We start from the raw sequence: 144,179 nt of genomic DNA, 5'->3' as shown, positions 1-144,179 counted from the left end.
ACTTTAACCCTTCAACTTTAAAACCTTATTTTTTAACAAAAATCTTCCTCTAGAGTTAGGAGTTTGTCCTAGATAGAGAGTTTTAGAGTTAGGAGTTCGTCTTTGATTTGTTGTGTGCTTGTTTGTGTTTGTTTTAGAGTTAGGGGTTTGTCCTAGCTAGGAGTGCCTCCGTCCGGTTAGTTGGCGATTCACATCGCCGACTGATGACTAGGTCTTGGATACGTTAGCAATCCTATTGTTTTCCTTAGGGCATGCAGCCTAGTTACACGTAGGTTATAGGAACCACTTGCATAAGCTTAAGGCTAACTTGCATTTAGTTAGGGCATATAGGGTGTCCTAAAATCTACAATTCACTGGAATTTAAATAACCGTTCAAGAAGCTTTAATAACTAGTCCGGTCTTTTAGATCGAGTCTAAGATAGAGGTCTAGGTGTCTCAGGCATCCTAGCTTAGAATAGACGCGAAGAACTACGTTGCCTTGATTCTCGTGGAGGCGGGGATACGTAGGCTTCTTTGGATGAATATCAGACCATCCGAGGACTCGGGCTAAATCGTTTTAGAGTCTTAGGATTTGTGGTGTTGTTATATTGTATATTTTGTTGTGTTTTCTTACTTTCTTGTACTGATCTTATACCTTTAGTTATAGCTTGCATGTGTTTGCACATCAGAACTCAGACACCCTTTAGGAATGTCACTCATAACCTAGCTATGCTTAGGCAGCACATCTTTCATTTTATTTTATGGGTGTTTATTATCTTCATTCTCAGGAAATGCATGCTTAGATAGACGACTCCTGAGGATCGTTCCCATTTCACATGATTTTTGCCCAAAACTCTTCGAGGTTAATAATAAATGGCATAAGAGACCAAGTGTTCGCACTCGGGCGAATTGGGGGCGCTCTTCGGACCTTCTCCATTCGTCATCAGGCACGGACCTTTTGTATCTCTGGTTATCCATTGCAAACAGAGCATTTGTTTTGGTTCCATGGCGTGTCCATGGATGGCGACTCTGAGTTTATTTTAGGTATGTCTCGGTTTCGAACCTCGGTTCCGGATCGAGACATATCTCTTTCTTTTTATATCGCCACTCGTGCTATGCTATGAGGGTGGCATCCGTTTCGAGAGTTCCTTGGTAGAGCTCTCCATTCACGTGGATGATCCAGAGGATGGTGTAGGGACTAGTTTCTCTCACCTCACTACCTCTTCGGATCGGTGTCCACAGGAACCCATGTGTCTGGGCTCTCGACCGCACCTACGTTTAGGTGCGATCGACCGCACAATCTTATTCCTCATATATATATATATATATATATATATATATATATACTAGTAAAAAACCCTGTGCGATGCACGGGCCGACAAAGAACTTTACGGACCACATCATAGGTTGATCCAAACCGTCCATGTGATGGAACACTACATAAATAGGTTGTGCCCCAAAAATCATTTCCATAGGCTGATCCTAGCCCTCCAATCTATAGAGGTTTCCATAATTCCTCTTAAATCGGATGGTTAAGATGGTTAAGATCACCCTATAGATTTTTTATTAAAAAAACATAAAGGAAAGGGGCAAGATTGAAATTATGTGGTTTAATGGGTGCCTTTGTTAAAAAGCATAAAGGAGGGGGTAGGATTGAAAATATGTGGATTGAAAATATGTGGTTTGAATGGGTGCCTTTGTTAAAAAAGTCAAAAAAAGTGATGTGTAATTCTTATAGAATTTTCAAAAAATTCTCTTCTTTTCTCTTCTGCTATATAATATATAGTGTGTGTGTGTGTGTATATATATATATATATATGAGAGAACATTTCCTACACACTTGTGTAGGTAAGTTACCTACGCACTACCTTAAAATACAGTGGGGGCCCACATTGTTTGGGTGATCCAAACAATTCATTTGAATGGTCCTCACATAGATAGGGTGTCCACAAAAAATCAGATCCATAGGATCATCCTAACCATTCAAACTATGGAGGCAAAAAATGGACTAATTTGTGAAGGTTTATACACGTCCATTTTACCTCCACAAATCGTAGGGTTGGGATGATCCTATGGATCTGATTTTTTGTGGACACCCTATCTATGTGAGGACCATTCAAATGAATCGTTTGGATCACCCAAACAATGTGGGCCCCCACTGTATTTTAAGGTAGTGCGTAGGTAACTTACCTACACAAGTGTGTAGGAAATGTTTTCTCTCTCTCTCTCTCTCTCTCTCTCTCTCTCTCTCTATATATATATATATATATATATATATATATATATATATATATATATATATATATACTATATATACTATAATAAGCCAGAAGGATTTTTTACTGTTCCCCCGCCACGTGTCGTTGTCCCTTACTCCCCGAGCCTCTTTGTTTGGACTTCTTTCCGGTTGAACCCTCCATCAAATCCTAATTTCCTTCTTTGCCATGAGTGTTTTTTGCATTTATTTGAAAGGAGAAAAATACTGAATGTATGTAATTTAACACGTCAAGGTTGTTGCAGAGATATTTTTCCGTTTCTATTCAACGTGTCAAGTCATTCTAGAGATATTTTTCATTTTTTTTGTCTCTATTAACACAAGACAAGAAAGAAGCCTTGATTTCTATCCCTCTCTATGGCTATATAGAAGGGTAAAATCGTACCTCCACTCTCTTTAATATGTGTCCTCCGTTTCTCTGGAAAGTCAGAGATATTTTCTCCTCAGCAACTTCTCTGCTTAACCCAACACTAGACCTGGCAAAAAGCGACCCGTGCCCGCGGGTCGACCCGGCCCGCCCGCAAATTTGCGGGCACGGATCTACGTTTAGTGACCCGTCAAAAACTAACCCGGGGGTAACCCAACCCGCAAAAACACGGGTCAAGTCGGATCAACCCACAGGCACCCGTATTTTTACAGTATTATTTAATTTTTTTGAGAATGTTATCATCACAGCTGTTTTTTACGAGGGAACTCCTCACTTTATAAAAAGTGCGGTATGGCCTGCACCATAGGATTATCCAAACCGTCCATTAGATGGGTCATAGCCTAAATAGGTTATGCCCCAAAATTATTTCCATTGGTTGATTCTAACCCTCTGATCTATAGAGGGTTAGGATCAACCCTCTAACATTCAGATTGGCGGGCTAGGATCATCCTATGGAAATGATTTTTGGAGCATAACCTATTTAGGCTATGGCCCATCTAATGGACGGTTTGGATCATCCTATGGTATGGGCCATACCATACTTTTAATAAAGTGAGAGTACGCTCTCATGAAAACAGTAGTGTTGATAACATTTTCATCTGTTTTTTATTTTATAATAATTTGCTACCAACCTTCTACTATAGCAATTTCTCGGCAAGTGGCAATGGTGGTGCAAAGATGCCGCAGATGTCAAATGGTGCTAGCAAGTAAAAAAACGTAAAAAAGTAATCATTACACCAAAAAAAAAAAAAAAAAATTAAAATAGCTAAAGTATAAAGTTTTAAATGAAAAATTACCTAGAAATGGTTATAAAATTGTAAAATTATGAAAAAAATACTAATAAAATATATAAGGTTATGACAATTACTGAAAAAACACATACTTAAACTCAGACTAATTATTACAATCCAATAAAATATATAAGGTTATGACAATTACTGAAAAAACACATACGGTAAACTCAGAATAATTATTACAATCCCAAATTTAGGTTATCCGCGGATTTACCCGGACCCGCGCGGGTGGGGTCTGGGTACATGAAATGGCTACCCGCAGGATCGCGGGTATTTTTTACCCGTACCCGTTGGGTCCGTACACGCACGGGTCATACCCGTACCCGCGCGGGTTACCCGTTTGCCAGGTCTACCCAACACGTGTTCTTTTCTCTCCTCCATCTATCCCCAAGAACCCTAATATCCCCACTGTCCTTACTTTCAGCCAGAAGAGGAAAGCCAAACTGTTTTCCCTATTTTTTTAGACACATCGATATTCATCGCTATTAGAGTTTTGAGAGAAGAAACCAATATATACTGGCCAAGAGATCATGGCCAGTACTTGAGCTCTGAGGATGACTTCTAAACCATGTAAAGGGTTTAGAAAATAGAAATCATGTTTTCCTTTCATTCATTTACTTCCTTGATGAATGAAAGATACTATGATATATTCTTTTTCCTTTTCTCTGTTCAATTTACGAGCTCTCTGTCTTGCTCAATAGGTTTTTTTTTGTTTAGCATTAAATTTTTTCACTTTTTTCTGACTAGACTAGAGATTAATCCTTTACTTGCTTGGCTTTTGGACGGATTTCAAGTCTTCTATCTAACTAATTTCTTGTCTTTGTTCTTCTTTGCAACGGATAACCATATATCATCAGCTTCTTCTCCATTTCCTGCGAAGAGACGTTTTGGTTGTGCTATCACTCACAATTGTAATTTCCAAAAATCTATTCACCTGGCACTTATGGCAAGCAATTTCTTGGAGAATGGGAGCATCGGGGCTGATTCGAGTTGCAGTACTGATGCTACTCTGGTTTTATTGATCTTACCCATCTAGCCAACCATAATTTGGTGGGTACTATTTTCTAGGCACTTTCTTCTTTTATGAGTTTTTGGATTAATGTTCGAATTATTTATATTTCTATTTTGTGGATTTAATTTTACATTTCAGTTGTGTTTTGAGTATAGACATTTTAATTTCAACTGTGTGGATTTATCTCTGCTGCTTTTATCTTTGCTCTGTGTATAACAAAGAGATCCATGGATTATGAACCACTTATACAAAGTTCAGTTATGGATTTCCTTGCATTTTATAAGTTTGTTGGGTCGTTGATGCTTCTTCTTGGATATCAAGAAAAATGCTCAGGCTTTAGCATCTGCTTCTTTGACAAAAAAGTGCAGATTGATCATTATACATTTTAGTATGGATTTATTAGATGCACGCCACCTATTTGATGGAATGCCTCAAAAAAGATATTGGTACACCGAATTCGATTATTGTAGCAAATTTATTCATGCTTTGATCCATTACTTTCTTTCTTTTTTCTTTGTCATTTTTTACAAATTAATTTTTTTATTTGTTTTGTTAAATTTAGCCCATTTTAGGGACAAATTGATTTTACAAATTACTTTTCCTTTGTTTTCTTTGCTTTAATTTTGTCCATCTTAGGGACTGTTGAGGATAATTACTTTCAAGAAAGGGATCATCTTATGGAACTGATTTTTGGGGCACAACCGTTGTGGCCCATCAAATAGATGGTTTGGATCATCCTATGGGTACTTTTTGAAAAATACTGAACTAGGCAAGGTTACACCAGATAAAAGCTCTAAAATAAGGGGGTTTGGGAGTATCATAATCCTACCCCTAAAATTCTTGGGGCACAACCTATTTACATTTGGACCATCAAATGATCCTAGCCTTCCATAGGATGATCCTAACCATCCTTTCTATAGTGGTTTCCATAACAACCAGTTCCTTTTTAGATCGGACGGCTAGGATCATCTTATGGAAATGATTTGTGGGGCGCAACCTATTTATATTGTGTCCCATCAAATGGATGGTTTCGATCATCCTATGGTGTTCAATACAATACTTTTTGAAAAATACTGAGCTGCAAGCTTACACCATATAAAAACTCTAAAAATAATGGGTGTGGGAATATCATAATCCCACCCCTAAAATTCTTATATAAAGGTAAATTTGTCATTTTAAAATTTAAAATCAAATGTGGAAAGTAGGTTACTGTTTTTAGTGCATATTAGGTTACTGTTTTTAGTAAAAACTCCTACTTTTTTTTTATTTCTTTGGTTAAATTGAGCCCATTTTAGGGTCATTGATTTTATAAATTACTTTTTCCGCTATTTTCTTTGGTTGAATTTAGTCCATATTAGTGACTGTTGAGGATGATTACTTTCTAGGAAAGGTCATCACCTCATTTATTGTTTCCATGTAAAATTTAATTTTTAAGAAGATTTTAATTATGATTGTTTTTTTCACAGTAGTCTGCCAGCCAACCTCTATATTTTCATCGCCCGTGCATCGCACGGGCTTTTTTACTAGTCTAATACAATAAGCTGGGATGAAAAGATGAGAGTTTTTTCGATTTTTTTGAAAATTACGTGAGAATTACACCTCACATTTTTTGACTTTTTTGAACAAATGCACCCATTCAACTCATATAATTTCAATCCTACCCCCCCCCCCCCCGCTCCTTTCTTTAAACAAAGGCACCCATTGAATCATATAATTTCAATCCTACCCCTCCTTTATGCTTTTAACAAAGGCACCCATTAAAGCCGTATAATTTCGATCTTACCTCCTCCTTTATGGTTTTTTAATTAAAAAACTATAGGGTGATCTTAACCATCCGATTTAAGATAAGAGGAATTATGGAAACATCTATAGATTGGAGGGCTAGGATCAGCCTATGGAAATGATTTTTGGGGCACAACCTATTTATGTTGTGTTCCATCACATGGACGGTTTGGATCAACCTATGACGTGGTCCGTACCGTTCTTTGTCGGCCCGTGCATCGCACGGGTTTTTTACTAGTATATATTATAGCAGAAGAGAAATTAGAGAATTTTTTGAATATTTCCAAAATTCTGTGAGATTTACACGTCCATGTTTCATTTCGAGAATTCTGTGAGATTTACATGTCCATGTTTCATTTATTTACCATCTAGCCCTTTAATCTTATAGTTCATCCATATTACAGTCTATGGTAGAAGGCATTTGTAGGTGAGAGCATCCACCCCATATATGAAGTCAAAATCTGCTGAAAAGTTAGCCTTAGTGGCTGCCCTCACCTTCAACAGACCATCCACCAAATGCCTTCCGCGATGGATGCTAGGAAATCCCAATTTTTAATATAAAATTTGAATGGAAAGTCAACATCTGCGGCTCTCTCCCTCTCTCTGCATATCTCCGACCTTATATGCTCTGTGGACCCACTTCATATAAATGTTGTGGAATTTTTTGGCATTGGGCAGTGATAAATTCACCCCCCTCGCACTACAACATTCACCCCTATACAGCCCACATCATAGGATGATCCAAACCGTCTGTTTGATGGCCACATTTTAAATAGGTTGTGCCCCAAAATTGCTTTCCATAGGATGATCCTAGCCCTCCGATCTATAGAGAAACTCCATATAATCAAACCTCTATAGATCAGACGGTTAGGACCATCCTATGGAGATGATTTTTGAAGTGGAAGTTTTTGGCATTGGGCGGTGATAAATCCACCCCTTTCTACTACAATATTCACCCAATTGTTTTCAAAATGGACTATACAGCCCACACCACAGGATGATCCAAACCGTCCATTTGATGGCCACAATGTAAATAGGTTGTTCACCAAAAATCTTTTCCATAGGATTATCCTAGCCCTCCGATCTATAGAGAAACTCCGTATATCCATTTTGGGTAGTGTTGAAATGAGCCTCATTTACTTAATTACTCTAATTCTTTTATCTAATTCTGATTCTTAACTATTTACAAATATTGCTTCACTTTTGTATTTTATAATGTACTATGTAATACGAAGCTAGCAAGCTTGGTACTTTGTTTTTTATCAAGAAGACCGACGCTATTCATGCTATGCAAACTGGTTGAGAAAGTCATATGTTTCACTGAAAAAATAGAACCTGATTCTGTTTATTAAATGAATTCGAAGTATTTGTATTTAAGGGATAAAATTGGCTTCCAGTAGTTTAGTCACATTTTTTCTTCCATCTTTGCTTTCGGATTGCCATTTAAGAGGCTTTGTTATGGTATGATCGTGTGCCTTGCTACCTTTTAACCTCTGTCAATCAAAAGTTCTTTCTGTTATATATGTCTGATTGAAATAATGATAATCAATGCATTTCCTTTTTTTTTGTTAAAGAATGGTAGTAAGACATCTTTTTATAACTATTAAGTTTTTTTCTAGGGTGCTTTACTAGTATATATATATATATATATATATATATTGGTAATGATACCGCTACTTATTCTCCTACTATGAGTCTATGCTGCGGAACCAAACACTATTTATCAATATTCTCCGAGGTAATTCCAGGTAAATCCAATGCATGTCTCCCCATTGTTTACTACTTATTCCACTACCGAGTCTATGCCGTGTATAACGGGATTTGTTTGCAAAAAGAAAAAGAAAATGAAGAATCCCTCATGTTGTGTTGAGACACATGCGCAGGAAGACAAAGCAAGTCAGCTCAAATCCCCACGAAATGCCAAAAAAAGTAGAAATGACCAAATCGCCTGTCAATTTCCAAAGGAAATCTTGTTTTGAAAGTGTTTTCCATTCTTTTCTTCTTTTTTTTCGCTCGGTAAATTGGGGTTAGGCAGACCCCGACCAGAATATATTAAACAAAAAAGGAATTACAATCTAGGGTAGAGGGTCCCAGAGGAATCCTCTAATGCAATTACAAAAAGATTCATATGGAATACAAGATAGGGGAATGGGATCCCCTTTACAAATGCAATTGCTTTTAGATAGGAAATCAGCAGCCCTGTTACCTTCTCTCCAAATGTGGCTGATTTTCCAAGAATTTAGGGAGATTAGATCTCGATGGAGCTTTTCAAGGGCAGGGAGTTTTCTCCATGGGCAAGGCCATTGCTTTCTAATAATCTGAACTGCGTTGAGAGAATCTGATTCGATCCATAAATTTTCCACCTGATTGTTTCTGGCTAGCTGAACACCCCTGATGATTGCTTCTAATTCGGCCTCTTGAATGGGGACAGAGTCATAGGCAACAGAGAAGAGAGAAATGATCTGACCTTTACTGTCTCTGAGGATACCTCCCAAAGAAACCATATCAGAACTGATCGAAGCATCTGTATTTATCTTTAACTCAGTTTGAGAAGGAAGCACCCACTGGCAAAATCTAGCTTCCGAGTGAGAATGAAAGAGGGGGAGATTCCAAATCTAGGCTATACGACTGTTTACTTCATTCACTTCGTCAATCAGTTTAAGGAAGAGAACGCGGCTCCTTGCAACACGGCAGATTCTATCTAAGATAATGCTCTTGTGAGTTTTTATCTTATCATGAAGCCTGCAATTTCTTTCTAACCAGATGTAATAAACAGAAGGAGTGAGGAGGATTCTAGCAAGACAGCCACTCTGACCTTTGAATTTGAATTTTTTCCGGAGGGATATTTTCTTGAGAATTATTCGCCAGATCCAGGCTGAATAGGAACAAGAAAAAAATAAGTGATTAACAGATTCTGTTACACTATTACAAAGCAGGCATCTCTTATCAGCATTGATAGGAAGAAAGGTGAGTCTATCTTTGGTTGGAAGACGATCTTGAATTGCTTGCCAAGCAGTGAAGCTGAACTTCGGAATATGACCAGGGAACCACAAAGATGAAACCCAGTCTGGAGGATGGTGAGAGGATCGAATCGAGTTCCATGCACTTTTGGTGGAGAAGGTACCATCAGCTTCAGGCATCCAGACTGGAAATGATGGAGTGGAAGAAGAGAAGAGGCTAGTGACTAAGATGGCTTTCAGATCCGATAAATAAGGGTGTTGATGGATCAAGCTCCACCAACCATTAGATATCGTATCTGAGATGGTGGCAGATTCAGGAATGGAAATGGAACTTAAAGAAGATTGATTTTCCAATGGGCCGTTAGGATGCCAAGGGTCTTTCCAAAAGAGAAGGTTGGAATTTGGCCCAATAATATAGCAAATATATTTTCTTGCTATAGCTCTGACCCTGAAAATGCCTCTAACCGCCCAAGAGGGGTTTCCAGGCATAGAGATATTCCAAAAGCTTCTATTTCTGATATATTTTCTGTGGAACCATTGAACCCATGGAGATTTATCCCCAGAAACGACTTTCCAAAGTTGCTTGATTTGACCGGCGATGTTAAGATCCTTAAGACATCGAATCCCAAGCCCTCCTTCCTTTTTTGGCCTGCAGATGATATCCCAGGAGATAGGATGATATCTCTTTTCAAGAGAGGGTCCTGACCAAATAAAGTTCCGGATAATCTTTTCAATGTCTATAAGCACTTCTGCAGGAATGTGGAATGAGCCTGACCAATAAATCTGATAAGTGCTAAGGATAGTTCTTACCAGCTCAATTCTTCCTGATCTAGATAAGTGCCGGTTGGTCCAGGTTGAAATTTTTTTTCCTCACCTTATCAATGATTGGTTGGCAGTCCCTGGAATTTAGTCTTGATGATACCAGAGGTAATCCCAAATATTTAATCGGCAGATGACCTTCTCTGATATGTAGAATGTTGCAGATTGCTCTTTTGATACAATTCTCCACACTAGCAAAAAAGATTTCACTCTTGGTAGGATTAAATTCCAGACCCGAGCAAAGCTTGAAGGTGTGAAGGCATAGTAAGATTCCTGAAGCATTTGGAGGATTCGGGTCTGCATAGATCATTACATCGTCTGCATAAAAAGTATGAGAAATAGTGAGATCTCCTTTAGAGAACGGAGAGGAGATGGTTCCTTGGACAAGGCTTATATGAAGGATACAAGATAACATCTCCATAACAAAACAGAACAGCAAGGGGGAAAGGGGATCTCCTTGTCTTAAACCATTGGAAGATCTAAAAAATCCATGAGGGGCTCCATTAATGAGAACAGAAAAGGATGCAGTGGAAATGCACTGTTGTATCCAATTGCACCATCTAGGAGGGAACCCTATTTTTGATAAAAAACAGAGGAGGGTAGAGTGGTTAACACTATCAAAAGCTTTTTTTCAAATCCATCTTTAGACACATAGCTTTTTTGGAGTTTTTCCGATGGAAATTATGACAAAGATCATGAGCAATCAGGATGTTATCCTGAATGGATCTACCAGAAATGAATGAAGATTGAAAGGGAGAAATGAGCTGATTCATAAGAGGTTTGAGTCTGTTAGCCAACATCTTAGAAATAACTTTATACAGGAAGTTGCAAAGGGAGATTGGCCTATAGTTCTCAGGAGAGCAAGCATCTGGATGTTTAGGAATCAAGGAGATGAAAGTGGTATTGAGCTGAGGGAGAATTTTGCCTTTTAGAAAAAAAGATTGAATTGCTAATGTTATATCACTGCCAATAAGGTACCAAAATGATTTGAAGAAATCTCCATTGAATCCGTCTGGGCCAGGGGCTTTATTCCCGTCAGAATCCTTAATGACTTGCCAGATTTCTTCCGAGGAGAAGTCTTTAGTCAACAATGAGGCCTCAGTAGATGAAAGCTTCCTTATAGGATCGGGGGTCAGATCAGGATCTCTGCTAGATGAATTATCCACTTTATTAAGGAGGTCCTCAAAGTATGAGGACATAGATTTTGCAATTTCCCCCGGGTCAGTAGAGATGTTACCCCCGTCTGTGGTTGTGCCTTGGATGCCATTTTGATTTGATCTGGCTTTGACAGCTGAATGAAAATATGATGAGTTAGAATCCCCAAGGTTGAGCCAATTTATCCTCGACTTTTGCCTATAAAACTTTTCCTCCAAGGTGGCCACTTTGATATAAGCATCTTTAAGGGATCTTTCTTCCTGTCTCAGCTCTTGGTTCAAAGGAGAAACAGCAATTTGAGTTTGTAAAGAAGTAAGCTGATGGCAGAGAGATGGGGCTAGGACATCTATTCTTCCAAAAAACTCATGATTCCAGATTCTGAGGGCAGCTTTCACTTCACGGAGTTTTTGATAGACTCTGAAAAGGGGGGTTCCTTTTATTTCCTTGTTCCAGGCTCTTTCAACAATTGGAAAGATTGAGAGATCATCCAGCCACATGGAGAAAAACTTAAAAGGTTTTTTCAAGTTCAAGGATGGGTTGGAAATTTGAGTGATCATAGGGGAGTGGTCTGATAAACCAGGGAGGTGATATGAAACAAAGGAGGAGGGATATAGAAAAAGCCATTCTTCGTTTATCAAGGCCCTGTCAAGCCGTCTTAGCTTGATATCCCCATTATTGGATCGATTGTTCCATGAAAGAGATTGGCCAAAGGATCTCAGATCAGATAGGGAGTTATTATCAATCCAGCAGTTGAACTCATCCATATCGCTTCTGGATGGACCCACACCCCCCATTTTTTTCATCATTAAATCTGATGATGTTAAAATCACCGAAGATGAGCCAGGGCAGATGCATACCTGTAGCAATTTGGGATAGATGTCTCCAGAGGGGTCTTCTATCGATGGATTTGTTATGGGCGTATACAGAAGTTACATAACACTGAATGTTTGTTTGAAGGAATCTGATATGGCTATGCACAAATTGTTCATTTTCAGAGATGATATTCACTTGAACCCGCTGAGGATTCCACAGAATCCAGATTCTGCCTCGAGAGGAGGAGTTATAGTTTGCAAAGTGTTTCCATGATCCACAAATTTCACCTATATACTGAGGCATTTTCTGATGGGGGACATGCGTTTCAATGAGGCTAATGAAAGGCAGATTCTCTTTCTGGATTAAATCTTTAACCTCTTTTCTTTTATTTTTTGTTCCCAATCCCCTGATGTTCCACATCCCGAGCTTGATCATTGGGAAGGATTTTGAGGATGGGGTTGGGCAGTCCTCGGCGGGCTAGCATGGGGAGAAGGAATTTCAGTAGATGAATTCGCAATGGAGTTATCAAAGGGAGGCTTGAGGTTCAATGTCTCGGTTTCAAGAAGGTTCAGAGTTGGTGAGACAATAACTTGGGTCGCTTCAGATTGGCTTATCATCTTGACTGGGGGGTCATTCGCTTCTTGGATGAAAATCTGAGATTCCTCCATTGGATTAACCAATATGTCTCCAGATTGCTCGGCAGCTACATTCAAACTATCCTGGTCAGAGAGGGATTCAAAGGAATTTTTTAGCTGAATGGTTGATTTTTTACCTTCCTGACAAATTTGATTTTGGGGGGATCCATGGGGAGGAGAGGGAGAACAGGGGGTTAAGTCTTGCTCATCTGTGGCCTCTCCAATGTCTTTCTTTCCTACAGGTTTCCATTACATCTGATTGGGTTTCGACAGCTGAAGGGATTGATTTTTGGGGCATCTCTGCAAAGAATGGCTGAAAGATTTGCAATTGATACAAGAACTTGGTTTCCACTCATATTCCACAGATTGATCCACAATTCCAAATGGAGTATGGATGGGAATAAGATCTATCAATGGCTCTCCAGCTTCTACTTCTACGCAGAGTCGGGCAAAGCTTAGGCGCGAGGATTCTGCAGTTTTTGAGTCCATATAAAGAGGGGTGCCAATCGCACTACCAATTTTGCTGATACCATCCGAGTTCCAAAATTCAAGGGGGAGACCCGGAAGTTTAATCCAGATTGGGACAGTGGATAATTCTGGTTTTTCAAGAGGGATACCGGGGGACCATCTTCGAAGAATCAAGGGCCTTCCGGCATAAGAATGACCTTCAGTTTCTAGAATGTGGGTGTCTCTCTCGTGTCACCTGTGTCTTTCTCGTGTCACCTGGTCCATTCATTATTTACAACAATATCATTATATTTTCAATATAATAACACGAGAAATGCTAAAAAAAAGTCACTTTTATTCTCATTTCTAAACGATATTTATCGGGCCCCACTTCTACATTGTTTCCTAATAAGATCAATTGATCCAAACAATAACCAAAGGCAAGGCAATCTAAACAGGGGTGAGATCACTTTGATCAGATGATTCTAATCCCTTGATTGATCAAAGTTCTTTTCTAAAGAACATTGATCTAGAGAAGAGAGAATATGGAGAGCGATGGAGAGAAAAATACAAAGGGAAGTGATATATTCGCCCCCTTTTCTTCCCTGGGCCAGCCTCCTCTAGTGTATTTATCACTACCCTTTTACACTGGGTGCCTTGGATGATTGTGCTGAGAATATGCTATACCATATTTTCTTTTTTTTTTACTGTGTTACCTTAAAGAGAGTGAGCTAGCTGTGCCTCATCTAAGCCATGTCAGAGATTACACTAAACTCATCATTTTATTTCTGCTTACAGAAATTAGAGTACCTTTACGGCGCGTTTGGCTACCATGAATTGTTTTCCATGATAAATCAGGGGTCTCCAAGTGGAGATGAAGGTGAACTATGAAGCGGCTAAAAATCAGGAAACAAAAATCAGGATGCTAGTGTCTCTAGTGATGGGAAGTGGCAAAATCAGGAAACACTAGCATCCTGTTTTTTTATTTCCTGATTTGTAGCCACTTTACCCTCATCTCCACTTGGAGACCTCTAAGATTTGTCGTGAAAAATAATTCATGGTAGCCAAACATGCCCTTTTCTATTACCAAGGAAAATCACCAAAACATCGCAGTTTGAGGGCCATGGGCTATCATCAATTTCTAGGTCACACAAAAAGGTTGGGAAGAGAAGGGAGGACATGCTTGAAGAGAATGAGGTGTTTGTGTTTTTATCTCTGCCCTGTTTGGCATGGCTCTCTGGCAAGAATCCATCTATCCCTGGATTCTTCAATGCCAATTCCCAACAGAGCCAATACCATTCTGTTGAATCAAAGGACAGAGAGATTGGGACATTCTCTGATAGATTTTTTTTTTTGGGGGGGTTGGGTTTAAGAGGGAAGTATGCTTTAACACCTTGACTGAGAAGAGGCTTCTTAGAATTCTCTTAGGAAAGGCATAAATATTGGGGTGGGAAAGGCATAAAGATTGGGGTGAATGGACTGGTTTGGTAGTAGAGCACTCCCTTTGTTTGAAATGAGGAATTGAAATCTCAGGGCTGAGCTGAGAAGGGAAGGAAAGGGGTATTAGAATGACTGACCCTAACATTCTAGATCAGGTTATAGTGGAGGGCGACTCTCGTAATGTTACTAAATGGCTGGAGGGAAGCTTCTCATACGTGGCGGTTTGCACATTGGATAGATAAGTTCGTGGCAGATCCTCCATTTCTTTTCATCATGTGAGAAGATCGGCTAAAAGTTACGCCAATAGACTATAGCTAGGGAAGGAGCCTTACAGGGGGGCCCTTGAAGGATTGCTGGGGTATTCCCCTAATTCTTTTTTTCCTATTAATTTAATTCTTTGCCATTCAAAGAAAAAAAGAGAAATCTCAGGGCTGAGCTGAGATTTCAAATTCCCTTTCCTTCCCTTGTGCTCATCATCCAACTTGTGTGAACCAGAAACCTAGCGATCACCGGAATCATAAAACACACATTCTGACTGAATGGGAAGAGTTCAAATTCTCCCCACAATCCAACTAAACAAACACACAATTCAGAACTGAATAACACTTCAGAACTTCCACTAGACAACAGAGAGAAACAGTAGTACATGGTAGAAATACAAGCAAAGCAAAAAGACGAGTGAATAAAAAGAAAACATGAGAAACAACCTTTCTGGGATGCCTATCCATCTAACTAGAAGGGAGAAGGAAGAACATCAGAAAGATCATGTTTTTTTTTAAGAAGAAAAGATTAAAAAAATCAGCAACTTTCCTAATTGAATAACCCAATAAGGATATCTATTCTTCTGAACTTTTGTCTTTCTCTATGCCACAGAAGGCATGTCCTTCAACCATGGATCCAGAGGCTTTCCTATGGAGTAAACGATGAATCCAATCTTCCTTAATTTCTCGGCATCAACAATGTTTCTCCCATCAAACAAGAACGCGGGTTTCTGCATACTCTCGTAGATTTTCTGATAATCGAGCGATTTGAACTCGTCCCATTCCGTCAAAATGCAAATACCATGAGCATTCCTAGTAGCTTCATATGCATCCCAAACCACACTCACTTGTTTTACAGCAGTAGGACTCAATGGTTGGAGGTGAATTGGGTGATCCCAATCAAACTTGTTCATGATTAAATCCCTTTGTATCTGCTCCTCAGTGACCTGCGGATCATAAATACTGATATTAGCCTTGTCTCCTAACAGCCCCTTGCACACATCTATCGCGGGTGTCTCTCTCGTGTCACCTGTGTCTTTCTTGAATGCGAATCCAAGCACCGCAATCTTTTTCCCCGAGACCGTGTTGAACATCGAAGACACCACGCGGTTCACAAACCGGTTCTTCTGATAGTCATTGATCTTAATCACTTGTTTCCAGTAGTTCGCAACCTCTGGAAGGCCATTACATTCGCAAATATAAACCAAGTTGAGGATATCCTTTTGAAAGCAAGACCCACCAAACCCAACACTGGCATTAAGAAACTTAGGCCCAATCCTTGAGTCTTTTCCAACAGCATAGGCAACTTCAGTCACATCAGCACCAGTCGCCTCGCAGAGTGCTGACATGGCATTAACGGACGAGATTCGTTGAGCTAAGATCGCATTGGCAGCGAGCTTTGAGAGCTCCGCAGACCAGAGATTGGTGGCTAAGATCCGATCCTCGGGCACCCAATGAGCATAGACATCCCTCAATGCTTTAATGGCTTTCTGACCATCAGGGGTCTCCCTTCCTCCGATTAGAACTCGGTCAGGTTTGAAAAGATCTTGAATTGCAGTGCCCTCGGCGAGGAATTCAGGGTTGGAGAGGATTTGAAATTTTATCCCTTTGCTATTATGGGTAAGGATCTTTTCTATTGCTTCAGCGGTTCTCACCGGGACAGTAGATTTCTCGACCACAATCTTATCGGATTTGGAAACATCGGCAATCATTCGAGCTGCACTCTCCCAGTAAGTCAAATCAGCGGCTTTACCAGCTCCAAGGCCCCGGGTTTTAGTTGGTGTGTTAACTGAAACAAAGATTATATCTGCTTCGGATATGTGCTTTTCAATGTCAGTACTAAAGAAGAGATTCCTCCCTCTGCATTCCTTCACCACATCATCAAGGCCTGGTTCATATATTGGGAGTTGTTCACTATTCCAGGCTGCAATTCGAGCTACAGATATATCAACAACAACCACTTCAATGGATGGGCATTTGAGTGCAATCACGGCCATGGTTGGGCCACCGACATATCCAGCTCCGAGGCAGCAGATTTTCACCATCTTTCTTTTCTATGTACAACCTGAAAGTAGAAAAAAGGACACGAACTGAGAAACACATATGATAGTGAATTTCCAATATATTCAAATTTGTCAGGTTCCAAAGCCATCCATTTAGACATACCAGAATGAAAAACTAGAATGAGAAAAGCATATGGTAGTGCATCATTAAAAAAAAGGATATGATAGTGAATTTCCAACATATTCAAATTTATCAGGCTCCAAAGACATCCATTGAGACATGCCAGAATAAAAACCTAGAGTGAGAAAAGCATGTGGTGATGTAGGATAGGGAAGAGAAATAGAAGAAAGGGGATAAAAGAGAAGAGAGAAGAAGAATAAGAAGAGAGGAAGAGAGGAAATTAGGGAGAAGTAGAAGAAGAATAGGAGAAGAGGAGGAGAAGAAGAGAGGGAACAATAGAAATCAAGGGGAGAAGCTCTCAATCAATTCAATTAATCATCAAAGTACCAAATTCCTAATACAATGAGGCCAGTATATAGGCAACGTGATGGAAATAAAATTCCCTGGAAAATAAAAGTCCTAACAACTAAAAACATGGAAATAAATATCCTAGAATCTAAATAACATGAAAATAAATTCCTAAACTAAATAACATGGAAATATAAATCCTAATGGGCAAATATGTCACTTATTGGCCTATTATCTGCATCACGTGGTAGTGAATTTCCAACATATTCAAATTTGTCAGGTTCCAACGACTGAGAAAAGCATAGGGCAGTGAATTTCCAACATCGTCAAAATTTTCAGGTTCCAAAGCCATCCATTGAGACATACCAGAATAAAAACCCAGACTGAGAAACCCAAATGGTAATGAAATTCCAATATATTCAAAATTTTCAGGTTCCAAACCATCCGTTGAGATACCCATATGTAGTGAATTTCCAACATATTCAAATTTGTGTGGTTCCAAATCCATCCATTGAGACATGCCAGAATAAAAACCTAGACTGAGAAAAGCACGTGGTAGTGAAATTTCAAAATATTCAAATTTGTCAGGTTCCAAAGCCATCCACTGAGACGCCAGAATAAAAAGCTAGACTGACATTTTGCTTGTCTATTTAGTTCAATTTGTTGTAAGTTTACAGAAATTCTAAGAAGCGAAATGGTATAACTATATCCAATGTTAAGAAACTCACTCAAGCGCATAGTTTCAAGTTTAAGAGCTTATGATATAATCTGATGCTGACTTTTCAAGTACCATTGTGCTTTTTTCAGATTTTTGAGTATTCAATCCAGTTTTGGTTCTTATGATAGTTGATCAAATTCTTTTCAGGTATTATGAAAACAAAGCTACTCTGCCTGACATGAATCGGGCTGAATTGACTAGGCATGTTTTCGGAGCACTCAACTGAGGTTTAAGTACTGATTATATCATGCTAAAATAACAAGTATAACACTATAAGAATGAGAAGAGAATCACATTTTTTGATCCATAACACGCCAGAACATCAATGATCAAAGAACATGCAGGCAGAATCTAGCAGGGTAAGGCCCTGTTCGTTTGAGATTGTGACAACCGATTGTGAGCCCCAGACAATAATAGGTCTGGGGCTCACAATCGGTTGTCACAATCTCAAACGAACAGGCCCTACGGATACAAGATCATGAATGATCACTGACAGAACACTTCCAAGTGAGGGGAAAATCAAAGGAAGATATTGATCTTGGGAAAAAACCCTGGCAGGAAAAGCTTGAGCCTGGAGTTCTTTGAAAGGGGTCTGAACAGTCTACTAAGCAAGACATATCAATAAGGAAAAAAGAAAATGATAGACTTCTTTTAATCTACTGACACCACAAATATGAAACAATCAAAGAGGGCTCAGAATATAGACATATTTATATTTATGTGTGTGTGTGTGTAATATAGATTCATTAAACAGGAATCATACTATCAAATTTGAATGATTGTAGGGAAAACCCAATTGAATCTAACACCAAAGAGAAAGAAAACCAAACGTATCAAGTGGAGTAAAAGGGTGTCAATGAAGAGAAACAAGGCAAAGATCTGAAATGAACGTATTGTAGCAACCTTTTTAACTACATCGAAAGGGATCTAAAAATCCCTGCTGATTCAGAGAAGTTGAATAAAAATTGCAGCTCATTCTTAAGAGAAGAGACGTTAGGATCTGAAAAATCATCTTAAACATGAACCAAAGAATTTTATGTAGATAGGACTCAAAGAACTAGCAGAAGTTGACAACAAAAAATAAATTGGAACACTATGGGTGCATTTTGACAAACACCCAAATTACAATTGGGCCTTTTCAGATTGCAGTTTATTTGTAAACCCAAATCTATAAAAGACCCAAGTTGCTATTTGGGTGTACATCTAGATCTGAAGACAAATGTCTAACAAAAAGCCATCTAGTTTGGAAATGAAGCTATGTCAAGTCTTCCAAAAAAAAATGTGCTGGTCAAGGTTTTCACCAAATCCTCCAAAAAACCAGTTAAATCTTTTCTTTCTTTCTTTTTTTTTATGTTCATTAGTAAGAGAAAATGGACAGAGACATCAGATCCAATAATAATAATAATAAATCAATGAGAACTGCAAAGATCTAGTAATTTGTGAACAGATCCCATCCATACATGACAGTCACAATTCATATCATAACAAATCAAATAACACAATTGGGATCCAATCATTGAAAAAGAAACCCAAATACCTAAACAAATCAATTCATATCAAGAGAGAACACAAAAAACAAAACCAATAGACCAGATCCCAAAAAAAAAAAAAAAAAAAAAACCCAAATGTAATCTCCCCTACATGAACAATTCACATTCCAGATCAACAAAAGTAACCAAATTAACAGAATTAATGTATCAAATTTTGAGATCAGCATTACCTTCTAGATTGCTCACTTCCTCTATTCTCTCCCCAATGATCAGAACAAAAAAAGAAGAAAAAAAAAGAGACAAATGGAGGGTCTCTAGATCTTGAGAATTGAAAGAATACTCAGATTTTCTTCTGGAGAAAAACTATGTGACCTCACCCTCTTTAAATACAAAAACCCAACTGAGATCTACCCTTTGTTTTCCCAAACTAACTAAGCAAAGTCAGATTTAACAGCTGAGCATGAATATTCAACACACGTTTTCAAGCATACATTCCACTAACAAGAGAAAAAAAATACACATCCCAATAATAAAAAAAGACTACTGATATTCCCACTACATGTTTTAATAATGGGACAAACTCACCTTCTCTTTATTATTTAATACTAGCTGTCAATGGCCATTACAATTCCCAATAAGCTCTCAAAAACTAATTATATAGAAAAAAGACAAGTTGAGTACGTGCTATTATCAAAACACGGTAGTGCGAATATCAGTGGCCTAAAATCCAATCTTCCAAAAAGAAGAAGAAAATGGAAAGAGAAACAGTGAAGATGATATTTTTACGCCCCCTACATTACACATGCGCCCCCCTTATAACGTTATTTGCCGTCAAAAAGCGTTAAAGTTGCCCACTTTTCACGTCAGATCAATCCATAAGGGAGCGTTCATGTAATGCAGGGGGGGTGAAAATATCATCTCACAACCCAAATCGTTGGAAGGTAAAAAAGGCAGATTAGGATATGATGTTTTCGCCCCTCTGTAGGATTATGCGCCACCCTTTTAACCTGACTTGACGTCAAAGCGCTACAGGGGGCGAAAAAATCATCTCGCCATTGAAAAATAAAATGGAAATTCAACGCGGTTTCAAGCTGGAACTACGCGCTACACCAACAAACAAGTGGAAGGGGATCAATGCTTGTGGGGTCCACACGAGTTCATGTGAGTGTAATCTAGACCGTTGATCTTGTAGACCATCGTATGAAGTAGAGGCAATAAAAAAAGTCAAAACATTTTAGATATTTGTTCTGTAAAACTAAACGATGTTTGAAAGATCAACGGCTTAGAATCATCCAATCAATGTTAGAATTAGAAGATCATGTGGCACATGTAGGCCCATAAAAGTGACATTTAGGAAAGAGCTTAACATCCACTTTCTTTTTATCATTTTTCTAAGATTAAACATATATTTTAACAAGGATTTGCTGTGGAATTTCGCAGAGCTGATTTTTGCATGGGACAATAGCCACATAGGCTCACTTTTCAGCAGATTTTGTCTTATTCATTTAATTCAACTGAGGTGGCTGCTCTCTCATGCAAAAGTCAGCCACGAAATACCTTTGCGCGAAATACCCAAGTAAAGAGAATACATTTCAATTAAGAAAATGACACATAGAAGTCCAAAATTTCACCAAGAAAAGGAAAAGGAGAAGAGAAACTCAAATAAAATCAACAATTGAATGGAACCCAAATCACAGATGAAAAATCTAAAACCCTGATATAAAATCTCTATCTCAAAAAGAAAATGTAAATAAGTTAACCATGTCTTAAGAAACCATATAAAATGCATCTTCCAAAATACCCCGTGTCTTAAGAAACCATATAATCTCAACTCAACTCAACTCAGCCTTTGTCCCAAACTAGCTGGGGTCGGCTAATGAATCCTTTAGAAAATATTCATGAAAAAGGTGAAAGAATCTATCCGGCTCAAATTGACTTAGCCTAATCCTGACGCTAGCTGGGTTCGTCTACATGGATCATTTTCTTTCATTCTCTCCTATTCAAGGTCATGTTCTCTGTTGTGTTCCAAGCCATCAACGATACCCATGTCTTAGAAAACCATATGATCTAATTTTCAAAGATCCAGATCCCACCAAGTAAAAGAAAATTCTCCAAAAAAAATAAAAAAACAACTTTCCTATAGTAAAAATAAATAAATTCTCCAAAAAAAGAAAATGGTTGGTCTAATATCATTCAAAAAATAAAAAATAGTTACTCCAAACAAAACAAAACCTCCATTTAAAATCCATATTCCAACCAAACCCATATCTCACAAACTAAAAACAAAAGAGAAGTGGTTTGAGTGTTGCTTTCCATGGGTATTAGTGTTTTAACTTTTAGCCTAACACGAGATTTTTAACATTTCTGATAGAAAATGATGGAAAGCTTCAAAACCCAGAAAGGGATTGATTAGTTTATTCAAAAGCAATTGAGTGAAGTCGAAGCCATGGTAGGAGAGATTGACAGTTAGAAACCCACATTGTAGACAAAAGAGAAGAATATGGAGTTTTAACGTGAAGAGCCTAACAAAATGGCGTTAAATTAGCAACAAAGATGCATTAAAGCAAACGTGAAGAACACTACAAGGGGAAATAGAAAAGGCCAGGAGAGAATTATACCTTTTTTGGACACTTTTCTTAGAGAACCAGAAACGTTGGCTATGATTTCAAGGAGTTTGCCTTTTCCATTTTTTTATAGTAGCTTTAGGAGTGAGAAATTGAGAATGTCTCGAAATTAATTTAGGGTACTGATTTTGGCACTACCATGTTTTGATAATTACACTAACTCATCTCGTCTTAGATTATTTAAACAAAGCCAATTTAAAAAGAAAAAACAAGATGAGTGTATTGGAAAAAAAAAAATGTAATGCAAAATGAATTTTTAATTGTTAGGGGTGCTAAGGTTTTCGATCGGATTACCTTTGTCTTCTCCATAAACATTCGGAACCTTAAGATCCATGGGACCGTCTAGATCCATTGACACCCGATAAGTTTTATGAAATGACAATCAGGTACTTCATGAAGAGGACGGGTACTTTAAATTTTATTAATTGAATAAAAGATACAAGAGAAGGACATAAAACTTTGCTTCTAACCCACGATAATACAATGAAAAGAAGAGTTTTTATATGGTGGCCGACCGTCAAACAACAAGGGCAGAGAGAGAAACACCCCCCTCCCCTCTTGATTTTTGATCCAGCTCAAACTCCCTTTTTTTACTTTTCCTTTATCAGAAATCAACGTGGTTGATTTTCTCTCTCTCTCTCCGGCCACCATATAATTTCTCTGAAAAGAAATCATTAAAAACAACATCTTTACAAAGAAAAATAATTTATTTGGTGCGAATGTGAGGGTTACGTAACGGGTCACATCTAACAGCTCCTCTGGAATCTAAACTAACGCCCTCGGCCCCATTCTCAATCAATGAGCCTAGAACTTCTGGTTAAGCATGATGAAAAAATGTCCTTTAGGATATTCTTAATAGGACTCGAGCCCATTGGGTCGACCCGTGATCACCAAAAAAACATATGTCACGTGTGCAATGAGTCACATCATTTTCATTCATCATAGAAATCATTTTTGCTAATCTATCTCATAATTGAACCACCTTAAGTACCCTTTAAAAATGAAGACATATAAAGACTTTAACAAAGCATTAGACATGTCAATATATCAGCAGTTGGTATCCTACGCCTACCCATTGATCAGGACAATTCGCCGAATACTTTGGATCCTACTAGGTTTAGTTGTCAATGGATTAGGAAGTTCGAATAATCCTTTGGATTCCAACTACAATTAGCTGAGACATAGACATGCAAACATATCTCTGAGATTGACACAACACTAATATCGAAGGCTTGACGCATTGTAAATTATACCTTAGAACAGTGTGGACAAATCCTTTGGATCCAACTACATTTAAGCCACGTTTGTTCTAGAATTTGAGAATCTAGTTTTGGGTCCAAAACTGAGGGCCCGTTTGGATACCTCATGCATTTGTATTTTGTATTTTGATTTGGATTTGAGTTTTGGATACAAAACACATCAATCATCTTCATATCATGTTTTAAAAGGGAGAGAAAGAGGGAGGGAGGGAGGGATGTCTCGTTGCTGCTGGAGCAACGTCGACGAGTAGCGATGGTGAAGGAAGTTGTCACAAATATTGATTTCCAAATAATGTCTCAGAGAAAGGATTTGAAAATTGGAATTTTTTGCACTGTTGTAACTGATTTGGAAATTCTAAGGATCTGATCTAGTTCAAAATATCAACTAAATCCAAATCTAAATCTTGCTGGTATCCAAACGTGGCCTGATTGTTTGACTCAAAATTACATTTAAATTTGAGTCCAATAATCAGATTTGGACTCAAATCAATTATCAAAATCCAAAACGAACAGGGCCTTAGTTGGGACATAGATATGCAAACATATCCTATGTTGATGGCCTGATGGTTTGACAATTCCTTCGATTTGACTTCATTTAGCTAGGAAATGAACATGCAAATAGATCTTGTCAAATTGACACAATAGTAAGACTCGAGGTTCGACCCATCACAAATTAGAAAGGGTTCTTACCCTAGGGGCACGTTTGGCAACCAAGAATTTATTTTTTTTGGAATATTAGCTTTTATCCGGTGGTAAGCAAGGTTTAAAATTTCGGTTTCGGTATCGGTTTCGGACCTTGAAATTTCAAATTTTCGGTCGAAATCTAGTACAAAAAAAAAAAATATTTTATTCATTATTAAATTTCGGTGAAATATTAAATTAATATTTTAAAAATCAGATTTTTTGTGTCAAATTTCGGAAAAACCGAAATTTCGGCCGAAATAAATGACCATTTCGGTTTTGTGTGGTTCTACCCTAAATATAATTGACTTTTATTATGAAAAAAAATTGCTTAGTTGCCATAAATGGCCTACAAGTGTATGATTTTGTACTTTAATTTAATACTAGTAAAAATGCACGTGCTATCCATTTAAAATTGTACAGACTACATCATAGGTTGATCTAAACCGCCCATGTGATGGAACACAACATCAATAGGTTCTGCCCGTAAAATCATTTCCATAGGCTGATCCTAGCCCTCCAATCTATAGAGGTTTCCATGATTGTTGTTCCTCTTAAGGTGCCTAGAATTCATCAATATTTTTGCAGGTGTCATGCATTCGTAATATCAACATTTCTGTAATTTGACCCGCACATAGTGAATAAGGAAAAGTAGTTTTTTCGTCATCGTTAGGGGTGCAACTTGGGTGTCAACCAGACCCAATTCGGGTTGGGTTGGATCGGGCTGACCCGATTTGATATGGTACCAATTGTTGACCACCTCAACTGAAGCCGGGTTGTTTATGATTTTGAGAACTAATAGTGAGTCACCAATAATCAGTTTTTATCTCACAATCGGTTCTCAAAATCCAAACCAAACAGAGACTAACAATTAACAAAGGGAAATATTATCCGCACTACTATATTTTGATAATCACACTCCTCACTTTATTCAAGTACGGTATGGCCCGCACCATAGGATTACCCAAACTGTCCATTGTGGACTGTGGAGACTATTTCAATGTTGAAAAAGAAAAACACAAATATACAGAACTTCTTCAGATGGAACCCAAATTCGGGTTTCGGGTCGGATCGGGTTGCCCGACAGCCCAACCAGACCCAACCCGATTTCCAATTGGGGTTGATTACGATTTTACCTTGAAATAATTTCTCATAGAGATAGATGTTAGATATCAGGAAAGGGGTTAATGGTAAAAGAGTAATGCTGACGTGTAAATCACAGATAAAATATAAAAAAAAAAATTATTTTGGATGGGCCACTTCCTACATAAGTTGTGCCCCAAAAATAATTTTCATACGTTGATTCAAACCCTCCGATCTATAGAGGGTTATAGGTTGATCTAAACCGTCCATGTGATGGAACACAATATCAATCGGTTGTGCCCGTAAAACCATTTCCATAGGTTGATCCTAGCCTTCCAATCGATATAGGCTGATCCTAGCCCTCCAATCGATAGGGGTTTCCATAATTGTTGTTCCTCTTCAGGTGCCCGGAATCCATTAATATTTTGCAAGTGTCCTACATGAGTAATATAAATTAGTTCTTTCGTCATTGTCATATGTCTATGCCTCTTCTTGGTAGTTTTTTGCCGTAATTGTCATAGACAGGTACCTTGTGTCTGTACTTTTCGTATGTAGATTACGATCTTAACCTCAAATAATTTCTCATTGAGCCAGATGTTAGATATCAGCAAAGTGCTTAATGGTAAAAGAGTAATGCTGACGTGTGGATCAAAAGTGGGACACAAGCGGAAATAACGGCAAATGACACAGATGCCCTTACATGTGGGATACAATTGGAATTATGACAATGGGACACAAGCGGAAATAACGGCAAAGGGTGGAACACATTAACCCATCATTTGGCCTTTATATATAGTAGTTATTATTATTATTATATTATATTAGAATTAGATTAGATTATTAGCATGATGATAAATTTGCTCCCCCTGTGGGATAATTCGCACCCCTTTAAAGGGGGATATGGTCAATTCACGTTAAAGGGGTGCGAATTATCCTACAGGGGTGCGAATTTATCATTGCCCTATTATTATTCAAATATTAATCTCTTACACACGCGTAAAAAAACATCGTCTTGGAGAGCCATGTGGCAACCCATTGTAGAGACACATGCACACCGACACATCCTTTATATATTCAAATACCGAAATGATATGTGCACCCCATCACACTTAAAATGCCTAACAAGCATAGGAGAATGTTGAAGTCGTTTTCAAAAAAATATAAAAGAAATGCAAAACACCCCCACTTTAAAATAACATAACTTTACTTCAACTCCTTCCTCTCACAACCCACAAATAGATAAATAAAAATGAACCTAAGCTCTAAGTTTGACATATATTTTACTCATTTAAGTATTGAGTCGTGGTGGGTCAATGAACCTAAACAAAGTTCACATAATTTTTTACTCAGTCCAATCTCTCAAGAGTAGTCTGTGCCCAATAACATTCCTTTCCTAGTTCCGGGTCTATTTGAATGAGCGGCGTAGACTCGAGAGTAGTGGAATAAGTAGTCAACATGGAGGTGACAAGCTAGAAAGTGTTTCTTTCCTAATCCATAGAGAAAGAAAGAGAACCAAGTTTCAAAAGGCCTTTTGGAACTATTAGTCGAGTTAGGCGGTCTCTCTTGTTGCTGGTGTCGGCTCCTCTATCATCGAAACAGGAGAGTCGGGCTTGTTCCGAGGATGGCACAAGATCGGTTGTTCACAATAAGAACGAGAACAAATCAGTAAGGGCTTGTAGTGAGCGAGCCTACAACTTTCTTCCTTCCAACTGAGGGAGCTCAAGTTGTATTGGAAAAATTCGGTTAAGCTCTATAGACTCGAAGAGTAGTGGAATAATTAGTCAAAATAGAGGAGACAAGCATTGGATTTGCCTTGAACTACCTCAGAGGATAATGGTAACTGGTAAGTGTTTGGTTGCATCACAGGGAGAGCAGGGGAATAGGTAGAGGCTGTAATTGCCAATATGGAGTTACCATTATGGAGCAAAGAGAGAAAAATGCATTTTTCAAGATTTTTCAACCAAAATTCCTCCCTTTTTTTGTGAAATTTAGTTCGAAAGTAAACAAAGAAGGGACAAGAATGCCACCTCAGACATGCAATAACTACCTTATATTATTGGCAACCCGATGATGAATAACATCCCAAATACAAACAAAAATTCAACCGCTGGTGGGATTTTGTGCAACCAAACACAGCCCGACCGAGTTCCCATTGACCTGCCAAGAACATACAATACCACAACCCTGTAAAACTATCACAAGCTTTATACACTTGGCTCCATTTGGATGAATCGTCGAGGCCTTACGTATGTAATTTCAAGGGCAAACAAGGGGTGTATTCAAACGGGTGCTAGAGAAAGCATCTAATCTTGTAGGGCAGGCTTCTCATTTGAAGTCTCGATGAAGAAAGATATTGATAAATTACATAAAATAGTTGTCCAAATCACCGGGCGTAACAGCCTGTCATCCTAAATAAGTTGCCCCACCAGCCCCAAATCCATCCGGGTCGGCCTTCTGAAGGCCGACTCTTTCCGTCCGCTCTTCCCGAAGTGAGCGAATTGCATGTAGAGATAAGTAGGGGCTTATAGTTTAATTGGTTGAAACCTACCGCTCATAACGGATTTCACTCATACAAATCCCAAGTATTCCATCTCAAAGGACTTCCCTAAGGGACACAATCAATCAATACTCTCTAACGAAATTGATCCTACGATGATAGTTAACTTGTAGATTAGTGGTATAAGTAGTCAATAGGGACGAGACATACATTAATAATGTTTGATCTACCTAGGATTTACCTGGTAGAATAGTGATAAGTAGTGTTTGGTTGCCAATCTAGTATAACTAATCGGAGGGGGGTGTCATTACCAATATATAGCAAGAGAACAGAGAGAGGGAAGAAAGAGAAAAGGCAAATTCTACTCGAGGAATTTTTCCTTTTTTGAGGAGGATGGCATGAAGTTATAAATTGGAAACATGGGTGCCACGTCCCTAGACAAGCACTAATTAGCTTTGAATCTTGTCTGATAATCTCTACGTATTGTGTTGCTAAATTAGCTACCAAACACCATAAAAGTTACCAAAAAAACATTTTTCTACTTGGGACATCCTTGAGGATGTCAAGCATGTGGCAACCAAACATAGCCTCAAAGAATAAGGCCTTGTTCCTTTCAGATTGTAACTAGACCTGGCAAGAAGTGATCCAGACCCGCGGGTCGACCCGGCCTGCCCATATTTTCTGGGGTCCAGGTCACTCCTTTGTGACCCGTTTGAAAATGACCCGTGGGTCGGGCCTTTTTATGTAACAAGCATAGGAGAAAATTGAAGTCGTTTTCAAAAAAATTATAAAAGAAATGCAAAACACCCCCACTTTAAAAAACATAACCTTACTTCAACTCCTTCCTCTCACAACCCACAAATAAATAAATAAAAATAAGGGTATTTTAGACAAGTTCAAAACCATTTTGACGCCCATGGAAAACCTACATATATAATATATTGTACTCATTAAGTATTGAGTCGTGGTGGGTCAATGAACCTGAACAAAGTTCACTTGATTTTTTACTCTGTTTTTCTATCTAAAGATGGTTGGCTAGTATTCATGGTACAATTGGCTTGCCACTTCGGAACTAATTAATTGTAGCATTTAATCAGATGTTGACTGATAATAAATGGAGCCCATGTGACTTGAAACTTTCATTTCAAGTGCTTAGATGGTTTAGTGTTGGCTTCCCTTTTCTTTACATTATCATTCACGGCATAGTCAGTCCAATCTCTCAAAGAGTAGTCTGTGCCCAATAACATTCCTTTCCTAGTTCCGGGTCTATTTGAATGAGGGGCGTAGACTCGAGAGTAGTGGAATAAGTAGTCAACATGGAGGTGACAAGCTGGAAAGCGTTTCTTTCCTAATCCGTAGAGAAAGAAAGAGAACCAAGTTTCAAAAGGCCCTTTGGAACTATTAGTCGAGTTAGGCGGTCTCTCTTGTTGCTGGTGTCAGCTCCTCTATCATCAAAACAGGAGAATCGGGCTTGTTCCAAGGATGGCACAAGATCGGTTGTTCACAATAAGAACAAGACGAGCACAAATCAGTAAGGGCTTGTAGTGAGTGAGCCTACAACTTTCTTCCTTCCCACTGAGGGAGCTCAAGTTGTATTGGAAAAATTCGGTTAGACTCGAAGAGTAGTGGAATAATTAGTCAAAATAGAGGAGACAAGCATTGGATTTGCCTTGAACTACCTCAGAGGATAATGGTAACTGGTAAGTGTTTGGTTGCATCACAGGGAGAGCAGGGGAATAGGTAGAGGCTGTAATTGCCAATATGGAGTTACCATTATGGAGCAGAGAGAGAGAGAAAAGCGCATTTTTCAAGATTTTTCAACCAAAATTCCTCCCTTTTTTTTGTAAAATTTGGTTTGAAAGTAAACAAAGAAGGGACAAGAATGCCACCTCAGACATGCAATAACTACCTTATATTATTGGCAACCCGATGATGAATAACATCCCAAATACAAACAAAAATTCAACAGCTGGTGGGATTTTGTGCAACCAAACACAGCCCGACCGAGTTCCCATTGACCTGCCAAGAACATACAATACCACAACCCTGTAAAACTATCACAAGCTTTATACACTTAGGCTCCATTTGGATGAATCGTCGAGGCCTTACGTATGTAATTTCAAGGGCAAACAAGGGGTGTATTCAAACGGGTGCTAGAGAAAGCATCTAATCTTGTAGGGCAGGCTTCTCACTTGAAGTCTCGGTCCAGAAAGATATTGATAAATTACATAAAATAGTTGTTCAAATAATGTTTCGCAGAAAGATTTGAAAATCAGATTTATTTTTTTTTTCCAGTGTTTTATCTGATTTGGAAATCGAAGGATCTGATCAAGTTTTAAATCTCCACTGCTAATGTGAGAAATCCAAATCTAAATCTTGTGAGTATCCAAACGTGGCCTTATAAATGTATTTTGACAGTCAAATAATGTTAACAGTGGGGCGCATTATCCTACAGGGGGCGAAAAAAATTTCTCCCCTATTTTAAATGTTTTCTAGTATTAAAATTGGAATCAATATACAGCCACTCTATTTTCGACACGTCGTCCAAAGACAGGGCCTGCTTTTGTCTGTTTCTTCCGATTTCCCTAGTTTTAGAAATTATTCCATGGTCGCGCGTATATATGCGGACACACTAGGATAGTAGGGCCCGTTTCACACCAAACATATTGGAGGGAGAAGATTTTTGAGGAGGGACCTATCTACAGCGGCACAGACTAATAAATGAATGGTTTAGATCAGCATAATAGGTGGGGCCCCACCAGCCCCAAATCCATCCGGGTCGGCCTTCTGAAGGCCTCCTCTTTCCGTCCGCTCTTCCCGAAATGAGTGAGTTGCATGCAGAGATAAGTAGGGGTTTATAGTTTAATTGGTTGAAACGTACCACTCATAAGGGATTTCACTCGTACAAATCCCAAATATTCCTTCTCAAAGGACTTCTCGGAAGGACACAATCACTCAATACTCTCTAACGCAATTGATCCTATGTAGATAGTTAACTTGTAGATTAGTGGTATAAGTAGTCACCAATACATAGAAAGAGAAGAGAGAGAGGGAAGAAAGAGAAATGGCAAATTCTACTCGAGGAATTTTTCATCTTTTGAGGAGGATGGCATGAAGGTATAAATTGGAAACATGGGTGCCACGTCCCTAGACAACTAGACAAGCTCTGATTAGCTTTGAAGCTTTTCTGATATTCTCTAGGTATTGTGGTGCTAAATTAGCTACCAAACACCATAAAAGTTACCAAAAAAGTATTTTTCTACTTGGGACATCCTTGAGGATGCCAAGCATGTGGCAACCAAACATAGCCTTAACGAATAAGGCCTTGTTCCTTTGAGATTGTAACTAGACCTGGCAAGAAGTGACCTGGACATGCGGGTCGACCCGGCCCGCCCGTATTTTCCGGGGTCCAGGTCACTCCTTTGTGACCCGTTTGAAACTGACCCGCGGGTCCACCCGGCCCGTGAAAACTGGGCCGGTCCGATTGCCCGCAGAGAAGTGAAAAAAGTTTTATTTTGGGCCTTTTTCCGTAATTGTCATTTTTATTTTTTTTTCTACTTTGTTGCCATTTTCCCGTAATTTTTCTATAAAACTTAGTACCCGCATGATTATTAATTATTGCTAGCCACCTTTGCACAAATAGTACTTCTGCCAATCTTTGCAGTTTGCACCACGTCAAAAATAAGACAAATCTCTCAAAAAGTCAACATAAATGAGCTAACATCACATGATAACATGCAATTGTAAAAGATGGGGGAGAAGTAGCCTTGGCAAATGTGGCTAGCAAATTCCTATATAAACAAAAAAAATCTTAAAAAACAGGAAAAAAATGCGGGGTCGCCTGGCCCGTACGGGTGGGGTCCATTGTCCACACTTCGTGACCAGTAAATTTTTCCGGGTCATTTTGACCCGGAACCGTACGGATCGGGTCAAACCCAGCCCGACCCACCCGTTTGCCAAGTCTAATTGTGACACCCATTGGTGAGGGCCCCAACCGGCCAAGTAATTTAAGTTGTTGTCAACCACCACTTCTAAAAGCACTTGTTCTGCTGCAACCATGGTTTTAAATTTCGGTTTTGGTATGTATTTCGGCCCTAGCCAAAATCATAATTTCGGCCGAAATCAGATACACAATAAAAAATAATATTTTATTCATTACCAAATTTCGGCTGAAATTGCCGAAATTTCAGGAGATAACATATTATTTTAAAAAAAATGAATTCTCAGAATTTCGGATTTTGCCTAATTTCAATTTTGGTCCGAGGCCGAAATTTAAAACCATGGCTGCAACTACATATTGCTTTAACGGCCTATACCCAAACACATTCAAGTTTCCCAGTGAATTATAATCAACCAAGATAAATCTATTCAAATAGAGTACTGACCCTTTTAACTTCAATAACCAAAATCTCAATTCAAAAGGCAAAAGAAGAGAAAAATAAACTAGCTAATATTCTCTATAATCATCCAAACTAGAGAGACCGGACAAATCAACAGAATCTCCAAAAGCATACCAGTAGCAGAGACCAACAACTCATTCATGGAGCAACAACGATCCGGCCGGCAACTTGATCAAGATCTCGCTGACCACTGGATGTAATTCTCCTCCCACTGGAATGCACCAAAAAAAAAAAAAGGAAAATTAGCAACTGCCATGGTTATTTCCATTATTCCATTAGTTTTGTTTTGAATGATGTAAAGCAAACATCAACACATTTAGAAATCCTTTTCCGTTACTCTATCAGTTATGTGAATGAAAAAAAATAGGCAAAATTAGGACAAATGAAATTTGATTTTGAAATGGTATAGTTTTTAAAAAGACGGGTTGTGAGTTGGAAATCTCAAAGATAAACACATCTTCCCAATGGAAGAGAAAAACTGTGGATGTTGATGAAAAGTAATGCGTTCACGTGGATACAAGAAGAGCAAATGCATAGGAATGAAAACCAGTTAGGGAAACGAAGACCATGGATTCAAAAAAAGGGATTCAATTTTAGAGGGCTGAGAAACTAAATGCAATTATTTATTAGACAGAATTTACTTTTACTGAAATCTTGAAATCTATTACCTAAGATTAGTACCATATGAAACAACCATCATATTGAAATATTGTGCAGCAGTTACATCTTGTTTCAAAGACATTGCAAAGCAACAACACAACACCAGTAATGAGTAAGGGAATGAACCCTGAAGCCCTCCAGTTAATGGTAATTTAAAAATCTCTGTATTCATTTTTCTTTAAATTTTCCAAAAATCATAGCTATAATGATCATAGGTTTCGCAGTATTTCTGGAAGCATCTAAGGTTCCAGTTGTATTCAAAACCGTCCTGTTGAAGAAGAAGAGAACTAGACAACCATCTACAACCATGAGGAATTAAATACTTAGGCCCTGTTCGTTTGAGAATGTGATCACGGATTGTGAGCCCCCCAACCGATTATTGGAGTCCCCCCCAACTGATTATTGGAGTCAAAAGACTCCAATAATTGGTTGGGAGCTCACAATCAGTGGGTCACAATCTCAAACGAACATTGAGATTGTGACCACCGATTGTGGGCCCCAAAACAAATATTGGACTCAAAATTACGTTTAATTCTGAGCCCAATAATCGGTTTGGGGCCCATAATCGGTTGTCACAATCTCAACTGAACAGGGTCTTATAATGACTCACAATCAAGTGGTAGTAAAATCAAAATGCTAAACTCACCCCTTTGTGTCAATGTCAATTATGTTCATCTTCTGCAGTTGCTGAAGGATGTGACGGGCAATGGAACCACTGCTTTTGCAGAAATGAGGAGGGCGACTCCCGTTTCTCTTGCGCCCACCATAGATCTTCTGAAAGCCACCAACCCCAATACCTTGTCTGAGGTAGATTTTTCTTGCCATAGATGCTGAAAAGAAAAATGAATGCACGGATAAAAAAGTGTCACATAGACATTTCTAATGGATCAAATCAACAGACAGTTATTAACAATGAAAAATTATGCATAAAGAGGAGGTGTCAATACCAGCTCTGATATAGTACCAATCCGGGTCATATGGAGCAAGCTCCTTGAATTTAGCAGTCTTCACTATATCAGTCCAGTGAGGTAGCTCAACCTATTCACCAAACCAAAACCAAGAAAAAATCACAATCAAACAAAAAAAAATACCCGAACAGAATTTTACAGAAGACGTAAATTTCAAACCATAAAGGCACAGTAAAGTTCAACCAATAGACAAATATTGCTACCACGGTATTCCAATAGCAAGAAGTATTGATTTCCTTTTCAACCAAAGCAATTCAAAAGTACAAAAACACCTCAAGTTGATCAAAAACTCAGTAACTCCCCTGTAGGGTCAAGACACACGACAAGGTATTCCCTAAATCACAATTTAACCCCAGTTAAGTCCAATCAAAGGGGTAAAATAAAAACCAAGTCAACCAAACTCAAGGCAGCTTCATCTCCAATTTGTCTCAAGATGTCGACATATGTAACAATGACCAAATAAAATATATGACATCTCTTCAGTTATCATTTCTTTTAATGGATTGAATGTAGGGCAATCTCGTCGCTCTGACTGCAATTTCTGAAAGCAGCAGAGCGGCAAGAGGAAGCCCAGATGCAAATGTGCGCCTATCGCACTATCGTGCGCCACGATTTAAACCTCTCCCGTGGAATACCACGCCACCCCATTACTCAAGGAGGAAGCGCTCGGCCTAAGGCGCGCTCTTCAGTCATTACCAGCAATTATATTCTTTCCCATTGACAATGTCACTGTATATAGACATAACACATGGATCCTATCTCTTAACCTCTTCCAATTGTTCATACAAGATATTTAAGAGAAATTAAAAAACAATTAACATTAAAAATTGCATGGCAGGTAAGAACTTTTCTTTATGATGTATAAAAAGCCCCTGATTGCCCCATAAATCAATACTGTATCTTAATTGATGGCAGCACGGAGCATCACGAGTTCGAGCACAGTTGACAGTCAGAATGGATGCATCTGCAAGCGAAGTAATCAAAGTTGAATAGAGCTCTCATAATACTTTCATACTTATATATACGGCATAATTTACATTATCTTCAATGCATGGTTTCAAATTCTCATCAAACAGGGCCGAAAAACAGAAATATCCTTACGTCTACCTGCACCGGAACACATACTGAAGCCAAAACCGTATGCGTAAATATTACAATATTTCGGTTGAAATCCTAAAAATGTGTTGGTTTCAATTGAAAATTTTAGTGAATATTAGATAAAATCACAAAAAATATATTAAAAAAATCTGCAAATGATGAAATGTTAGGCACGTTTGGCTGCCAAGAATTTGCTTTCATGATAAATCAGCATCTCCAAGTGGAAATGAGGGTCAAATCTCTAAAAATCTGGAAACCAAATCCAGGAAACTAGTGTTTCCGATGAACAGTAGTTGCAAAAAACCCCAGAAATAGAAAACTCTACTCAAAACCGGATCAAACTTTTCTGGATTTTTAGCAGAACCTCATTGTGTTTTCCGGATTTGGTTTCCTGATTCTTAGGGATTTCATCCTAATCTCCGCTTCGAGATGCCGATTTATCATGAAAGCAAATTCCTGGCAACCAGACGTGCCCGTTATGTTGAAACTTTGGGGAAATGCTAGAAAATTATTTGTTTTACTTATTATAATAAGGAAAATAATTATTTTTATAATATAAAATGAAAAATAATACTTAAAAATAAAAGATCAGAACAGAAAAGCAGATTATATAAATAATACATGTCATTTACATTTTATAACATTACATCTAACTTTCTATATTTTTATTGCAAAATTAAAAAATATATATTTCACTTTTTTAGAAAAGCTAACAAAATTAAGGCAATTGTTGATTTAGCCATGCTCTATTATACTTAGAAAATTATGTTTTTTTTTAAAAAAAATAGTAGCCAATTTCAATAGAAGTTTACGGAAGAGAGGAACGAGGTGGTCAATACAAGAAGAAGAAAAGAACAGAACAAAAAGAAGAGTACAACAACACATGAGATCAAGGAGGGAGAAAATCGAGTAAGGCCAACTCTTCCCTAGGAACTCCATTTCGAGCAAGTCTAACCGCCACCTTATCGGCTGAACGGAGGGCATTGTGGAACACTAGAGGGAAAAATCTTAACCAATTGAACATCTCGTCAGACAATCTATCGAATCTAGAATGTAGTTTTCGCGACCCATTGAACCATCGAATGACATTCAAAGAGTCTCCTTCCACCACCACATTTTGAAGACAATATCGAACCACCAACCTCAACCCTTGGTAAAGTGCACGGATCTCTGCTTCTGTAGCGTCGGCCTCTCCAATTGGACCCAAGAAAGCCCATAATACTTCCCCTGCCACATTTCTTAAGACGCAACCCACCCCGGCCGTTCCAGGGTTGCCCAAGCTTGATCCATCAAAATTAAGCTTAAGGAAAACCAGCGGAGGGGGAATCCAAGCTTGAGTTATTTTAGGCCTCACCTCCACACTGCAACATACTTTGCTCTACCTTTCCCATTAGTCGTAGGCAGATACAAAAGAAAACCGAGGGAGGGACTTTACCTAAGAGAAGGTAAGGTCAATAACTTTAAGATATAAAATTAAGTAATATTTTCTCTTTATTTTCTATCATTGTTATATTTTTAATAAAATGCTAAAAAATATTTTTTTCTAAAAGAAAAAATGAAAAATGCCCTACTTTGCCACTTAGTGTTTTATTGGTACAATACTAGTAGGGATTTGATAGGTAATTTCGCAGAAAGCCAATTCTCGGCTGACTTTTGCAGGAGGGAACAGCCACATAGGCTCACAAAAGCAGATTTTGTCTTATTCATTTAAGTCATCTGACATGGCTGTTCCCTCATGCAAAAATCAGCCGCAAAATGGCTTTCTGCGAAATTACCTAACAAATCCTATACTAGTATGTGTTACATAATTATATTTATATGAATTACGTATGAAATGTATTGTAAGCATCAAGGTTCTTAAAATCGGAATCGAATTGTAAACCGTAAGAGGGTTCAAATAGTATTGAATTGTAAATTGGATCGTAAATCGTAATATTTTTTAGATTTATATATAAATTAGAAAAAATATTTAAAATATAAATAAAAAGGTCATAAACAAGAATAAGATGGGTAATTGTCTATTCATTATTCAAAACCATTAAATTAAATATAAAACTCCATGATTAGTAATCTAAAGCACAAACTATATTCATCATACAATAAATCATCATATAATTTATCACAATTGTAAGCAAAGCACACACTCAAATCTATAATCATCATCATACACTTAATCATTATACAAAGAAGTGTCGGTAGTAAACAAAATATATATAAATATATATATATATATATATATAAATATATATATATATATATATTGAGTGGTAGTAAACAAAATATATTGAAATGATTTCCATACTGAAATCACAAACGGCTCTCAAAATCCAAAAGAATCGGGCCCAGAACATTGAAATCACAATTAGTTCTCAAAATCCAGAACAAACAAAACCTAAATCATTGAAAACAACAATGGTTATCCATCTTCAAAAGTGTCATGTCTTAATGAGCTAGTTTCATATGAACAAAGGTTTTCCTCGTCGTCCTTCTTCTTCTTCTCCTCTTCTTCCTCCTGGGAGAACAAACTACCGGCAGAAAAGGGTCTGAAAACTGCGAGCAGGGGCATCAAAAAATCGCGAGCACATGCAAAGTAAAACACGATTTATTGGATTTAGGGTTTTCTTACTTGTTTTTAGGTTATAAGTTGGAGTAGGGGATTTATATACTATTTATTTCTAATCGTAAAAGGCCCACCATAGAAAAATTACTGAATAAAAAAATCGTAAAAAACGCCCTAAGAATCGTAAAAATCTATGACTCGTGAGATCAAATCATTCAACCATTGATTCGACTTGACTCGTACGATTCAAATCGTAAATCATACAATTTTTTACAACAATGGTATGTATTATGTATAATATTTATATTGATTACATGCAAATGCGATAAGTACTGAATTATCGGACATGCACAAGAGGTGATGTCACTAAGAGTTCAATTTCATTATACCATTGTGGGTGTTTTCTGCTTGTGTGACAGCTTTTAAGTGTGTATTTGTGCTTATTCTAGCACTTCCAAAAGTTTTATCTAAAATGTCCATAGTTTGCATATATCTCCATACGTTTGTATGATTTTACAGGATTTCCACAAGAATTTCGATCAGAAATCAGCATGTCTCCATTTCCATCACGACCAAAACATATAGCGAAGTCGAAACAGAAATATGAAACCTTGTGCTAATGTGTATGTCATAACAATAATTATAAAACTATAGATAATCTACCATCATCAACGTATAATGAGGTGGGCAGCTTTGCATTTGCTAAAAACTGAGATTGCCATGTTGAACATCTCATTGCCCATGAGAACTAGGACATGTGTTGGTATCCAAGCGGCCATGTGCCAATCAGTGTTTAAAAACCTTTACTCTGAGAAGTGAGAAGAACATAGCCAATGTAAAACCAAGTTGACTTAGCGAGTCAATGGTTGACATAGTTAGTTTCCAAAATCACGTGAGTGATAAGAGTTTTAAATTGAAACGTGGTGTCAAAAGAGAGGTGAATCAAACAAGCCAACGATTGACTCAGAGTTTTTAAATAGTGGTGCTAATTCATTTCTCTCATTTTCAATGTAAGTACTTTTCGTAACTGTACAATCCATCTCCATGGTTTTGGACAGCATAGCCACTGATGTTACTTTTGGGTATCCAAAAAGAATAGGATAAAATTTCTGAAATAAAACCATTCAAAAAAGAATTCTGAAGATACGAACCCAATGTCAACATTTAGCACAACAATGAAGAGGCAATTCAAAGGGCAACAATAAACTGCTTTGGATTATGCAAATCATATGGCATATGGATCCATTTTTTTCTCTGTGTCCAATCGCGGTTTAAAATATGCTCAACTAGCCCGGTGTCAATGTGGGAGGTGGATGCAAATAAATCCGTAGATTATGGGTTGGAGTTAGGGTTCTTCATCTAATTGTTTCCTAATTCTAATGTCGTCAATCATATGTTAATGCAGATTCTCTTTCAAATAGTCATAACTAAAACTCATCAAGCATTCTATACCCTGCTTCACCAAAGATGAAACACTTAAACATTACAACGACAAAAAAGAGAGCCACAACTACATCAACATCTTCAGAGCAACATCATCTTACAATTCCTCAGCTCCCTCCTTCACGGCTTCACCATTAAAAAAAAATGAACCAACATAACACACCACATCAAACCATTCACAAAAAAAAAAAAAAATTTATGGCCAACCCTAAAACAAAATACTCATATAAGTCACAGTATGAAATTGGTCTAAACAAAAAATATATATCAATGCAGAAGTCCAAATCATCAATCCTACATAAACTACAGCCTTGCACACAAAAAATTTGGGTGGAAATTAGATAAAAAACCAAATAAAATAGAGGGGAGATGGATATTAACACCTGGAGAGAAATGGACGTATAACACTGAATTCTAGGTGAAAGTCTAATGGTACCAAATAACACAGAAATAAGAATGGATATTCTAAATAAATAACAGAAAATATGCATCAGGCAAATTAAAAGAAATTTTCAAAGTTCAAACATCAAACAGCATCCAATGCCATATAAAAATTTAAAAAATAAATAACAAAACCACTACATAAGTACACGAGTGTGTGTTTATTTATATATTAAAGATTTAAGCCACAATACTGTAACTTACGCCTGGTTGATCTAAGAGTGCATAAATTCTAAGTGCATTACCAAATAAAGCAGAAATAAGAATATCTGGCAAATAAGCAACGGAATCTACATTCTAGACAACAAGGCAAATCCAGATCATTCCAAACCCTAAACATTATCCTAAGTCATTTGAAAGTGAAACAGAGACATTTGCCTAAAAGAATCTATGCAATAGACAAATCAAAGATTACTCTTGAAACCCTAAACATTATCCCAAGTAATTTCAAACAAACAGGATGAAAGCATATAAAGTAACATGAATGGCAATGACGAAAGCCTAGACGTCTGCATAAGGAACCAAAGCCAAAACTACAAACTCTAGAGGCCCATCATGAATGGTCAATGATCAAGATCCAAACCTAGACGTCTGATAAACAGACTACAAAGGACAGTCATAACAAAATGGTGCACATCAACAAGCAGAAATCCAACATCCAGGTATCGAGATAACCACTAACATTATCATCTTTTTCTATGATAAAAATGTAAAATACCCAAATATTACAAAACAGAATCTGCAAAATACCCAAATATCCATCAAGATCCAGAAAAGCCAAAACTCTAGAAAACATAACTCAAGGGGCTTTTAACTGGAAAAGGAAAGGGGCAGTTTGGATACATGGATTTTATAATCAAGATTTTACAAGCTAAAACCTTGATTTTATAAGCTAAAACCTCAATTTAATAAGCCAAAATTGTGAAATCCATGTTTAAGCTTATAAAATCCAGGGTTTAGCTTATAAAAATCCAGGGTTTAGCTTGTGAAATTCAGGATTTTACAATCTTAGATTATAAAATCCATATATCCAATTAGAATGCAGAAACGGATCATGAGAAACTAATAAAAAGAGCATAAAGATCAGTACAAATAAACCCAAATTGGCAGATCTTAAACCCTAAGAAATCTATTACATAAACTAGAAAAAATATCCCATTTACAATATCATGAGACCCAGCACAAATCACAAAATCAGACCCACAAACCCTAACCCTGAAAGACAAATGCCAAGACGCACTACCATGTTTTGATATAATTTTTTTTACCTTTCCTGATCTCTTGAGATGAGCTGAGTAGGCCTTCACGAACTCGAGAGGCGAAACATCCTTCACAGTTCTTGCAGCCTCCATGGCTTCAACAAAAGGGCAAAGTAGGTTTAGGGTTTCTACTCGGGAGTTTTATATGATGCAAGAACTTATAGTCCAGTCCATTATTTATCAATAAGTATGGTACTACCAACACCATAGGATGATCTAAACCGTCCATTAGATAGGCCACACCCTTTCCATAGGTTGATCCTAACCCTCCAATCTGTAGTGGGCTATGGAAATAATTTTTGGGGCAACCCTTATTTAGGTTGTGGCCCATCTAATGGACGGTTTGGATCATCAAATGAATGTTTTGAAAAAATAATGGACTACAATTTTTATTAAGGGCTTAAGAACCCATCATTTTTTTTAGTATTTTCCCATATTTTGATGAGACGAGTCAACCTATTTTACAATCTTCTGATTGACTCTTCTTGATTGCTTTTAGGGCCCCATCATTTTATGTTATTGATAGGAGGGACCACTACTTTACAACTCATGTACTTTAAGGGGTGGAGCCTATCATTTTGCACATTATAGGGGTGGGGCCTACTATATCAAACAAATCCATGCACATTGTAGGGACCCACCATTTGACACCTCATATTTTGATGGCGTGGGGCCAACCACTTTACACCCATGGGGTGATTACTAGTAACTAGACCTGGCAAGAAGTGACCTGAACCCGCAGGTCGACCCGGCCCACCTGTATTTTCTGGGTCTGGGTCACTCATTTGTGACCCGTTTGAAAAAGACCCACGAGTGCCCGTAGGGAAGTGAAACGACATTTTATTACGGGTCTTTTTCCCGTAGTTTTCATGTTTTAATGTGTGTTTTTTTTTTAATTTCTTCCGTAATTTTTCTATAGAGGTACCTCTTTCGGTATTTTTTTCCTTTAGTTTTTCTAATTTGAAGCATTTTTATCCAAAACTTAGTACCTTACCCGCATGATTATTATTACTAGCCACCTTTGTAAAAACATATTTTCACATCATTTGCAGCTGCACCACGTCAATGAATAAGAAGAATCTCTCAAAAATATAAATGGCTATCATCACATGATCACATGCAATTGCAAAGGATATGCGCGAAGTAGCCTTTGGCGAAGGTGGCTAGCAAATCCCTATAAAAACAACAAAAATCTTGAAAAACCAGGAAAAAAATCATTAGGCTCCGGGTCAACCTGCTGGTCCGTTTGGTTGCCGGAATTTTTTGGTTCTTGGGACTTTTATGGAATTTCCGCAGGAAACCCACGTTTGGTTGCTGGGCCCAAAATAATCCCAGGAACCAAAATAACCCCGCACGAAACCCTACCCTGGGAAAAAAAAAAACTCCCAGGAACAAAAAATAAGCTTGTAGAAGAATTTTTTTCTTCCCAACAGTTCAAGCAACCAAACAAAGCTATTTTTTCCCCTACCATAGTCCGGTCAACCAAACATGGGAATTTTATTTTACCAGGATACTTCCAGGGAGTTTTTTTTTTTTTTTCCAACCAATCTCCCAGGTAGTTTTTTGTTCCACAGAAATCCCAAGAACCAAAAAATTTCCGGCAACCAAACGGGGAATCCCATGTTTGGTTGACCGGACTATGGTGGGAATTTTTTTTGCTTTCTTTGGTTGCTTGAACTGTTGGGAAGAAAAAAAAAATTCTCAAGCTTATTTTTGGTTCCTGGGAGTGTTTTTTTTTCCTTCCTGGGGTTTCGTGCGGGATTATTTTGGGCCCACCAACCAAACGTGGGTTTCCTGAGGAAATCCCACAAAAGTCCCAAGAATCAAAAAAATTCCAGAAACAAGACGGAGCAGGTGATCCGTAAATTTCCGGGTCATTTTTTATCGGACCCGTACGGGTCGGGTCCACTCGTTTGCTAGGTCTACTAGTAACATTTGAAAAGTGGTGTAATTAGTTAGACCTAGCAAACGGGTGGGCTAGGCCGGGTCACAAAAGACCCAGAATCAGACGGGTCACTTTTTTGTGAACCCAGAGCCCACCCATATGAGCCGGGTGGACCCGCAGGTCACCTAGTTTTTGTTTTTTGTTTTTAAACTGTCTTTATTCTCACACTATAGGATGATCCAAAACGTCCAGGTGATGGGCCATAACATAAATAGGTTGTCTCGAAGAAATCATTTCCATAGGATGATCCTAGCCCTCTGATCTATGGTGGATTGCATATTATTATTTGTGGAAACCTTATAGATCAGAGGGCTAGGTTCATCCTATGAAAATGATTTTTGGGGCACAATCTATTTACGTCGTGTTCCATCACATGGATGGTTTAGATGATCATATATGATGTGGTCCTTACCGTACCTTTTTAAATATACAGGACTATAAGGACTTACCCTGTATAAAATCTCGATTATATGGGTTTTTACAGGCACCCGTGGGCACCCACGGGTTTACCCATCGCGGTTTGATAGGACCTAATATGGGTGGGGTCAAATTTCAACGGGTCACTAATTTAGTGACCCAGACCCTTTGTGGGCCTGGTGGGTCCGGGTCACTTTTTGCCTGGTCTAGCTGGGGCTAACGACTTTACACCCAGGGTCCGGACCTATTGCTAGTAGAGCATTTGAAAGTTGGTGTCACTAGTGTAAAGCAGGAGGTCTCTCCTCATTATCAAAAGGTATTCGTTCGGATATCAGTCCCATAATTTTGGAGAAATTAAGAAGAAGGTAATTCTAACGTACGCTACTGTGTTAAGTACGCACCTCCTTCTTCCCCTATTTCCCATTTCCCCTCTTCTCTCTCTCGCGTCTCTCTCTCTCTCTCTCTCTCTCTCACTTTCTCTCTCTCTTTCTGTAATTTCCCCAAACCCTAACCCTAAAAACCCTAAAAAAATGGCGATAAAACACCTCCTAACCCTAGCTCGCAGATCCCCCAAACCCTCCTCTCTCCTTCAAACCATCAGATCCGCCTCTACTTCCCCCGCCATTATCGATCCTTCTCCTCCTCCAGTCATGATCTACGACAAACTCGCCGAGTCAGTAAAATCCAAACTCAGTAAACTCCAAAACCCCGATTCTCGATTCCTCCAACACGCTTCTCCTCACCCAACCCTAAAAGACCACTCCTCAATCCTCTCTACTCCTCAAACCCGAGTCACAACCCTCCCAAGCGGCCTCCGAGTCGCCACCGAGTCAACTCTGTCCTCACGAACTGCCACAGTCGGAGTCTGGATCGACGCAGGGAGTCGGTTTGAGACTGATGAGACTAATGGCACTGCGCATTTTTTAGAACATATGATTTTTAAGGGGACTGAGAAAAGGACTGTTAGGGTTTTGGAGGAAGAGATTGAGAATATGGGTGGGCATTTGAATGCTTATACTTCGAGAGAGCAGACTACTTATTATGCTAAGGTTATGGATAAGGATGTTAATAAGGCGCTTGAGATACTTGCTGATATATTGCAGAATTCATGTTTTAGTGAGGATAGGATTAATCGCGAACGCGATGTTATTCTTCGCGAGATGGAGGAGGTATGTGATTTGGGTTTTTGTGGGTATTGTTTGAATTAGGAAATTTTATTGCTTTGATGCAACAAAAATGTGATTTTTTTTTGCTAATTATGTGAATTAAGACATGGTACTGTGTTATGTATTCTGGAATTATGATTTATTCAATACAAGTTGTGATGTTGTTGTACTATTAGGATTTATTCAATAGAAGATGGGTTTTTGTTGTACTATTACTCCTTTTTCTGTAATTATGTATTGTTTGAATTGGGAGATTTTATTGCTTTGAGGTGAGGCAAATGTGCTTTTTTTTGTTATTGATGTGAATTAAGGCGTGGTACTGTGTTATGTATTCTGGAATTATGATTTATTCAATACAAGTTGTGATGTTGTTGTACTATTAGGATTTATTCAATAGAAGATGGGTTTTTGTTGTACTATTACTCTTTTTTCTGTAATTATGGACTGTTTAAATTGGGAAATTTTATTGCTGCAGGGCTAAAAATGGGAATTTTTTGGTTGATTGTGTGAATTAGAGCAAGCTGCTATGTTCCTTCTTGTGTGATTCGGGTTTATAACTGAAAGATGTGATGTTGCTGTAACATTGCTCTTTTTTTTTATTTACTAAAATGGGATTTTTTTACGTGTATGTATTCTGTAATTAGGATTTATTCAGTACAAGATGTGAATAAAGTAAACCATAAGACTTTATTTGTAAATTGTCAATTGTCAAACTCAAATGTGAAATTTTTATTGCTTTGATGCTAGAGAAATGTGATTTTGTTTGTTATTTATGTGAATTAAGGCATGGTACTATGGTCTGTATTCTGTAATTAAGATTTATTCAATAAAAGATGTGTTGTTGTTGTACTAGTACTCTCTGTTTTTCTGTAATTATGTACTGTTTAAATTGGGAATTATATCACTGTATGGCGAGGGAAATGGGATATTTTTGTTATTTATGTGAACTAAGGCGTCGTACTTTGGTCTGTATTCTGGAATTTGGATTAATTCAATGAAAGATGTGATGTTGTTGTACTATTACACTTTTGTTTTTCTGTAATTATGTGCTGTTTAAATTGGGAAATTTTATAGCTGCAGGGCTAGAAAATGGGAACTTTTTGGTTACTTATGTGAATTAGAGTATGCTACTATGTTCTGTTTTCTGTGATCAGGTTTATATTCAATGACAGATGTGATGTTGTACTATTGTTCTTTTTTTATTGGATTTGATTATTTTAAGGGTTTTTAATGTGATAAAACTTTGTAGCTATCATGGATTTTTAATTGGATTTCATGGATTAGATTTGTCTGTTTCATTTTATTTTTTGTTTAATTTTCTGTGTCTTATTGCTTATGTGGGAAGAAAAATGTGCTATTTTTGGGGCAGTTTCAAAATCAGGGAGGGCCAGATATGGCTTTCTCTTTTTGATTGTTTTTTATGAGGCAAAAACTGTGACTATTTTTATATTTTTTATTCTTTAAATCCAGAGGAGGATCTCATAGATTTCATGCAACTGAATAAGGGACTATTTTGTTTAAAAGTTTCTAGGGTGATTGAATTCTGTTTTCTGTGCCATAATTGCTGGAAACACCTCGGCGGTGGGAAACGCGTTTCCCCAAAAAAGCATTTGGGAAACAGAAACGAAATGTGAAATTTTTTTGGGGAAACATTTTGAAAGCACGTGAGAAATGTATGAGAAACATGTTGGGAATGCACGTAAAATGAGTTGTAAACGTATGAGAAACGCTTGAAAAATATATGTACAACACAGGAAATGTATGTAAAATATGTGGAAATGGTATGCGAAACATTTTTTTAGAAATCACAACTAAAAATTGTGGAATACATATTAAAAAGGAAAAATAAATGTGTAGATAGTAATAAAAAATAGAAATAAGTAAAAAAATTCTACTAGAAAAGTCAAATATGTTAATAACATACATAAATCATCTATGTATGCCACTAGTAAAATACATTTTTTGACTAAGAAATCAACAAGGTAGCAGACTTCATGGGCTATTTGGAGAGAAAGTTTATAAGGGTCTGTTTGGATGCTGGTAGACTAGTGGGATGATGGTGCAGACCGAGTGATCGCGGGTTCCGGTGAACCTTAGGAGCTTGATGAATTAACCTCTAAGTTAATTAGTTCAAACCAATCCCAATTTCAGATTAGGCGTTCAAGAAGTTAATCAAATCACATTATAGTGTTTACTTTAAGTTAGCCATCGAGATAGTTCAACAATAAGCTTAAAATCTATCTCAAACATGCACCTGCAAATAACCGCTCGCATCAGAAGAAAACAATACATAGATATGGGCAACAAACATGAATGGTCTGTCTACACATTGAAAGCAAAGTAAATGTAAGCTCTAGGACCCAAGTAACTGCCTATCTAGGGTAATGGGTCTCAAGAATAAAGCATAGGCGAAAAGTAACTGGCCCAAGGGTCTCTATGGATCAAAATCAAATATTACAAGGCTGTAAGCAGTGAAGGTAAGCTTGCACTCGGTAAGGAAGCACATTACCCTAAGATCCTGCACGAGAGAGGCCCAAAAGAGTGGTGGAGAAGCCTGGAAGCTCCGGTCAGTCTAAGATATTAGCAGCTGACAAATGTAGTGATTCAGTGGCAAAAATATGTATTGAATATTAATGTGTGCAACCCGAACACTAAAATAACCAATAAGGAATATGAGTCTACAGCAAAGTGGGGAAAGCAGGGAGGCAATCAACAAGAGACTGTCCTGGACAGCAAGCTACGCAGCAAAAGCAGTGGAGGATCAAGAAGGACAAAGAAAGGACACAAGAGATGATTGTTTTAGGATGAAGTGAACAACCCCCTAAAACAGTTCCAGCGGTCCTAAATATGTATGAGATTGTAGGAAATAGAATAGATAGCAAAAGGGTAGTGAGAAAGTGGGTGAAGGTGAAGAGGAAGGGATAGGAGGTGAAGGAGATAGGGAAAATAGGGGCTGCTGCAGTCAATACTGCTAGAAATAGTCAAGGGATTGTTTTCGGAACTGTAGTGATTGGTGGGAAAAGAAGGACGTAGAAAGAAAGAAACAATGAAGAAAGAAGTGGAAGTGAAGGAGGAAAAACAGGGAAGAAATAGAGGAAATAGGAGAAAGTGGAGGGTGAAGGATGCCTTGTGCATAGGAGGAGAGATCCCCCCCCTCCAACCCTTTTTCTTTTGATGGGCATAGGAGGAGAAAGGGGAGCGAGAAGGATGCCTTGTGCATAGGAGGAGAGATTTTTCCCCTTTTTGCGATAAAGAGGGTGGAAAAACTCCATCTGTGGCTGCTCCTTGGGGGCTGTACGAAATCACATAAAAAATTAGGGTTTCTCTCCCCTTAGGCCTCCTTTTATAATGTTTTAAGTGATGGGTGCGTGGACCATCCCTACTCAACTCAACTCAATTAAGCCTTTGTCCCAAATTAGTTGGGGTCGGCTAATGAATCCTTTAGAAAATTTTCATGAAGAAGGTGAAAGGATCTACCCTGCTCAAATTGACTAAGTCTAATCCTGACACTAGTTGGGTTTGTCTACATGGATCGTTTTCTTCCGTTCTATCCTATCCAAGGTCATGTTCTCTGTTATGTTCCTAGCCCTCAAGTCTTTCCCTACTGTTTCTACCCACGTTGTTTTCGGTCTGCCCCTACCTCTTTTTACTCCATCCCTACTCAACTCAACTCAACTCAACTAAGCCTTTGTCCCAATTTAGTTGGGGTCGGCTAATGAATCCTTTAGAAAATGTTCTCTGTTATGTTCCTAGCCCTCAAGTCTTTCCCTACTGTTTCTACCCACGTTGTTTTCGGTCTGCCCCTAACTCTTTTTGCTCCATCAACTTGGCATGAGTTACTTCTTCTCACTGGAGCATCCAAAGGCCTACGTTGGATATGCCCACACCATCTTAAGTGGTGCTCTCTCATCTTTTCCTCAATCGGTGCCACCCCCACCTTTTTACGGATGTCTTCATTTTTAATTCGATCTAAACTTGTGTGGCCGCACATCCATCTAATCATTCGCATCTCCGCTACACTCATCTTATGCACATGCTGCTTCTTGGTAGCCCAACATTCTGAGCCGTACAACATGGCTGGCCTCACAGTTGTCTTATAGAGCTTTCCCTTCAACTTGGTAGGTATTTTACAGTCGCACAGAACTCCTGAAGCATGCTTCCACTTCAACCAACCTGCTCTTATTCTGTGGATAACATCCTCTTCAATCTCTCCTTTCTTATGTAGGATTGAATCAAGATAGCGAAACATATCCCTCTTAGGTACCTCTTGTCCATTCATATTTACTACATCTTCGCCCTGCCTCCTTACATTACTAAAGTTGCACTCCATTTACTCTGTCTTAATTCTGCTCAGTCTAAAATCTTTGGATTCCAAAGTAGTTCTCCATAACTCTAACTTAGCATTAACTCCTGCTTTGGTTTCATCAATTAATACTATGTCATCTTCAAATAACAAACACCACGACACATCATCCTGGATACCCTCCGCAAGTTCATCCATAACTAGAGTAAAAAGATAAGGGCTTAGAGCTGATCCTTGGGCTTGGACCATCCCTACTAGTCAGTAGGATATAACATAACTTAAGTGGGTGGGTCTAAACTATGGATCAATAGGATATAAGATAACTTAAGTGATTGGTGAATGACTTAAATACCCCATGACTTAAATACCCCTACTTAATGGCCAAAGGAATAAACATACTTAAGGCTAATAATGTCAAGGTATGGGATGAGGTGGTGTGGCCCCTAGAGGTAAATTTGTATTTTTTTCCTCACACTTATTAGTGTTTGAATATTACACTTCATTAATATATAAGGGAGAGAGGGTGGTCGACAAACATGTTCAGTCTCTCTCTCTCTCTCTCCACGATTTCTCTCCTCAGTTTACTTCTTCTTTTCTATCTCTCTTCCTCCCTTCATCCATCACTGCAGGGCTTTAATCAATATTTTCTACTTACCTTCTGCCCCTCTTTTATAATTTGTGATAAAGTTGTACCTGAGTCTTATTGTGTGGTCAGCTTTACCATAGCTATTGTGGATTGCTATCTTGGGTATTTGAAAATTTGTTTGTTTTTTGTTGTGGTTTCAAGTGGCTGAGCTGTTCTTGTTTCTGAGTTATGATTGAGAATTTCGATGTTGGATAAAAAATCATAAGACAATGGTATGCTCTCTATCTTGTAGGTGGAGGGACAGGCTGAAGAAGTTATTTTTGATCATTTGCATGCAACTGCTTTCCAGTACACTCCTTTGGGCAGAACCATACTGGGACCCGCTCAGAATATTAAGACGATCACCAAGGCGCATCTGAAGAATTACATTTCGACTCATTACACAGCTCCCAGAATGGTATGGCCTCGTACTTAACTAGAGTTGATGAGGTCTTCTGTTAGAGTCTTTTGTTAGCACGAATTGATTATTTGATGCTGGCCTTTTGTCTTCAATTTTATGTTGTATTATACTAGGATACATGAATCTAGTTTATGTAGTCATCTTGACAGGTGTTTCCTTGGGACCCAATTATTCTCTTCAGGTAATTTCAGCTGCTGGCGCAGTTAAGCATGATGATATAGTTGAGCAAGTGAAAAAGCTGTTTACAAAGCTTTCAACTGAGCCCACCACAGCCTCTCAGTTGGTTGCAAAAGAGCCAGCCGTTTTTACTGGTTCCGAGGTATGGTGACTATATTGATGCCGTATGTCATGGTCTTTCCTTATTTTTCTTCAATGGATACTGTTTCTGTCTGGGATCTTTCTTAATCCGTTTCTTCTATCATGACAATTTAGGTTCGGATAATTGACGATGATGTCCCACTTGCACAATTTGCTATTGCATTCAGTGGAGCATCTTGGACAGATCCGGATTCGATTGCTTTGATGGTCATGCAGTCCATGTTAGGTTCGTGGAACAAGAATGCAGGAGGGGGCAAGCACATGGGGTTAGTTTTCATGGCATCTTTATTGGTTGTAGTCATGGTTGTAAATTTCTATCGAAAACGGTTGCATGAAACCGAAACTACCTGAAAACAAAATTCCGGTCAAAGTCCCAAATTTCAGCCAAAATTTCGGCACAAGTTTGAAATTTGTTTTTTTTACCGAATTTCGGCCGAAATTTCGGTTTCGGCTATGTCCGAAACCGAAACCGATATTTTAAACCTTGGTTGTAGTTACATATGGACACATCCACATATATTTTGATTGTCGCCGAAACCGAAACCGAAATTTTAAACCTTGGTTGTAGTTACATATGGACACATCCACATATATTTTGATTGTCACTATACTCGTTCTCTCTTGTGATAATTGATTTTTTTTTTACTTTCTTTTGATTGTTCTTGTTAATTTCCAAATAGGTCAGAGCTTGCACAGAGGGTTGGGATTAGTGAGATAGCTGAGAGCATGATGGCTTTTAACACCAACTACAAAGATACTGGCCTCTTTGGTGTCTATGCCATTGCCAAGGTTAGATTGATTTCAGATTTTTATATACAATTCAATGTTGAAAGTACTTTCTGCCTGTGTAGTATCATACAATGACTGAGGTACTTTAGGTCAAGACAGGGTATTGAATTTGTTAAGAATTAATTTGAAAGTAATCTTATAATTCAGAAGGATCAAAGTATCAGTTTCTCTTCTTTTTCTTTTTCACGGTAATGATCCTTTTATTGAAAAAGGAAGAAATATACAATGCTAAAGATTTATAATCTATGATAATTTGATACTTTTACAGGCCCAATGTACCGTTTCTGACACTACACGATATGTGGATTAGTCAAACACTTGTCTTGTTTCAAATATACGCCTCTATTGAAATTGAATGTCATGTTTTTTTGCTTGTTACTATCATATTTGCAATTATAGCTTTGAGTAGGTGAGTCTTACAAATGCTATTCTATATTTATTATTAATTGCATCGTCTAAGTTAAATCTAGTTAAGTTCTATGATATTATATTGGTATATGTCTTAAGTCATATATCTTGAAACTGATACCTATTTGTGTATCCTTGTACTACATTTTAGAAAATGTTGGGTCGTATCTCCATTCACATGTCCGTGTCTGTATTTGTATCTGTATTACAGTCTCAACATTGAGACAATCCAATTCATCAATACAATGGCAAAGCCTAAATACCATCCTTACCCATAGAGTCAGCCACATCATTATTCTCTTTGGAAACCTGGTAGAAAACCCCCATTTCCTTCCAAAGGTCACAAGATCTACTCCAGCAAATCAACCAGCCAATTGAGTTGTCGCTATTAGACTGTTGGGAAGTATTATTAGGGCCGTTTTCAATGATTTCATTGTTTGACGAATGACTTAGGATGGTTATAATCCCTCAAGCAATGTCTGAATTAACTTAATTGGTTCCTTTATAGCCAAAGATTCCACGTAGTAAAGTCTCCCTCTCTACCTAAACAAACTTCCAACTCTTGGACCTCGAATTCCAAAGGAGCTATTTCTGCCTTTCTACATGTTTTCGGGCGAGAGTCCTATTCACTTGTTTCTTAAAGTTCATTTTTCTTGATGTTTACATTGCCGCATACTAGATTCACATGTTATACTTTATCTTAAAGCTGGCCATGGCATTGATCTAAATTTTCTTCTATGACCTGCTGCAAGATCCTTAAACCTTGTGAAAATTTGATTCTCTCTCACACACATGTATGTATGTATGTGTTTGCGCTTGCACGCTTATCCTAAAAAAATAAGGAGTAGCGGATTCCAGTTTTTGGTAGGGATGCACTTATCCTTGATAGTCAAGAATATCCCTATCCCTTGGACACACCAATCTGTGGATAAAAGTCGCGACCAACACTGTATACATTTTTTAATCTTGGAATAAGTCTGTCCTGGACAGACCTATCCTCCATCAAAATATGCCTCATGTACCTTGTTTTTCTGTTACAATCTTTTCATTTCAGACAAAAGGCATGCAGCTAAGTGTATTTGGCTCGTCTGCATTGAGATCTACATAACAAGCATTTACACTTTACCATGATATTTTCTATTTATTTTTCCAGCGGAAGCTTCGAAATCCAGTTATAATTTTCTGGGACATTACAACATCTTTCAGCCTATCTCTGCTCATAGCTTGCACTACGCATTTCTATGCGATACCATGAGTAGAGTAATATCTTATGGGCTTTCTAGTATTTGTCTAGTTTGTACTTATTTATGTTTGAGCCCTTTCAGAATGTATTTGCCAAGTGAAGATTTTAATTGATCCTTTTATTTTGTTAACCAATTCTATGATCAGCCGGACTGCTTGGATGATTTGTCATATGCAATTATGTACGAGATCAGCAAGTTATCGTACCGGGTTTCGGAAGCTGATGTTACTCGTGCTCGCAATCAGGTACTTTGTCAGCACTTGATACTTGCTGTTGACATAATTTGTTTTCTTCTATCAAGGTTTAAAACTTCGGTTTCGGACCCCGAAATTTCGAAATTTCGGTCGAAATCTGGTACAAAACCCAAATTCAATATTTTATTCAATATTAAATTTCGGCCGAAATCACCGAAATTTCGGTGAAATATTAAATTTCTGAAAAACCGAAATTTCGGCCGAAATAAATGACCGTTTCGGTTTTGGGTGATTTCGGTGTCGGTCTCCACCGAAATTTCAGATTTCGGTCGAAATTTAAAACCATGTCTTCTATATAGGGCATGTTTGTTTTAGATTATGACGACCGATTGTGGAATCCCCAACCAATTATTGGACCGAAAATTTAGTGCAATTTTCGCTCCAATAATCGGTTGCGGACTCTACAATCGGTTGTCATAATCTAAAACAAACAGGGCCTTTGGTCTTAACATGTTGTAACCTGAATTGGTATATGACCATAATCGCTGTTTCTTTATACATAAACATCACTTTAAGTATGATATAGCCACAAATATACAATGACAAATGACCAGGACTAATTTAATTTGACTCTTTCTGTAAAATATTGCCAACTTTTCAGTTTGCTGACTGATGGTGTGTCATTTATATTTGGGATTTGCTAGGGACCATCGCAGAAGACATTTTGCAGATGGTCTATCGCATGTCAGACCAGCCACAGAGGCTCACTTTTCAGCAGATTTTGTCATCATTCATGAGGTGGCTGGTCTGACTTTCGACAGACCACCTCGAAATGCCTTCTGCGATGGTCCCTAGCAAATCCCTTTATATTATACTCTACTAGTGGTTCTTATGCACGCATATACATGTTTGCTCTTGCTACTGTACTGTGAGTAAAGTGGCTACATGTGTTGGATTTATGGCAATCTGTATGTTTTTTATTGCTAGTTGATTCTTTAACCTCTACTTGTGACTCAATCCTCTTGAATCCTACTTTCCTATTGTGATGCTAGCAGTTTATAGTGATAGCCATTGAAAAAGAAAAAAAAAACAGTTTACTTTATGGCAATATATTTAATCTGTTTTTTTAATGGTATATTTAAACTGTTTGCATATTTAAATTTGACTAATTCGTTCGGAGTTGAATAGAGTAGTGCTGCCACTTTGCTCTATGTGTAGTTTATGCTGAATTACATGGTCATTAGTCTGAAATTTAGGGAATTTTTTGAGATGAAGAATGTAAGGAAAATTTCCTTTTCCTTGTTCTTATAGAGGACTTGATTTTATAGCCTCATACAGACATACACATATACATCATATATACACACACACGCACACACCCATGCGCATATGTTTGTATCTAGTCTATGTAATTATGTATGTGTTATACCTTAATAAATGCATGACAGAATTTTACTGATCACGGAAAGAGTGCTCTCGGGAAATATACAAAGAAACTCTTTCAATTCAAGTAACAGAGGGTGGGAATAATCTCATACATCCTTCAAATCAAGTTATACACACACACACACACACACACACACACACACACACACACATGCATACACATGTACACACACCACATTTCTTGGATAATCTACAATGCATCTTATGACGTGATGGAATGAGATCTGAATGTCAATTCAAAGGTTATGGAACTTTGCCTCAATATTTGCAACTCTTCACATTGCTAAGCCGTTAGACTCATTTTCCATAATTGACGTCTGAAGGGGTTTGGGAAAGATTAGGGCTCTCCAGAAGTGTCCCGCCTTCATTTCATTGGAATTACCAATTCCAATATACCTCAAAAAATTAATATCATCACTTTGCTGTTGTTTCTAGCAATCTATGTTCTCTCCTGATAGACTTTAATGCTTTAGCTACCGATCAAGCTGTCATCAATTGGAAAGATGTATGTCGAGCTTTTTCTTGTTAGATCTTGATCTTCTTCTTCATCCTACCTTGATATTCTTGAAGTAGTAGTTTTGATGTGCTCATGGACGCCCTCCTAGCGGAGGAGATGCTCGGTTACGAGAAGGGTGATTAGAGTATATTATAGGCTAAAGAGAGGGAGTTGCCAAGACTTACAGCCTGGGGGCTTAATTGGTGGTCTTCTAGAGGGGGAGAGAGAGTATGGTATTGGTCATGATAGAGAATGAATGAAAAATCTGAAAATTTTGACCTTGAGGAAAATTTTTAGGGGACAAATTATGGAAGGGCGATGGGGAAAAATTACGAGAAGGGTGATTAGAATGTATAGGCTTTAGCCCGACAGAGCCTTGAGGGGGAGTTGGTTCCCTCATTTAGACACATTCCTAGAAGTGCAAACTGCATAGTGGATGGTGTAGATAGAGAAGGAATCGATAGAGTCGGTGATGCGGATAGGAGCAGCATTTATTCTTTTTTGTAGCTTGTTCGTAGCTTGTTCGATGTTATTCGCGGTAGGGTCATATCGACCCAGGACTTCCCATTAGTCATTAATAAGATCTTTGTCATCTTTAAAGCAATCTAGATCAAACCATGAAGGCAGTATGTAACTCTCCTTTTCAATAAAACTTCGTTACTGATAAAAAAATGTAAAATGCTAGTCAAGTTACCTTGACACTGTTAAATTGATCGGTTCCTTGATCTGGTGGGCAGCTTCCATGAATTTGCCCCATTGCTACTGGTCCCATTAGATCGAATATGACTAGCCCCTTGATTGAGGGTGATGAAAATGGTTGAAGAAAATTTCAGCTGTTGATTGTTTGCAGCCTAGATCTGATGTGCCCTCATACTTGTTCGGCATGGAATCCGGACCATTGTATTGCCGCTTGTGGGAAGAAATTGGGTTATACATTCCTATCCAAATGCGATGCTGATGCATATAAGCTTCATGGCCAATTTTTAGCTCAATGAATCTGCCAAAATACAGCTGGCTAGAAATAGAGATCCATGTGCATACTAATTGGATGCTTGAGAATATGAGGGCATTTGTTGGAACCTTAGTTAGCAAAACCTATGATGGGGAAAATGGTGAGCTAAAAAGATGAGTTTAAATGTCTTTGGCTCAGAAAAATGGATAGAAAACTGTCCAAGAAAAATAAAACAAAAATGACTAAGTACGGCGAGTGAAAAAAATGGGTTTAAAACAGCTTTGTTTTAATAAAACATGATAAAAAGTGTTTTTTTTAAATGACATGATAAAAATTGTTTATAATCCAAAATTCTCTAATATCTGTTAAAGAAATTCTAAAATAGAAAATTAAAGTCTCTTAAGACTTGTGAAGTGGTTTGTTCACACAGACGGAAGGGTCACTACATTGTTTTAATAAAATGGGATAAAAAGTGTTTATAATCCACTTTTCAAAAAAAAAAAAGTGTTTATAATCCAAAATTCTCAAATAGCTGTCAATACATGTTATCAAACTATAAAGTAGAAAATTAAAGTCTCTTGAAACTTACGCAGTGGTTTGTTCACATCGACAGAAGGGTCTTAACTTTGACTTTTCACCCTCAGACTAACAAAAATGCATTTGGAGCTTATCGGCATATAATAGAATTAGATCATTTATAAGCAGACGCTAGTTCGGATAATCCATCAATACATTTTTTTTATTCATCCAACAATACATTTTTTTAGGGTGATGATATTTTCACCCCCCTGCAGTATGCATTCACCCCCCTTTTAACGTGATTTGATGTCAAAAAGTGTTAAAGTTGCCCACTGTTCGCGTTATAAGGTGGGCGAATGCATGCTGCAGAAGGGGTGAAAAACATCATCTCCCTTTTTTTAATTCATCCAACACTAGTTCTCAGTTCAACACACATCAGATCTCCTCGAAGACCTGAGGGTGCCCACTGTTCATGTTATAGGGGGACGAATGCGTGCTGCAGAGGGGGTGAAAATATCATCTCCCTTTTTATAATGCATCCAACACTAGTTCTCTGTTCAACACATCTCAGATCTCATCAAAGACTGAGGGTGATTTTGAGAAAAATAAGTCCTGAAGGGAGAAACACTCGCCCACTCCGAAGTATTCTTTTTCATTTTTTAAAATGAATAAATGGAGTTTCTCTATTTTTAAAATTTTGACATTACGAAATTGAGAAAAAATGTCAATATACATTTCCAAAAAAAAAAAAAACGATTTTAAAATTTATATTTTGAAAAAAGCTAAGTTTTGTTGACTTAGGTTGGTATCAGTAATGATATTTTATCCATGCTTGTTTGGTGGATTTTCTGATTGCCCATAGAATTTTGTTTCCTCTTCTAGGATAATGCAGAACAGTTTCTCTCTTCTAATAGTGTAATTGAAATATTGCTTTCAGATTGAGCAAAAATAATAATAAAATTCAGAATGCATATCATTATGACTGACGTGGTGTTTCACAGCTGAAATCTTCTCTACTACTACACATTGATGGAACCAGTCCTGTTGCTGAAGATATAGGTCGCCAGGTAAATATTTATTGGGAACTTCTTGTTGGTTCTGAAGAGGTCACTCTCTTTCTCTTTCACCTATATTACAGCCACTTTTCTTTTTCTCGCAGCTACTTACATATGGCCGCAGGATCCCGTTTGCTGAACTGTTTGCAAGAATTGATGCAGTGGATGCAAGCACCGTCAAACGTGTTGCAAATCGGTTTATATTTGACAGGGTAAGGATTGGTATATTGCAATAATTTGCATACTAGTATTAAATATTGAACCATGTGAATATATATATATATATATATATATATATATATATATATATATATATATATATATAGAGAGAGAGAGAGAGAGAGAGAGAGAGAGAGAGAGAGATATAAAAAATATAAAAAGGTATTAAATAAGAATAAAATGAGTAATTATCTAGTTTTCATTCAAAACTATTAAATTAAATATAAATTTCCATGATTAATAATCCGAAGCACAAACCATATTCATCGTACAATAAATCACTAAACAAAGCACAAACTATATTCACTATACAAAAAATCATTATATAATTTTTCACAAGAGTAAACAAAGCACATTCTCAATTCTATAAGGGATTTGCTAGCGTCCATCGCAGAAGGCCTTTCACGGATGGTCTGTTGCATCTGACAGCAGCCACAGAGGCTCATTTTTCAGCAGATTTTGTCTTCATTCATGAGGTGGCTGCTGTCAGATGCAACAGACCATCCGCAAAATGCCTGCTGCAATGGACACTAGCAAATCCCATTCTATAATAATCATCATACAAAGAAATGCTAGCATTAAACAAAGCATATTGAAATGATTTTCATTTTGAAATCACAATCATTTCTCAAATCCAAAACAGACAGAATCATAAAAATCGTAAAAAGAATGGTAAAAACACACGATTCAAAGTCGAATCGTACTATTTTTTTACGAAAAACGTTTCTTCCGATTTGAATCGTTCAACCCACATTTCGATTTGAATCGTACGACTTTAACAACAGTGAATGAGAGGACGTTGTTCTTTAAGGAAGTTAGTAATTGTTTTTCTCACGCATTGATATCTGTTTTTTGTGGGGGTTTTTACAGGATGTTGCAATTGCCGCGATGGGGCCCATCCAGAGCCTCCCCGATTACAACTGGTTCAGGCGCAGGACCTACTGGCTCCGCTATTAGGCTGTTGTTTTACGATTTATCTGCCACATCACAAGCTCTCGTAAACATGGGTTCCGTGTCGCTGCGCGCACAATTTTTCTTCCTGAGAAGCCTTTAATGGCTGCTGTTTTTGTTTTGGTTTTTTGTTCTGTAAAATCCAAATTCCAATCAAATAATTAAGCTTTCAATAACAGGCAATGGTAATGTTTTGCCAAACAGCATTCTTTCTATTGTCAAAGGTGCTGGTGATTTTGTGGGTTCTTTGATTAGAATGCGATAATTAAATGGCTTACATTGAAGAATGTGGGGAACAAGCTAAGTTTTCATGGATCTTCACACTTTCTGCGCAAGGAATTTCAGCACTCTTTGTTGCATTAGTGCTTGTGTATGAGAAATTTTCTACTGGATTTTAATTTGTAGGCACAAGAATAGAGTTCCATCGGCGAAACAGAAGACAATTGAAAACCAGCTGCAACTTTCATTTTTTATTTTCTAACATGTTTGAAATCAATTTAGTCTTAAGATTCAACTGAAAGCACACCCACATGAATTTTGATCTACTCTCCAATTCCAACCATGAAAGGTTACTGCTAGAAATGTTATCTGCAATCCGATGTCTTGTTAATGAGACTCCTCTATTTGTTAAACACCTCTTTGATTGCCTCTTATTAGCCTTCTTTATTCTATCTGGAATTACCATAAGCCTTTAGCAGTTGACTAGAAAATTGTTAAACGAAGAAAGGGGCAGTTTGGACTTTGGAATTACAACAAGGCTTTGTGATAGTTTCTCATTAGTATTTCTCTTCACATCCACCCACAATTCCTACAACTCCTCAAGTTAACAGAAACAAACACAAATGTTCTTCAACTCCTCTCATTGCTAGTATTTTAGATCAGGCAGAACAAGCTAAAGACAATCACATGGAGGGACTCTCCTTTCCTTGGTCTTTGTTGGATGCATTAGGTGTTCCTTTAGATACATTATTTCATTTGATCAAGAACCCACTGGTGAATCAGATTCCTTCTTTGGTAGCTATTTCCAAGCCAAGAGATAGAGCAAAAGATGGTGTTCTGTTTGTGGTTGCTTAGCAGAGAGCTGGCTGGAGCTTGTTTGTGAAAGCAATGGGAGACTTGCTCCATAGAACCTCTCAGTTACTTTAGCTTTGCGCTCAGGTGCACTTAAAGTCTTATTGCTTAGATGTTTGTTTTAAGATGAGTTCGCCCTTGCTATATAGTCTCAAATAGGGTACAAATTGAGGTGAACAGACTGGACCCAACCCCAACTTGATAGGATCAGTAGTGGTGAAACACCTTAAATAGTTTTCAAGGCCCCTTTTGGTCTAGATTGCACATACATTGCAGGGAACAAGTATATGTGGGTCCTACCTGGAGTTCCGAGGTTCAATCCCAGCTTACCTACCAAAAAAAAGGTTTATGTGGGGCCCTGATGATCCAAACCCTCCATCTGTTTGACCAGTGGGCTATTCTGAACATGCTTATCCCCATACCTACCCTACCAGTCCAGCGTCCTACATCTCATTTTGGTTCAACACATTACGAGATATCACGATATTTTGGATTCTTTCTATTTCTCGCGGTACATTAAAGTCTAACTAGTCTATGTTGTGAGAATTTAAATCAGTTTTTGGGAAACAATTTGGGCGATGATTCTGTAGAATAATGCGCTCCCCTCTTAACGTGATTTGAGTATTTGACGTCAAAAAGCGTTAAAGTCTGCCCACAATTCCGTTCAAGCGGGGCGCATTATCCTACAGGGGATGGCATCAAGAGAGATGTATGCTAGGTTACGGGGCGTTACGCCATCTCCAACATAAATTTGGGCCGTTGATCCATCGGCCACCATAAGCTAAAAAATCACGGCAATCGAGCGATTAAGATCCTTCGATTGTAGCAATTTTGAGCTATGATTTATTCACAGCTGGCCCCATCAAATCAACAAAATCAAGGGTAGAGATGACATGACTGACAAAGCCAATTAATCTGGTGGTCCCTACATGATGGACCTGCCATATCAGAAAATCTGGGTAGTCAATGCCTCATAATGGACGGTCAGGATTACGTATAAAAATAAGAAAAAAGAAACAATTATTTTTTAGGCTATGGGCCATCCAAATGGTGGTCCACTAGATCAATGGCTCAGATCACCCGATCATTAATGTGTCTCACAATTTCTCCTTCCGAGTTGCAGAGGTATAAATGGCCGAATAGGACCCACACGCGCATTTTAGGAGGAATCATACCATGTGTGGGCCCCACCTTAATGACAGTCATCTGTGTTGTGGTCTTCACTTGATGAATGTGGTAGGGCCTCCATTCATAGCTCCATATAGTTGGCCTTAATTGATTTTATCACAACCGTCCAATTCATGTTTTTACTTTCCATACTTTTCCAAGAAATTATTGCGATCCAATCAGGGCCTTATTGTTAGGCTTTTTCATAATGCTTCCCTATTGACACTCACGATTAACCAGGGGACATCCCTGGTAGTCATAAGGGATTTCAATGTGCAACCAAACAAGGGCTTTTAATGAACGTTTTAAATTTCGGCCGAAATCTGAAATTTCAGACCGAAACCTAAATTGTCTAATTTTTTGAAATTTCGGGTTTAAATGAAGGTTTTAAATTTCGGCCGAAATCTGAAATTTCAGACCGAAACCGAAATTGTCTAATTTTTTAAAATTTCGGCGAAATTTTTGATAAAATATTAAGTTTTTATTCCTTTACAGAATTTCGGCCGAAATTACCAGATTTCTGGCCAAAAGAACGACATTATGAGCGCCTTTACCAAATTTCGGGATTTCGGCTAAAATTTCGGTTTCGGTGAGGACCAAAATTACCCCCGAAACCGAAATTGTATAATTTTTTGAAATTTCGGCAAAATTTTTGATAAAATATTAAGTTTTTATTCCTTTACAGAATTTCGGCCAAAATTACCAGATTTCTAGCCAAAAGAACGACATTATGAGCACCTTTACAGAATTTCGGGATTTCGGCTAAAATTTCGGTTTCGGTGAGGACCAAAATTACCCCCGAAACTGAAATTTAAACCCTGGGTTTTTCTAACGTGACACCCAAATGTGCCAAAAACCTATAACCCCATCCCTCATGTACGGAGTCCGTTGCACACATTAATCGGAAGATGCTAATCCTAATTTGGCGGATTTGACCTTGTTTTACGTTGTGATAGTCTATCAGATCACGAAGTATATCACTTATGTTTACTAATGATATAATAATCATTTGCTTACTTGGGCCACCAGCTTGTAACATAAAAGGGGTGTTACAAATACTAGGGCTGCAACATTTGTCGGGTTTAAAAATCATGGGTCTTGCGTAGGTTCGGATTTTAAATTGGAAAAACCCACTCAATCTTGGGTAGGGCCGGGTATAAAGAAAAAAAAAACCCGAAACCCAAAACCCAATCCGATTCATATGGGTGTACTATGACTTTATTAAATATCTCTTGAGTAACATAGAAAATGATTTTTCAATATATTGATACAATTGCTTTCATTTTGGTGATAAAAATATAGCGTCCTTCTTAAAAATGATTTATGCTCTCAAGTGTTTTGATAGACATGCGCTACACTTGTTTGTCCTGTAGTATTTAAAGGGATGTCAGAGGATATTACGGTTCTCAAAAAGCTCTTAAAACCCTTTAAATACTACACGATAAACAAGTGGAGCGCATGTTTATCAAAAACACTAAGGGGCCGTTTGGATACGCGGATTTTAGAAGCCAGGTTTTTAGTTTGAAAACAGTGTAAAAGAGGGTTAGAGACGAGAGAAAAAGAGGACTAGCCGTCGTTTTTTACTCATTTTTGACTTCTCTCCCTTATTTCCATCAGCAAGAGAGTAGCAAATCCTCCCATATTTCCAGGTTTTAGAAATCATAGGATGTAGGAGAGATTTTTAAAACCTGATTTTCTTGCCTAAAATCTAAGAAACGCTGCTAGAACAACATCCAACAACTTGATTCATACCCTCTTTTACACTGTTTTCAAACTAAAAACCTGGATTCTAAAATAAGCGTATCTAGGGGCCGTTTGGATACGCGGATTTTACAATCCGGGATTTCTTCAAAATTGTAGCTAAGAGACGAGAAGAATCAGACCAGCCATCGTTTTTTACTCATTTTTGACTTCTCTCCCTTCTTTCCATCAGCAAGAGAGTAGAAGATCCTCCCATATTTTCAGGTTTTAGAAATCTTAGGATGCGGGAGAGATTTTTAAAACCTGATTTTCTTGCTTAAAATCCAGAAAACAGTGCCAGGACAGCACACATCAGCTTGATCATGAACCCTCTTTTACATTGTTTTCAAACTCAAAACCTGGATTCTAAAATCCACGTAGGGGCCGTTTGGATACACGGATTTTAGAATCTGGGATTTCTTCAAAATTGTAGCTAAGAGACAAGAGAAGAATCAGACCAGCCGTCCGTCGTTTTTTACTCATTTTTTACTTCTCTCCCATCTTTCCATCAGCAAGAGAGTAGCAGATCCTCCCATATATTCAGGTTTTAGAAATCTTCGGATGCAGGAGAGATTTTTAAAACCTGATTTTCTTGCTTAAAATTCAGGAAACGCTGCTAGGACAACACACAACAGCTTGATCATGAACTCTCTTTTACATTGTTTTCAAACTACTGGATTCTAAAATCCGCGTATCCAAACGGTTTAAGCGCTGAAATCATTTCCCTAAATTTATTTACTTGATGACATAAATTTAGAGATTTTTGGCATGAAGGTTTTTTTTTCTTACGATCTTTAAAATGCATCCATATCCTATGCTAAAAAATGAAAAATTAGACCAAACCTGAGAAACTATCCTATCCTGGGTAGGATTGGGTTTACGAAGCTCAGGTTTTCCTCCTTTAAAAAAAGGGATAATTACATTTACACCCCCTCTAGTTTCTGACACATCCACTTCAACCCCTATAGTTTAAAAAGTGACACATACATCCTTCTAGTTTCGTTTTGTTTAAGGTTTGCCCCCTCAGCTTAAGGTTCGTCCATAGATTGAAGGGTTAGGATGATCCGATGGAGTTGATTTTTTGGGCACACCCTATCTATGTCAGGACCCATCAAATGAACGCTTTGGATCATCCAAATAATGTAGGCACATACCCGAATCCAAAGCGTTTGGTAGTGTTTGGATTATGCATCCATATCCTATGCTAAAAAATGGAAACTAGACCAAACCTGAGAAACTATCCTATCCTGAGTAGGATTGGGTTTACGAAACTCAGGTTTTCCTCCTGGGAAAAAAAAATCAAATAAAAATTAGCCCCGCCCCGCCCCGCACTAGTGGGGCCGCGTGTTAATTGAAAACGGGGCAGTTGGAGGGAAAAGGCTTTTTGTCGCTAAAAGGCGATGATTTTCTACTTGGGCTCCCTCGTTTCCATCGAAGAGAAATCGGAGTTTCTTCTAGAAGTTTCCTCCGCCACTTTCATAACCCACTTCTTCTACTTCTTCAACCTTTGATATCTTCGCCTTCTCTTTCTACAAAATTCATTTTCGCCCTTTCATTTTGCCAACTTCAGATCTGAGGTTCCTCATATTTCTTCTTCAGATTTACCTTCTTTTTCTCTGTCAGATCTCTCTTTCTTGCTCTGATTCGAATTTATTCATATTTCTGTGTCATCGCTCTCTCTCTCTCTCTCTCTCTGTGTGTTTCTTTTCGAATTATCCTGATTTTATCTATATTTCATCTTTTGATCTGAGCTATTGACGTTCAGATCCGTTTTTCTTCTTTGATTTCTTCTGTTTCTTGCTCTGATTCCAAGTTTTTCGACTTTTTTGCCTCTGTTTTGGTTAGATTAGGGTTTTTATCTGTTTTTCGGATCTAATTCTCTGCATTTACTTTGTTTCTTCCCGTATTCGTGAGAATCAAGGTTTAAGGAAGCTGTTTTCGCTTAGAATCCTCTGCATTTGTTTTGTTTCTTCTGTTTTTCGAACAAAGTGAAGTTTTTTATGGTTCTCTTCATTTGCTTTGTTGCTTCTGTTATTCCTGCAAAATAAGTTTCTAGATTTATTTCTATAGAGCTTTAACCACGATCTGTGCATTTTTCTTTCTTCATTTGTATCTTTGATCATCCATGGCTTCGTTCTCTGTTCCTTGTCCCAAATCCTCTGGATTGTCCTCGCATGCTTTGCAAAACCAGAATCCACAACAAAAACAACAAGCTAATGTATCATTATTTTCATCTCCGAAACCTAGGTCTTCACTGTTAACCAGATCGTTGCTAGATCAACCACTGTTCCCAAGGTTCCAGGTGAGTTTATTTTCTTATATGAATTTTGACTTTGATAGATTTGTAGTTGCTTTTGTCATTTTTCTTTCATTATTTATGGTAGAGAATGGTTTCATGTTTTTTTTTTTTTTTTGTGTGTTCTTTAATTCCTTTTGTTTGGTCTCTAACCTAAGGTATGGTGAGAGTTTTTTGTGATCTTTACCTTTATTGTCATTTACTGCTCTAGTAAATTAATATGTTTCTTCTAGTTATGCTGATGCTCTTGTTTATTTATCTCTTTTATTTCAGCATATTACTCTGAAATATTGAGTACTTATGGGCTGTTGATGTTTAGATGTTGAGATTAGGACCGTTCCCTAAGTTGAATTTTACTTTACAGAGGGGCATATTATAATTATAACAACTTGAAATGAAATTCTCCTTCTCGCCCTCTCTCTCTCTCTCTCTCTCTCTCTCTCGTACACACACACTTAAAGTGATATAAGGAAACATTGTTCAAACTGCATACAAGCGAGCATTAGTGTTGCACTGTATACAAGTACACTTCGTATGTAGATGCATAAAAAACATTCTTCAGTCTCTTCGGTAGAATTAGTTGTGGTGATCGCATCAGCCATGAACTCTGGCGTAGTAGTGGCAGCAACACCAATGACGGATGCAGGAAGGGAGACTCCTGTTTGGCAGTGCCACGAGTAAGAGGAGGGGATGATGGACAATACCGATACGATAATTAATATTCTAATGGCTTATATAAAATATGACCATTATTTAGTATAATCGCTCCAACAGGTTATATATGTTGAAGAGAAGATGCAGAGGAGAAAATGTGAGTTGGGGATGAACTACGCCTCACTCAAATATTTATATAAAGAGGGAATATTACATATGACCAATATGCCCATAGGCATTTACACACACACACACACATATATATATAAAACACTTTCCCTCAAGCTGGAATGTAAATGTCAAACATTCCTAGCTTGCTACAAATATCACTCAATTTTGGATCGGTTTAATGGCTTGGTCAACATATCAGCTAATTGATCCACATATCTAGTAAACACTATGCATATCTCCCCTTTATGGATCCTATGCCGGATAAAGTGGCACTCGACCTCAATGTGTTTGGTCCTCTCATGGAAGACCGCATTTGTGGCAATGTGGATCGCAGCTTTGTTGTCACAATATAACTGAGAAGGAGATGATGGAGGAAAACCGATCTATGACAAAAGGGATGTTGGAAAGGAAAAGATGGACTTGCCTTTCTCACCCAATTGCCATTTCTGCTTTTTTACCGTTGCATATACTTGTTACCATGTTTGGAAGATCACTACTGATCTCTTGGGATTTGATTGAGTAAGAGAGGGCAAATGACCGTTGCATCTTCTTCTATTTATTACCACTGAATGTGTAATGTTTCTCATGAATGAAAGACTAAAAGAGCTCTCATGGCATAGCCGAACCACGTAAAACCTTTGTCCCGTTTGGTCTTCTTTGTGTTTTCATGGTATCAGAGCATGCTCCATCCCTTTCCAGAGATAGCTTGATCTTATTGCCCACCACCGCATCTGTCTTTTTTCGTGTAGCCGTTGCAACCAAAACCATCATATGTTGCACCCATCTTCCGTTATCTCCAAGATCATCTTTCTCCCTTGTTGCACCAAACTTCTACAGAGTTAAGCAACTCAGTGATGTGGGTTGGAAAGTCAAAATAAAGGTGCTTGCAAGTTATTTATCCCTTTCTAGTTACTTTATCCCTTCTTTTCTCAAAACCATCATATATTCATTATCTTAATCCCATCTGTACAAGCTTTCATTAATATTACCTTTCCCAAGTTACTTTATATCTTTCACCAAGGCAAGATATTTTTTTTTCAACCGTCCTCTCACATCCATCAACAAGTCATTATTTTATTTCCCACCTGCTCCTCCCTTTAATTCATTAATTTATTTCAACAATTCACATCCCTCTGATGTCCATACATACACCCTCCCCCAAGGGCTCCTAGAATATGTAATGCACGAGAAGACTTGTACTGTTCGTTGTACGCAAAAAACAAAATACCAGTGAAGGCTCTGCTTGCACGCCAAGTGCGTGTGGCTGCCTGCTTCTCTGATTGATCTACAGTGTGCCTTCCTTAAGGACATCTTACTTGAGTGGCAGTTGATCTTTGGTGCTCTTAGCGATGTCTTTTCTTGACTCGTCAATATTGGTACCTTCGCTCCTTATTTATTTGTGAATCATGGATGATAGTGTTAAATCTAAGGGTAAAACCATTATTCATTAGTCTGAACAAAATATTGGGATAAGGCTTACCTTTGTTCCTCTCAATGGGCTAAACTATGTCTCATGGTCTAGAATCGCATCTTTAGCCCTTGGAGGGAGGTCAAAGGCAGATTATATAAACGGGAAAAAGAAAATCCTTAAAATCACTGATCCAAATTTTGAGGAATGGCAAACCAATGACCAATTAGTTATGTCTTGGATTTTAAATTCAATGGAGCCAGCTATAGCTGAAATTTTCACACAAGGGCTAAAGATGCGATTCTAGACCATGTGGGATGGCAAACCAACTAAAGATGCAAATGCAAAAGAACTTTGGGACTCTATTAGAGAGATTTATGGGTACCAAGATAACTTTGCTAGAATATTTCGGCTAAAGCAAGAAATCTCTGTAGTCAATCAGGAAAATAAGACTGTAACTGAACTCCTTGCCACATTAAAACCCATGTGGGATGAATTAGCTATTTATTGTCCTCTGACCACTGATATTGTTGAGTTAAAAAGGAGGAATGAACAAGAGAAAAATTTTCAACTCTTGTGTGCGTTAAAACTTGAATATGAGCAGGTTCGGAGCCAACTTATTCTTTCTTCAGAATTGTCAAGTTTGTCAAGTGTGTGTGCCACCTTAATAAGGGAAGAAACTCGGAAAAAGGTTATGAGTGTTGGCACAAAACCTGAATCTGAAACAAGTGAAAAATCTGCCTTTATTTCAACAACAAAAACAGCAAGCTAATGTATCATTATTTTCATCTCCGAAGCCTAGGCTTCACTGCTAACCAGATCGTTGCTAGATCAACCACTGTTTCCAAGGTTCCAGGTGACCTTATTTTCTTATATTAAATTTGACTTTGATGAATTTGGAGTTGCTTTTGGCAGTTTTCTTTCATTATTTATGGTAGAGAATGGTTTCATTTTTTTTTTGTGTTTGATCTTTAATTCCTTTTGTTTGGTCTCTAACCGAAGGTATGATGTGAGTTTTTTGTGATCTTTACTTTTATTGTCATTTACTGCTTTAGTAAAATTAATATGTTTCTTCTAGTTATGCTGATGCTCTTGTTTATCTATCGCTTTTATTTCAGCATGTTATTCTGAAATATTGAGTACTTATGGGCTGTTGATGTTGAAATGTTGAGATTAGGAATGTTCCCCAAGTTGAAATTTACTTTACAAAGGGGCATATTATAATTATAACAACTTGAAAAGAAATTCTCCTTCTTGCCCTCTCTATTTGTTTGTCTCTCTGTCTCTCTCTCTGTCTCTCTCACTCTCTCTCTCTCTCTATGTACACACACATAAAGTGATATAAGGAAACATTGTTCAAACTGCATACAAGCAAGCATTAGTGTTGCATTGTATGCAAGTACATATCAATGTAGATGCATAAAAAACATTCTTTAGTCTCTCCGGTAGAATCAGTTGTGGTAGTCGCATCAGCCATGAACTCTAGCGTAGTAGTGGCACTGGCAGCAATACCAATGGTAGAGGCAGGGAGACTCCTGTTTGGCAGTGCCACATGGCTAGGAGTAAGAGGAGGGGATGATGGACAATATCGACACGATAATTAATACTCTAATACCTTATATAAAATATGACCATTATTTAGTATAATCACTATACCAGGTTATATAAAATGTGAATTTCATTACTCTAATACCTTATATAAAATGTGACCATAATTAACTAATATTTTATTGCTATAATAGTTAATGTTCTATAAATTTATAATCTCTTTTATCTTATTGCTCATTCCAAAAATCGACACTGTTCCCATGCTAATCGTTTATACTCTCTTATTTCTAAAACTTAATAGAAAAATCCAGTGATATAAGACATAAGAAAGTACCTTCTTAGGAAGCATTGTTCAAACTGTGTACAAACAAACATTAATGTTGCACTGTATGTAAGTACACACTTTATGTAGATACATAAAAAACATTCTTCACTCTCTTCAGTAGAATCAATTGTGGTGGTTGCATCAGCCATGGACTCTGGTGTAGTAGTTGTAGCAACACTAATGGTAGATGCAGACAGGGAGACTCCTGTTTGGCAGTGCCACGTGGCTAGGAGTAAGAGGAGGGGGTGATGGAGAATACCTATATGATAATTAATACTCTAATTCCTTATACATACACTCGAGAGTTAACAACTATAAGTCTCAAAGAAACATGAGACTTATAATTGTATGTAAGCCCACCCCCCTCCCCCGGCGCGTGGGCGGGCGCCGGGGGAGGGGGGTTGTAATTGGATACAACGAATATAATGTTGGAAGACTGTTTGTTTAGCGTTTTAGGTTGAGGGGAGGGGGATAACAAATGCCTGTGTATTTCTAACTATGAGTGCTTGAACCAAGGAATATAGCCTTGTCTTGTATATTTTTTATTTCATTTTTTCTTTTTATAAGGGATTTGCAGTTTAGTTTCTATTAGAGACATGCAGTTAATTCATATACCGGGGAGAGTTAAAATGGAACTTTGCTTTTTTTTTTTTTGGATTGATTGGAACTTTGCTTTCGTTACCCTACCAGAATCTGTGCTTTCTTATTCGCAGCAGTTTGGTGTGCAGAATATTCTTAGTCTTATTTAACTTTATTTAACATTCTTTAATTACAACTGTTGTCTTTTGTAGGGGCCTAGTCGGAACCAATCAACCATTTTGAAGGCCCAGGTTAATGAGGTAAGCTTCCTATTGCAATTTCAATTTTTTTTTATAGACCTGTTACTCTTACCTGGGATTGAGCCCATTGCTCAATTGGATGGTGCTGTATGCAACTAGACCTAGTTCATGAGTTTCAGTCCCATGGCGTACATTTTCAAAAAAAAAAAAATGTTGCTTTCGGCTTCTATTGAACTCATTTTGTACACCTAAGGTCGCTGTTGAGAAATCCCCAACCAATTTGGAAGTGCCATTATCTGATTCGAAGGACGTTGAGCCAGCAAATGAACCAGAGCTCCATGCTGCAGTTTCAGATGCCTCTATCTCTGCTTTCATGGCCGAAGTTGCAGATCTTGTTAAGTGAGTAACTCTATTTAATAGTTCTCAAGGAAATTCAGGGAGAAAATGTTGAATTTTTTACCGAACTTAATTTTTTTATTGAAATGATAAATGCTTTGATTGATCAAACGAACGAGACAACATGAGAAAACAGGATAAGAAAACCACGACTCATGCCTTCACAAAACATGAAAACAGCAGTTTTCAATCTCAGTGCATATCTCAAACAGCAGTTTTCAATCTCAGTGCATATCTCAAATATCATGTTGAGCATGTGGGCGAATCTCCATGGCCCAACTCTCCGCCTCACTGCCCGGCTAATCGTATTTAATGAGTGCCCTTCGAACTAAAGTGGATCATCCGGATTTCTTCCAAAGATATGCAGCCTAGCCAACAGCGTCAAAACCTTCCCTTGTTTTTCCCCCTACATTGCCCATCTTTTTCATCAGTTTTTATATCCTGACTTAAACATATCAGCCCTACCAGTGTCACTCATATATCCTACCCCTATCCTATAATCCTCCAAGGTTTTAAATTTCGGTTTCGTACCTATTCGGATTTCGGTCCGAAATTTGGTATTAAGCTTCGAAATTTGGGACCGAAATTCCGAAATTTCGGACTGAAATTTTGCAACATATTTTTTTTTAATGCCATTTTCTCGAAATTTCCGAAATTACCGAAATTTCGGCCGAAATTTGGTATTTCGCGAAATATCAAATTTCGGGATAGTTAGGAGTTGTTAGTAGATCCGATATAGTTAGGAGTTTTTAGAAAACTGTTTTCTTCACGATTCCTACGAAAACTGTTGGGAAAACTGTTTTTATTCATTAGAAAACTGTTTTTTTTTCACTTGGGATTATTTTTTTGGAACATGATTGGGTTAATTTAATTTATTTTGATGGTTGAACTTTTAAGCTTAGCATATCTTTGAAAATCCTCTCTGTATTTGATTATTTTTGATTTGTTTGTGCTGATTTGGGAATATTGAGTTAGATCTTAGAACGCATATATTGCTCCTGAATCATCAGGAAGTCTCCTGCGAAACTTAGGTCTGCACCGGACTGCATTTATCCTCTTTCACCCAAGAAATGAGAACTACTAATAAAGATAAGATTATTAAGCATGTAAACTCAGCATGTTCACGATTCCTACGACCATTTCCATACCACCCTCAGCATCTTTCATAACAATCATACATCTTGTCTATGGCGATCAAACTCTAAAATAGAGACAAAGTACGAGTAAATTTGACAAGCATCCTTAATCTAGGTAATGCGGCCACCAAACGACAAAGATTTCTGTTCCCAGCCAACCAATTTCTTTTTCATTCTTTCAAGGACCGGAACCCACATCGATTTGGCCAGAATTCCGAGCCCTAATGGAAGGCCCAAATACGCCACAAGGAGTATCTCCACATTGGTCAGCAAGCACTTCTACTGTTCCATTTTGGAAGTAGACTCTTGTTATAGCATTCTTACTGATGTTGGCCAGAATTCCGAACCCTAATGGAAGGCCCAAATACGTCACAAGGAGTATCTCCACATTGATCAGCAGGCACTTATACTCTTCCATTTTGGAAGTCGACTCTTGTTATAGCATTCTTACTGATGTTGACTCAGCCTCGATAAGGCTTCAAACCACCAAAATCGATTTCAATTTGTCAATTTCTTGAAATGAGTCCTCACAAAAAATGATTGTTCCATCTGTAAACTGCAGGTGGGAGATGCTTCCCACCTTGCCCCCAATCTCCACACCGCAAAGTAGGGCACTATTCACACCTCTCATAAGAATTCCACTCAGCAGTTAGCGTCATAGCTACCTCATGGCTACCATCATGAGGAGGAGAGGAGACAAAGGGTCTCCTTGTCTAAGGCCCTTGAACACTGAAAAAAAACCAACCAGAGTCTTGTTAATGGATAGGGAGAAGGTCTCCAGATACGTTCTTTCATCACCTCCCTCCCTCTCCCCAATACCATCTTCCTTATTGTGGAGTCCAAGAAGTCGTAGTCTACATAATCTTATGCTTTCTCCGTGTCAATATTACACATCACCCTAACCACTCCTCTTTCCCGGACTCTAAACATTTTTTGGCAATCAACAAATCGTCAATATATTGCTCCTGAATTATCAGGAAGTCTCCTGCTAAACTTAGGTCTGCACCGAACTGCATTTATCCTCTTTCACTGAAGAAATGAGAACTACTAATAAGGATAAGATTATTAAGCATGTAAACTCAGCATCTTCGTGATTCCTACGACCCATTACCATACCACCTTCAGCCCTCTCTCATAACAATCATACATCTTGTCTATGGCCGTCAAACTCTAAAATAGTGACAAAGTATGAGTAAATTTGACAAAGCATCCTTAATCGAGGTAATGCGGCCACCAAACAACAAAGAATGATCATCCCAACCCTACGATTTGCGGAGGTAAAATGGACGTGTATAAACCTTCACAAATCTGTCCATGTTTTGCCTCCACGGTTCGAAGGGTTAGGATGATCTTATGGAGCTGATTTTTTGTGGACACCTTATCTATGTGAGGGCCAATCAAATGAATGGTTTGGATCACCCAAACAATGTGGGCCTCCACTGTATTTTAAGCTAGTGTGTAGATAACTTATCTACACTTATGTGTAGAAACCGTTTTCTCATATATATATATATATATAGAGAGAGAGAGAGAGAGAGAGAGAGAGAGAGAGAGAGAGAGAGAGACCATTTGTCGTTTAGGGGCTGTTTGGATACACGGATTTTAGAATCTTGGATTTCTTCAAAATCCTGGATGGGAGGCGAGAGGAGACCATTTGTCGTTTTCTGATTTCTTGCCCTTCTTTCTGTCAGCAAGACAGTAGGAGATCATCCCATGTTTCCAGGTGGAGGAGAGATTTCTAAAAACTAGGTTTCTTACTTAAAATCCAAGATTCTAGAGAGAAGCAAAGTGGACGGTCTCCTTCTCTTGTCCCCCATCCTGGATTTTGAGAAAATCCAAGATTCTAAAATCCGAGTATCCAAACGGCCCCTTAGAGTTTGTTTTATTATATCCGTCTTATGATTTTCTGATTTGATTTTCAGAACATTACTTAAGGCGCTTAATTTAATATAAATTTTCATTGGGGGCAGGCTGGTGGATTCGAGAGATATAATGGAGCTGAAGCTAAAGCAAAGAGACTGTGAGCTTATAATAAGGAAAAAGGAAGCAATGCCCCAGCCACCCTCAGCCCCTGTTTATATGATGCAGCCTCCTTCCTCACAACCTACACTTCCCTCTCAACCACAAGGTTTCTCTCCTCATACGGCTTCCGCTCCTGCTCCATCAGCTTCACCTCGAGCACTCCCTGCTCCGACTGGGTCAAGCAAGTCATCTCATCCACCTCTGAAATGCCCCATGGCCGGAACATTCTACCGATGTGCTGGTCCTGGGGAGCCTCCATTTGTCAAGGTAATCCGTCCCACTTTGAAAATCTCTTCATTTCTGTAGCGCAGAATAAGCTTGTAAACATTAAGACGGTGTGGGTTTACTGCATGCTTGCATGTATGTATTTACATTCATGTCTCAGGATAGGTGTGTTTGCACATACATGCATGCATCGTCCGATATGTTTCATGTGAGGCATAAAAATAAACTATATATATATATATATTATGCACAGTGTAAGGCCTTACCATATTTTGTTGCTACTACTGCTTGCGTCTCACATTTGCTTTTGTTTACTGTTACTTCCGATAGATATATGTTTGCATGCCCTTTGTTCACTTGTGTGCGAATTCTTGTTCTTTAGGTTGGAGACAAGGTTCAAAAAGGGCAGGTCATCTGCATCATTGAGGCCATGAAACTAATGAATGAGATCGAAGTAAGTCCTCCCCCCTTCTCTCTCATTAAATTTGTTTTTGATACACTCAAATTTGCAAGGTCCTCGATATTTTGGCTGATATATTGAAATATTTGAAACCATTATTGGAACTAATCCATTAGTAGGGGGTCGATAGGATGCGGTCATAAAACTTAATGATCTTTTTCCATCCAATGTGTGGTTTGGTAGCCTAGAGTTAGGAGAAAGAAAAATGCCAAGGAGACATGGCTGCTAAGACTCTTCTAGTTCTAAGTTCTAACAACCACATCTTGAGCCCTACATGTGTCACGTTGATGTGATTGGATCTGTTAATCCGACCCGTCTTATCCTATTCTGAGGGGATGAAATTGGATGAAGTTAAATTGGCTGAGTTATCTGGGAAGCTTGATTTTTTGGTTTCAACATTTTTATTTGTGTGTTTTTTTATATATTTTCAGGCAGATCAGTCTGGAACAGTGGTGGAAGTAATTGCAGAGGATGGGAAACCAGTTAGTGTTGACACGGTAAGTCTATTATATCTATATTTGCATGTTCTCTCTGCACAAACTATATACGAGGAATTGTCGCCCCCTTTTCATCCTTGGGCCAGCCCCCTCTAATGTAGTTATGAGTACCATGGTTTTAAATTTCGACCGAAATCCAAAATTTCGGATTTCGGTGGAGACCGACACCGAAATGCATCAAAACCGAAACGGTTATTTATTTCGGCCGAAATTTCGGTTTTTCCGAAATTTGACCCAAAAATTATGTTTTTTTAATATTAATTTAATATTTCACCGAAAATTCAGTAATTTCGGCCGAAATTTAATATTGAATAAAATATTAGTTTCGGGTCAAGTACCAGATTTCGACCGAAATTTCAAAATTTCACGGTCCGAAACCGGTACCGAAACCGAAAATTTAAACCTTGGTTATGACTACCCTCTCACACCGCTCATCAGATTAAGCTCACATTTTTTTGGTCCATTGTTGCAGCCTCTATTCGTCATCGAGCCATGAAGGAAAGAAATTGGAGAATTATTCGAGTGTTGGGAGGGAGAATCGCCTTTCTCCACATTGCAGGCCATTCTCTTTTCTTTAAATTTATATATTTCTCATTTGTATTTTTCATTTAGTAACGAGTTCTAAAACCTAAACATCTTAATAATGTTAACCCAAGTAGTAGTGGGGGGAGTATTTCACATTATTGAAGTTAAAAAGTATGTAGTCGGTGATAGGTAAAAACTGTAGCAAGAGATAAAACTGCTGTAGCACTTGTTCATGACATTCTGAAATTATGAATGAAAATTTCCATAGGCATCGTGAGGGTGTTTTAATTTGTGTTTTATCTAGAGGACTCTTAATAGAGGAATGCTAAAGTCAAGGGTGTCCTTGCAAAGATGGTCTGAAAGGGGGTGCCTCCTTTGTGCATTTATAAACTTGGGAGCACCTTCTCAGCCCATTCCTGCATTCCTCTTTCAACATTTCTAAATAAAGATATTATACGCTATTCGCACACCTTTCTTTGATTCACACTTATCTAACATGCTATTAGAGGCTTTGATAAGAGGCTGCAACATTTCTCATCGAATTATCAACATCACATTAAACAATCGTGGTAAAAAAGTAATTAGTAATTCAAAAATTACTTACAGTCAATAGTGCATCCACTAAATTCAAAAATTACTTACACTCCTCACTTTATTAAAAAGTACAGTATGGCCTGCAACATAGGATGATCCAAACCGTCCATTAGATGGGCCGCAGCCTAAATAGGTTGTGCCCCAAAAATCTTTTCCATAGTTTGGTCCTAACCCTCCGATCTATAGAGGGTTAGGATCAACCCTCTAATATCCAGTCCCTCTATAGATTGGAGGGTTAGGATCAACCTATGGAAATGAATTTTGGGTCACAACCTAATTAGGCTGTGGCCCATCTAATGGACGGTTTGGACATTCCTATGGTGAGGGCCATACCTTACTTTTTAATAAAGTGAGGAGTGCCATCATCAAACTCTGGTAGTGCTAATAACATTTCCCGTTATAAAAAGTGAAAGGCTGATTTCCAGATGAGACACTTACAACAGATGGAGGTGAAGCAAACACTAGATTTATCAATTCCATTTTCTGATTAAATATATAATACGACAAAAAAGTTGGATTTGCTCGAATATAATGACCAAGAAAATTGGTCTAATGGCAAATGGCAAAAGAGATGTTTCCAATCCCTCCAAATAAGAAAAGCTTTTTCTATCCGTAAGGGGGAAGACTAGGGCATCCATAATATCCATTTCGTGGTTGTGGGAATCATGGTTTAAAATTTCGGTCGAAAACCGGTACAACAAAGAAAATAATATTTTATTTAATATTAAATTTCGGCCAAAATTACCAAAATTTAGGTAATTTTGGTCGAAATTTCCGTGGAATATTAAATTAATTTATAAAAAACAGGGTTTTTGGGTGAAATTTCGGAAAAATCAAAATTTCGACCAAAATTCCAAAATTTCGGCCGAAATAAAATACCGTTTCGGTTTTTGGTGATTTCGGTGTCGGTCGATTTCGGTCTGAAATTTAAAACCTTGGTGGGAATTACCATTTTTAAGAATTTTGTAAATGCTTATAGGTAAAAGGACAAAATGATAAATCTCGAACAAATAGATTTACAAGTCAATTTATTTTTCGGGTCTGAACTCCATAGAGAACAAATGAACCTACGATCAAAGGATGTATTTAGGGAGATAAATTTTGTAAATGCCTGCACGCTAGTCCAATAATAGTGGGTCCCAAATTATTTGAGTGATCCAAACCATTCATTTGTTGGGCCCTAGTGCAGATAGGATGATGCGAATTCTCCGATTTGTGGAGGTTAAAAAGGATCAGAAGGAGAAGGTTAGGATCATCTTATGGAGAAGATTTTCTGGGCATACCCTACGTATGTCAGGGCCCAATAAATAAAAGGTTTAAATCACCCAAACAATATGGGCCCCACTTTTTAAATTCCCCATATTAGATAGATTGATTCAGAGATTGAATTTGAAGAGGGGCTCAGTAGGTAGGGAAGTCAAGTCAGGGAGGAAAACACTGTACTATGGGTCAAGTACCTCATTGTTTCCTAAATCAATCAAAGAAGACTCAATTTCTCCTGTTTGAGGGCCAAAATCTTTTCCTTCACCACCAGCTTCCAAAGTCTAACTTATTCGAGAGGGACTAGCGCCATAAACGCCCTTATTAGTATGCAGCACGCATCCGTTTTCTGGCACTCCTAGGGGCCCTCACCGCGTAAGGGGGCACATGGCACACACTATTATGGAGTTTTGAAGCATCTTCCTGTACGAGTAGTGAAGCTCTAAACGAGAGATGGTTCGCGGGGAAACCCTAGAATTCGCCTCTAGCTCTTTTGTTAGAATTGACCTCTAGCTAGTTGGAGAATCCGTCTATTTCAAATATCCATAATCAGCCGAACCGCCCAAAGTGAGTTCTACATCGGTAAGCCATTAACTTTGCGTTTGTCGATGGAATCCCCTGAGAAGGGTAGTGTTTATTATTGAATGCCAAGAGCTTTCAACAAATTTCAAACTCAATTGGAAATTATATAGAAAAGAAGCTGGATCAAAGTATCAATCAATTAATTAAAATATTATCAATAAATTTTTTATAATTAGTTTTTAAATGGAAAAAAATTATATACTAGATTTGTTATTGGTTTTAATAGATAACACTATTGCTTTTATTCTTAAGCATCATGGTGCAGAGGTGATTACTAATTCAACATTTTTCAGCAACAATAAGAAAAATAACAAACTAGTTGCATCTGACTGTCTTAAAGTAATCTTAGTAAATATTTTGAAGTCCTAATCTATAACTCAACTAAGCCTCTGTCCCAAACTAGTTGGGGTCGGCTAATGAATCTTTTAGAAAATTTTCATGAAGACAGTCAGTCATGTTCTCTGTTATTTTCCTAAACTAGTTTGGGACAAAGGCTTAGTTGGGTTCGTCTGCATGGATAATTTTCTTCCATTCTCTCCTATCCAAGGTCATGCTCTTTGCTATGTTCCTAAACTATAAGAAATTTAAAAAAATAAAAATAAAATAAAATCCAAAATCCAAAAACAAGTTACCAAAATTCAGGAAGCTGGTTTCCAAAAATTTAGGAAACACATTTTCAAAATTGTTTCTAGGAAACATATTTCATACTCTCAACCCAAATAAAGGTTCCTGGTACCTATTGGTTTTTCCAATACTCTTACTACAAAATACTGCAAAACATGTTGTCTAATAAGTAAGAGAGATGAGAAATTTGAAGTAATCAATAGGAGGATAACAAAGATCATCACTAAGTGACCTTTGCCAAAAATCTGAACACTGTTATACAAGGGAAACAAATTTCATTAATGGAAATGAAACAAGATTAATGTGGTGGCATTACTAAAAGCCCCACAAAATACAAAAAAAAGAATACAGCTACAGAATGCGCTTCCCTCATGAGGCAATAACCAGAGAAAACTGAAGCAGTATCTATTTTCTTTTTTCTTCTTTACCTAATTTTCTTTTTACCCTAATTCCTACCGGTGAGGAGATAATGTACAAGTTAGCTATGGGTTTTACTTACAATCGCTGCCGGAGACTCCTGGTGGTGTTGCTTTTCCGGCCACTGCCACTGAGCCGCCTGGATCCACCAGTATAATCCTCGTCATCATTATCATCATCCTCTTCATCATCACCTGCCTCTTGTACTGATTTATTGCTTTTAGAAGTTCTGGGAAGAGGGCGCTTCCTTTTGATACTCGCCGTGTAGGTAGAGTAATCAACTGTGTCTTCTTTCAGTGATAGCTTAAAGTCCTATACAATGAAGTTAAGAGACATGTATTAATGGAACCTATAAAGTAGATGATAAAGTTAGTAGCAAGATTAACATATGTGGAACTCAACTCTCAATTCAACTCGACATTTTGATAAAACGACAAAATTCCCGAGATTTTAAAAAATATAGTGATATTTTCATTTTTATCATTTAATGTGAAAAATATGGCGACATTTTTACAATATTTTTTATTTTTTCTAAGATTACATATTTTTAAATAATTTCATTTTTATCATTTTCCCGATGTAAACCTGAAAAACTTCAAAAAATAAATTTATACCGAGATTTTCCCTTGCCGAGAAATTCCTGAGAACAATATTTTTAACTTAGCTCAAAACTAATTGTATTGCTCAGGCATCTTAAAGTTCAAAAGGTTATTGAACAATCCGATTTTCATGGTTCTTCAATTACCTTATGGGCATGTTTGGCATCCATGAAAAAATATTCCATGGAATATTAGTAGGCCCAGATATGAGGGGCTGAGAGGGAGAGGGAGAGGGTGTGAGTGTGAGTGACGGGATCATGAAAAGCCCATGAAAAACAGGAAAAAAAAACCAAATTTGAAGTAGCGTATTATTTTTTACTGTTTTTGGGGGTTTGCCCTCTCAAGTCTTCCCTTCCCTCCCCAGCTCATCTTTTACAATTGGGCCTACAAATATTCATGGAATAATTTTGCATGCTTGCCAAATATGCCTCACGTGTTTTTGGACAAGTTGATCGGGCATTTCGAGGTCCTGGATTGAGATTTGATAGATCAATCCACATTTTCAGATACTTGGCTTAAAAGACCAACTTAACCCCTTAAGTTGCCTGAGTCGTGGATTTGATCGATTCATGTAGACAGGGAGTATTTTGAGCAGTTAATTGAAATTTTAAACAGGCGTTAGGACTTAGGAAACTACAATACTTGCAACCAGTCACTGTCTCTGCCTAGAGATAACTAATGGCTTTGGCCTATAGTTGCTTCCATTTTGACATTTGTTGCTTCGCTATCAATTTTCTTGTTGATTTGATATCATGCTCTTTTGACCTCCGGACCACCGTGATAACGCATCTGCCAACCCTTTCTGATGTGCTGAGCTACACGTGACATGTTTCAAGTTTCGACCAAAATAATGCAATATATACAACGGTTTTGGTTTCGGTATGCAGTTCGGTGGGGATGGAAATTGAAACATTTCGGTAGTTTGTTTCGGTGGAAATATAAAACCACTATTTATAAACAGAAAAGAAAATGGTAATATCGTTCATTGCTTCACCATTAGTTATCTATTAACTTCACTTGTAGGCTTAGGTGGGTTTTTGTTCTTTTACGAAGTCCAGTTAAGGAAAGCATATTCTGATTTTTTTTTTTGTGAGGCAACGATATAGAATTGGGGGACGATATGTCCCGTTACAAACAAAACAAAACTAAGAAACAACCATATAAGGGTGTTACAATCTAATGGAAAGCAACCCCCCATGATCAATAATTCTCTATCCACGCCTTAGACAAGGTATCAGCTAGCTCGTTTGCTGGTTTTAGTTTGCGCCAAAAAGATGGGGCTATATTAGGTTCAGGATTTCCATGATTATGTTCACTAGTCTCCAGGCTCAATGATTTTTTTTTGGTGCCCATGAGATGCCATTCATGAATTGCCTTCTACCAAAAGCTTTCCACTGATCGTTGTCGCAAAAATCTTGAGGCCACATAATAGTACACACACCTCCGCTTCATTCGAATCACATTCCCTGGTGGGCCTCGAATAAGCCTAAAGAACCTCGTGATTATCACAAAATACACCTGTTAACAGGTCTTTAGGTCTTTATTGTAATGCCCAAGGGCATACTTGTCTTTGTACTTCACTCTTTATTATTTATATTACATGAGTGGGGGAGAACCCTAACTCAATCTTTTCTCTCACTCTTTACTTTCTCTCTTTTCTCTACCTCTCTCAACATGGTATCAGAGCTCTAGGGCATGGATGCCTAGGGCCAATTTTTTTTCTTCTTTTTTCCCTAACCCTAACCTTAACCTCCACCTCCATCTTCTCCATCCCTAACCCTAACCCTAACCCTAACCCCTCCATTCTTTGCTACAGTAAATCACTACAGTACATTGCTACCGTTCCTGCTACAGTACCCTCTTTTCCCCACTCTTCCTTGCCCTAATCTGATCCATCATAATCTCTTCTTCCTCTTTTGGGTCATAGCTATGCCCTAGATTTTCTTGTTCGGCTTGATCACTATCTTCATGGTGTTCTTCTGGATTTGTACTTACATCGTTGCGATGTTTGTGGCTCGGAGTTGTCTCGACTTTGTCTTTATGTCGTGAGGCTATCTCATGCCTCCCTTATGCATATGTTGTCCTCACGAAGCCGCGGTCTATTAGCTTGCTTATAGTCTTCATCCCTGTCTCTACTTGCTCGTTGTTGTCTTCTTCCCGGTCTCTTATGGAAGATACCCCTCGTATTGAGGACCCTATTATTCGTACACCAACTATGGCTACTAGTTCCCAGCCGAGTCAGGTTGCGTCGTCGTCTTTGTCTTCGGTGGATGCGTCATTCCCACCGATTACCACTTCCCGTCTTGATGGATCCAACTATTTGACTTGGAAGATTGCTGTGGAGACATATCTGAAGGCCCGACGAAAGATTTCTATTATTCGTTGTGATCCTCCTCCTGAGACTGACCCTACCTTTGATGATTGGGATGTAGATGATGCCCTTGTTCGTATACTTCTATGGCAGAGTATGACCCCTGCCATTGCTAGCACCATGATGGATCTCCCTACTGTAAAAAAGGTATGGGAGCACACTGCGGCATTATATTCTGGTGAGGGGAATGTCGCCCGTCTCTGCGACACTTATTCGAGCTGGATGGGTCACAGGCGCGGTGATTCTACAGTCCATGATTACTACAGACAGTTTGTCTCATATTGCCAGCAGCTGGATGCTCTTATGCCTCTCACCACTGATCTTACCACGGCAGCCAGACAGCGGGATCAGCTCCGTGTTGTTCATTTCCTTGAGGGTCTTGGATCAGAGTTCACTCATCTTCGACAACACATTCTTAGGTCTGGTACTGTACCCACTCTTCAGGAGGTATTTTTACGAGCTCAGCAGTGTGCACTTGGCATTACTGTTCCTACTCCCGTGGATGTCTCGACTACTGCTGCTTATGGAGTCGCTGATCGCCTTTCCCGAGGAGGAGGCACTTTTGGTCGCGGTCGTGGTCGCGATACTAGCCGAGGCGGACGTGGCGGCGGCCGAGAGGGTGGTCGTGGAGGTCGAGCTCGGCCCTATTGTGCTCATTGTAGGCGTGAGGGTCACTATCACGAGACATGCTTTGATCTCCATCCTGAGCTGCGTCACACTCCAGATCCTCGTCAGGGCCATACTGCACATCTTGCCCTTCCAGATTCGCCTGCTCCTATTGACAACCCCTCACAGACACCACTGGCTACTCCGACCGATCAGATGGTCGTCTCTCGTGCCGACTATGATGAGCTACAGCGTTTCAGGTCTGCCAGCCGCCCTCCTACTGCTGGTCTTGTTCAGCCAGGTAGTTCTCCTGCTTCGTTCCTCTCTAGTTCTAGCTCCTGGATTATTGATTCGGGAGCATCTCATCACATGACAGGTACCCAGTCATCCTTACATGATTTTCATCATGTTGTTTCACGTTCTATTACTCTTGCTGATGGGAGTACCTCTCCTATCACTGGTGTTGCAGTTGTTCCCCTTCACCAGGCATTACATTATCATCTGTGTCCCCAAGTCACCTTTCAGTTTACTTTCTGTTAGTCAATTAACAAAGCATCTTCATTGTTTTATCTCATTTTTTCCTTCATATTGTCTTTTTCAGGATCTCTCGAATGGGAGGATGATTGGCTCGGGCCGTGAGGTGGATGGCCTTTATCGTCTCGACTGCACTCCGTCCCATCCGATTCTACATGGCTCGGTCGATGCATACCAGTGGCATTGCTGTCTAGGTCACCCGTCTATGGAGCATTTACGCAGGATTCCCTTCGTTCCTTCTTCATCTGTTAGGTCTTTTCAGTGTGAGGCCTGTGAACTTGGGAAGCATCATCGTGTGCCATTTCCCTCTAGGACTGTTAGTCGGGCTTCACACCCTTTCGCTCTTGTTCATTCTGATGTATGGGGTCCTGCGAGGACTACCTCTTTATTTGGATTTCGCTATTTTGTGGTCTTTATTGATGACTATTCACGTATGACATGGACTTATTTAATAAAAGATCGTTCTGAAGTTTTTTCTGTGTTTCGTGATTTCTATGCTGTAGTAATCAATTCTCATGTGTTATCCAATGTCTTCGCACTGACAATGCAAAGGAATATTTCTCTTACTCAAATGATTTTCAGGAATTCCTCTCTTCGCGAGGCATTCTTCATCAGTCCTCATGTGCTCATACCTCTCAACAGAATGGAGTGGCTGAGAGGAAGTTTCGCTCCTTATTAAATGGGGCCCGGACATTACTCTTTCAGATGCGGGTCCCTAAGACCTAATGGGCTGATGCTGTACTCACAACATGTTACCTGGCGAATAGGCTTCCCTCTTCGGTCCTTGGTGGCACCTCTCCGTTCTCGATTCTCCGTCCTACCTCTGGCCCTTTCCCTCTTACACCTCGAGTTTTTGGCTGTCTCTGTTTTGTCCACGTTCTTGGGTCAGGATTAGATAAGTTGGATCCTCGGGCCGAACGGTGTATCTTTCTAGGTTACTCTCGGAACCAAAAGGGTTATCGTTGTTACAGCCCTCGCCTGCGACGATCCTTTGTCTCGGTGGATGTTACATTCTTTGAGACTCAACCATTTTTTAGTCCGTCCATCTCGTTGGATCCCTCCCCCTCTACACTTCAGGAGGATTCCTCGCATACTCCTGTTCTTCCTCTTCCGGTTCTTCCTGATCCCATCCCTGTTTCTACACCTCCGGTGTCCAGTTTCTCCCCTACAGTTGATTCTACTGTTATGCCGACGTCAGCGCCTTGTGCAGCCCCTCTACCTCAACCATTGAAGCAGTATCAGCGTCGGGCCAAATCTGCTGCTCATTCAGCCCCGCCCGAGCCATCATCATCTCAGCCGGAGATCCCCACTTCTAAGGTACATTCTGACTCTCCCATTGCCTCTCGCACTCGGTCTCGCAGTACTGCTCATCCCATTTCCTCTTTTGTATCTTATGACTTTCTGACCCCTGTATTTTGTAGTTTTCTTTTGTCTTTGTCCTCTAGTTCTCTACCTAAGACTCTACAGGAGGCACTTGATCATCAAGGCTGGCGGGCAACTATGGATCTTGAGATGCAGGCCCTTCAGGCCAATCAGACATGGGATTTGATCCCTCTACCATATGGTGCTCGCCCCGTTGGTTGTCGCTGGGTTTATGCAGTCAAGCACCTTCCTGATGGCACAGTTGAGCGCCTTAAGGCTCGACTTGTAGCCAAAGGGTACACGCAGACATATGGGATTGATTATGGCGAGACTTTTTCACCAGTTGCGAAAATTCCTTCTGTCCGTGTCTTGCTATCCCTTGCTGTGAATCATGGCTGGCATCTTCATCAGTTGGATGTAAAAAATGCCTTTCTTCATGGTGATTTGGAGGAAGAGGTCTATATGGAGCAACCTCCTGGATATGTTGCTCAGGGGGAGAGATCTTCTCTTGTTTGCCGTTTGAGGAAATCCATTTATGGTCTCAAACAATCTCCGAGAGCCTGGTTTGGGAAGTTCAGTGCTACACTTATTCGCTTTGGCATGAAGTAGTGCGCAGTTGATCACTCCGTCTTCAGTTTTCAGTCTCAGGTTGGTTGTGTTCTGTTGATAGTATATGTCGATGATATCATTATCACTGGTAGCGATACAGGTGGCATTCATAGGCTCAAATCCTTCCTTCAGACAGAGTTCTCTACTAAGGATTTGGGTCGTCTTCGGTATTTCCTGGGCATTGAGGTTGCCTATTCGACTAGGGGTATCTACCTCTCACAGAGGAAGTATGTTCTGGATCTTCTTGATGAGACAGGTTGTTTGGGAGTTAAGCCTGCCTCAACTCCTATGGATCAGAATATGAAAGTACTCCCTGAGGAGGGAGTCCTGTTAGAAGATCCAGGGCGATACAGACGCTAAGTTGGTAAGCTCATTTATCTTATTGTTACACGTCCAGATATATTACCTTTGCAGTTAGCGCGGTTAGCCAGCATATGAGCTCACCTCACACTTCACACTGGGCTGCTGTACTTCAGATATTGAGATATCTGAAGAGTTCGCCAGGTAAAGGGTTGTTATTTCAGAGGCATGGGCACCAGAGAATTGAAGAATACACTGATGCAGACTGGGCAGGATCTCCGGCTGATAGGCGGTCTACTACAGGATATTGCACCTTTATTTGAGGTAATCTTGTTTCATGGAGAAGTAAGAAACAAGATGTCGTGTCTAAATCCAGTGCCGAGGCATAATATAGAGCTATGTCTCATACGAGTGGCGAACTCATGTGGCTACGTTCCTTACTTTCAGAGATTGGATTTCCTCCTCCTTCTCCAGCTCAGTTATACTGTGACAACAAATCCGCCATTTACATTGTCACGAATCCTGTCTTCCATGAGAGGACCAAACATATTGAAGTGGATTGTCATTTCATTAGAGATTTGATTCAGCGAGGCTACATATCTCCTGTGTTTACCAGATCTACAGATCAATTAGCAGACATGTTCACGAAGCCTCTAAGTAGAGCTAAGTTAGTTGATAATTGTAACAAGCTAGGAATGTTAGATATCTACATCCCAGCTTGAGGGAGAGTGGAGTGTTAACAGGTCTTTAGGTCTTTATTGTAATGCCCAAGGGCATACTTGTCTTTGTACTTCACTCTTTATTATTTATATTACATGAGTGAGGGGGAGAACCCTAACTCAATCTTTTCTCTCACTCTTTACTTTCTCTTTTCTTTACCTCTCTCAACAACACCCTCACCCTGGCTACTCCTGGTTTCCTCTTGAACCACTATCAACATTTAATTTAGTCTATTTGTAGGGTGGTAGTTCCCACCATGGCTGTAGGACCTTTTGCATACTTCCTTCCCAAATGATTGTTCTCCAATCCATGGTATTTCCTGGGATGGAATTAAGGACATCGCTTTTGCTTTTCTTGCCCATTGGATCTAATCGTTTTTCATATCGGCAAGCTATGATTTTGAAGGGACGGGGGTGCTCGTTGATATTTGATTATCATCTTCTTTCCCAAATGATTGTTCTCCAATTCCTTGGTATTTCTTGGGTTTAATGCATAGTGGCATAGCGATGCAGAAGCTCTTATACCAAATAATGCAGGATAGGCATAGCGAAAGCTTTGTTTGTTGGGATGCAGAAGTTAAAGGGAAATTGGAGGGAAAAGGGAGGAAAACTAAGTAAAAGGTAGGGAAAGGGATGTGAAATAGTTGAAAAGGCACATGACACTATTGAAAGGGAAGTTGAAATGGATGAAAGGAAAGGGAAGTTGAAATGGATGAAAGGACACTCGAAACTAATGGAAATCTTTAATGGAAGAAGGTGATTGTATAGGGAATTCCATAGGTAATCTAATAGCATAATTAGTAAGGCTAAATAGAGGTTGAAATTTCTTTGTTTCAAGAACTCCATTGTTGAAGTTCTTGGACTTTTGAACTATGGTGGTTAAAGAATTGGCTCAAGGAACAAGGAGGTTAAAGATATCAAGAATTGGTTGTTGGGTTGTTAAAGAAAGGAATGTTTGGAGGAAGGTTGAAGAAATTCAAGGAAGAATCAAGAGTCGGTTAAACCAAGATAGGGTTATTAGTGTAGGTTGGCAGCAAACTGGGTTGGGTGCTTACAATATAGGAAATAAGATGGTGTAAAGTCGCCTAGTTTCTAGGAATGAAAAGAGGGGCTGTGGGTTTGGGTTTCTCCATCGAGAATCGTGTGTGGTTCTTGAGACTGGGGTTACAGAAGGAAATGGTAGAGATGGAGATGGGGTTGCGCGGCTAAAATTGGGGCTGTTTGAGGTTGGTGGTCTCAGACTCTCAGGCTTAGGATTGTCAAAATGTCGAGGATTAGAGGTGGTGGTCGTACCTTGAAGGAGATTCTGAAGAACCCTGAAAACTGAGGCTAATCTTGCGGGACAATTCTTCTGTGGGACTTCTGTGGCATAAGCAAGCAACAGGTGCCTTGGCTTGCTACAATCGACGAAGAGGTAATAGAAAGCAGGTGGCTTGAGCTTTTCTCCGACGGGCAACTCGAGGGACTAAAAAATAATTTTATTTCAGAATCAAAGACTTGAAAAAAATGTTTACAATATGCTTATTTATAATCTTGCATGACCTAATACTACTCGAACTCAAACAAGTTAAAAAGATAAAAATACCCAAAAAATCTCCACAACTTTTACACCGTTGATTTTTGTAATCTTTTATCTTACGCATGGGATGCATGTTTGGGGCTAGGACCATGTGGGTCGCTTCATGATGTTCTACATAAATTTTTTTTTGAAAAGAGACAAAGATGTATTGGTAATTCATACAAAGGTTACATGAAGAAGGGACCAGGAGTCCCCCATGGAATACATCGTATGATGGCCTAGGAGATAACTCCAGAGCCCTAAAAGATAAGATTTCCAAAACTATTCCCCCTTCACAAAGAACTCTTCACCTTTTACATTCCCCATTACATTTTCCTTTCCAAAACCAAAATACTAAAACTTCAAAAACCAATTCTGCGACCTTCCTCGAAGGTCCTGTTTAAAGCGCCCCTGTTAGATACCAGAAGAAACCTTTGCGATCTTCATTGAAGATCTTGAAAACAACTCCACCGTAGATTAATAGCATCCCTCTACCTCGAAGATCTTAAAGAAAACCTGTTACAGGGTTAAAGTGAAAACCCTCAATACATTCCATCGACAACACCTATGTCAATAAGTAACCAAAGACTGTGGTCAATCCTATCGAAGTAAAACTATACAAATCTAACCCAAAAACATAATAAAATTGTTTCCAAAAAGAAAGCCCCAGAAACTAGAGCTAACCCCTTTACTTCCTGAGAGCTTTAAGCTCCCTATTGCCTTTCCCTGGGGTTTTCCTTTTTTTTTCTCCTGCATCCCTCTTCTCTATTTTAAGGAATATTTTTTTGTCCCTTCAACATTCTCCTCGTACCCTATTCCCAGGTGGTCCCCCATTTTTGTCATTTCCTCAAATTCGTCAGAGTATGCCTTCTCTTCCTCTTCTGACACTTCATTTTCATCCTCTCAAGAGATCTCCTCTTCCGTTTCCGACACCACCTTCCCATCTTCCTCTGAAACCTCCTTTTCTCCTTTTAATGAAACCTGTTCAGCCCTATCAATACAGTATTTAATTTTCTCACTAAGTTCCGCTTCCATCGAGTCTCTTGTCATTTTAGACTCCTCATCGGGGACAATTGTTTCCTTTTCCTTCTCCCTCTTTTCCGCCGAAGCGGCTTAAGCGGCTTCTAACAGAGCCTTTCTTTCCTTCCGCTCCTCTTCCAGACGCTGTTGAAAGAATGGCAACTTGTATTGTGGTATGCAAACTTCTTTGACAGACCTTTTCCCGATCAATTGAAAAAATTCTTCCTAATTCTCCATTGCTTCCTTTTTGAATTTTTTCCATTGAACTTTCATGTATTCCATTGCAATTTCACTTTTCGTCAGATATCCCTCACATGATCTCTTCTTTTCATCCCCTCCTCTTTTGGGTTTTGAGACATCTTCCCTTACGGCCTTCCCTTTACCTCTATCATCCACTCTTTTCTCTTCTTCAGAGGATGATGAATCGCCATTTTTCTCATACGTTTCTAACAATTTTAATATATCTGAGACGAACTGTTTCTTTTTTGTTCGTTTCTGTTTGAATGATGGCCTTCACGATTCTTCTTAAAGGGTACAGAACCACCTTTTCTAGCCTCTCTGAGAGACTGTTTGAATGATGGCCTTCACGATTCTTCTTAAAGGGTACAGAACCACCTTTTCTAGCCTCTCTGAGAGAAAAGTTGTAAAGATGATTCTTGGTCTCATCGAGGCGGTTTAAAAGAGTGCCTTTTCCAACACGCAAGCCTTTTGAATTCCAATCTAATTTTACACTCTTACGAGCCAAGTGTCGCTTCTCAGATGCTTTCATGTTTGGTTTGCAAAAATTCTTTTTGTAGCCAAAATTTGAAATTTTCAAGGCTACGCTCAGTCTGAAGTCCTTTCTACCCCGATGTTCATATTTTGGTGCGGGTTCTTTAGGAAAAGTAGTCTTTTCCTTCCGATGATTATTTCCTTGAATTAGTCCCCCTCAGTTTAAGGTCTCCTGTAAGAAGACGCCAGGTGTTGGGGCATTAATTGTGTCTAGCTTATTAGCCTCAAAGTTTTAGTCCTTGGCCTTAAAGATTCAGCTAAGTATCAGCTACTGACTAACTAGGTGGAAATTTGAATTTGGAGTTCAATGGCTCTTTCTGGCTCTCTTGTAATTGCCTCATTTTGTCTTTTTGTCCTCCATCATTCTCTCATCCGGCACTGGAGGGAAGAAACTGGCGATGTTTTTTCCAATCTGGCTAACCAATTGGGACGAAACTTCCTCATTTTTCGCTTCAGGCATGCATCTAACTTGAACTAAATAAACTTTGCTATCCACTTTTAACTTAATAAATGGTGTCGCCGACTTCCAATATTGAGTTAAGACCTTTACTGAGGGGAAAGCCATGCAGTAATCATGATTCCTTGATAGTTGGATTTGAAGCACTTGTACAAAAAGCTTTCCCAAAGCTTCTATTGTTGATAATGATCATGCATGGAGAGGAATATCATAAAATCTTAAACACACCGTTTTTGCCCCAAAATGTATGGCCGGGTTCCAGGAATGCAGGGAGGTCATGTAATGACCCAAAGCATCTCCTCATTTTCGGAGGATCTGTAATGCTTGTTGTTCCGAGTCAAACCTGAATAGAACCTCCGAGCTATTAATTGCAAGGGACTGTGATAATAATGGTATGTTCCAATCTTTAATAGCCCACTGCCATATCTCCTCCAGGTCCCATGAGGGATTTTTCATACATTCCACCAAGCATTTTTTCAGTTCCTTTTTACGGTTTTCCACCTTTTTTCCTGCTATGGAGATTTCAGGGTATCTCGCCCAAGCACCCAAGTTAGGGGGGACGCCACCTCTCTTTTCTTGTCTTGTGAAGACCCCATCTTCTTCTACTGGCCCTTCATCTCTAGCACTTGCACACTTTCTATATTTATTTCGAGTGCCAAAGTTGTAGTATCTGCAGGTTATGCACTTCCAATTCTCGGAATGCTTCAAGATCGATGGTAGTCCCAGATCCTCCGCCCATCTTCCTGAGTGTCTTCTGCGACTAGAAGATTTCCTCTGACTTCTAATGTTCTCTCTCCTCTATTTCCGGAGATTGGATCATACTCTCGGGGGCTTCTCAGCAAAGATCGAGTTGATGATAAACTTTGACCATTTCAGCACCATGTTTTTCCTACAACAGTCTCTGGCGATCTCCAACCATTGCAGAGCTTCGAGCACCGTGTAGCCCGCCTCTATTATGTCTAGATATAAATCTTTGATGCTTTCCACCCTGCAGCCACAACTGCAGGTTCCGTTAGCTATGTTCCTTCCCAGGTAAAGAATGTTCGGGGAGCTTTCCCGACGCTTGCCAAAGAACTCCCGAAGTCGCATTTTTTCCAAGATGAAAAGGATAAACGTTAATCCTGACTTGGTTCCATGATGTTTTACAGAATCAATGGTCTTTATCTCACATACATGCGTAGCCCCATTCCCCCACACCCTCCCGCCCACTTGTGAGAATTAAAAATTTCCCTTAACATTTATCATAAAGTGAGGTTCTTTGTTATTGTTCTCTTCTACTATACACGGCGTAGTTATAGCACATACCTCGTCTACATTGTACATGCATACTAAAAAGAAGATGAATATTGTGAAAACTTCTTAAGATTTTTCAAGTTGCATTGAGCAGACTATATGGTAGTATCGAGATTTTTCTTCGTAGTTTTCTGTAAAATCAGAAACTAACAGCAACTTTTTCTCATGCTCCATCCAGTACCAAAATGCCATGGTTCAGATTATCAGGCAAATCTTCATAAATGCAAGCATCCATGATAGTTTCACTAGATGGAACTTATTCTAATACACTTGAGCATTACATTTTCACCTTGATTTTCAACAATATTGTGTGTTTTTCACTCTAATGATCGAAAAATATGCTGGCACGGGTACAATTAATGGAAAGAAAACAAATCATTGGATGGTATAACACATCAGTTTAAGTTTGTAGTCCAAAAAAAAACCACTTTAGGAGATATATTATGAACTATAAAAAGAATGCAGTTTGCGTGGAAAGAAAATACCTGGTATTTTTCGATCATTTCTTTGTAGGTGGTAGGCAAACTGATTGGAGTTTCACTAATGCTAAAAGGAATGCTTTGCTTAGAAAGAATCTCCCCGGGTTTTGGCGGCTCAATTGGTGAAAACGCCTGCATGGAAAATTATAGGTATTTTGATAATGAGTTCAACTAGCAGGGCAAGCACCATCCAAATTATCTTTTATGGACATGAACCCAACGTACAAATGGAACATGTAACTGTTAATCAGGAGCTTCGATCTGATAGCACACCCCCATGCAATACATTTGGGCGTGGGGAGCGGGGGTAAGGCCCATGCCAATTGGAGATCTCGGGTATACAATTATGGCTTCAAATAGCCAGGGTTGATTTTTTTTCCTTAAACCACTACAAAATTGTAATCTTTACCAGCTCTGATCAAGGGGGTTCAGGATCTTCTGATCATGATGGGACACTCAGAAATGAAATGGACTCATGGAGCCAGATCAGATCAAAGGACCCAATCATCTGCCACATGGCTTAGGCCATGCCAAATTTATTTGGATTGTGCATGTCTGAAAAGATTTATTCTCATTAGATCAACAAAGCCTATTGAAACTATAACAGAGCGATACTAATTGAAGTCATAGTAGAAACCACACTTTCCTCAATAGGAGCACATACCTGACAGCGAGTATCATTTAAGTTGTATGCAATTTTTAAATGCCTCTTTAACTTTAAAAGAAGCTGCAAAGCTAATGCAGCATGACAATCAACCTGCATGGACACCAATGTCAGCAAGAAATTAAGACGCAATTTACAAATGAGATAAAAGGGCAAATTAAATAATAATGCTATGTCGCCAACTTTGAAATTTGTGTAAAATTTGGTGTTCCAGCTAATAATTAAGATGGAAAGATCACAATGCTTGTAATTGAAGATTATGAAAAAAACAAAGAAATCAAAAGCTGAGCAAGCACCAAACAACAACAAAACAATGCCACATCTGGCTATAAAAGGCTAGCTGGAAAGTATAATAATGCTGTAAACAAACAGTACAAATTCGAAAATGTATTCCGTACATGTTTTGACTTCCAATTTTTTTTCAAGCAATAAGAAGATATGAAACCTTGTTTCAAAAGAAAATAAGGGTCTGTTTGGATACGTGGATTTTAGAATCCATTTACTTTGAAAGCGGTGTAAAATTCTGGATTTTACAATCCATTATCCTAGATTTTAAGTAAGAAATCCAGGTTTTAGAAAACTCTCCCCCATCCTGAGATTTCTAAAACCTGGAAACACGGGATGATCTCTTAAACTCCCGCTCGACGGAAAGAAGGGCGAGAAATCAGAAAACGACGGATGGACTCCTTCTCTCATCTCCCATCTAGGATTTTGAGGAAATCCAAGATTCTAAAATCCGCGTATCCAAATGGCCTGAATTCTAGCAATGCCTTATTAGCATTTATACAATTGTCAGTCTAGTATCATTTGACTAACTGAACAGAATATCACTATTACCTGAAATTTTTGCAGTTCTTCTTTGGAAATGGCACAGGAACCATCTGAAGACACATCATGCACTTTTGTGCCATCAGTCTTATTATTATTAGACATATGTTGCAAACCCAATTCTTGCAGAACTGCTCCATTTTCATGAGGAATATCTGTGGTATTCCCTTGTAGGGAACGGTAACTCAAGGCTTTCATTTCTGACTCAAGTGCCCCGGCCCTAACTTGTATGACCCGATTTATTGTGTAGATCAGGTAAAGAGGCTCATCGGGTAATGTGAATGGGAGGGAAGCAAGAATTTCCGTGCAGTATCTGCAATAAGGGATGCAACTTAAAACTTACAAAAACCCTAACCACACCGCCATAAAAAAACATTGCCAAAAGAATTGTAACTCCTGCATCATTTGCACTGCTTACGTCAAGAATGGAATTAATGATTGGTTCCAGGTTCCGGAGTCGAATTTGCGTATAACTGAGGACATAAATTTGTTTCTCGAGACACGATTTCCTCGAATAAGCCTGTAGATTCGAGAAATTCCAAGTCTTGCATAAGTAAAAATGCTGCCATCAGATTTCCCTTTCACATTGCCAGGTACCTTGTTTTGGTCATGAAAGCAGGCAGCTATGGATTGGATGAAACCAAATGACATCTGAAGGCCATCACCTAATCGGCTTTCAAAAAAGGCTGGATACCTGCATATATTATATTAGTAAAAGTAAACAGACCTTTGCCTTTTAGTTTAGAACAGACAAAAGGCTTACAAGGATTGACATACTTATCATTCATGTTCATTAGCAAGTGATGTGCCAACTTTGAGTTGACCTCCTGAGGATCAGTTTCGAGTGCTATAAGATATGGAACAGATGTAATTGGATGGACTAGACCTTGACGAAGCACAACTTCCACAATCTGCCTCAAAACACATAAAATGAAATAGAATTGCAAAAAAATCAAAAGACATGCAAATATTCAATAAATACCAATGATGGGAAGGGTATCGGAATCTATGTCACAAATATCTCCGATATTTTCACAATATCGTGTTTTTATCGCAACATTTTGATAAAACGACAAAATCCCGAAATAATATTGAGATTTTAAAAATATACCAATATTTTCATTTTTATCATAAATATCACGATATTATCCCAGAATTTTTACAATATTTTTATTTTATATATTTTTCTTAAATTTTATATATTTATATATTTTTTTAAATAATTTTATTTTTATCGTTTTCCCCGATATTAACCCGCAAAAAATAAAAAAATTGATATACCCAGATATTTTCCCTTGCCGAGAAATTCCCGAGAATGAAATTTGTGACATAGATCGGAATTCGGAACAACAAGAGAATCAAGGTTTTACCTTTAGCGCAGATTGGCGAACTTGATCATTAACATCAACACATCGTTCCAGGATATTATTCCAATACAACTGAATTATTCCCCCACAAATGTTAGTATCACCGGCCCCAGCAGCAACGGGCACTCTGTGCCCAGCTTGTTCATGATAACGAGTTACAGTATCATTGGTAAGATCTGTTCCCATTTGGCTTTCCGTGTCAAGAAGATATTCATATAGGTTTTGCAGTGCTTGCATCTGTTCAACAAGAGAATTCAAAATGGACATCAAAATATAATCCAAGAAAATAAAATGAAGAAGTCCATTTAAAACATAAAATAAAATAAAGAAACTTACCTTGAGCCGAGCATCTGAACCAGAAGATAGCGTGGCCTCAACTATTTTTCCAATATCCTTCTCCAACATGTACTCTGGCCTAGAAATTAAAACAAAACCTAATGCCTATACAAATGAAGATAACTTCATAAGAATACAATATATTGAACATTGAATTTACATCTTTTAAAAAGAAAAACAATTGAAAGAATAGAAGGGGTTCACCTGCAATGATCGGACTTTTATGCCAAAATCCTCCATACGAAGATAACTTTTAAGCAGAGAGATGCACTTAACAGCATGTACATTTCGGTTATCACAGTTGACTATCAAATCGTTGCCATAGCGAATGAGAACCCCAAGACAGAAAAGGGACCTCAACACTTGCTGTAATTTGAAGAAACACGAGTTTCTCTTAGACTAGTTTTTCTAGTAGAAAGTATCAATTAACCACTGATATTGACTAGAATATGCACAAGAACTCCATCATCATAGACCACAGATTAGCAGTTTTATGTGTAGAAGAGCGAGAAATACCTTCTCAAATAAAGACCAAACAGGATTTGCAGCAAGCAAAAAGAAGAAGATGCAAGAAACACAATCACATAGAAGACAAAAACACAAGATTTACGTGGTTCAGCAGTGTGCCTAGGTCCATGGGAGAAGAGTTTCACTATTTCAATATAGGGTTAAAAAACTCTCCTCCTCGTCAAGAACACATTAGTCCGCCGGGTGCTGGATAAGGCCAAAATACAAGACATTTGCATAACAATGTGTAAACTCAGATTTATAAACATATGTGCAAGTGGTGTGTAGTCTATGAATCTGCTTCAGAAAATAATCATGCATATTCACAGTGCAAAGGAGAACTCAAGTACTCAAGGCAATCATGTTGAAGGATGTTCAAACACATTAGAATTAGGATACAAGGCCATGACAGAAAAAAAAAATCTTTTCCAAAGCAACCATCTTGAAAGATGTCCACACACACTGGCACAACATACAAATCATGATAAAGAACAGCATTGCAGCAGAAATGCAATTTAGGATGAAGAACCATGCGATATCAATATATTACTTTATCGCAACATGGAGTATGTGCATACCAGAAACCCTATGGGTCCGTTTGGATGCTAAAAAAAGTGGGAAAGTAAAAGTAAAAGTGCATAGATTTCCATTTTCTAGCTTTATTTGGTTGCATTTACTATTCACATGGCAGTCCTTGTCGGCTTGTAATTTTACAAATGCTAGCCATTTTGCACTGTTTGACTTTCCTCTCAAATCAAGAGACCAGGGAAAGTAAAGAAATTGGAATCCATATTCCTTTCCCTCTACTACTATATTGCGTGCATCCAAATGGACCCTATGGATGGACAAGGAATGAATGTATATTTAGAAGGAAAAAACTCAAACATAGTGGTGCTAAAGAGGAAGGTGGCTAGTAGAGCGGTGGAGTGGGTGTTGATGACGAACAATTTTAAGAGTGTGCAAGCATCAATAATCAGGAGAAAATGGAACATTAATGAAAGCTTGAAATTACGGGCAAAATCTGGAATTTTTCCGAATCCAGGTGGATTTCGTTTCGGTAGCAACCGAAATTGAAATATTTCAGCCAAACGAAATGTTTCGGCTGTAATTTATGACAATTTTGACAGTGGCAACTCGGCAGACTTTTTTTTATTTCCAAATGATAAAAATTCGGTAAACAAGAAATAAATGACTTATACACTCACATAAAATACAGATAAAAATGGAGGAATGTTGAAAAGCCCTCAATGGTAAAAGTAGAATGTGAAGGCAACGAACCTAAGTCCGTCAGAAAATATAGATAGTCATGAACTAAACCTCTATCAAGGAACATCATTGTTCAAAGATACTTCACAAAATAACAAATCGGGGTAAAGATAAAGTGACAACAAAACTAGGAAGCAAAGTGAGAAAATAGTTACATTGAATACTAAGGATTGAATATAAATCAAGAAACTTAATGAACCAAAAGAAGAGAAACAAAAACAAAAACAAAAACAAAAATAACATGGGCGATGGGAAGGGAAGCATTATCATCTATAACAATATGAGAAGAACCAAAATAATGGATGGATCGTAGTAATAATACTTCATTCATCAATAGTGTGATGTGCAACACCCAAATATACGACAAATGAAGCTCAGGAAAGCAGAGTGAGAGATAGATCATCCATATGATCATATATATGCCCTACATGAGACTACGGAAGGTGTTTAGATTGTCATTTTTTGGTAGTGAAAGTTCCTTTTTTTCCCATAAACTCCGGCAAACGTCAGCGTAAACTCTGCCAAAGCACCACGATGAATTTGATGTGCAACACCCAAATATACGACAAATGAAGCTCGGGAAAGCAGAGTGAGATAGATCATCCATATGAACATATATGCAATATGTGCCCTACATGAGACTGTATGCCTGCTTGCTTTATTCTATAGGCCACAGCACAGCGGCATCACCAACATGGATGCTTAACAAGGATCATCGTACACCGCGAATAACCAAATTCCGATTGAAATGAAATCTTTAGGAGGAATCAATGGAACAGGAATTGATGAAACAACATCAATTCAAATCCTGGATCTTCGAATTGAGAGAGATATTGAGAGAGATCCAAATTCCAGTTAAAATGAAATCTTTAGGAGTATGAAAAAAAAATGATTTCAGTTGCTACAACTATATGATCGACACATCATATAGTAACTGCTTTCTTGGATCTTGATAACACGAAGCAATGAGCTGGTTATTAGTTCTATAGTTATTAGTTATGGGCTGGTCCATTGTTTTAAGGATGGGAATCATATCGATAGTTAAAACTCGTTGTATGACTATGAAACTCATTAATATGGCCTCTATAGAATCTCTGACCCGGGGGGCAACATGGTAAGTATCAACAATGACTAAGACACAAAAATAATGTTGGGGAAGAGCAAGTCCCTAATGTGTTGGAGGTGTAGGAAGAAGACTGATCTAAGTAACACAATGGAGATAATGTTGGGGAAGAGCAAGTCCCTAATGTGTTGGAGGAGTAGGAAGGAGACTGCTCTAAAACAATGGAACAAACCTTCTATTAGTTGAGCAGGGTAGGTATGTAGGCGATTTCTGTCTAATTTGATAATTCATTAGGAACAAATGAGAATATGAATGCCATATACTTGTATCCCAATTGAAAAAGATAAGTCAGAAACAACAAACCAACTTCCTTCCACTGCTCGGAAAATGCAAAGATGTTACAGCAGTTCCAATGTAAATATTTTTTTCACCTCCACTCATGTAAAATAATGCGAGAAAAATATGAAGGCTAGCCACAGAAGTCTTCGGTCCAAATAAGTAAATAGGCTCACTATCGGAATGATGTAAATCATAAACTCCAATCAAGTAAAAGGTGCAACCTGCTTATTATCAACTCCCAAGCCATCCAAACGTTTGAAGAAAATTTGAACAAGATATTCCACTAAACTTGCACCTTTTCCAGCAATTTTACCCAGTGAACAAAGACACCTGAGATGAGAAAATAAAAATCAGCATTTGATCCTTAATATAAGTACAAAGGAAGTTAATTTGGCCAAAAAGACAGAAAGAAAGAACAAAATACACACGATACAAAGATTATAAGTAAAATCATCTTTTAAAGAAAGAACAAATGGAAAGTAAACCAAACTACACAATATAGTAAGCCATGTAACTAATTGACCAAACCTTTCCTAACCATTAAAAAATCGTATCGGAGCAGATTCCCTACATAAACCTAGTACAGAATCCCAAAGAAAAAAAGAAAAAAGAAAAGAGAGGGTGGTTACTTCCTACATTACTATGGACATAATTCCTTTTTTGTTTTTTTTGAATGGTTGCAAATTCATTCAATAAGAAGGAGAGACCGAGATGATCCCCCGAAAGATACAACAAGAAAGAACAAAAAGAGGGAAGACAGAAAAACAGAAAATACAGAGAAAATGAGAAAACAACTGAAGGGGGAAGAAAGTCAAACATCTCCATCCCGGGCCTCTCCACCCCCTCCCTTGCCAATCTTTCTGCTACGCTATTGGGCGATCTTCTAATATGATTAAAAATAATAGACGAACTGTGCACCCTGGCTGAGATCTCATCAAAAAATGGGCAAAACTCCACAAAGGGAGAATTGAACTGCAGAGACACCGAATGACATTTAAGGAGAGAAGTATGGTATGAAGTATGGGGTATATATGGTATGAACTATGAGGTATATTTCACATTGTATAAAAGATATGGTAAATTTTGGATTTGTTAGAAATGAAGGCTGGGGTTAGAAGAGAGAGGAAGAAGAGGAATGGAGAGTCTCCACTAGGGAGCTCCACATAAATTATGTATATATAGGCCCAAATAGGGATCCACGGTACAATGACTACAATACCCTCTAACATAGAGGTAATGCCTAACCTACCCTTACATGTTATTCAACACTCCCCCCTCAAGCTGGAGTGTATACCCCCCTCAAGCTGGAGTGTATATACCATGGAACTCCAGCTTGCTACAAAGAAAAACTACAACGACAAACTAAAAATAACCATACAAAAATAAAGTACAATAATCTCATACACAAAGCCAAGTTGGTACAACACTCCTCCTCAAGCTGGTGTCGTGAATACATAATGAAAAGCATAACAAAAAGATAGCAACGGGCACAAGAGTACCGCAGTGAGATCGACGGCCATAAAAAAAAAGAAGCAACTCCACCTGAATCAGCATGACGAAGAGAGCGATCAAAACAGCCCCCCGGAAAAAAAACTGTAAACCACGAAGGATCAAACAATGACACACCAGCAGGGAAATAGCTACGATCCATCGGGCAAAATAAGCACCAAAGACGCGCACGAGCAACGACGAAGTAGGCACTGGATGGCAGAGACATCAGCCGAGTAGCACAACACCAAGAGAAGAAGAAGAACCACCGGAAAGGTGATCGGAACCAACCAACGACGGGGGGCACCGTCGTCTAGAGAGATAAGGTCGACGGAAGGACATCGTCGCTTGAAGATAAGAAAAAAAGGAAGAAGATAACCAACCAACAATGGAGACACTATCGTCTGGAGACAAGGTCGACGCCATGAACATCGTCGATTGAAGATAACCAACCAACGATGGGAAAACCATTGTTTGAAGACAAGGTTGACGGGGACACCGTCGCCTAAAGATAACCAACCAACAATGGGGAAACTATCGTCCGGAGACAAGGTCAACGACATGAACATCGTAGCCTGAAGATAACCAACCAATGATGAGAACAAGTGGATTACATCACATCTCTCCCGTCTCGGTCCTTGATGCCTCAACTGCTAATTGGTCTTCTTTCGAAGGCAATGAAGAATTGTTGTTTTACTCAATAAATCTGTGTTGGGACCTACCTGTTTGCAAGACAAGTGGTTCGCCTGATACGGAGGTCTGCATGGTTACATCTTGGTATGTATCTGAAGGCATGCGCATTTGTGCTTCAGTGCTATTATGCTGAAGCGTTTGACAAGCACTGTAAACTCCCAGTCTCAGTCTCCCTCACGTGGTCGGGGGTGCCTCGCATCATTCCTTCTTTGAATAGATTAACTATATACAGGAGGAATGATTACTCTGATTTGTGCCTCGCATCAATAACACTCCCCCTCGGGTGAGACTACATGAGCCAGGAGACGACAACAAGACAAGAGAAGACAACACCAAGGCAATAACAACAAGACAACAGAAAAAGAATACAAGACAACATTAGATAATAAGACAGCAAGAAAAGAACTGCAAGACAACACTCCCCTCAAGTTGAAGGCCGAATACCTTCAACTTGGAAAGAAAAGAGGAACTCTTAAGGCACCCCACCTCTCTCGGACATTCCATCGAACACATGGGGTGCACCTTGAAGAACAAGACAAAGACCATAGAGGCCAAAAAATATAGAAAATAGAATATAAAGAGATTTGGAGTTGAGATTTGGGGTTTAGGGATGCCCAAAGGGATTTTGGAAGATTTCTTCCTAAAATGGGAATTCAAAAGAGAAAGAAAAGAAAGATTTAGGTGTTGGGATTAGAGATTGAGGATTTAGGGTTGAGATTTGGGGTTTTGGATTATAGATCTAGGGTTTGGATGGGATTACAACAAACAAAGAAGGGGTTTTGGGCTTTGTGTTTTTCGGCAACCAAAAAAAGGATTGCGCAAATGCGCTGGAGCTAGGGGTGCACACCCAACAGAGAGAGAGAGAGAGGGAGAGAGATTTTAGGGAAGTGGATAAGGAATGAAAATACATTAAAAATAAAGATTGGTTCTGCGCAAAAAATGCTTCACGCAAAAGCGCAACCTAGATTTTCGAGAGAGAGAGAGAGAGAGAGAGAGAGAGAGAGAGAGAGAGAGAGAGAGAGAGAGAGAGAGAGAAACTGTAGGGAGAGATTTTAGGGAACTTTTAGGAGAAATTTTTGAGAAAAACATAAAAAAGGGAACAACACTTGCGCGAGCGAGCGAGAGATATGAGAGATTGCGAGAAAAAGAGATGCGTGGATGGAGGATAGACTCTTCTTCTTTCCTTCTTCCTTCCCAAAGAATCTTTCCCATTTTTTAATCTTCTCACGAATGAAATGGCAATCCACCTCGATGTGCTTCGTCCTCTCGTGGAAAACTGGATTGGAAGCAAAATGAACAACCGCTTTATTATTACAATACAGTGACGCTGGAGACGAGGAAGGTATGCCAGTCTCAATCAGAAAAGACTTAAACCATGTCAACTCCCCACACGTGTGAGACATAGCTCGATATTCTACTTCAGCACTATATCTAGCTATCACATCCCATCTTTTGCTTTTCCAAGATACTAAGTTCCCTCCAACAACAATACAATATCCTATAGTCGACCTCCTATATGCAGGAGATCCGGCCCAGTCCGCATCAGTGAACCCTTCCAAGTTCATGTGAATGTGCCTTTTTGAAGAATACGCCTTTACGAGGGGCCCTCTTCAAGTACCAAACTATTTGAAGAACTGATGCCCAATGAGAGTGGGGAGCTCATGAACTGACTCACTACACCCACTACAAACGATATGTCGAGACGAGTCACGATCAAATAAATTAGCTTGCCAACCAATCTTATGTACCTGCCTTGGTTCTCTAACAAATCCCCTTGATCAAGATAAAGCTTGACATTGGGATCCATTGGAATGTCAACCGATTTCACCCCAAGGATCCGATCTCTCTAATATATCCAAGACTTTTTCTTTAGGACAATGACAGTCCACCACGTGAATATGCTACCTCAACTCCATGGAATTATCTGAGACGACCAAGGTCTTTGGTACAAAATTATTTCTAAAGGAAATTCTTTCGCTTTTGTATGCCTTCCTCATTACTCCCACTGATAACGACACCGTCCGCAGAAACGACTAGGAAGACATGCTCAACATCAGATTGCGAGCTGAAAACCGAGTGGTCTATTGCACACTGCTTTATGCCGAAGAGCATTACCACCTCACTGAATCTCTCAAATCAAGCTTTAAGAGACTGCTTAAGCCCATATAGTGTTTTACGCAAACGACATACAAATAGCTGCATCTCCCTTTAAGCAACATACCCTTTAGGTTGCTCCATGTAGACTTTCTCACCAAGGTCACCATGAAGAAACAAATTTTTCACATCCAATTGATATAATGGCCAACCCATGTTCATAGCCAAGGATATCAACACGGACTGATGAGATCTTTGCAAACGGTAAAAAAGTCAGTGTAATCGACACCAAAGGTCTGAGTGTACCCCTTGGCAACCAACTGTGCCTTCAAATGTTCTACCATACCATCTAGCATATATTCAATTGAGAACACGAACGACATCTAACGGGCTGAGAGCAACAGGAGGTAGTGAAACCAATTGCCAAGTGCAATTCGACTCTAATGCATCCATCTCAGCATCCATGGCAGCACGCCGACCTTGGTGAGCTAAGGTATCTGCCAGGGTCAAATCTGCAGGGGTCATGCAGATACATAGGCCCCTTCCCTTCTGCCGAGTGGTTTAGAAGGCGCTTTCCGTTCTACGATCCCTCGGCAAAGTAACAAAAGACAAGGCAGATAGGAATGCATGATAAACAGGGGAAATCCGACCATAGAAACAAAGTCAAAGATCAAATGGGCCACAATACATAGATCGAATGCGAGATGCAACATGAAAATCAACATGAATAGGAGGAACATCAGTTACTCGAGGACCTAATGTGGAGCTGTCAGACTGGGGATGTGGATGGCTGGGTGGAGTGCTCGTATCATCATGAGTCTTTAAGATCAGGTGAGGGCCACGACTGTACACTTGCAGAGTCGCTCTTATCGAATGAGATGAGAAATAAACATGTTCTTGGTGGAGGTGAAGCGCATGGGTTCATTGTTCATGGTGGGAATCAAAGAGGAAGGTCATATGACAGGAGGTCAGGAAAAGGAAGGTCAATATCCAGGGTCGGTGGAAGGGGTGTGCAATGTTACCGTTGCAACGAATATGGCCACATCAAGCGGGATTGTCCGAAGAGAGCTGACCATGCCGACAATGGTGCTACGAATACGGCGGTGGCGGTAACAGATGAGCAGGTTGAGGAGTTTGGAGACGTTATCACAGTCTCCATAGGTAATCACACTTCTCATGCTGAGTGGATTTTAGATTCAGGGTGTTCTGTTCATGTATGCTCCAGTAGGGAATATTTTAATACGTTCTAGGGACAAGGGCGGGTGTAGTGTCCTTGGTGACGGGTCTACTTGTGACGTCACGGGAGTTGAGACTGTGAAGATCAAGATGTTTGATGGAGTGGTTCGTACTTTAGGTGATGTGGCGTATGTCCTAAAGATAAGGAAGAATCTAGTGTCACTTGGCCGGTTGGACTCCAGGGGTTGCAGGTTTTTAGCTGTAGGTGGAGCCATGAAAATCACACACAGTTGTATGGTTCCAATGAAAGGAGAAAAGTGTGGCGGGTTATATCGTCTGGTTGGGGACAAGGCGACTAGTGTTCCTAAGATCTTGATCACTAGCTGGAAACGGAGTGGAAGCGCGTGCATGCGTAGGGTCTCTTTCGCAGTTGGTGCAGAGACGGGTTTCAAGGTTGCAGACGATGGTGAGAGGATGACGAAACCTGCATTGGGGGAGGATGGATCGAGATCCCTCTGCAATGTTGACTAGGTGAGTCAACAGGTTGGCAGCTACACATGTGCATTGGCCATGTTGATCGAATCAGGAGGAGTCAGAACCAGGATGATTTGAGGGTGTGTAGCTAGTACTTTGGAACGCCAATGGTGATTTCGAAGCAATAGCAGACTGGTGGCGACATCAACGGAAAATCAAATGGGTGACTGAGAAATAAGCCAAGGTGGAGATTGTTGGGAAAGTTGAGGCTTGCTTAGGTGGAAAGGCGATAAAGGCAAAATAGAAACCCTTTCTTAAGTTTTTGGGAAAACCTATAAAAGCACTACTCTTAGGTGTAGTCAGCAAGAGCAGGCCTTGAAGGCACTTTTTGTGTGATGGCTGCACAAGAGAAGAGGCTTGGGCGTGGCTAGAGAGAGATAGAGAGAGAGAAGGAAAGAGAGAGAAAGGGAGAAGAAGAAGAGAAGTGGGTTTCTTCCTCGGGTTTTCTTCTTGGGTCTTTTCTCGGGTTTCTCTTGGGTATTCTCTTGGAATTTTCTCTTGGGTTACTCTCTTGTATGGTCTTAGGTGAGAGGGAAGGAAAGGGTTGCGGGTTGCGGGTTGTGAGTTTTGGTTTTAATTCATTGTAATCCTTGTATTTTGTTTTTTCTCATAGTGGAAGATCGTGTTTCTTGCCCTCAGAGTATTGCTTGGCCGAACCACGGAAATCTTGGTGTTCATCTTGTGGCTTGATTTATTACTTTTACTTCTCCGTTTAATTTGTGCACGATCGGATTGATTTGCCCAGCGGATTTTCTCAACATTTTTCATTGTGATGGTTTATATGGAGCAACCTCCAATGTTCGCTGCCTAGGTTAGTAAGACAAGGTTAGTAGATTGAAGGCAATTTTCGTGGTTTGAGGCAACCTCTGCGTGCTCGGTTTGAGAAATTTTGTTCAATTATTACCAAGTATCATTTTTTGTCAACGTCATGTGCATCATTCTGCATTTATTCAGAGGCACTCGCAAACATTATCCGCGGAGATAGTGGGCCCATCTCGTACGATGATTGTTTACATTAGCAAAAACAATGATCATTAAAAAAGTTTTCTTCTGGCTCAAGGTGCTGATTTTGCATCTTCTTCTTTTGAATTTTGCCCAATCTTTATATTTTCCTGACTATTATGTTAATTGATTGAGAAAACAGTGTCATCAACATAGACAGCTAGAATCATAATGTTAGTTCACAAATCGGGTCTGTTGCAGTATTGCTCTTGGTCCCAGCTTCATTCGATGACTCAACACAAGCATGATGAAAAAGACACCCATTAAGAAGTCTTTAAGCCATTGATTTTTGCACGCTCCGGTCTTGAGAGTGACATCTATGTTCAGCATCATACCAGATTCACTTTGACTACCCATCAGATCAACGGTTCCGATCACCAAACACACACGCTACATGCGATCATCAAGATGAGTTTGTCTTGCCCGTCGATATCCTCATGCCACCAACAATTCTGTACAAGACTCTATAATTTACAAGAACATCAGCCTGGGTGTTTTCTTCACAGTAAATGAGTCAAGAAACACTAAAAATGAACTAAAATATCCAAAAGTAATCTAAAAAACTTAAGCTCCGTTGGTTGCCGGTAAAATTTTTATCCTAGGAGCTTTCTAATCCCAACAGTGAAGTCAACGGGATTTGCTAGGGTTTTTTTTTTCCCTACAATTCCTAAAATTCCCGCCAAAATTTAGGGGTGTCATTACCAAATATGGGAAGGGAGGAGAGAGAGGGAAGAGAGAGAAAGAGAGAGCACATCATTCCCTAGGAAAGAAAAAGAGGGGACAAGGAGTCCATGTCATACTCATAAGCAATCATTACAAGAGTGGGATTAAAAAAATTCTAGTGCTAAAAGGCAACCAAACATGGGATGGGACGAAAATTTTACTAAAAACTTCCTAGGTTTTAAATTTTACCGGCAACCAAACAGACCATAAAGAAGGGAGAGAATCCTCGTCGATCCACCTTACTGTGTTGAGAGTAGAGAGAATCACCTTCTACCCAAATTTTGCATAAGTGAGACAATAGCCTAATCCACTCCAGACCACCCTTTGCCTTACCCGCATCACTCTTGCCACTAGGACATGAAAGCCAAAACAAAACTTCCATGAGAATCCGAGAAGGCTCTTCATAAGCTAGTTGAACAAATGCCAGTATTGTCCTTGTGAGACACTTTGCTACTTCTGACAAAATTATGCCTTAACCACCTCACAGGATGAGCCCTCCATAATTCGAGGGTTCCCATGGGGGAATTATCATTCCCATAAATCCAATATTCAATTATAGTTGTACAGAAACATTAGTGAAAATGGCAGAACTGAATGCTCGCCCAGAAACCTCAATGCCAAGGCATTTGCATTAGCCATTGAGAATGCGATTCAATCTTTCCAAATTATCCAGAGGAATGCAGGAATAAGACTTCCCGTAAGCATGTGAGTCTCTTATTTCATAAAGGCAAAATTGGATATGCTAGGCAACACCTTAAGCAGACCAAAGAATAGCTACAGACTTGAGCCACCCAAGCACAATGGATGACAATGTGATTCCGTGATTCTCCTAGAGAAACATAGAAACTTCACTAAAGGTCACAAATTTTCCTTTTGTTTAACTGATTGCCAGTAAGAATCTTTCAATGCATTCACATAACACGAGAACACAAAAGCTCTGGCAGAAGACAGAGTTCCGAAGAAATCTGGAAGCAAAAGAGTAGTGAGTGATTGAAGATTAATACAATTTAATTGAGAACAACCCATCTTTCTCTAAAGATCAAATTAGCTCATTACGGTAGCCCATGGACGAAAGCAATGTGACCTTGATTTTCCAGAAAGAATTTAAAACTCTTAAGGCCATGTCTGGCAGCCAGGAATTTTTTTTCATGGTAAATTAGTGTCCAAGTGGTTATAGAGGGGTAGGCGGATGGGAGAAGGAGAGAGATTTGAGAGGGCCCAATTGAAATGAGGGTGAGAAGTGGCTAAATCAGGAAAAAGTCGATCCTATTTTGAGTATAGATTTTTCTTTCCTGATTTTAAGCCACCTTCACCACTTGGAGACACTAGTTTATCATGAACAAAAAAAATCATCGTAGCCAAACATGCCCTAAGGGGCATGCACTCTCTTAATAAAAGTGTCACTATGATATTAGAGCCCATGCTATCCAGAAACTCTACAACTGACGCTCTAGGATTACTTGCTCTGGCGAATAGGTTAGGATATGTCAAGGCAAAAGGAGTCTCTCCGCAGTAGTTATCAAGCCTAGAAGTATTCGTACCATTACCAACAGCAACCAGTGTTTTGAAGTCTTGTTTCCAATAATTCAAAGTAGGAGAGCCATCTGACACCCATTCTTTAAGTTGTAAGCATCTAATCCCCCAGTTGATACTTGGAGAAAATGAGCTTGCCCCACAGTTCTGATTATTGAAAAGTCTCCACCAACATCAAGCTAACAAGGGTGCATTTTGGAATATAACATTCTTAATACCAAGCCCACCATCCTTTCTTGGATAACAGACCTGCTTTCAGTTTATCAAATTAGCCTTCCTGAGAAGGGGATCAGCATTCCAAAAAAACTTCCATTGGATTCTTTAAATTTTCAATGGCACAAAAGGTTGGATCCTACATGGATAGGAAGTAAATAGGATAAGAGAGAAGCCTTATTTATAGGTGGTTGTGCCAGGAAGGGACATATGGCTTCTCCTACAATTTTCTGATCTTGATTCTTGACTCAATCCTTCCCGCCATAGGATCTTGGTCATGGGGATTCAAGCCACCATCTTTTAGAGGAAGTCCAACATATTTAAAGGGATGGCACAAATGAAATTCAAAATAGGGGCTAGGATTCAACCTGCGATAGCTCCACGTAGATTCCATAGAAAAAAGACTTGTCTATTAAGCTTTTGGCCAATGATTTCCTGAATAAAGGCAATTAGAATGTTAATTTGTGCTGCTTGAGCTATCATCGACAAACTGTAGATGAGAGATAGTGTAGTCACAAGGGCTCGTTTAATTAGGCAGAGATCCTCCGAAAAGAAGCTTGCAAGAACATGTTCAAACCAAGGATTTGGGACGGTTGAAGTACTTTCTTGGAATTCAGGTAGGTATGTCAATGTCTGGTATATGTTTATCACAGAATAATCATAATCAAACATGTTAGGGACTAAACCTATTCATACTCCATGGATCCTAAAATCAAATTGTAGAAGGATCAATGAGGGATATATTTGAGGACAATCGTAGATAGCATCAACTTGTTGGAAGGCTTTTTTACTTGACTATTACTCGTCCCGATATCACACTTGCAATGAGCGTTGTAAGCAAATTTACGCATGCTTCTACAATTGAAATGTTGGATCTTGAGATATCTGAAGGGTCATCCTGGCGGGGAGCATCTTTAAGAAAAATGACCACTTATGAGTGAGAAAGTTTTTCCGATACAGAATGGGCAGGATCCCCCTTCGACAGGCGCTCGACTATTGGATATTTTATCTTTGTTAGAAGGAATATAATTAATAGGAGAAGCAAGAAGCAGCGTGGTTGTGTACAAGTGTGTCTGAATAGCATGTGATAGCTCAACTGGCATTTGAGTTGTTGTGGTTGAAAACTCTAAAGTAGTGTTGGGTTTTATGAATGACAAGCTAATGAAGATGTTTTGTGATACAGCATACCTACTTACGTAGCTGGTAATCCAGCGTTCCATGAGAGGACAAAAGTCACAAAACACATTGAAGAAGATTGTCATTTCGATCAAGAAAAGGATATTAGCAAGTAAATATCTACTCCGTGTACAAGGTCAAAAGATCAACCGGAGGACATTCATCTTAACAAATTTCATGGTTGAAGTCAGTTCAGTATAATTTTCTCCAAGGGGGCATGGATGATATCTACGCTCCAGCTTGAGGGGGAGTTCGAAGAATATGTTGTGTTGTATCGTAATATGTCCATCATACTTGAAAGAAATATTGGAATTATGAGTTGGTGAAATTATATATAATTAAGTAACAAGGAATCATGGGGTATGACTTCAACCCCTATGAATTCCATCTTTCATCTTCTTCAACCTTTTCTCTTCTCTGCTCTTTTCTCTGTCTTGGTTGATTGCTTTAAAGAATTCTACTTCCTATCTTTTTTTTTATTTTTTAATGGCACTTCCTATTTGCTGAACACATATAAAAATGATATACACAATAGTTTAGTCCTAAGCATTGAAGGTTAAAATGCAATAAAACTTGAGGTAAGGGGCAATAAAAATATATAAAAAGCTTTAGAATATGAAAATATATAATATATATATATATATATATATATATATATAGCATAGTCTGTATATTAAAGCAAGATAACAAGAGAAAAGGGAACTCATCCAAGCAATAATAATTTTCACCACCGGATTGGTCAATCAACAAGTTTTTTGGGGTTTGGACTGCCTTGCACAAGTCATCGGCTTTAGGGACCAATTCCAATTCACCCAATCCAATTGTTCCAGCTCATTCATAGCAATTTTCATGTTACTTTATCAACTTATTTGCTTTAAGAAACTGCAAATGCATAAAAGCTGCAAAAGGAAGGTGCATAAAAGAAAGATGAAGCCAACCCTAAGTTACATTAAGCATAAGAGAAAAAGGAATTTTAGGAAATCACTCTACAAAATTAATTACTAATGTATAAAAGAGAAAGAAACAGGCTACTTGATGGCAGCATGCACGACTGTCAGGAAAGAATGCCGAAGAATCATTTGTTTCAGGTCTTGTTCAAGTTCTTGAGCAACGCTTTGAGGTGGCTTTCGAAGAAAAGGAAGAACAGCATCAATTACAAAGATTATACTTTCAAGCAATTGTGCTACCACTCGATTGTCCACCTACACACATTAGAAAGTTAAAGATTCTAAAGATTATACTACAATCGTTGTTACACATGATCTCTTAAAATTAAAAAAATGAACTCATAAAAAGTTTCCCATAAACTACAAATCAATTGTCTACCTGCAGGTATTGCAAATGATACCCCAAGCAGTATGCAGTTACAAACACAACCCGAAACTTTAATTCCAAAAAAGATATAAAAGCATAACGTCGACATATAAATACAGAAGATAACTATGGAAGAAAATATCACAACCTGAGTATTTGCAGAAAGGCATTGGTTGTGGAAACATTATGCATCAACAGATATATCAACATAAAATACCTCCAAAAATATGAAATTATACACACATAATATATCCTGCATATGCAGACACATGGCATGTCAAGTGCAACAAATGTACAGGTACACAAATATGAGAAGTTGAAAAGACAGAGAAGCTATAACACCATAATGGCCTAATAGAAATATAAGTGTTTATTATCTCGAAATGGTATACATGGAATATATTGAAGCACCCTAATTAAAGCAAACATTTCAAAAAAAAAAAAAAACAAGAAGAAGAAAAAGTTGGCCCATGAATAAAACATAATCTCCACCATCCATAAAAGTCCCAGATAAACCCGATTTTAAACACAAATATCCAAAGTTAAAGATAGAAACCGAAGTGTATAGAACTTCTCCAACAACGCCAGGCCAACCCCTTTTTTCTAATACATGGCATTCATCACCAGATAAACCCGATTTTAAACACAAATATCCAAAGTTAAAGATAGAAACCAAAGTGTATAGAACTTCTCCAACAACGCCAGGCCAACCCCTTTTCTCTAATACATGGCATTCATCACCATTTCTACCACATCAAACAGAACCTCGTAATTCTACCCAATTGAAAATGCCACAAAGCATGCATTTAGAAACTACACTTTTTGCACAGTGCCATCTTGTAGGGTGTTAAGTATAAAAGATTAAAGAACGCCTTCTCCAACAGCTTAAGCTTTTGGAGTAATTGGTAGTTTCAGGGGCGATGCCAGAAATTTTGCACAAGGGTGGTGGCAAAAATTATAGTAATTTTTTTTCTCCAAACAAATGAAAGCAATATTATAGTTTCCAAAAAAACCCCTCATATATATTCCATCACCAACATATATTGAAGTAAACAAAAATGACATCTTACAATTTTTTAGTGCAAAACCTAATAACATGACCCATAAGCAAATTTTATAGGCTTCCCCGACGTGGTCTTATTTTTTGGAAACGACACATGATTGTCTCATCATCGATGTTACCAAAAATATCCTTCTCAACATATGGAATCAAGCAATCAGTCATAAATTGATCCGACATTCTATTGTGTAATCAATTTTTCAAGATCTTCATGGCAGAAAAGGCCCTCTCAACGGTTGCAGTTGCGACTGGTAAAATTAGTACCAATGTGATGAGCTTGTAAACAAGTGGATACAAGGCATGCTTTCCCTTCTTAACCATTTTTTCAGCAAGATCTCCAATTCCTTTCAAATTCACAAAGTGAGTATTAGACCTCATATTAAGAATATATGTTCCAAGTTGGTTGTCTAATTCTTTTGTAGAATACTGAACTTCTGTAAATTCTTTTAGATAAAACTTAGAGAGTCGAATCAACTTCTCTTTATCAAATGCATAAAATAAATCACTTTGATTCAAACATGCCACATATAGAAGCAACTCTGTATTTGCTTCATTGAAACGACTATTGAGCTCTTGAATTGCAAGTCTATAACTTGAAAAAACAACAACTTGAAAATGGAGCAAGACCGTTCTTTTCTCTACATGCCGTCGCACTCTTCCGGGAACAACATAAGTATAAACCATGTTAGGGACTTCTATGTCATGTTTGGCACAAAATGAAGAAATGTCATCTAATAAAGAATTCCATCCATTGTCTCGCATCAATTGTAGCCGTTGTTTAGATATTCTCACTAATGTCATGGCATTCACAATATCTTGATCATTCCTTTGCAATGCTTGCGACAATTCATTTGTAATTCCCAATAAACTTATCATCAAATGAAGGAAAAATGTGAATTCAAAAGCTTGTAATGATTTCAAGAGATTATGTGCTTCATGTCTTTGATCTGAACTTAACTTCATATCCTTGACAATAAGATCAAACACATCAAGAATAGAGGAAAACATATATTCCAAACTAACTAGTGTTCTATAGTGTGAGCTCCAACATGTATCCCTCGCACGTTTGAGTGTGGTCTCTTGATTAAGTCCTTGTCCATTTGAAAGCTCACAATTTTCAAGTGCTTCCTTAATTTTGGCAAGTTGAATCTCCTGAAGAATATCTTAGCGCTTACAAGAACCCCCAACCACATTTACTACATTTGTAACTAAAAAAAAGAGATCAGAGATGCTCATATTTTTCTTTGCAACACCAACTAATGCCAACTGTAATTGATGAGAAAAACAATGAACATAGTAAGCATATTCATTCTCCTTCAAGATTAGTGCTTTAAGACCATTAAACTTCCCTTGCATGTTACTTGCCCCATCATATCCTTGACCACGAAGTCTCGATATGCTCGATATATGCTTGGCCAATAATGCTTCAATTTCTTCTTTAAGGGATGTAGCAGTGGTGGTGTTGGGAACGTGAGTAATACCTAACAAACACTCAACCAAATGCCCAAGCTTATCTACATAACATATGACTACGGCCATTTGCTCCTTGTTAGAAACATCACGAGCTTCATCAACCAAAATAGAAAACAATGAATCCCCGAGATCATTAATGATTGAGTTAGTGGTTTCAATTGCACAAGCACTCACTATATCCTTTTGGATATCTGAAGTCACTATTTGAGATTCCCAGGACACTTCTCCACACAAACCCTCTTTATATCTTCATTAATCATGATCATGAACTTCAAATGCTGACGAAAGTTTCCTTGGTTAAGCGAGTCACAAGATTCATCATGCCCGCGAAAAGGTAAACCTTGTTCTAAAAGGAATCGAGCATTCACAACTGAAGCATGCAAGCGAATTTGATAGTCACTTCGTTGTTGCTCTGTTTGCTTATTTACCAACGCTTCAATATGTTGCTCTTGATTCCTAAAAGCTTCACATTTACTTGAAGCTTGATTATGAGCACTATTAGGACCCCCTATATGTTTTCCAAATCTTTCTACTTTCTTCCAATTAGAGAACCCCTCAACAACAAAAGCATCACAACTTCCCCCATGCTCCTTACTATCCGATTTAAAAAGATAGCAACACAAGCAATAAACCGCGTCTTTTGCAATGCTATACTCCAAACAAGTAGGATAATCATCAAACCACTTTGGATTAAACCGCCTATTCTCTTTTCCTTGCATAATTTGAGAGAAATCATGATTACATGGTTAAATTTGACCCATTCCTAAGTATATCATTCGAACTTTTGCCCTATCATTAGGATGATAATCAATTATTGGCCTTCGTAATCCGGGATCAGCAGGAGGATTTGTAGGATCAAGTTCCAATCGAATTCTTTTAGAATTTTCTCATTCTTTGGTGGGGACACTTGAAATTGTAGGAGGGGTTATCGACTTTAATGACGATACTCTCAAAAAATATTTTTCCATACCTAAAAAAAACAAACAAGAAAGACAAATAACTTTTATCACTGTATAACAAAAACATTTAATTATCAATCAGACAATCACTATACCGAAGTATTGAGTTTTTAAAAAAAAAACATAAAGGATTTAGGGTATTCACCATAAAAAGAAAAAGAAAAACTAAAAACTAAAAGAATCTGAAACATGTTTAAATTGTTAGGGTCCATATAAAAGAGAATAGGTTGCAGATTTGGTTTTAGTAAATAAATCATCTATGAAAGGGCTAACTATAACAATAATTGGTTTCTAAGGCCAATTACAATAGATATTTGTATCATTTTGTAGTTCTTCCAATGCATTTCCTAGGGCATTCTAACACATACTCCATATATCAAGCTAAGCATACCCAGTCAAAGATATCCATAGGCAAACAAAACCAAAACCAAAGTAAAAAAATGAAAATTCCACGAATAAATCAAATCTAACTAACCCAACATCTGGCTCGTTCTTAAAAATACTTTGATCAGGCAGAGCACTGATATGAAAAAAATGGTCCCAAAATGCTTGTCATCTCAATCACACGCCCATTAACATAAGTAGTTCTCGGAATCAGTGAGAGAGATTAAGAAGATCTTCCGGAGTATAATGTCTTCGAATTATCCATTCTTATGGGGTTTTTTGGGGCTTTGGTAGCCATTAGAGCGCTCTTCGAAGGTGGAAAGAGAGAGTTCTCCATCTGGGTACTCAAAATTAGGGCTTTTCAGGGCCGTAATAAATTAGAATTTTGCAGCGATTGGGGCTCTATCAATGATGCCTTATTAGGGTTTTTAGAGGATTTGAAATTTGAATAGCTATTAGAGCCCTAGGCAGACTACATCAGAAACCCTAAACCAAAGTCTCTTCCAAGAAATAAAAAACCCTTTGATTTTCAAATCTCAAAAACTAAACCCTAAACCCTAGATATTTGAAACCCTTGAAAAGAAACCCTTAATTAGATATAAAACAAGAGGGGAAAAACCCTCAAGCCTAATTTATTTGCTAGATTTAGGGTTTCATCAAAAAACACGAAAAATAAAACGCTAAGCTGGAGGCTGGAGTCTTTTGAAGCTTGAAGGAACAAAGCTTCTGGTTCGAACTTCGAACTTCGAAACCCTTGTTCGCACGAGGCGAGGAAGGAAGAAAGCTTCCGCTTCTTTTTTTTGGCTTAAGGAACAAAGCTCGAACTTGAAAACCCTTATTTCTCTCTATTGCGCCAAGTCGTCAAAGTATTGTGGGGCCCACACATTTTCCGCCAATGGGAAGCGACTTTCAAAGTCGAGCGCATATTTTTTCCCAAAAAATTAAGGGGGGCAATTGTCCCTCTAACATTTCAAGTGCCATCGCCCCTTGTAGTTTCACATGGGGCTTCGAATGTTTTTTGTCTTCAAATGAAGCTAGTCCACTATTCTTGAGAGATGATGTTCTCACAACTTCCAACACCAATGACCACATTGCAAACTTTCCTCTCCTGTTTTGTTTTCGAAATGATAATGTGCATTCATAGCAGAAAGGATACAAACAAAGGCGAGGTGTCCCTAAATAATGGTGTACAAAAAACAAAAGGATAACCAATAGGGAGAAACAATCACTAATAGTTAAAATAACACGATCAATGCTTTCCTTGGCCAAGAAATTAGCCAAGATGCCAGCCTTTTCATTTGTAACCGGTGAGGAAGTGTCTGATCACATACACATATACTATCTTAAGGATGATAGGTGCAATCCGCCATCGGCCCTCAGAGTGTCCCTTAGCCCAAGAGATCACATTACTAAAGTCAACTTTCGATCATACACAGACCAACAAAACACTTGTTAAAGATTCTCAAACCAGTTAGTAGAACTCCAGCTTCTGCATCATTAGATCAGTCATGCACAAGGCCCAGAAAAGCATTTGAGAACTGTCCCTATGTAATTTCTGCAAGTACCACCAATACAGGCAGGCCCGAGATTTCCTTTAGAGTTGCCATCAAAGTTGATTTTAATGACATCAATAGGTGATGCTATTCAACAAAGACAGGGTTTGTGCTTTGAATTCCTTTCCCAAAGGCCTATATATTATTTGTCCAAGACAATAAATCAAATATGCCACAATAGTTTTTCATTGAAGATCTGGTTGTTGCACTCATTCCAAATATGCCACAATAGACCATATGGGACGAAAGGCCTTGACATTCAAACTGAACGGGCTCAATCCACATCCCAAGATAGAAGCTTGAAAGGACCAAGACATAGTTGGGGGAGGAGTGTTCCCGAAATTCTAGAGGTGAAAGGCCAATGGATCATGAGATGATTTAATGATTCTTCCACATTTTTACAGAGAACAAATCTGCTTGCAAGAGAACTGTCTTCTCTTAAACCTACCTCAAGTATTAATATTTTTTGACGCCATCGTCCACACAAAAGCCGCTATTCTAGGTGCGACACAAGAGGCCCAAAACTTGGACCAAGGAGGAGAGGGTTGCCCATTGCCCACCAAGCAGTTAAAAAGAGATTTAATTGGAAGTTTCCATTTAGATCAAGAGTCCCCATCGTCCACACAAAAGCCGCTACTCTAGGTGCGACACAAGAGGCCCAAATCTTAGACTAAAGAGAAAAGGGTTGCCCATTGCCCACCAAGCAGTTAAAAAGAGATTCAATTGGAAGTGTCCATTTAGATAGAGAGTCCAAATCCATTTATCGGTCCCTTGAAAGGGGACTTAGACTCTCTCAAGCAACTTGAGAAGGCAGGAGACGTTTTTCAATTTAACTTGGCTTGAGGTATCTACACAGAATATATAAGATTTGTGCAAAAATACAATATATAACAATATAATAGTACGTGTCATACTATTTATATAATTTACTTGCCCATTTCGGTTTTTTATTTATTTTAAATATTATTTAAAATTTTATAATATTTTTAATATAAAGTTAATTATTTTCACTATTTAGTTGTTTTCAAACAAAAATTAAAAAAATTCCAGCATTTCTTGAAGTTTTAATCTTAAATTTTCATCATCTACATTTGTTAACTTACGTCTTCATAATTTTATAGGATTTCCACCATAAATTCTAAGTGAAATACACATGTTTCCAAGTTTCGACCAAAATATGGTACAACATTTTGATCAACATGACTGAAACAAACTAAAATGCACTGAAACAGCCAAAATTTGGACTAAAATCTTGTAATTTGAGGACGACATGTTTCGGGAACCAGGGAAACCGAAATATTTAGGTCAAAATGACATGTTTTGGCAAAGATTTGGTACCATGGTACTATGCTACTACCACCTGAAACAACTTTTGATTCATTAATTACTCGAACCAATGATACATTGGAATCTTGGATGACTAAGTCAACCTTCCTGCTTGAGGTAAAACTTACATTTGGGGTCAACTTACACGGTGTTTATAAAATTCTAAAACATAACTATAATTTAAACTGCTGCATTATTTGACTTTATTTAGATGATACGATGTTACCCTCATTAGATTAATCCAATATTGGTTGTTTGTTACTTTGTTTCAATTAGTGCTCAACATTTTAATTATAATTTGATAAATTAAAACTTGAAATTGGAATGAATAATGGAAATTTTGTACCATATCCTAGGTTTAAGAATCCTTATTTGCATCCAACAAAAGCATAGTGGATCTTTGCCATGCCCATATTCTAGCATTTTGGGGTTTAGGAGATCCTGTACCTAATCACTTATTGTATTTGATGCCCATATCCTTATCCAAATAACATAGTCAATACCAATTTGTTCGAGCTTCCTAATAACTTCCAATATAGTATCCAATACCCATTTTTTCGAGCATCCTAATAACTTCCACAATAGTAACTATCTTAAATATATAATCTATATGATTATGTTGGACATGAAGAAGAAGAAAAAGACATAATAGACCGGAGCATGAATGAACGTTTAAGAAAGCAAGGAATTGAAGATATCCTCAATATGCAGACCACAAGGGCATGAGGAGGTTACACTAAATAGCTAGTAAAGTGAAGGAACCAAGGGTGAAAGGAGAGCAGTTAGATTTGACAAAGGAGTGAAGGCTTGATTGAGGTTGTTTCTGAAAGATATGTCAAAGCTCATTTGTCGAAGTTGAGTCCACTCCAACCAGGGAGGATGGTTGCATTCTAAACTATCCACAACCAAAGCCTAGATCAAGGTGGAGTTGCAGTCTGGATGAAAGGAAAGAAAAAGGGTCGAACTTGACCCTTGTTATGCCATCATGATGTCTGACATTAGCAGTGGGCACATTGATGTAGCCCAAAAAGTATTTAAGATAATCAATAAGTAAAAGAAAAGGAAATCTAGAATAAAGGGAGTTCCCCTTGACTATGCTATCAAAAAGTGGGCCACGTTTTGTCCGCCCAATTGGTGATATCAGTAGGACCATCCACTTTGGGTTGCATGATTTTATTGGGCATTGGGAAGGGTTAATTATTTGAGAGGGTTTCTTGAATTCCTAGGCATCATTTAATGTTACATGCAAACCAATTGTTAGTTTTCGAACCCATGAAGTTTCATTTAATGCATTAATTCCTTTGGTACATGCATATTGTAGATCAAGGGGCTGTTAGGTGAACGATAATATGGGAATAAGGATCACACTGTTCCTGCATCCTGCTCAACAAAGAAAGTGGGAGTGAAATTCTAAGGAGTACTCGCAGTTGAATTTACTCTGGGTTTCGGGAATCTCACAAAATTGAGGATTGAAATCACATCAACTGTAACAGATTTTCTTGACAATACACCAATTATAACAGAAATTGCAGTAAAAATTTTCCAATAGAGAAAGATATAAATAACCTGGATCTTAAGGTAAGGCTGAAGAGTCACGACAAACTGAGACGGATCAGATGCCGGAGCACATAGTGTTGGGTCCACTACACAAAATGCATGCAAAGCAAGCACATAAGGAAGCGCACACATCTCCACTTCTTCATTGGTCATTTCCTCTACCTGAAAAAGCAGAAAATTCATGACAAACAATTCTGATATGAAGCCTGTAGAGATCAAGAACTTATTTATTGTTTGGTCAACAAGATGATATTACCTGCAATATCCTTTCTAGTAAGTGTCTGCACATTAATTCACAGCGTTTACGCACTGATGCCAGTGACATAGCATTGATTCCAACGGCTTTGGCTGATTGTGGAAAAAAATCAAGTGCTAAAGTACGCCTTATGACAGTGACGAGGAGTTGGTGGCTTTGCATCTTCCTTAACATCTCAACAACCTGTTCCGTCTTCTTGGCCAATTCTAAAGGCACAGGACTACCATCCCCAACAAACTGAGTTTGGGTAATAGAAGGTTCTTCAAACCAGAACTCATAAAATGTTTTGCAGACAAGGTCCTGTCAAAAGCAGGAGCAGAAGTACCGGCTTAAACTAAGAACCAATCAACCAGGTTTACTTGTAAAAGATATCTAGACAGCCAAATGAAGAGACACCAATAGCCATTACAATAACTATCAAACTGTAAGAAAATGGAACTAGACAAGAGATCGACAAAAGTAAGAGCAGAGTAGCATAATTGCATTAATGGAAGAGATAAGAAAATGCAGGAAGTTTTCAGTCATATCACATACAGCTAGAACACTCAAGGTACCAGAACAAAGTGGGAGAAATGGTATAACAATACAAGGATTGGTGCATAAGATAACCACGAAGAGATTTCAGCCTAAAGAGGAAGAAGTCACCTTCAAAAGCGCATCAGTACATATTAAGAAGCATTTAGGAATGTGTCTGGTACAATCCTCAGGATTCATCTCATGGAGTGGCATCCCATTTTTAATGATTTCAGGGGCTCCCTTTCAGGGATGCACTATTGCATGGTTATCTGTTTTGAGGCCGTTGAACCAGCTAGTGAACAAACATTCACTCAGGGCCTATTTAGTAGGAGGAAAGGTCTTTCCACACATAAAGGGCTTTCCCAGGAAAGTATTTTTCTTCCCATTACTTTCTTAGAAAACCTTTTAATTAACCATTTCAAAAAAATTATGAAAACTTTATGCCTGGGAAATATTTTTCCTCTTTGGATGCTTGTTATCTAGAAAAGGAAAATGAGCACATCAATGGTCAGGAATTTCTACACAAGGACCCATAGCATGGCTTTCCATGCAATATAAAAAAAAATGGTCTCATTGAAAAAATGGAACGAAATTCATTTCATGGCTATGGAGCACACCTGTATGCTAGATTCTTCATCACTGACACGAGAAATGATCTCAATGCATGCAATCGTAGATTCTGAAAAGTTAGCATTGGAAGTACACATATCCCGTATAATTTTGATAGCTCTTTTGCGAACACTGACTCCGGTATCCTTAATCCGCTCAGCGACCTTTTCAAAATACTAAAAATCCCAAAAAAATGAGAAATAAATAAATAATTGAAATCCTTTTTTCCACTGCTGATGTAGAGAGTAAGTTTAATTTAGATACCTTCAAAGCAACATCAGGATGCGAGGCAATATGCCTACCAACAAGTTCCAACGCAGCTTCTCGTACAGAGATAGCAGAGTCGCAGAACCTTCCTTCAACGGCACATTGGACACGTTCGTCACACAGTACCTCCGGATCGGCTTCAACTATTACACTAACCTATGGACAAAAACAAAGTAAATGTAACTTCAATAATGTTCTCCATCTTATTTGACAAAAAATATATTTTGAAAGAACACGGGATTTTAATTACCGCACGTAGTGCCTTGGCCCTTAGTACAGGAGAGCCCTCCCTTAAGCTTACCTGAGATCAATTTTTTTGTTAGTAAAAAAGATAAAATTCGCGTAAAATATCAAATGGAGAGCAAGCAATGAGAGTATTTACCAGAAGTAAAGAGAGAATTTTATCAAATCCCCTGGTAAAAGATTTTTTTTGCCCCAATGCTAAAGATACTTTTTTAGCTGATTCCCTTGTCAACAATGAAGATATGTTGCCAAAATCCCGCACGATTGCTTTTGATTTGAGCCTACCAAGGTAGTACAAGAATTTATCTTGAGACTTGGGATCATCTTTGTACCATTGGCAAAGATAAAACCTGCACATTGTTAATGCGTCAATAGAATCCTTGCAAATATATAACAATTATTTCAAAAGAACACAAAAGGTGCCATTAAATTAACAAACCAGCGAGCAAACAGATGTACATCATCCGATGAACCAGCTTCCTGAAGGTAATTCAGAAGCATTTGTTGAACAATTTCCAATGTAGTAATTGCATCTGGATCTTCAGATGAGCTTTCTATCATACGTGGATTCTTTATTGTGTCATTATTGCATTGTGACTTGCAATATGACTTTAGAGCAGTGAGTTGTTTTTTACAGAGGCACAACTGACAATACCAGCCACGAGGAAGGATTTCCTTTCCTGTAACTCCCATGCAATCTCCATGAAAGCGTTTTTGACAACCTTGACAGACGATCAAATTTTTCCCTCCTCTGCCATCAAGACAAACGGAACATATATCTACTTGGTCAGTGGGAACATCAGAGTGTCCACCAACCAACTCCTGTATAATCCAAAACCTATCCCTGCTGCAAAGGACAGCATCACGTTTCAACCTTGCAGCAACTGTTCCAAGAAGGTCAATGGCCATGCAACGTGTAGATATATCTTTACATTTCAACCCAGCATTCTGAAGCAGTAAGATGCAAAAAACCTGCAAGTAACTCCCCATCTAAGTCACAAATATCGTTCTCGGGAATGTCTCGGCAAGAGAAAATCTCAGGATATACTATTTTGTTTTTTTTTTTTTTTTTTTGGGTTTATATGGGAAAAACGATAAAAATAAAAGTATTTAAAAAATATATAAATTAAGGAAAATTATAAAATATCATTAAAATACGGTAAAAATATCATGATAATATATAGTGGTAAATTAAAATATAGCTATATTTTTTAAAATTCTTGGGATTATATAGGGATATTGTCGTTTTATCAAAATGTCGTGATAAAATCGCAATATTTTGAAAATATCAGAGATATTTGTGACAAAGCTGTCCATTAATATCATTCAAAAAAAAAAAAACTCCCAATTAACATGAAAACACTATAATAATCTCAAGAAAGTTTAAGTCAAGCACGGTCACCTCAAGTAAAAGAGAAGCCGCAGGATACTCAGGTAAGTTCAAAGTTGCCAGCAAATCCATAATAAGGTTCTCCATTGTAGCTTTCAGTTCAGACATATCTTGAGTTTTTGCGGGACTAAATCGCTGGAGAATGCTTTTCCAGAAGAGAGCACATGCCTCTGTGGCAGCTTCACGACATTTGGTTGGGTAAGTGGCATCAATTGAGACCTCTGAGGTGGCATTACCACTTACTGTCAACCTTAATGCTTCCGGAAGGTCAGCACTGCACTGAACCAACTGAATTAGCAATGCTGTTATCATCTGAATCTGCCTTTGTTCTTCATCAGGTAGATGGTACGATCTGAGAGCATGTTTTGAGATGGGCAACTTTGAAAGCAGATGAAATGTTTCATCAATCACAAAATTCCTGTGGTGTGTATATGAAGCAAATACCTGTTGTTAAGAATGACATGTCAAACCGAATAAACACAAGGATTGAAAATAGACCCAAGTAGTCAACAAGGTTTTAAATTTCGGTTTCGGTTTCGGACATAGCCGAAACTGAAATTTCGGCCAAAATTCGGTAAAAAAAAACAAATTTAAAAGTTGTGCCAAAATTTCACCGAAATTTCAGTAATTTCGGCCGAAATTTTGGAAAAAAAAAATTAAAAAATTACAATTTCCAAAATTTCGGCCAAAATTTAGAACTCTTGCCGAAATTTCGGCTTCATGTAGTTTCGGTTTCTATCCCAATCGAAATCGGAAATTTCGGTATTTCGGCCGAAATTTAAAACCATGGTTGTCAAGAACACACTAATAAAATAGAAGAATCAATACCCCGCAAATCAAATTGATAGCCTTCAATTGCAAGAGTTGAATATTATCAACCAAGAAAGTTGAGAAGCAGGTCTTCACTAATTGTAGAATGCAACTATCTGATAGGCGCTCTATCGACAACAGATCCGTAAGAAAACCAAGAATGGTGCAAAGTTTTTGAAGTATGGCATACACAGCTGCAGAAACCCTAGCAAAAAGTGTAACATGTAAATTCAGAAAACTCCTCGATTTGGATTAATGGATGACCTAATCAAGGTAAGTCAAAGTCACAAACAATCAGGTCATAGCAATAACCACACTTGTTCCCTGTTGCCTTCTTCATTTTAACAGTCCTAGAATTACGGCGTTTCTTGCCCACTGAACCATAGTCAGCATCCGCCTCTTCATCCTCGTCACCTAATAAAGGAGAAGTGAAATAATAGGCTCAGTGCTCTCACGTATTTTGTAAGACTAACAATTGATATGGAAACAAACCAACAAGAAAAAGGATGAAAATGGTAAACAGAGTAATAATCTATGACAGAAACATCTCTAAAATACAAACTGAAAAGTGATCATTATGAGTTTAAAAAATAAATAAATTCAAAAATATTCAGAATTATTTTGTGTTGCTAGTGGACCATGAATACTGGTTGCCAACGCATCCACCACACCACCAACATCAAACCAACTGAAGAATGACAAACAAATTGGATACCAGGAAATATCTATCAGGTTCAATGAATTATTGTCCGCTATTAGCCATGTCCAAAATATTCACCATTGCAGTCGGCCAAATAAAATTTTGAACATTCCTAAAACATACCAACAATGAAATTGGATCTTGAGAAGCATAACTAAAAATTATAAAATAAAATAATTAAACAACTAAAACTCTCAAAAAATTAAATGTAATTTTCTTTTTAATGATAAGAAATTCATTAATAAAGAAGAGGAATAGGATACAAAGCAAAGCCGACCGAGAAAGTCAACCGAGAGTAAAAATAACAAAAAAGCACAAATCAACAACTCGCCGAACGTGACCCTTAAGAGGGCAGAAAATCAAGGAGCTCTAGCTCTTGACGCCCCCACTCCAGCTCTAGCAAGACTATCTTTCTCTGCATTAGTGGACCTTTTAACATGCTGAAAGACTACCTCGGAGTCTCCCAACCGATCCCTGATCTCATTGAACCACCCAACAAATCTCCAAGGGGTGGGCTTATTTCCCTTCAACCACTTAATGATGTTAAGTGAATCGCCCGCCAAGATCACCTTCTCTAAATCAAGAGATTAGGCAAATCTGATACCCTGTAAGGCCACTCTGATTTCCGCCTCATTAGAGTCTGCCACTCCTATCAGACCTGAAACAGATCATGACCCCCGCCTTGTCTCTTAGGAGACCGCCAATCCCTGAAGGACCAAGGTTACCTAAACAAGATCTGTCGAAATTAATTCTAAAGCACCCAGGGGGCTAAGGACTCCCCATTCAGGACCACCTGATTCTTCACGTTCACTGCTAGAACACACCACCCTACAACCATACAGAGATCATAAGCCGAGATGAATCTAAATTCAGGGAGAGATCTAGCCCACGAGATGACTAAAGAACAAGCCATAGTGGAAATGAACTGATGACCCTTTTTCACTCCTTTAAAAACTCTAGCGCTTCTCTCCTTCCAAAGCGACCAAATCGTAGCCAGCAGAGAAAATAACTTCCATAATAATTTGCCTTTCTGATGCCATGGGCAGACATCCCAACAATCGACCAATTCCACCAACTTAGAGGTTAAGTTCCAATACAATCCAAACCCCTGCAGGGTCCTCCACACGAATCTAACAAAACTACAGTGCAAGAGAAGGTGATCCCCCCCCCCCCCCCAACTCTATACACAAAGCACGGTGATCCACTATCAACATATTCCGACGTCTAAGATAGTCAACTATTTGGATCTTATCAATGATCGCCGTTCAACCAAACGCACAAACCCTGAGGGAAGCAGAGATGCTCCATAGTTTGGCTGCTTGTAGAGATCCTGTGCAGAGAGTGAGCTGAATATAGAAGGACTTGACAATGAATTCCCCTGAAGTGCACCAAATCCAAACCCTCTTGTCCACCCCTGAGCGACTAATGTATTGTAAGTCTAGGATTTTTAGTAGAAGAGCAACCCTCTCTAGCTCCCAATCACAGAAGTTTCTGTGAAAATTAAAATTCCAGGCAATACCATTCTCTCCGTGCACCATATAGTCAAGGTTTTAAATCTCGGTTTCGGTTTCGGTTTCGGTACGAAATTTCGAACGAAATCTTGTAAAAATTTCGGTGAAATTTCGGAAACCGAAACGTTTCACCGAAATTTTACCGAAACAAAACGTTTCGGCCGAAATTTCCGAAACGTTTCAGCGAAGTTTGGTACTTTTCCGACTCACCTTGAATTTCGTTTCGTTTTCCACCGAAACCGAAATATTTCGGCCGAAACGAAACGTTTCAGCCGAAATTTAAAACCATGCATATAGTCTGAAACCCAGGCCTCCCCATCAACTGCAATCAAGAAAAGATCAGGAAACAACTCTTTAAAAGTATCCTGACAACACCACCTGTCAAGCCAAAATCTAAATCTATCCTCGGAGTACACCCTGAAATGAATCCCATTATTAAACTTAAACATGAGCTTCAAAATGTCCCTCCACACTGTCACACTCACACCCCTCTTCTTGAATTTATCGTCAGACACCCAGCTTCCAGGCACTGCTCCATATTTATGTCCAATTATGCGGACCCACAAATGTAGACTTTCCTCCCCAAATCTCCACAGCCACTTGCCTAGAAGGGCCATGTTTACCTCCTTCAATCATCTAATCCCCAAGCCAGTCAACTTAACAGGATTGCAAACTTCCTTCCATTTCACGAGAGCCATTTTCCTTTTATCATCCGCACCCAAGCTGCCCGCCCCCCCCCCAAGCAAAAAAAAAGAAAAAAAGAAATCTTCTTTGAATGTATACAATACGCTTCACTATACTTATCGAGCATCTGAATCTTCATAGTTGATAAATCGGAATATTGGCCAGTACCGCTTTAAAAGAAAAAATTACTTAAAAAATAAGAAACAATTGTGTGTTAGAATTAGGATAAGAGGAAGAAAAAGGGAAATGGAGAGGTTGGAGAGTCTCCACTAAGGAGCTCCCATGTAATATGATGAATATATAGGCCCAACTAGGGCAACAAGTGTACAAAGACTATAATACCCCTCGCAATACAAGTAATGACTAAACAACCCTATAACACTCTTCAACACTCCCCCTCAAGCTAGAGTGTATATGCTATGGAACTCCAACTTGCTACAAAGAAACTACAACAACTTAAAATACCAACACAACAAAAAAGGGCAATACTCTCATACACACAGCTAGCTTGGTACAACACTCTCCCTCAAGCTGGTGTGGTGAATACATGATGAAAAACATAACAAAAAGATAGCAACGACCACAAGAGTACAACAGCGAGATCAACAGCTCCCCTTGAAGCAGCAATACGGTGAGAGTGATAACAACAAGACCTCCCCTAGGAAAGATCCTAGGGAAGAAGAAGAGTCCATCTCCATTCTCTCCATCTCTCTCATTCTCTCGTTTTCCCCCTCTCGCAAGTCTCTCTCACGTTCCTCTCTATCTCTCTCCATGATCTCGGGTGAAACCCTAATTTTCCTTTTTTTTTGGTTTGCCGCAAACCCACCTCACAAATCTCTCTCTCTCTCTCTCTCTCTCTCTCTCTCTCTCTCTCTCTCTCTCTCTCTCTTGCGTAAATTTGCGCATTTGCGCTAAACCCACCCTCCCATCCACCCTTTGCGGTAAAACCCAAACCCCATACGGCTTTCGTAAAACCATCCCCCCTCTTCTAACTTGGCATCAACCCTCCTCTCCCTCACCACCCTTGTTGTAATCCCTATATCCCCAGATCCTATTCCTTACACCTCCATCCGCATCCCATTGAAGGAAATCTCCATCCACAATCCCTTGTTGGCGTATCTTCATCCATTTTTTTACTACCCTAAACCTCCATCCAAAACCCCAAAACCCCAAGATCTCAACCCCAAATTCCTTTTCCCATCCCCAAATCCCATATCTCAACCCCAAATCCCTTATTCTTCCCTTTCTTTCTCTTTTGAATTCCCATTTGAGGAAGAAATCTTCTTCCCAAATCCCTTTTGGCATCTCCAAATCCTAAATCTCCATCCAAAACCACAAATCCTTAACCTCAACCCCTTCCTGTGAGTCCCTAAACCCAAGCCTCTCTTGTAAATACCATTTCTCAATCCATCCATCTTCCAAAACAAACAAAAAAAAAAACAAGAAAACCCAAAAAGATGCATTCTTGTATATTCTTTTCCCTCTTTTCTCCATTCATACCCTTGTTCTTTCTTTGTTATAAATCCATAAATCCCTTTCTTTTTTGTTTCCAAATCCATACGTCTCTCTTTCTTTTCTAAATCTTTGTCCCTTGTGAAAGAGTTCTTTCTAGTTCTTTAATCCCCTCCTTTATGGTTTAAATCCCCTCTTTCTTTCTTTTTTGAACCCCATACCCCCATTCACTCTATCCACATTTTGTCATCTCTTTGTTTTCTCTCTCTATCTTCTATGGCATTTGTCTTCATATCAAAGGTGCACACCAAGTGTTCGATGAAATTTCCGAGAGAGGTGTGGTACCTTAAGAGTTTTTCTTTTCATTGCAAGTTGAAGGCCTTCAGCCTCAACTTGAGGGGGAATCATGTAGACCTCATATAGTTCTATGGGTAGTTGTCTTGTTGTTGTCTTCTTGTCGTCTTTAGGTTGATGTAGTTTCGCCCTATTGTTGGAGTGTTGTGATATTGCTATGCCCGCATGATGTAGTTTCGTCCTCATTGTTGGTTGGTTAGTTGGTTCTTTGTGTTGCTCGTTGTCTCCTTCCGCTTGGTGTTTTATGTTCTTCACCATTCTTTGTCGGTTTGTAGGATTGGTTAGTTCCTTCTTCGTGTTCTTCGTTGGCTCCATCCACGCTTGGTGTTTCTTGTTAGTGGCTTCTTCGTATTGTTAGTTCTTCTCATTGTTAGTTGTTCCTTCGTATTGTTGTTGGTCGGTTCCTCCTACATGTGTATGTAGTTCTCTTGCGTAGTTTTACACATTCATCATGGTTTGCGTTGCAATTCGCTTGTTATTGTCCGGCTATATGCCCGATCATTAGCTTTGCTTTTGGCCATGTCTCTCGAGACAACAGTGTTCCCCGTCGTTGGTCAGTGTTCTCTCCATGCGACGGTGTCCCTGTCGTTGATCGGTTGTCTCTCCAGGCGACGGTGTCCCCCGTTGGTCTTGTCTCTTCATGCGACAGTGTCCCCCGTCGTTGGTTGGTTATCTCTCTCCAGGCGACGGTGTCCCCCGTTGTTGGTTGGTTCCTCTCACCCTTTTGGTGGTGGGAGTTCTTCTCCTTCTATTGGCGTTGTGCTACTCGGCTGATGTCTCTCCTCGTAGTACTTCACTGATACTCATGCGCGCGCCTTTGGTGTGCCTATTTTGCTCGATGGATTGTTATTGTTTCCCTGTCGTGATGCCTCCGTTCGATAGCTCGTGGTATGCAGATTAGTTCGCCGTGCTCTGATACCATGTGAAACTACCAGTTACCCCAAAAGCTTAAGTTGTTGGAGAAGACGTTATTTAATCTTTTATACTTTAACAAGAGAGATTATTCTAGTACACAGGACATATCTAGTGCTGATCATATTGAAGATGCATTCACAAAGGGCTTGACTAGAGAACATGACAAACTTTATTAACAAGGTGAATAAAAAATCAACTTTTGTGTGTGTGTTGTTTGGGGGATGGGGGGGGTACCAGGATATGTGAGTGTAATTTAGCCATCTGATATGTTCTAGTCCACCCCACGAATACAAACAGAGAAATAGTTAGAAATACAAAAGGACACATAACCAAATAACCCTATCAAGGGGTAAAAAATAAAATAAAACTCTAATTCATGCTTCTGTACCCCATCCCTGGCAAGTTTGTCGTGCGATCCTGTTTGCAGTTCGTCTCACATGCATGAAAGTGGAGGAACCTATAGATCTGTCTTAATTCTCATCAAATAAGCAGGCGAATCTCCAAAGGGGAACCAAAGAACCTTTAAGCCACCTGATAACATTAAGCGAGTCACACTCCACTATTATTTGAGCTAAACTATTCTCTCCAAATACATTATACCTTGATACACAGCCCTCACCACTGCTTCATTACCAAATGCAAGCCCAATTGGCCTAGAAAAAGCCCAAATAACTTCCCCCAAAGAGTCTCTTAGCACACCCCTAATACCAGCTGATTGGGGGTTGCCAAAACTAGAACCATCAAAGTTTAGCTTCAACATACCATTTGGGGGTGGCTGCCAGAGTTGCACAACCGAATGACGGTTTTCCTTGCTATTACAAATAACTCTCCATCCCTCCCATAATTCAAATGCCGAAACAAACCGGAATAACGGAATAGATTTAGCCCAAGCAATAGTTAGTGCTATTACTTTGATAAACAGAAATTAGGAAGATTTGGCCACCCCTTCAAATACTTTGTCATTTCTTTCTTTCCATAACACCCACATGGTGGCCAACAATGAAAGCGACCAAAGCACCCTCCCTTTCTTTCTCCAAGGAACCAACGACCAACCTTCAAGCAATTCTTGAATGTTAGCAGGGAAGACCCAATTAATCCAAAAACCGGGACAAAATGCCACCCCATACCTCCCTGGCAACTCTACAATGGATAAAGATATGGTCCACTGATTCCCCTGCCTCTACGCATAAAGCACAATGATCCACAATTAGCATCCTATGGGCCCTGAGAAAGTCCACCGTTTGAATCCGTCCATGAAGCGCCGCCCAACCGAGCATGCACACCCTCGGAGGAGCTTGGATTTTCCATACTCTTGCTTCAATTGGGAGCGCAGGACAAGGAACCAGTTAGTTGTAGAAAGATTTGACAGTAAAAACCCCGATAGAGTCCCAGATCCACACTCTTGTCAAACCCAGATGAACTGATGTATGTTCCTTCTAGCAAGCCCGGTAGAGTCCATTCTATTTTTTATTTTGAAAGATAATCAATTACATTATCTTCCAGACGAAAGTTTGAATCATCTAGAATATTCCATTCTGGTATATAAAATGGAACAAAATTGGAAACGAAACAGTCCAAAGACCCAAACACAATCCTAGGCCGTTTCGATAGTTTTGGTCTGTTATGATCATTCCGAACGTTCTGACCTACTTCTAGTTTTGCTTCTTTTATTTTCTATTTTTACCCATTTTAGGGTTGGGTTCTAGTTTGATATCCTTTCACATTCCGAAACAAAAGAGAAGAATAAAGTACATCAAAACCTCTCATTTAATGCTTCACGTGCGAGGTTTGACAATCTCAATGTATACTACTCTAAAATTTGATTTGATAGTGCATTTGAACAATAAAAGAGGAATATAATTTTTCTTTATGAGCAGTAGAATATAAGATAGTATATACATGAAAATATCAAAACTCCATGAACAAGTGAGAAACCTTACCATCAATTACACCGTTTTCTCTTGGTCTATGAAGAGCACGGTATGATGGATCACAAGCTAACATGCTTTCCATGATATGATGCCTTGACAAGTCTATAATTCTTTCGATAATCTGATATTTAGTACGTCATCAAAATTGAGATTCAGCAACAGAAACTCTTACGACACGCGCGATAATCTTACAAAAACATAAGCAAATTGAATAAAAAGCAGATGACTGAGAAGAACATTAGGAACAAAATATAAAAAACACACTATCACCAGTTTAATTAAAGCAAGAAGAAGTAGACAAAGTAGCAGGCACATACTTCTTCCTTATAGAGCTGTTTTGGCATATCATGGTGAGTCATAACTGCTAAAGCTGCATGTGTGGACTCCAGAGCACACATAACCAATGATACAACCTCTGAATCAGGCTGAAACAGAAGAACATTTATCAAAAGAGAGGAGAAACCACAAGCTTCTCAGCTATTCAACATTGGATCCTCACAGGGTAAAAAAGACGGTAGAAATTAAGCAATATACAGTAGAACATTAGCTATGTTCAATTATGGAATTGAGCAGAACCAACATTTAAACTTCAGTGGTGCAAATATACGAAGAACACATCTGGAGTATCTGTAACAGGATATGGAACTCAATGAAACTTTAAGGGGTGCTCTATCTTCTTAGGGAATCTCCAAGTGCATCCCAGCCATTACCATTATACATGTGGCACAACAACTCGCTGAAAAGCTTGTAAATACACTTAAAACAGAGCATGCCTTTCTTGCTTCAATCATCCATTTGCAACGAGGTGTTTTAATTTGCAATATACGGTAATAATATTAGCTTCCTTTTCTCTGAGATGTTTTAATTTGCCAAAAGATCTCACCGAGGTTGCCTATAAAGTTAATTTTTTAGTTCAATAATTAGTTACATGACAAATTTCTTATCCAAGAAGTCGAGATCAAGGGAAAAAAACATCAAAAATTGAAATCAAGAAATGAAGATTCAAGATCAATAAACCATTATTTGAGAATAACTGAAGATAATGGAACACAATGTTTGAGAACAACTAAAGATAATGGAACTCAATGGCTGGAAAAAGACAGAGACTTGAAAAGCGCAAGGCTCCGTTCCGTTGCATCACTTGACTAGGAAAGGAAACGGGAATGACATGGAAAATGGAAAGGAAAACTCATGATATGGGCCTTTAGTTGTCAAGAAACTGTAAAGAAAATCAACAAAAAAAATGCAAATGATGTGGTTAATTGGATATAAAATATACAGAAAATTTACTAACTTTAATCTACACATTGTGGGGCGCCCACATGTGACTATGTATACATCTAATATGGGACCCACATAGTAGAGACACTCCAAAATGTTTCTAAAATTCACATGGTATTTGATCTAGAAATGAATTTACATGGTATTTGATCTAGAAACAAATTGAAACCTATGTCATTGGACACATCAGAATGGACAGCATCCAATCGAAAACAAACAGGGCCAAAATAATAACAAACTCAATAGGCTGTAAATGTAAGCAGGTCATCAATAATCCACTGAAAAGAACCCAGTCACGTATGGAGGTCACAATGTTGAATAATACTTCCCCAAAATTGAAAAAACTGATCACCATTTCAACATGTGAAAAATAATGTATCATCTATCATGTGAAAAATAATGTATCGAGCATAATAATGTCCTATCACCAAAAGCTAAAAAAATAAAATACGTAAATATTTTGTCATAAAATATTGCGGTAATCTAAACCAAAAGGAGAATCAAATAGAACATGAATGACTTACATTTTCATTTTCATCCACGGATAAAACTTGTCCATGATGAATCTGACGATCTAAAACATTTAGAAGTCGTACGAGAGCATCTACAGGAATCAAGTGTAGGATTTTCTTTGTACGGATGGACATTATTTGGTTTACAAGCAATTTAATATCGGAAACAGGCAGAGATGGTTCCTCTGCTTCATCAAGATCATCTGTAGCAATTTCTGCTCTTCCACAGAAGTCCTCCAACATCTCACAAAATCCTCCAATGATGCCATCTGAAAAAGTAAATACCCGGGCACATATTAACACACATCAAAAACAAAAAACAAAAAAAGACCAGAAACCATGCACCGACCTTGAACCTTAGCTAGATCTGGCCCCATTGAAACAGAGGCATCACTATTTCCTTTTTTCTTAACCTTCAGTTTTATTGAATTAGAAGATGGAGGTGCATCCTGCAATTCCAATTTAGTATAGGCTTAGGCACAAATCAAAATCAAATATACTAGGTAGGGTAAAATGGATACCCACATTAACAAGATTCCCATCCGAATGGCCGATATGAAATCCTTCATAGCCTCTTTGAACTTGACTAATATTGGGTTCATTTTGTTCAAAGAACTTCTTTTCCGATACAAGATTATGAGAATTCTGTTTCTTAATAAGACCTGAGGAACTTGAACAATACAACGCACGATAAGCATACAAACTTTAGATTACTTTAAATATACCATTGTTGTATGAAAGATAAACCCTAAACAACAGAGGGGTTACATGATACCCTGAAATTGTAATCTGGCAATTCACTTTCAAACATAATCAGAAGGGAAGCTAAATATTCTTGAAAAAAAACAACAGATCATAGTTACTAGGAACGGGAAGCAAGGAAATGCCATGTAATTAAAGTCTGACAGTGTGCTTCGTGTCATTTGATTTGAATCATGTTGTATCAAAAAAATTCATAAGGTATGTATGAATCTTTGTCCAGCTTCAATCACACGATTTGAATGGCAAATCTTCTAATTTTATTAAATAGCGAAATTCATGGTTTTGCGCCAAAATGTGACCTTAAAACCCAATTATTATTTGTTTCAGATCCTAAGCCTCAACTGCTTTAGTGACCCAAAAAAAACATTTATTTTAACACTTAAAATGCATTTGAGAAAAAATAATGAATCAAAGATATAAAAGAAGCCACATTAAGTGCTAAGAGACTATCATTTCTGAATTCCTTCCCCATAAACTAAAATTCTCTATTGTCGTCATTATGAAATATACATACATCCATAATTCTCTCTTTCATGGGATGAAATGACTTTTTCTTCATCCATCTAGTATCCAAACAGTTTGTGGTTGGTTATCCGAAGTCTAACTCAAAGCACCTCCATCTCTATATAACCATTTAGCTCAAGTTATACAGTGTAAGAGTTGAGAGTTTTCAAAACCATTAACCTTAAGATACAGAAAACTCCATATGTGTCCCTTCAATCAGAATAGGAGTGAGAGGTGAAAGAAACTGATATTACAAGCGAACATTGTGCCCCAGTTTTTCAGACAATAAATTGTAATTGGGGTGTAATTATGGTAAATAATAGTTTGAACATTCAAAAATTGGTAAATATAATACTTTGAAGATGGTTGCCGAATGGAAAAAACCCGTTGTTTGACTGAAGCAAATTGTTGCACCATGCACAAGATCCCCAATAATATGCTTAAAAAACTTAAGCCACTTTTGGTACAACAACAAAAAGATGATGAAAATGATCTGAATGATATACGACCAAAAAGCCTGTTTTCCACTATAAAGAAAATGATCTCAATGAGGACGCACAAATAACAAAAGGACACATCACATTTGCACAAATTAATGATCCCCACATAAATTAAACCAAGGCTAGGGAAAATTTTAACAGGGTGTATTTGGTGTCATATCAAAGTGCCAACACTAGAAGTTGAATTCCATAAATTTGATAAAAATCGAGATTTTACGCATACACTGACTCAAGTTTACCTCACTCATCTCAATTTCTAACTTTAGAAATTCCAACAAACCTTCCAGCCTATACAAATCTCCAAAATTAGCTCCTCTGATCATTCAGAGCCACAAAAGCCCAAGTGCATTGTTTAGATGCAGTGGCATCTCAGTCTTTCTGTGGCTATTTGGGTTATCTCATGTAGTTGAGGGTATATTTGTCACTGTATTATATTAAATTGCCCTAATAAAACAAGGAAGGGGATGTGAGAGCAACATTATTCACTATATTATATTAGATTGCCCTAATAAAACAATCAAGGGGATGTGAGAACAACATTCACATTTTTCCCTTTCTTTTCTTCTCTTCTTCCAAACCGTAAATTCATCCTACTACTTTTTCAACTTAATATCAGAGCCACTGATTGAAGAAATTTAGAAGACCTACAGAGTGTTGTTGATGTCACCTGACCGCGCTGCTGACTTCAGCAACCATCCGGTCAAGGTGAACAGGTTGTGTCAAGGGGCTTTTTTAACCTGAAAAGGAATGCAGCCCCAGGGCGGACCACCAAAATTTTATGCATGCTAGTGAACATACATGCGGAGGGCAAGCCTCCTAGCCTCAAACACAAAAAAAGGGAAACCCTAACAAAACCAAAAAGGCATCAGGACCCAGGATACCTTCCACACCGCTCTTACCATATCAGTCCTTACTCATGAGGAGAGGATGGTTTTAAGATTCTCCCAGACCGGGTTTTAAACCCTGTTTTCCGTTTTTTCTTGATGCTACTGGGTTGCGGTGGAGAAGGGGATGAATCTTCAGTGAGATCATCCCAATTAGCTCCAAAACCTTCTTTGTCGTTTAGCATAGCAAGCCTGGAAGTATTTTCTATGACTTTTTCTGAGCGAGCCTGAACTCTTTCTTCAAAGACGTCCATCCCCTCTAGTAAACCTGCTCTAGATGGAGCTTAGATGGTGCTCCTCCGGCTGAGGAAGGGGCCCTAGGAGCGAGATGTTTGTGAACAATATGGGAAGCCAAGTGGCTCTTTCCATCTTCTTCTGTCCTAAATCTTCTATGCATCTTCATTGGATTCTGCCCCTATCAGTAAAGCGCTGCTTAAATTCTCTTCCTTATCACTATTAGCCTTTGTATCGTGTCCTCCCAAGTAGCCTCCTCAACTTTTTTACCAAATACCAATTCTGCAATCAGCACGTCAACTTTTTCCTTATCCAACAACAGTGCACTGCTTAAATTTTCTTCTCTTGCTCTGGCTATCAACCACTGAATTCTTCCTTCTTGTCTGACATCTCCTTGGAGTATCTCATTCGAAGTAGCAAGTGAACCAGTGCCATCAGGAGACACAGATCCCGAGCTATGAAGTGGCTTAGTCAAACGGATTGAAGCTGATTTGGAAGCCGGTGAGAAACTGAGAGGAGCAGAAAGTGCAGCAAGATGCAGCTTTCCTGCTTCTATTGGCTATTCCCTAGAAAGAGGCAGACTTGAGCCAGATTTACTACCTGTCTTTGTCTTTTTTCCCGGATACAATTTCAACAATTAGCTCATCTACTTTCTTTCATTCCACTGGCAAGGCATTTCTAATGTTTTCCTCTCCGGTTCTATTATGCTCCGTTTGGTTGCCGGAATTTTTTTGGTTCTTGGGACTTTTGTGGAATTTCCGCAGGAAACCCACGTTTGGTTGCTGGGCCCAAAATAATCCCAGGAACCAAAATAACCCCACACGAAACCCCAGGAAGGAAAAAAAAATACTCCCCAGGAACCACAAAAAAGCTTGCAGAAGAATTTTTTTTGTCTTCCCAACAGTTCAAGCAACCAAACAAAGCATTTTTTTTTTCCCACCATAGTCCGGTCAACCAAACATGGGATTTTTATTTTACCGGGATACTTCCAGGGAGTTTTTTTCCCACCAATCTCCCATGAAGTTTTTTGTTCCACAAAAATCCCAAGAACCAAAAAAATTCCGGCAACCAAACGGAGCTAGTCAACTTCTTTATGTAGATTATATTGTAGTAACTACCGATGATGAGATGGAGATTCAAAAGCTCAAGAGTCATTTGGGAAAGAAAATTGAGATTGAGGATCTAGGCAAGTTAAAGTAGTTTCTTGGGATTGAGGTAGCCTGTTCACAAAAAGAAGGATATTCCTATCCCTATGTTAGTAATCCTAGACCGTCTTAAATAGACAGATAATTTAGGGGAAAAGCCAGCTGACACGACCATTAAACAGAAGAAGAAAATTATGGGGTAGATAACAACTAGCTGATGGGGGACGCTTTCAGAGACTTGTAGTTCAATTGATTTATCTGTCTCACTCGTTTTGACATTGCTTATGCAGTGGGTGCAAAAGTCAGTTTATACATGCTCCTAGGGCCACACACTTAGAGGCAGCACACAAGAATACAAGATTCACAGTTTGAAATCATTTCCTAGATGGGGAATTCTATTTACCATTCAAAAAAAGAGAGAGATGGGGAATTCTATTTACTAGACATGATCATTTGAGAGTTGAGGTCAATACAAATGCAAACTAGGAAGGATCAGTTACTGACAATAGGTCTACTTCAGGCCAACGTTCCTTAGTTGGAGGGAACCATGTTAAGTGGGCAAAGGAAGAAGAAAGAAACACAGCCTCCCAAGAACAGCCCCTGCTGAATCGATATAAATTCTATACCTTCCAAATAGGAAGTTAAAATAAAGGATTCTTTAAGTCTTCAAGAGGTCTGAGGCAAGGTGATCCGTTATCCCATTTCTCATTTATCATAGTAGCGGAGACTCTAAGAAGGTTGATGGTCAGAGGAAAGGAAAGAGGGCTGATCAAAGGTCTTGAAGTGGGGTCTGGGAGTTTGGCGATCTCTCATCTCCAGTTTGCTGATGACACGTTACTGTTTAGCTGTCCTGATATGTTGCATGTAGTGAATCTGAAAGTGGTTCTCCGATGCTATGAGGTTATAACAGGTCAAAGGTCTAACTTCCATAAGTCCAAGGTTTATGGTATAAACTTGGATTCAGAAACAACACAGAGCTTGGCAGGGATTCTTGGGTGCTCTGTAGAAATTTTCCCTTCCACCTATTTGGGTTTGCCTCTGGGAGTGGGCAGACCTAAGAAAGACAGTTGGGAGCCGATCATTGCAAGGGTTGAAAAAAGACTTGACACATGGAAAAGGAACCTTGTCTCTAGAGGTGGCCGAATTACTTTGATTAAGGCGGTACTGGCTAATGTTCCTATCTACCAGCTTTCGATCGTGAAATGTCCTGTGAGTATAGCTCTCAAGTTGGAAAAAATTCAAAGGAGATTTCTATGGGGGGGATCAGATGAGAAGAAAGGAATACCACTGGTGAAGTGGAAGCAGGTGTGCATGCCTATCAAAGCAGGAGGTCTAGGTATTCGTAGAATAAAGGAGACAAACCAAGCTCTTCTAGGCAAATGGCTTTGGATATTTGGGGAGGAGGGTTCTTAGTTGTGGGCCAAAGTGATTGACAACAAGTACGGTTCTGATGTAGGGAAATGGGTCTCAGAAGATAATTTCAGTAAGAAAGGAACCACATTGTGGCGTGATGTGTTGCAACTCAAGCCAAAGTTCGCTGAAGGGATCATGTTTAGGGTATATGCAGGAGATAGGATAAGATTTTGGTGTGATAAATGGTGTGAGGATCGTCCTCTAATGGCTTCTTTTCCTAATTTATATGTGGCAGCAACAGATAGAACTGCATTGGTAAAGGATTGTTTCACTCGTAGTAACAACAGAATAATCCGGTCTCCTATGTTTAGGAGAAATGTTTTTGAAAGAGAGCTTCAGTCCATGGACAGGTTGTTGAAAAGTTTGGAAAAGTGCTACATTAAATCATCAGGGAAGGATAAAAGAATTTGGATCTGGAACTCGGGGGGGGGGGGGGGATTCTCGGTGAAATCCTTCTATCATCACTTAGTGCCATGTCCTGTGTCCTCCAAAGTGGCCAAAGTATGGACCAACCAAGTGCCTCCAAGAGTTTGTGCCTTTGCGTGGGCGGCCATCTTGAAAAGGATACAAACAGTGGATTTCTTGAGGAAAGGGAAAATGATAATCATAGATCATTGATCCCTATCTTCAGAGGCGGGGAATCAGTGGATCACTTGCTAGTGCAGTGCAAGGCAGCAAGAGAGTTGTGGTGTAGACTATTGTCGAGGTTCGGAGTTGCATGGGTTCTACCGGTAAACTAACTCAGTTGTTTGATAATTGGCAAATGTCTCCTTGGAAGGGAAAAGGGAAAATATTGTGGGATGTATCATTCCTTGCAATGATTTGGATTCTCTGGAAAGAGAGAAATGCTAGGGTGTTTAAAGGAGTCTCAAAAAGAACTCTTTTCCTATTCAACAAAATCATAGCACTCACAATATCTTGGGTTAGAACCATTCCAAGTTTTGCATTTGTGTCTGCTTATGATTTGTGGCATGGATGGAGAGTGATAGGCAAGGGTGTAAGGAATGAACCTAGAATAACCCAATCTTGGGAGCCACCCGATCAAGGGCTCTTGAAAGTCAACTTCGATGGTTCTAGTATGGGAAATCTGGGCCCATCTAGAATTGGGGGAGTTTTAAGAGATGACCAAGGAAATGTCATATGGGCCTTCTCGGGTCCGATTGGGGTGGCGGATGCCAATGAGGCAGAAGTAAGGGCCATTCACCATGGTATAAAGCTTCTTATGAATGTAGGCATGGAAAAGGTGGAAATTGAAGGAGACTCAATGAATGTGATAAAATGGCTCAATGGCAATCACTCAATACCGTGGAGGTTTGCGGCCCTTTTTGACAAAATTCAAAACCGAGTTGGAGAAGCTACTATAATAGCCTATTACGTAAAGAGGTCTGCAAACGGCGTAGCGGATAAACTAGCCCGAGATGGGGTTATCCGGGCAAGCGTGGAGCAAGTTGATTTTTTACCGCCGTGATAGTTTTTGTGTACTTTGTATTATTTTTGCTCTGTATATATTGTTATGACCTTCTCGGTCTCTTCCTTTTTATATTAATGATATTCACCATTCAAAAATAAAGGAAAAAAATTACATCAAAAAACATATCATAAAAACATTACATAGCTAAATACTACTGTTACCTGGAACTGAGTGCTCAAATGCTTCCGAATTCCATTGAAGAACTTCAGAGTAAAGGGCTGGTCTCTCTTTACAAACATCGGAAATATGGCTTAGATCATCTTTAATATTCCTGAAAATAGCACTTGAATTAAATTAAGAGCAAGTGAGGATAAAACAAAGATAATCTGCCACTACAACAATCGCCATCTTTAGAAAAAAAATGAAGAAACCCAAATTGTAAAGAAAGCTGCATCTGGTAAGAAAACAATGTTGACAATTATTGCTAAAATAGGAGTTTATTTTCTTTGGAGTTGTTTCTAAATAAGGATAGAGGTCCATGTGGTTATTTGTATAGATAATAACTATTATGGATAAATGGATCAAGATAATCTGCCAGCACAACAATTGCCTTCTTTTAGAAAAAAAAATGTTGAAGAAACCCAAATTGTAAAGAAAGCTGCATCTATGAAGAAAAAAATGTTGACGATTATTGGTAAAATTGGTGTTTATTTACTTTGGAGTTGTTTCTAAATAAGGATAGAGGTTCACGTGGTTATTTGTATAGATAATAATTATTTTGGATAAATGGATCATGTGTTAAATATAGATGGAATTTGAATAAAAAGGATTCCTTAAAGTGGAGTGCTGGGGGCTTAGCAAAATTCTCTTATATAAAAACGATGTTTATATCGTACATGGGTTTTGGGTTTTTTGTAGTATTGGTTGCAACACAAGGGATAAACATCTGCTCATATTTCATTTCAAAATTTATTTTCTCCCCATTCCTTAATATTTGTTAGGGATCATCATGCCGTGTGCTAGATTGATTGATATGCAATAGTGCATGGATTCCAAAGGCTACTTATGTTGTTGTATACAACAGTTGAGATGGATGTCAGAATTGTATCAGTTGACTTAAAGAGAAATTACTTCCAAAGCTAAAAATTTATTTGAAGTGAAAGCATGGAATGAATTGACATAAAATAAAGGGAAATGATATCAACACTCCAATGTTTTGATATCACACTCTACTAGCTAGTCTTTTTTTCTTTTCTTTTTTGAATTGCCTGTACCAATCCTCGAAACCTCAACCTATAAGGTTTAAGGAACGTTCCAAGCCATCGCGGCAGTGGAGAGAATTGGTTCTACTAGCTTAGCTTGTCTTTTAGTATTTAAAAGGCTGTCAACAGGTTATTACAGTTCCCAAAATGCTCTCACAAGCCCATTAAATACTAAAAGACAAGCAAGAAGAACATGGATATCAAAACATTGAAGTGCTGATATCATTTCCCAATATAAATAGTTAATATTTTAGATATATAGGCTTTGTTTAAAAAATATAGCCAGCAGATTTTGAATAGAAAGAGTTTTTTTAAGGACATTTAGGGGTTCGGGTATAATAGATGAAAGTACCGCGTACATAAAGAAGTGTGGGACACATATATGGTTATTTTTCATCTGCTTTTAGAGTTAATTAATGTGCTTTTAGTGTTTATTATTGTTTCTTCATAAAAATAAAAAACATCAAAGACATGAGAGAGCTCCATACTGTTTTCTTATTATATAGTGAAAATTGTTTTTTCATTCTCTTTTGTTCTTTTGTTCCTTTTATGAGTGTTGCCTAATAAAGCTTGTCTGAGCCCAATGTTTAGGCAACATATAGACAAAGGCAACAAATATACAGGAACTTAAACAAATATTTCCCTAGATATATGGTGTTTTGAAAAAATGATTGTCAGCAGAAACTTTAAGGGGCTGTTTGGATAAGTGGATTTTAGAATCCGGGATTTCTTCAAAATTGTAGCTAAGAGACAAGAGAAGAAGCGGACCAGCCGTCTGGTCCGTCATTTTTTACTCGTTTTTTTCTTCTTGCCCTTCTTTCCGTCAGCACGAGAGTAGCAGATCCTCCCATATTTCCATGTTTTAGAAATCTCAGGATGCAGGAGAGATTTTTAAAACCTGAATTTCTCACTTAAAATCCAAGAAACACTGTCAGGACAGCATACAGCTGCTGGATCATGAACCTTCGTTTACACTGTTTTCAAACTAAAAACCTGGATTCTAAAATCCGTGTATCCAAACAGCCCCTAAATGTCAATTACTTGCTCAATTATCAATGCAATAGAAAATGTTAGCAACAGAAAACTCTCTCAATCAGATTAACAAATAAAAAAGCAGCATCAAGATGAGCAATAGACAGTTTGCTAAATCAGGAACTTAGACAAAAAAATCCCTAGATATTCGGTGTTCTAAAAATGTGATTGCAGAACTTCAGTCAAAGACATAAGAATTGAAAAATACATTCAGCAAAAACTTTAAATCCCAATTACTTACTCAATTATCAATACAATTAAAAATGATACCTACTGAAAACTCTATCTATCAGCTTCACAGTCAAGATAATCAATAAACATTTCAAACAAGATTTTCAGAACTTACAAGTAAGCGACATCAGTTTCTCTAAGCAGATCTGAGATTTTACTCGCTTGAGCGATAATCTCCGGTCGATTGAGCGAATAATCACTACTCGGCTCATCAAAAAGACGGAGCTCCTGATCATGAGCTCCACAGAATAAAGGAAGCCATGGGAGAGGCAAGCAAGGAGCGACCTCTGAATGAGTCGTGTTTGAAAGCCTACAGGCCTTTTCATGGCCGAATCCTCGAAGATTCTCGTTCGACATAGATCAGAGGTCAATAATAATCAGATTAGGGCATCGATTGATGGTACTCATGGCAGGAAAATTCAAACGAGAAATTGTAGAATTTTAGGGGATTTTGGTTAGGGTTTGAGGGAGATTTTGAACTGAGAAAAAACCCTAATTAGAGAGCAATGAGGAGGAGAGAAAATAGGAGAAAGGAGAGAGAAATCGGGAAAATTTTGCCTGGCAGTGGGTTAAATAGTAAACAGCAGAGAAAGAGAGTTGAAAATAGATTTTAATTACGAAAATGCCACCACTTGGAGCTTTCTACTCAAGCTATACCGAGAGAATGGCGACCTGTAGGCGAGCAGTTTGAGTGTCTTAGTAAATGACTAAAATACCCTCGCCGCTTCTGATTCCGTTATTTGGATAATGGGTTGCCCCGGAGAACATGAACCTAGTTTTTGGTAATAAAAGGGTTCAGCGAGGCCCGTTTTGGACAAGAATTTTGTGGAAAAGTATAGAGAGGGAAAATATTTCTAAATTTTCCTACTTATTTTTACCCACAGCATAAGATGACTTCAACAGTTCAACCAACCTTATTCAAATTTTATTTAGAGAGACCCTCAATTTATGATGATATTGTTAGGGAAATGATTTATGAGCTCCGATGTTTTGATAAGGATTATTATGGTTCTCAAAAAACGCTTAAAGCCCTTTAAATACTACACGACAAACATGTGGAGCGCATGTTTATCCAAACATTGGAGCGCTGAAATCATTTACGTATTGTTAAAGTAGGTCTGTTTGGTTGCCAGTAAAATTTAAAACCTAGGAAGTTTTTAGTAAAATTTTCATCCCATCCCATGTTTGGTTGCCTTTTAGCACTAGAATTTTTTTAATTCCACTCTTGTAATGATTGCTTATGAGTATGACATGGACTCCTATCCCCTCTTTTTCTTTCCTAGGGAATGATGTCCTCTCTCTTTCTCTCTCTTCCCTCTCTCTCCTCCCTTCCCATATTTGGTAATGACACCCCTAAATTTTGGCGGGAATTTTAGGAATTGTAGGGAAAAAAAAACCTAGCAAATCCCATTGACTTCACTGTTGGGATTAAAAAGCTCATAGGATAAAAAATTTACTGGCAACCAAACGAAGAAAGTTGCCTTAATTCCCACAGTGCTGTGGGAAGGTGAGAGGCAAAATAGGAAAGCCTCTATTTTGGGTTTTGGAGAAAACTAGTGTTATGAAAGCTTCTCTTTGCCAGCGTGACCTGGGTTATGGCAAGGGTTGTGGAATGAGATTCTTGGGGTGTGATCGGCCGCCTCAAGGAGAGCGAGGGAGAGAGAAAAGGAGAAAGAGAAGGGAAGAAGAGAGAGAAAGAGATTGTCTTTTCTTGGTTTTTCTCTCTGGGTTTCTTCTCGGGTTTGTCTCTCGGATTTTTTCTGATATTACTCTTGGGTACGGTCTTGGTTTGAGAAGCAAGGAAAGGGTTGAAGGTTTTGAGTTTAATCCATTATAATCCTTGTATATTGTTTTCTCATAGTGAAAGATCATGTTTATTTTCCCGTGGACGTAGGCTTGGTCGAACCACGTAAAATCTTGGTGTTCATCTTGTGGCTTGCTTGTGTTTATTTTACTTTTCCGTTTAATTTGTGCACGATCGGATTGATTTGCCTAGCGGATTTTCTCAGCAAGATTAAATAACACCTTCTCCAACAGCTTAAGCTTCTGGAGTAATTGGTTGTTTCACATGGTATCAGAGCTAAAGAAACCTAAGCTCAAACCTCCTTGATAGTAAAAATCCACATGCAATGGCCAAACCCAAAAGAGGTGTCACATGTGCCACATGTAGGCCAATCCTAAAAGGAGGGGCCACACATGAGGGGGAGTGTTTAAATATAAAAGATTAAACAACGCCTGTAGACACCCCATTTTGACCGTGCCCTAAACCTTCCAGTTTTGCAAAAAAACCCCATCAAATCAAGCAGCTAGGATCCCAAACTCCACCCTTAGCTAGGTTAGGGTCCCAGCAAGGTCCCTGCAAAATCTCGTCAAAATCCGAGTTCGTTTGCCTAGCGAACGAGTCGAGCAAAGTCGTAGGTCAAGTTCGCAAAAGGGGGGTGAATTTATCTGGTAAGGGGGCGAATTTATCCTTGAACGGGCGTGCATTGACCAGAAAAGTACACGAAACGGTCGTGCGCCTATCAATTTTTGCGCAAATCGTGCGCCCATCATTTTTGGAGTGCCGATATCAATCTCCCGAAATTTCTTTAAATATCGTTTTTTTCTTTTTTTTTTGAGGGGAGATAAAAAAAAAAATTCGCGTAGAGAGAGAGAGATCCTTAAACTTACCTTCTCCGACGGGATCTCCGGCGAACTCCAATCCAAACATCCGGCCATAGCTTTCCTTCTATTATCTCTAGATCCGAATCTGTTATCTCCCTTTTCTCTCAGATCTATTACTTTTTTTCCATCAAATCTTCGTTTTCTCACTCGATCAGAGGCTTTTTTTTCAGATCCGCTACTTTTTCTAGCAGGTTTTCGTTTTCTAATCCGATCGGAGGCTTATTCTCAGATCTGAGAAGTAGAAAGTGAGAAAAGAAAAGAGAGAAACCGGATCTCATATAACTTCGAGCAGATCCGATCATCTTCTCCGGTGAGAAACAATTTTTCCGGCTATTTCTTATATAGATCCAAGATCCGAGGTCTGCAGAAAAGAGAAGAGAGAGAGTTTTCCCCAAATCCAAATCTTAATCTCTTTTTTCTTTCTTTTTCCGATCAAAATCTTTTCTGAGAATTCCGACGGAATCATGATCTCCGATCATCTGACCTGAATTTCGGCTTAGCTCTGATCCTTAATTCTTCTTCGTTTTCTTTTGAGCATTTGATTCAATCAAAGTTCATTAAGTATAAAAAGAAGGAAGATCTTTCAAGCTCTGTTTTGTTAGCAAATCAGGTATTTTATTTTTCAGAGTGTGAATATGCTTGTGCTTGTGTGCTTGTTAAATTTTTGAGTTTCTTTTCTTTTCTCATGTTTACATTCATTTCCTGAGGATTATATGTTTGTGCGTAGAAGAGACTTTGTGCTGGAATCAAATAGACTGACTCATTTTTTTTATATGGATTTGCACTTATCATAAAGAAAGGATCATGTTAAAATTAATAATGGTTGTAATGCTTGTAGTCTTTGATCTGGAGGTGAAGAAATGGTGTTGATTGAGTTGGAAATCCTGTTCTGATTGAATTAGAATTGCTAATTTCTGTTCATGTTGAAAGTGTATCTGTTGAATTTAAATTCTGTGCATGTCAACAGTAAAAATATTAAATTTGTGACTACTTGAAATGATATTTGATGAATATTGTTTGAACATGTATGGATAGCTCAATTTGTTTTCTTCTAGGTTGATGGACTCATAGTGTTTTGTTGATAATTTCTGTCATATCCATCAGACTACTCTGGATTTGCATGAGTTGAGCTAAAAGATAGTGGATATGTGTTTGGCTTAATGCTTGCATGGTTATACTTGATCTGTATTTCCTACTAGAAGAGAATTGAGCTTTGTAGTTCTTTTTAAAATCGTCAAGAAGATCCAATTCTCAGATTTTGTGAATAATTTGTGTTAAATCTTGATTCTCTCAGTTCCCAGTTAATAAATATGTCGCTCATAGATAAGTCTTGTTGTCATCTGTGTACATAACAAAATCTGAACATGAAATATAGTAATGCCCACAGCAGCCCCTATCCCATTTGTATACGGACAACCCTTATACCCCATTTGATATGCGCATTTCTGCCTTGTATTGACACTGGTTTAACACATAGCTGCTGCCTTTGTAAGTGGCTATATTCTTAGGTGATAATTCATGCTTGTTTAAATTTTCTAAAAGAGACTTATCATTGATAATATTTTGAGTTGGGATGATGTCATTT

At 38.5% G+C, this 144,179-nt stretch overlaps 6 protein-coding genes across 8 annotated transcripts; 2 read left to right on the top strand and 4 right to left on the bottom strand.

The window, feature by feature from the left end:
• Positions 1-8,884: 8,884 nt before the first annotated feature.
• On the bottom strand, positions 8,885-11,967 carry LOC143869974 (uncharacterized). The gene is made up of 3 exons (XM_077376510.1): positions 10,779-11,967; positions 10,104-10,366; positions 8,885-10,012 (listed from the first exon to the last, which is right to left on the bottom strand). Exons 1-3 carry the CDS (start codon positions 11,965-11,967, stop codon positions 8,885-8,887), a joined length of 2,580 nt encoding a protein of 859 aa, XP_077232625.1.
• Positions 11,968-15,126: 3,159 nt separating this feature from the next.
• LOC143856909 (UDP-glucose 6-dehydrogenase 3) lies at positions 15,127-19,935 on the bottom strand. Its single transcript, XM_077367163.1, has 2 exons — positions 19,709-19,935; positions 15,127-16,863 (listed from the first exon to the last, which is right to left on the bottom strand). The coding sequence occupies exon 2, from the start codon at positions 16,841-16,843 to the stop codon at positions 15,401-15,403; it is 1,443 nt and encodes a 480-aa protein (XP_077223278.1). The 5' UTR covers positions 16,844-16,863; positions 19,709-19,935; the 3' UTR covers positions 15,127-15,400.
• A 12,030-nt stretch (positions 19,936-31,965) lies between these two features.
• Positions 31,966-40,618, bottom strand: LOC143856898 (small ribosomal subunit protein eS19x-like). Its single transcript, XM_077367154.1, has 4 exons — positions 40,461-40,618; positions 33,630-33,720; positions 33,329-33,512; positions 31,966-32,233 (listed from the first exon to the last, which is right to left on the bottom strand). Exons 1-4 carry the CDS (start codon positions 40,542-40,544, stop codon positions 32,161-32,163), a joined length of 432 nt encoding a protein of 143 aa, XP_077223269.1. The 5' UTR covers positions 40,545-40,618; the 3' UTR covers positions 31,966-32,160.
• A 2,566-nt stretch (positions 40,619-43,184) lies between these two features.
• On the top strand, positions 43,185-58,233 carry LOC143863670 (putative mitochondrial-processing peptidase subunit beta, mitochondrial). Its single transcript, XM_077374408.1, has 9 exons — positions 43,185-43,982; positions 49,161-49,325; positions 49,510-49,647; positions 49,761-49,912; positions 50,327-50,435; positions 52,233-52,331; positions 56,695-56,760; positions 56,853-56,960; positions 57,838-58,233. The coding sequence occupies exons 1-9, from the start codon at positions 43,344-43,346 to the stop codon at positions 57,922-57,924; spliced, it is 1,563 nt and encodes a 520-aa protein (XP_077230523.1). The 5' UTR covers positions 43,185-43,343; the 3' UTR covers positions 57,925-58,233.
• Positions 58,234-63,316: 5,083 nt separating this feature from the next.
• On the top strand, positions 63,317-74,626 carry LOC143856881 (biotin carboxyl carrier protein of acetyl-CoA carboxylase, chloroplastic-like). 2 transcript variants are annotated; one of them, XM_077367147.1, is made up of 8 exons: positions 63,317-63,849; positions 63,909-64,198; positions 69,090-69,137; positions 69,331-69,476; positions 72,580-72,898; positions 73,239-73,310; positions 73,748-73,813; positions 74,286-74,626. In XM_077367147.1, exons 2-8 carry the CDS (start codon positions 64,022-64,024, stop codon positions 74,307-74,309), a joined length of 852 nt encoding a protein of 283 aa, XP_077223262.1. In that variant the 5' UTR covers positions 63,317-63,849; positions 63,909-64,021; the 3' UTR covers positions 74,310-74,626. The 2 variants fall into 2 exon arrangements, with proteins under 2 accessions (XP_077223262.1, XP_077223256.1); XM_077367141.1 differs by having other exon boundaries at positions 63,317-64,198.
• A 2,949-nt stretch (positions 74,627-77,575) lies between these two features.
• On the bottom strand, positions 77,576-140,480 carry EMB2773 (PHD finger family protein). 2 transcript variants are annotated; one of them, XM_077367135.1, is made up of 28 exons: positions 140,046-140,479; positions 137,627-137,736; positions 131,078-131,214; positions 130,902-131,001; positions 130,565-130,821; positions 129,077-129,184; positions 128,769-128,880; positions 121,530-121,626; positions 121,231-121,417; positions 120,415-120,846; positions 119,452-119,984; positions 119,152-119,362; positions 119,020-119,070; positions 118,767-118,925; positions 118,511-118,678; positions 117,378-117,677; positions 117,131-117,283; positions 108,528-108,697; positions 97,085-97,193; positions 93,893-94,054; positions 93,689-93,793; positions 93,356-93,589; positions 92,763-92,896; positions 92,404-92,679; positions 91,995-92,298; positions 91,158-91,250; positions 90,500-90,625; positions 77,576-78,127 (listed from the first exon to the last, which is right to left on the bottom strand). In XM_077367135.1, exons 1-28 carry the CDS (start codon positions 140,285-140,287, stop codon positions 77,894-77,896), a joined length of 5,304 nt encoding a protein of 1,767 aa, XP_077223250.1. In that variant the 5' UTR covers positions 140,288-140,479; the 3' UTR covers positions 77,576-77,893. The 2 variants fall into 2 exon arrangements, with proteins under 2 accessions (XP_077223250.1, XP_077223251.1); XM_077367136.1 differs by lacking the exons at positions 77,576-78,127; positions 90,500-90,625; positions 91,158-91,250 and having other exon boundaries at positions 92,107-92,298; positions 92,404-92,505; positions 92,583-92,679; positions 140,046-140,480.
• Between the last annotated feature and the right edge of the window lie 3,699 nt (positions 140,481-144,179).

The sequence above is a fragment of the Tasmannia lanceolata genome, unplaced genomic scaffold, assembly GCF_043159265.1.
Source record: "Tasmannia lanceolata isolate RefF3 unplaced genomic scaffold, GAP_Taslan_0.1 ptg000003l, whole genome shotgun sequence".
Lineage (NCBI taxonomy): Eukaryota > Viridiplantae > Streptophyta > Magnoliopsida > Canellales > Winteraceae > Tasmannia > Tasmannia lanceolata.
Note: the sequence above shows the minus strand (reverse complement) of the source record. Positions and strands in the feature narration are given on the sequence as shown.

What these genes read in the sequence shown, in the direction of transcription:
- LOC143856909 (XM_077367163.1), bottom strand. Translation starts at nt 16,843, where the DNA reads ATGGTGAAAATCTGCTGCCTCGGAGCTGGATATGTCGGTGGCCCAACC.
- EMB2773 (XM_077367135.1), bottom strand. Translation starts at nt 140,287, where the DNA reads ATGTCGAACGAGAATCTTCGAGGATTCGGCCATGAAAAGGCCTGTAGG. An exon ending in GTACATCTGTTTGCTCGCTG is followed by an intron (nt 119,363 to 119,451) that starts GTTTGTTAATTT and finishes AACAATGTGCAG; the next exon opens with GTTTTATCTTTGCCAATGGT. An exon ending in AGCCTTACCTTAAGATCCAG is followed by an intron (nt 108,698 to 117,130) that starts GTTATTTATATC and finishes TAATGTGTGTAG; the next exon opens with GTGGACAATCGAGTGGTAGC.
- LOC143856898 (XM_077367154.1), bottom strand. Translation starts at nt 40,544, where the DNA reads ATGGAGGCTGCAAGAACTGTGAAGGATGTTTCGCCTCTCGAGTTCGTG. An exon ending in ATCTCAAGAGATCAGGAAAG is followed by an intron (nt 33,721 to 40,460) that starts GTAAAAAAAATT and finishes TTTGGTGAATAG; the next exon opens with GTTGAGCTACCTCACTGGAC. An exon ending in ATTGACATTGACACAAAGGG is followed by an intron (nt 32,234 to 33,328) that starts GTGAGTTTAGCA and finishes GGTGCATTCCAG; the next exon opens with TGGGAGGAGAATTACATCCA.
- LOC143863670 (XM_077374408.1), top strand. Translation starts at nt 43,344, where the DNA reads ATGGCGATAAAACACCTCCTAACCCTAGCTCGCAGATCCCCCAAACCC. An exon ending in GGAGGGGGCAAGCACATGGG is followed by an intron (nt 49,913 to 50,326) that starts GTTAGTTTTCAT and finishes ATTTCCAAATAG; the next exon opens with GTCAGAGCTTGCACAGAGGG. An exon ending in ATCGGTTTATATTTGACAGG is followed by an intron (nt 56,961 to 57,837) that starts GTAAGGATTGGT and finishes GGGTTTTTACAG; the next exon opens with GATGTTGCAATTGCCGCGAT.
- LOC143869974 (XM_077376510.1), bottom strand. Translation starts at nt 11,967, where the DNA reads ATGGATGAGTTCAACTGCTGGATTGATAATAACTCCCTATCTGATCTG. An exon ending in TCAATCTTCATTCATTTCTG is followed by an intron (nt 10,367 to 10,778) that starts GTAGATCCATTC and finishes CTTTTTATGCAG; the next exon opens with ACGATGTAATGATCTATGCA. An exon ending in GCCAACCAATCATTGATAAG is followed by an intron (nt 10,013 to 10,103) that starts GTGAGGAAAAAA and finishes AGCACTTATCAG; the next exon opens with ATTTATTGGTCAGGCTCATT.
- LOC143856881 (XM_077367147.1), top strand. Translation starts at nt 64,022, where the DNA reads ATGGCTTCGTTCTCTGTTCCTTGTCCCAAATCCTCTGGATTGTCCTCG. An exon ending in CACTGTTCCCAAGGTTCCAG is followed by an intron (nt 64,199 to 69,089) that starts GTGAGTTTATTT and finishes TGTCTTTTGTAG; the next exon opens with GGGCCTAGTCGGAACCAATC. An exon ending in GAAGTTGCAGATCTTGTTAA is followed by an intron (nt 69,477 to 72,579) that starts GTGAGTAACTCT and finishes CATTGGGGGCAG; the next exon opens with GCTGGTGGATTCGAGAGATA.